The sequence below is a fragment of the Akebia trifoliata genome, chromosome 13 (assembly GCF_017979445.1).
Source record: "Akebia trifoliata isolate Shusen 1 chromosome 13, ASM1797944v1, whole genome shotgun sequence".
Lineage (NCBI taxonomy): Eukaryota > Viridiplantae > Streptophyta > Magnoliopsida > Ranunculales > Lardizabalaceae > Akebia > Akebia trifoliata.
In genome coordinates, this window is record NC_141387.1 from 6,207,865 (window position 1) to 6,312,123 (window position 104,259).

General features: G+C 33.6%; 5 protein-coding genes, 2 long non-coding RNA genes and 1 other non-coding gene across 26 annotated transcripts; 5 read left to right on the top strand and 3 right to left on the bottom strand.

Annotated features, from left to right (window-relative positions):
- Positions 1-5,411: 5,411 nt before the first annotated feature.
- LOC147387565 (protein ACCELERATED CELL DEATH 6-like) lies at positions 5,412-26,680 on the bottom strand. Its single transcript, XM_086421955.1, has 3 exons — positions 26,389-26,680; positions 7,539-8,068; positions 5,412-6,243 (listed from the first exon to the last, which is right to left on the bottom strand). The coding sequence occupies exons 1-3, from the start codon at positions 26,666-26,668 to the stop codon at positions 5,563-5,565; spliced, it is 1,491 nt and encodes a 496-aa protein (XP_086278081.1). The 5' UTR covers positions 26,669-26,680; the 3' UTR covers positions 5,412-5,562.
- On the top strand, positions 14,727-24,445 carry LOC147387566 (diacylglycerol kinase 2-like). Of its 14 annotated transcripts, none has more exons than XR_015171401.1 (8): positions 14,727-14,937; positions 15,066-15,124; positions 19,763-19,838; positions 19,950-20,034; positions 23,069-23,188; positions 23,298-23,462; positions 23,708-23,845; positions 24,228-24,443. XR_015171401.1 is itself a non-coding variant. In XM_086421404.1 (7 exons), exons 3-7 carry the CDS (start codon positions 19,780-19,782, stop codon positions 23,720-23,722), a joined length of 444 nt encoding a protein of 147 aa, XP_086277530.1. In that variant the 5' UTR covers positions 14,727-14,937; positions 15,066-15,124; positions 19,763-19,779; the 3' UTR covers positions 23,723-24,175. The 14 variants fall into 14 exon arrangements, 2 of the variants coding, with proteins under 2 accessions (XP_086277530.1, XP_086277529.1); XR_015171405.1 differs by lacking the exons at positions 14,727-14,937; positions 19,763-19,838 and adding exons at positions 21,499-21,736; positions 22,752-22,987 and having other exon boundaries at positions 15,062-15,124; positions 23,294-23,462; positions 24,228-24,422; XR_015171407.1 differs by lacking the exon at positions 14,727-14,937 and adding an exon at positions 21,499-21,736 and having other exon boundaries at positions 19,950-20,006; positions 23,294-23,462; positions 24,228-24,418.
- On the top strand, positions 26,387-27,626 carry LOC147387567 (uncharacterized). The gene is made up of 2 exons (XR_015171607.1): positions 26,387-26,524; positions 26,749-27,626. It is a non-coding gene; the product is annotated as an uncharacterized LOC147387567 (long non-coding RNA).
- A 13,523-nt stretch (positions 27,627-41,149) lies between these two features.
- On the top strand, positions 41,150-50,276 carry ALN (allantoinase). 3 transcript variants are annotated; one of them, XM_086421147.1, is made up of 16 exons: positions 41,150-41,324; positions 42,030-42,123; positions 42,410-42,530; positions 43,608-43,681; positions 44,052-44,128; positions 44,320-44,356; positions 44,436-44,521; positions 44,825-44,884; positions 46,029-46,177; positions 47,436-47,562; positions 47,923-48,078; positions 48,173-48,283; positions 48,458-48,568; positions 48,788-48,886; positions 49,417-49,565; positions 49,896-50,276. In XM_086421147.1, the coding sequence occupies exons 1-15, from the start codon at positions 41,232-41,234 to the stop codon at positions 49,543-49,545; spliced, it is 1,524 nt and encodes a 507-aa protein (XP_086277273.1). In that variant the 5' UTR covers positions 41,150-41,231; the 3' UTR covers positions 49,546-49,565; positions 49,896-50,276. The 3 variants fall into 3 exon arrangements, with proteins under 3 accessions (XP_086277273.1, XP_086277274.1, XP_086277275.1); XM_086421148.1 differs by having other exon boundaries at positions 50,024-50,276; XM_086421149.1 differs by having other exon boundaries at positions 41,165-41,324; positions 49,890-50,276.
- A 3,303-nt stretch (positions 50,277-53,579) lies between these two features.
- On the top strand, positions 53,580-65,137 carry LOC147387569 (MLO-like protein 11). Of its 4 annotated transcripts, none has more exons than XM_086420966.1 (16): positions 53,580-54,243; positions 54,539-54,767; positions 55,726-55,783; positions 55,954-56,159; positions 56,386-56,502; positions 57,353-57,413; positions 59,682-59,773; positions 60,058-60,132; positions 60,525-60,610; positions 61,621-61,670; positions 62,265-62,305; positions 62,550-62,720; positions 62,831-62,866; positions 63,073-63,140; positions 63,244-63,304; positions 64,528-65,137. In XM_086420966.1, the coding sequence occupies exons 2-16, from the start codon at positions 54,624-54,626 to the stop codon at positions 64,972-64,974; spliced, it is 1,713 nt and encodes a 570-aa protein (XP_086277092.1). In that variant the 5' UTR covers positions 53,580-54,243; positions 54,539-54,623; the 3' UTR covers positions 64,975-65,137. The 4 variants fall into 4 exon arrangements, with proteins under 4 accessions (XP_086277092.1, XP_086277093.1, XP_086277094.1 ...); XM_086420967.1 differs by having other exon boundaries at positions 53,580-53,966; positions 54,544-54,767; XM_086420968.1 differs by having other exon boundaries at positions 53,580-53,885; positions 54,544-54,767.
- Positions 65,138-66,468: 1,331 nt separating this feature from the next.
- LOC147387570 (uncharacterized) lies at positions 66,469-67,552 on the bottom strand. Its single transcript, XR_015171519.1, has 2 exons — positions 67,454-67,552; positions 66,469-66,790 (listed from the first exon to the last, which is right to left on the bottom strand). It is a non-coding gene; the product is annotated as an uncharacterized LOC147387570 (long non-coding RNA).
- Positions 67,553-85,262: 17,710 nt separating this feature from the next.
- LOC147387571 (stem-specific protein TSJT1-like) lies at positions 85,263-88,449 on the top strand. The gene is made up of 4 exons (XM_086421950.1): positions 85,263-85,525; positions 86,404-86,644; positions 87,637-87,757; positions 88,021-88,449. Exons 1-4 carry the CDS (start codon positions 85,326-85,328, stop codon positions 88,218-88,220), a joined length of 762 nt encoding a protein of 253 aa, XP_086278076.1. The 5' UTR covers positions 85,263-85,325; the 3' UTR covers positions 88,221-88,449.
- Positions 85,621-85,694, bottom strand: TRNAI-UAU (transfer RNA isoleucine (anticodon UAU)). Its single transcript has one exon. It is a non-coding gene; the product is annotated as a tRNA-Ile (tRNA).
- Positions 88,450-104,259: the final 15,810 nt, after the last annotated feature.

The following is a 104,259-nucleotide window of genomic DNA, read 5'->3' on the forward strand; positions in this document are numbered from 1 at the left end:
TTAATTTTAAGTTTGGAAAGTCAAAACCTTGGATCAAAATGTAAAGAAATTGATTTTTTGATAAGAATTAAGAGTGGCAGCTCATAGGATAACAATTGCGACAACATCTATGACATTAATTTTTGTCTTATGAGTTATAAGTTTCGGAATGAACTATTTTTGGTGAAGATAGAGATCATCCTCACCAAAAATCAGTTCATTCTAAAACTTCTAACCCCATCAAAAGTGGTTTAAAAAAAAATGGATGATCCACGATTCTTCAACTTGTAAATTGGGATTAAAAGTGATTTACAAAAAACTATTGTCATAGATATTGTCACAATTGTTGTCCCATGAACCGTCCCCAATAATATATATATATATTATATATATATATATATATATATATTATATATATATATATATATATATATATATATAATATATATATATATATATATATATATATATATATAGGATGGCGTTTGGAGGCCCTAAAGAGAGTCAAACATTTTTTCAATGTATGGGTTAGAAGTTTAAGAATGACCTGATTTTAGGTTGATGTCTATGATGAGGAGATCATCCTCACCAAAAATCAATCAATTCTGAAACTTCTAACCCCATCAAAAGATGTTTACAAAAATCGGACGATCCACGATTCTTCAACTTGTAAACTAGAGCTAGAAAAATGTTTGACTCTCTTTAGGGCTTCCAAACGCTATATGAGTAGCATCCTGTAGACAACATTCTAGACAACGTGTTTTATCTTAAAAGTTTCATAATAAGCTGATTTTTTGTGAGGATGATATTTATGGTGAGGGGATCATCCTCACAAAAAATCAAGCATATTCTAAAATTTCTAAACTTATGAAAAGTGATTATAAACTAACGGTAAAAATGAATGATCCACGATTCTTCAACCGGTAAAATAGGGCAAAGAATTTCAGAATGGGCTGATTTTTTGTGAGGATGATCATCTCATCATAGAGATCATCCTCACAAAAAATCAATTCATTCCAAAACTTTTAACCCATATAGGACAAATCACGTTGTCTAAAACATTATTTATAGAGCTCAACAATCCTCAATATGATTTGAAACTTATTAAGTTTGTAAGGAAGTGTTTTTTTTAATTTTTTTGAAAAATCTAGATATTTTATGAATATCCCTTCATGCAATAGTACAATGATTTCTACCCATTTGATTTAAGCAATTTTATTTTTTGCCCATACCAATCTCAAAATTAGTTTAAGCCAATGATGGGATAAAACGACCCACTTAACTTCTTTAAGGGGGCTACTATTGCCACACCAACTTTTACTAATGACAGACCAATTGCAAAAGAATTGCAAAGTGGTGTGGCGTTACTAAAAATTGGTATGGTAAAAACAACTCTCTTCTTTAACCTTTAAAGTGGGGCAATGGGGGCAAATGGAAAATTACTTAATGTCCCTGACAGAATGTTTTCTTTCTAATTAGACTTTGACTCATACTGGTCAGCTAAATAATCTCTTTTGCTTTATCACTCTTTTCTTTTCTTTTACTTTATTTTATTTATTTATTTATTTTAACTTTGTGCATGTGACATGGGAGTTGCCCTTTTTTGCATTTTCTTCTCTTTGGGTAGTGGGTTCTTTAGTTTGGTTGCAAGGTTTACTAGATTCCAATTTCTCTAGTGTTTTGATTACTGGATTCAAACCGTACTAATTAAGTGAAATCAAATAAAATCAATAATGAAGGACCACTTAATTAACTAAGTGGTAAGACCTTTTGGAGGTTGTCAAGGTCTTAGGTTCAAATATCTTGAACCCCTTCTTTTTCTAACCATTAACCATCTAGTAAAAATAAAATATAAAACCAATAACTTGGATATAATGGAACTACTTGTAGATCCAATGATTCGACTGTCTAATATATTAAACCACATTGGCATTTGACAACTATTCTTTCAAAATTGATTATAGTATCTTGAATTGATTCTGCTAGATAATATTATAAGCCAAAGTGGATCCTTCTATTAGGAGTTTAAGCAAAGAATTCTCTTTTAAGATGTTACTTTACATTTTTTTTATTTTATCTTTATCTTTTATTTTCTTTTACTCTCAAAATTTTTTTTCCTTAGGTAGAGGGAGTTTTTAGGGATAATTACTTTATTGACTCTAATTTAGGATTTTCCTTCTAAATGCCCTGTAATTTTTTAACAGTAAAAAAAAAAAATTAACTAATTAAATACTCCCTCACGTTAACAAAAAGAGTTGTGATTTTTTTACGCCCCCTCTAACACATTCCCCCTAAAATGGCATGAGTTAGAACCATAGACTTTTCCCTTAGGATACACAACTGTACATCCCCATAAATATATGTGCAATTGTGTATCCTACGAAAAAGAATCTATGGTTCTAACACATGCCATGTTCGTCGGGGTGTGAGAAAATCATTATTCTAACAAAAATATTGTCTACCTAAAATACCCTTTCTTATATGGAAGCAGATCTTTTGTAGCACACGGTTCTTGTGGCAACCTTGTAGCACACCTTCAAAGGATGAGTGAAAGGTATTTAAAAAAAAAATAACATGTCAGTCTCTTGTGATTATGACTTCGATCTGATTAAAAAAAAATATTGATATAGATCCATGTCTTTAAAAAGGAAAGGCTACTAAACTCCCCAGATTTTAAGTGTGACATCTAATCTTATTGCTGATGTGGCATTCTTCCAATCGTTTAAAGTGTGCTACAGTCAAGGTTGCTACAAGAGCCGTGTGCTATAGAGGATCCGCTTCCTTCTTATATATATAGGGTGATTTATGTTGGAAAATTTTATTTATGATTTTTTTTTTTTCTAAAAGATTCTTCTAAATAAAATTTATTTATGGTCCAACTAAAATTTTGACTTTTTAAGAGGGATTGGATTAGTTACTTGAAAGGGTACAAGGGTCAAAATTGAAAAATTAGTAAGCAATTGGTTAAGCTTCCAATTACAATGGGCAAGTAATTTCCCAAATCCTCTACTAGGATTCTTCCTAAATCTATGATGGGCGGATTTGGAAGGTCATAAGCTCATAAAAGTGCCCACTAAATATTGGGGGATATATAAACACGTGTCAATGGCGTGAGTAGGGCACCAATAAATATTGGGGGATATAATTTTGAGTTGGAAGATCAAGGAACAAGTTCATAGTTGCTGGAATTTTATCGAGGCTCAAGGATTCAAGACAAATGCATCTTTGGGACTCATTGTTGCTGTAGTTTTCTTTATGTCTTAGTGCTTAAAGGTTTCAAGCTCTTCATAAGTAGTTACAAACCCATTAAGATTGAAAGTGTGAATCAATCATTGAATGTGTTTGTTTAAGATCATTGCTTGTTAAAGGGTTTAAAACCCAACAATTGAGACATGCCCCATAGAAGTAGAAAAGTCGCAAATAATTTCAAGTGTGGATGCTTAGACGATAATATTTTACCCTTTTATTTCATTTTTTTATAAAAAAAAATTAAAAATTAAAATTATAAAAATATTCTCGTCTAAGTATCCACACTTGCGCGATTAATACACTTTTTCACAAGGATATTTAAGTTTATAAAAAAGAATAACATTTTGAAAAAGGTAATTAAAATGATTTTTATAAAAGTAAAAGATCATTTTTTTTAACTAGTTGGTTGACGACGAGTAGACAAAAGGGGGAAGGTGAGTCTGTTAGATAATTATAGGGTAGGTAAGTGCAATTGTCAAAACGTTAAGGGCTCAACATGAAATTATGCCAAATCACAAGGGGGTGAAAGTATAATTTACCCTAAAATAAATAATGAATATATTGCTTCTTAACAGCAAATTTACAGCTTACAAAGAACCAAAGCATTGATTTTTCACCACTTCAATTGGCATTGTTCTTACCTCTTTGATTCTTCATTCTCAGATAGGAAAATTTATGAGAATTCTTTGCTCCTATCTAATAAAGTGAAATGGACGAGACCATGGAACTTTTCATCAATCAGACCTCATGTGCAAATTCTCCTCCACAATAATGAGTTGTAGATAGAATAGAAAAATTCACCAAAAAATAATCAATTCTGTAAAGAAAATTCTTATTCTCCATGTTTTCTGTACATTGAGAAGCGTAACATTGACATTGTTGCTTTAGTTACTTTTAAAGTGGCGAAGTCTTGGTTTTGTGTTTTTTTTTTTAAAGCGAAGAAATGGTGGCTTAAAAATTCCATTACCATATGATGGATATATTCTATATATCTTTTTTAAAACATAAATGACATGGTAATTTTGGATTTTACACGTCCTATTACGTACTTTTCTAAATAAAAAAGAAGAAAAAATCTATTACAAATTTAATTGGTAAACTAGATAGTAGATACTTCACTACCTCAGTGAGATGGAACCTTCTAATTTTATATATTTATATTATTATATATATTACATATAAAAATCTATTTTAATTTTTTTCATATAACTAAAAAATCATTAGAAACTCTCAAGAAGAAAAGTCTTATGAAATAAAGAAAGAGGTGAGAAGAAATTCTAATTTATAGGTCTCAAAAATCTCCCTAAAAATTTTAGAAAGTAATTGGGATTTACAAAATATTTATAAAAAAAAAGAAGATTTTACAATCCCTTTTCACAAACTCCAATCCATGTGAAAATATGTCAATCAATAGAATTGCTCCAAATCACAACGTTTTTTTTTTACTCTAACAAAAGCACAACAAACTTAAAGTAACTTTCAAATTTCCACTTTTTAAAGATAAATAAAATTAATTGTATTTGAATCAATACAAAATAAATATAAATTATATATATCTTTAACAATGATGTCTATGTGGCATGTTATGATTGGAATTTAAGTACATAGGGCTGCGTGTCATATGGAAAATAGCTTGTTTATGAGGTGGATATGTTTTAAACACCAACCAAAACTTGCCATGTAGACACCGTTCCTATTCTATAGGAATGGGACACCACACCTATCTTGGTACAGGTTTTCTATGAAGAGATTTTTGTGATAGGAAGTGAGATCTCATTATTGTAAGAGTTGTGATGAATGCACGCAGTTGTGGTACGTAGTTGACGTGGCAAGGGCACAAAACCATGGATCTTTTTCATCTGGATACAAAGGAAAAAAGATATGCCGTTCTATGCCCTTGCACATCAGCCGCATACCCAACCACATACCACAACCGTGTGCATTCATCATCATTCGTATTGTAATTAGCCTTGGGTTTTACTCAATTAGTGAAAGTATCTCATCATCACCCTTGGACGTGGGTCGAACCAAGCAAGTTTTTCGGTCCATTCTTCTTTATTTTTTATCTCCAGTTTTAGATTGCTACTGCCAATTTGGTTATTTATTCTTCTATCCACCGAAGATTCAGACTTCTCACAAGAGAATAAGGGAGCTTGAGCAAAAGATAAAATAATTTTGTAAACATGTACATGAGTAATGCAACTTGCCTCAAGAAATGTGTTAATTTACTAATAATAATCTTTTGTAAAAAAAACAACAGACAATATCAACAATTGTGTTCGTTGGATTAAAGTCTGAGGGAGCAAATCTTTACTCATTCAATGACTCACCATACTAATTTCTAGTAGCAAACAAAAGAAGTCGAAGGGAAAGGGTGGAGATCATCCTAGTCCAACAGCTCTTGGGAAAAATGGGTGCTTGAAGTGGAATGAAGAGACCTAAAATACAGAGAAGAAACATGAAGCTCATGGGCATAACAAGAATGGCAAGCCAACTAAGTTTGCTTACCACCAGGTGTACTCCTGCTGCGAATGTTACAACTACCATTGAAAGTGCTATAGCCAACAAACGCATACTCCATCTAAGGGCAAATTCCAATATATTTAAGTCACCTAAGTAGGCCCATAGGAGGATAATTGCAGACGCGATTGAGCTATACATTGCTAGGGTATTGCTGATCACGTAAAAACACCTTGCAACTTCTATTAGCATGTTTTCCTTGCCTTTGTTGTTGTTGATGCTGCTGTTGTTGCTTCTGCTATTGTTGTTGTTGCTATTGTGATTTCCTCCTCCTTCTGGTATTGTAAAGCCAGCTGTGAAAGTTATGGTGACAATAAGTGTTGCAACAACCAAAAGGGCGCTGATTCTGTCCTTGAAAATTTCAATCGCGGGCTTTTCCTCTTTCCCATTATCTATTATTTTTGATTGGCAATCTTTCCTAGTATCTGCTGTAATGAACAGTTGACGCTTGCACAGTGGTGCATTGGTAGTTACCAGGGCTCTCCCTGCTAGAACCTGTAGACGTTAGGAAAGTATATATATTTATCAAAAGGAGAATATATCTATTTTGGTATTTATTTATTTTACCAAAAGGGGCATCTTCTCTATGGTCATTTTTTGCCTATATAACCTTATTTTGAATTTTATTCAGATGTAAGATGTTCTTTTATTTGAGGTTTAAAGGAAAAATATGTATGAAAGCAAACTCACGAAATTGACCCCATATTTTAGTATATTTTTGGTCAAAATAAAACGTATTCAAATAATTGTTGGGAGCAGTGGCGAGGGCCTATATAAAAAGGGTAGAGGTCTTGAGTTCAAGCCCCCACGTTGGCCTCCAACAGAGATTTATGCTGCCTTACATGATATGTGTGATTTGAAGAGTATTCCATGTACCCAGGTGATTTGGGCGAGATATGGTGATTTAAGAGGCCAGTTGCCTCACCTCTACTAGTCAGGCTTATGGGTTCGGACATGCTTGTCGTTAAAAGTAACATGTAATTATCTGTGGATAATTTTCTGATTCATAAAAAGAGAGGGGTCCCTTCAACCTTACTTACTCATAAATAAATATATACAAATATTCAAACAAATATATGTGTTTTGATAAATATTTTAAAAACATGTCTGGACTGGTAATTTGGCAAGATACTCACCCATTTTGGGAAAAGTAGGCCCAACTAATATCATTGAAAGAGAAATACAAAGTTCCTAGGAGTCAGAGTCAGTAGATGTCTTTGAATTTATGAGGAAAATTAACTCTAGTAAAAATTGAATTCCACAATTTGATTGCATTTAACGAAAATTCCAAAAAGAGATCTATTTTACCAAGATATTAGTTTTATTGAAAAAACCGAGTGTTCAATCAAAGGCTAGAATGGGTACTTCAAGTTTTCCATTTGTTACATCTATTTAGTTGGGACCAATGAGGTCATAGAACCATAAGAGTCAACGAAATTCTAGTTACCAAGATATTAGTACACATTTTCTAGAGATCTATTTTCTATTAGGAAATATCTTTATATTCAACCCTCATCGATCCATTGGTATGGTTTCAAAAATCGTCCAAAAGCAAGATGACTCTGGCATTCATGAAGGAGATGAGTCAAGAAGATTGAGATTCCCCTTTTTAGCAGTCTTCTTGTTCCTTCCTCTTCTACTTCATTTTGGTTCACAGACTTGTAAAAATATTTTGTCTCGTCCAAGTTGACATCCATGAATGAGATGATGAGGCAAATTTTCAAGCTTGAAAGTCATATATATTGGACACAATTATTTAATTATTTCAATGGAGTGGACAAAGACCATACCTTTTGAATTGAAGGTTTTCCCTCCTTCCCAGCTTCATAAGGTGTTAGACCTTTTTCATTAGTGATACCAATGTCCACGCTTTTGTTATTAGTGATAACATTTGCAATACTAGCATATCCGTGTATGGTGGCTAAATGCAAAGGTGTGTTTCCTTCTTCATCCCTCTCATTTATAAGCATCTCAAGCTCTGGGGTCTTAAGAATGAATTTGACCACATTTTCTTTATTATTCATAACAGCCACATGAAGACAATTCCGGGCTTGAGAGTCATGCAATTCCCTTGAATCTGGGATGCGTAAAAGGAGCTCTTGAATTACCTTGATATGGCCATTCATGGCTGCCATGTGAATGGGATAGACGCCATTATTGTCCCTGTGGTGGTAGTAGTTGTTGGCATTGGAAAAATTAAGCAAGGAACATACCACATCAACACGACCTAAAAATGCAGCATAGTGAAGGCTACTTCTGCCATCTTTATCTCTCAGCTCAAGGAAGTCCTGTCTTCTCTCCAAGAGTATTTTTATGGTACCTATAATATGCGAGAAAAAGAAGATATAATATCATAATCTCATCAACAATTAAAAACTTCGGAAAACTATGACATGCATGAGTATACATTTGCTGTTAAGAAATTTATGTGGTAAGCTGATGAAGCAATGGCATTGCGCCATGTGTATTGAAAAAGCAAGTGTGATGGGTTGTTGGAGAGAAACTTAGGGAGAAAAATTCTTGAGTGGTTAAGAGTTCTGATTTTTAGTATTTTTAATACACTTGACATCATGCCATTGGTTCATGCTTAGCAAAAAAATTTCATAACAACAAATTTGCACTTGACATGCATGATGTCAAAGTTATATATAGTAAGAGAACTCTTGACCAGAGAGAACTTAGGTGTGTATCCATCTACCTGAATTTGAATTTAGAAGTATCTATTTCATTTTTATCACAAAACCCCCTATCCTCCAAAAGAACCTTATTTTGTCAGGTTTGTTACTTAACAAACCTTGGAGTAGGACCGATATCATTTTAAAATATTAAATACCTATAATACCCTCACTTCTTTAAATCAAATACCTATTATATTCTCTTTCTTCTCAATATTCATTCTTTTCCCATCCTAAAATCATGGATCAAACTCTATTTTAATTTTAATATGAAAATGTAGAGGGTTGTGGTGTTGGACAGGCCATGTGGGTCGACTGATATATTGTAAGGATGATTTCTTGGCTTAAAAGTTTCGGATTTGATTGATTTTTTGTGAGAATGATTTCTTTGGTGATGAGATCATCCTCACAAAAATCAAATCAATATGAAACTTCTAACCCCATTAAAAATGATTTACAAATTAACAATAAAAGTCGACGGTCCACAATTCTTCAACTTTCTAAACCACTTTTGATGAGCTTAGAAGTTTCAAATTGGGTTAATTTTTTGTGAGGATGAGGTTAGAAGTCCCTTGAACGCGTCCCATATATATATGGGGAGCGTTCGGGGACATCTACAAGTCACAACTTTTTTACATCTCTTGGATACTATCCATTTTACAAGATTCAATGGCATCTGGAGGTGTTGTAAGAAACATTGAAAAAATGAATAGCATCCGAGTGGTTGTGTAAAAATAGTTGTAAGTTTTAGATGTCCCTCGAACACGTCCCCATATATATAATAAACCATAATTGTAAGGCCCACTTTCTACTATTGTATGAGGGATAAATGTCTCATTTGCTATAGTTTTATTGGGGACTAACATCTCATCTAGCTACAATTGTTATGGGATCTACTTTGTTTCCTTCCTCTCCTCCCTTTCTAATTTTGTTATATATTACTTAAAACTTTTACTGACTCCCTTTCACGTTAAAGTTTTAATAATACCGCTCCAATTTTATTTTTTTTCACTTTTATCCCCTTTAATCCTACGACATAGGTGAACTCTAGTATATATATAGGGAAGTGTTCGGAGGCCCCCAAAGAGAGCCAAGCATTGTGCCAAACATTTTTTAAAATACGAGTTAGAAGTTTTGAAATTGGCTGATTTTTTGTGAGGATGATTTCTACGATAAGGAGATCATCTTAAACAAATATGCAATTTTGAAACTTTGAACCCTAGTTTACAAGTTGAAAAAATGTGGGTTGTCAATTATTTGTACACCACTTTTGATGGGGATAGAAGTTTTAGAATGAGCTAATGTTTTGTGAGGATGATCTCCTCACCAAAAAATATCATACTAAAAAAAAAATCAGCTCATTTTGAAACTTCTAACCTATATTTTGAAAAATGTTTGACTATTTTTAAGGCCTCTGAACGCTCCTATATATATATATATATATATCAAAAGTGGTTTACAAAAATCAAACGATCCATGATTCTTCAACTTGTAAACTAAGGTTAGAAGTTTCTGAATGAGCTGATTTTTGGTGTGGATGATCTCTTCACCATAGAGATCATCCTCACAAAAATCATCACATTTCAAAACTTTTGGCCCCTATTTTGAAAAGTGTTTGGCTCTTTAGGGTGTTCGAACGTTTCCCATATATATAGGATCAGGTTCAACAGCCAAAGTTTTATCTTATATGGGCTAAAAGTTTTAGAATAGGCTGAATTTTTTTCGAGATTGATTTCCTTGGTGAGGAGACATCATAAAAAAAATCAATCCATTCTAAAACTTCTAACTCTATGAAAAATGGTTACAAACTAACAATTAAAAATTGGTGTTTCAAGATTTTTCAACTTATAAACTAGGGTAAGAAATTTCAGAATGGGCTGATTTTTTGTCAAGATGGTCTCCTCATCATAGAGATCATCCTTACAAAAAAAATCAGCTCATTATGAAAATTTTAGCTTATATAGGACAAAACACTTTGGCTAGAAATTTGGCAACTGGAGATAACATTAAGAGTCAGAAATTTTTCTATATGAATTAAAAGTTTCAGATTGTGCCAAAATTTTGTGAGGATACGGAGACACAAAAAATCAGTCCAATCTAAAACTTCTAACCCTATCAAAAGTGGTTTACAAACTTGAAAAATTATGGATCGTTGATTTTTACGACTAATTTGTAAACAACTTTTGATACAGGTAGAAGTTTTAGAATGTGCTAAATTTTTGTGAGGATGATCTCACCATCATAGAGACCATCTTCACAAAAGTTAGCACAATCTGAAACTTTTAACCCATATAAGAAAAATTCCATAATGTGGATTGTATATATATAGGTTTTGTTCGACGACCAACATTAGGGAGCCAACACCTTTGTGCTATATGGGTTAGAAGTTTCATAATGTACTAATATTTTGTGAGGATGATCATTCTTACAAAAATTCAGTCCATTCTGAAACTTCTAACCCCAGTTTACAAGTTGAAGAATATTAGACCATCAATTTCTAAACCACTTTTGATAGGTCTAGAAGTTTAAGAATGAGATGATTTTTTTTTTTAGCTGAACTCCTCACCATAGAAATCACCTCACAAAAAAATCAGTCAATTTCGAAACTTTTAGCTATATATAACAAAACTTAGGCTTAGTTGTTGAACGCTACCCATATATATATATATATATATATGGGTAGCGATCGGAATCCAGCATTGGGAGCCAAAATTTGCCCTATATGTATAGTTTAAAAGCTTTGGATTTGATTGATTTTTGTGAGGATGATCTCTATTATGAGAAGATCATTCTCACAAAAAATCCCAATTTAAAACTTCTAAATCCATCAAAAGTGGTTTACAAATTATTGATAAAAAATTGGCAATTAAACCACTTTTAATGGATTTAGAAGGCTCAGATTGGGCTGATTTTTTGTGAGGATGATCTTCTCATCGTAGAGATCATCGTCACAAAAAATCAGCTTAACCTAAAACTTCTAACCCAAAATTTGAAAATGTTTGGTTTTACGTGTTTTTACTTATGTCCCTTGAACATTCCTCTTGTTTCGTGATAAAATGACTTGCCAGTTGGTATACTCAATCGACTCCCTGATGTGGAACACGATTTCTCTGTTGCGCATGAAAATGAACTGTCATGTGAGTATATCCACGTCAGCAACTAAAATCAAGAAAAAAAAATGAAATCCTCCTTGCTCATATCATATCTGAGACCTAAATTTTGTCTCCTTCCCCATTTCGTCTTCATCTCCATTTTGTTCTTAAAAAAAAAACAAAACAAAACAAAACCAGGGAAAGGGTCCCGTCCCATTCGTCTCTCTCTCTCATTTCGGACCAAGACAAGGCGAACCTCTCCTTCAAACACCATTCCAGAATCAGAAAATGATGATCAATCTCCATCATTCTGGGTAACCAAGAGCTTATTTCAGAGGGCTGAAATCGAGTGGTCATTTCGGAGTAACCAATACCACTCTATTTCGATGTCTCTGTGTTGTTAAATCTTCTTACGTTAACTATAATTAACATCATCAAAGCCTCCATGAGAGTATGCAAGTTCAAGCTTAATCACATAGATAGATACACTTTGTTTTCGTGCTAGGGTCATGCAAGAATCCTTAAAGGTGACTATTGCTAGAATTTACAACTTAATTTTTTATGTGTTAGGATAATTTCAAATAGATTTCGGATTAGTCTTTGTTTGATTAAATTGTTGGAATAATAATAATAAATGATAAAATAGAGTTTGGGTATGTCTTAAAATCTGGGTTCATACCAACTGTTACATGGGCAGTTACAAAATCTATTCATAACAGTCATGTGGATAGAAAATTGTTAAAAGTTGCAATATTTTTTTCAAGAGTCATGTATAATTTCAAATAGGTATATTAAATGTACATTTTCCAAGAGTTATATACTTCTTCAAAAAAGTATATTAAATGGTAATAGTTACAAAATCTTTTCAAAGAGTTATTTACCTTTCCAACAATCACGTCCCTCCATGAATATGTGTTTAACTGTCATGTTTCTTCTATTTATAATCTATCATTTATTGTATTTTTTTTTATCGATATTTTTATTACCATTCTTCATACCATAGAGAGAGAGTGCAAATCATAATTGTTTCATTGTTCTTGTGGTTTTAAGTACTACTATCACAAGAAGGAGATCGTTATATCCTGGAGACAATCACCAAAGATCATGAGCACCAATGTGAAGTGAATATTGTCTTATAGACATAAAGTCAAACTCTAATCTTGGTTTCATTCAATTTTTTTTTGTTTTTTGTTTTTTTTATTATATATACATCACTATAAGTGTTTGTAATTTAATTTTAATTCAATTTTCATTGGGTATTGTTTTTAATATACTGTCATCTTAAAGAAAATAACATAAATATACCATATCCACAAGTCCAGCCAAACCAACCAACCCAAAAAAGTTTCAAATTGTATGTTAAGTCATCAACATGCCTAACCCCTCTCATTCAAATCAAACTAAAATACTTTTGGAATCTGCATTGCAGCATTAAAGAAGCTTAAACTTCAAATTCTGTCTATGGAAGTCTACCTGAATAAATCAAGAACATTTTCTCTTTTATTCATTGTTTCCTTGATATGCACCTTTATTGGCTGAGAATTGTTTTAGATCTGAAACCCCAAAATTGAACATACCTTGGAGTGGATTCTAACCCCAAAATTTGTTGCATCAAAGATATGATCTGATGCAACAAGGTTATAAATGACAAAATTCTAAGACCATTCAAAAATACAACTTTGAAAAGAAAAAAAAAAAAAGCTAATTTTAACCGTTTGATTTTAGTTTTAAATTTAAGAGTTCAGTATCCATCCATTGTCAACACTAATGATCAAGCTCAAAAATATTTTCTTTTTAAATTTTTTTTCTTTTGAATCTGAGTTTTTCTATGAAACCTTGTTGGTTGTATTTTTTTGATTGCTAATTTGATACTCCACTTGGGTTCAACAACTTTTAGTAAGATTTGAAATCTTAATAAGATAGTCATGGTAGCATCATTCATAAAGTAAGGTTTGTTCAAGCCTTCAAGTAACAAACTCGATAAAGTAAGGGACTTTTTGTAATAAATTTAAAACAGATAGGTTTGGCCAATAAATCTCTCATATATATGTATGGGAAAAGGTTTCATGGTCAAGGTACCATGGATCATGGACCATGGACCGAGGTCCACATTTGGGCCATGTGAATTGTCGCATTGATCCAAATGATAACTTAGCATCTTGTATGTCGTCTAAATTGGACTTGAAAATAATTCTTTTGAAAAAAAACATTTTTTGGCATTGGATCTTGATTTTAAAAACGAATGGTTATTGAAATCTTAGATTTAAAATGTAAATTCAAGGGTGAAAATATATATATTTTCAATTTTATTTATTTTGAATGTTCATCAAATTTTGTGCTTTGCATGCATGTGGCACCTGATAGTGTACTTGGGGTGCCACATTGACATGTGGTCCATAGGAATGGATGGTCCTCTAGACCATATAACAACATCTCTCTCTCTCTCTCTCTCCATAACTCTGAAACTCCTTGCATGTACACATTCCATAAAAAAACATAGATACATCTGTATCCTTAATATTCAGAGTAAAAAAAATAACGTTTATTTTGGCCCTCTATAACACTATGGTATTGGATCATGTTTTCTTAATGCCACAAGTTTCTGACCAAGAAATTTCATTTTTTTTTTTACCTAAGGCAGAAGATAGAAATTTTCTCTCTTATTATGTCATCTGCCCAATATGTCAAACAGGTGTTGGGCTGTGATCAAAAAATCAATCTAATATCCCTTAACCCAAGTTCTTCTTTACACCAAAAACTTTGTTTTTCCTTTTACATTAGCATCATGTCATTGATTCATTATCACACTTTTTTTTTATTTTGTTAGCCCATAGAATACCCCCATCTTAGGACTAGTCTACCTGGGGCCGCACACACCATCCACTACGTGAAAATCCCAAATTTTTCTACAAAAATTTGTTGGGCCTGGCCCGTCGAATTTTAAACCCGAAACTCTGCGGCCCGTGGATCACGTTTTCGGTCGATCAGAATCATTCTCTGCCTCTCTCTCTCTCACTATTTCTCTTTCTTTCTGCTCTCTCTTTCTGTTTCTCTCTCACAGTCGATCGATCGAACTCTCACTCTCTGCCTCTCTCTCTCACTGTTTATCTCTCTCTCTCACTCACTCATTCGATCGACCTCTCTATTGCTTTCTCATAGTAGATCGATTTCTCTCCTTGTCTCTCTCTCACAGTCGATCGATCGACCTCTCACTCTCTCACTCAATCGATCGACCTCTCCATTGCTTTCTCACAGTAGATCGATTTCTCTCCCTGTCTCCCTCGATCTCATCTCTAGATCGATCTCATCTCTGGATCGATGTCATCGCTCTCTATTTGATCTCTGATCTCTCGATCTCTCAACATTAGAAACGATGGGGTGATCTCTCAATCTCGAAGTGATCTGTTGACTGTTGTTTTTTAAGTGACTCTCTCTCTCTCTCTAGGTTGATGGATCCATAAAGTTGTTCAGATTGATGAAGATGAGATCTAGGATTTTGGATTCCTAAAAATATATTAATCTCTGAATTTTCTTTACTTTTTGATGTTGCAGGAAGCATGTGAGACAGAGAACAGCTTGGGGAAGATCTTTGTTGAACGATCTGAAACGGTACAGATTTTGAATTTTAACTTTTTTCGGATTTTAATGTTTTTTGTTAATTTAGATTTTAGAATTTAGAATTTAGAATTGATAAATTTTATGAAAGTAAACAAACTTTATTTAATAAAATTTCTAGGGTTTAACTTAAGTTTTGAAATGCTATAATGTAAGCTGGTATGTAATTTACAGGAGAAGAGGCTTGATGGATGTCAAGAATTGGTCTCTTGAGGTTTATATTAAATCCTTAACATTTGTTAATTAAGGGAGGGGGAATTAGGAAGAAAACACATATGTGTTTGTTGAAAATTTCTAGGGTTTAACTTAAGTTTTGAAATGCTATAATGTAAGCTGGTAAGTAAATTCATGGGAGAAGAGGCTTGATGGATGTCAATTTGAATGGGTGTTTGAGAGGTGGAATTGATAGTGGTGTGTAAATTCAAGGGTTAATTAGGGGAAAAAAGAGAGTAGAAATTGGGGAGAAGATACAGAGGTGTATGTTGAAATTTATAGGATTTAATTTAAATTATGAAATCCAGTAAATTAGGATAGAATGTAAATTCAAATGGAGAAGAGCCATGATGGATGTCAATTTGAATGTGTATTTGAGAGAGAGTAGTAGGGGTAAAGTCCAAATGCCATAATTTAAATTTTTCGATATTTTAGCTTTTGTGTTTTGGGCTTTGGATGGTTGGAGGATTATGCCTCACAAGTTCATTGAAGTGTTTTGCCATGTGTCTCCACGTTTAGAAACAGTGATATGGAAACTTTGACCAATTGGGAGATGGAGTATCTTTGTTCTTTTGCTCTATGTGATGGATACCTCACATTCATTAAGAGCTTATTTTCTTTTATTTCTTAAATTTCCTTCGTGGAGAACACATGTTCTGTTCATTGAGAGGTAGAAAATGCCTATAATATGAATCAACACTGTTGACATAGGTCCTTCATGTAAGAAGATAAAAAGCTATCATGAACTAACAAAGTGGAAAACAGTCCAGGTACCAGATTGAATTTGGCATGATTAAATATGAACAAAAAAATAAACTTAAAATATGTATGTGATAAAAATCAATCTGAATTAAGATCACTACCTGCTGCTTAATGGGACTTAAAAGTAGGGAGCAAGAGTTGGGACTTACTTTCATTTAAGCATATTTATAAGATTCTCAAACTCCCACCATCTAAATGAGTCTCCAACTATAGGCCTTTCATTTGAGATGAAAAATTGGGATACACTTGGATTCTAGCAAATCCTAGCCTTGTGAAGAGCACGCGGGACAAATTGAGCCAAGGAGGAAGTTCTAGGAAACCTTGGTTAGATGGGGAACCAATATCTTTCCATATGGAAGGTAGGAGGAAAATGCTGGGATGGTAACCCCACCAGCTTTTATGGTCACCAGATAACTACTAATTTGGCACCTTATACAACAACCGCGTCGTGATTCGTGACAATGGCTTTCTTACAGACCTTGAGATAAGATTTGTAGTCATTTATAAACTGCTGCCAATTCTTGTTGTCTCAAATGATCAAACTCTTAATCTGGATAGCTTTCCATATCTCGAACGAGAAATTGCAGCCAAGAAAGAGATGATCAACTGTAGAGGCTCAACAGAAAATGTACATGGAGGAAGCAAGGCACCCCCTCATGACATTTGCTTATCCCAAAGATTGGAGTCAGTTATACGAATCTCGCTCCACTATTCCACTCTGTTTAGAGTCATGTTTTCTTTTATTGAAAGTGAGTTCATATTCTTAGTTTAGAACAGAATTACATAATATAAAGGGCAAGATTGTTCAAAAGGATTGAGACAAAAAAAAAACAGAAAACAGATAAATTTTCCCTGATTGAAAATCAATTAAAAATATCCTAACATTCCTTTTGTTTTCGTACCCTCTTAATGATACATGTCGATACTGGGAATTGTGTCCCAATTGCCAACGCATATTCTTGGATTTTTAAACTGCAATTTGCCTTATTATCACAAATGCATGGGACATGGAGCCATATTGTTTACTACCCCATCTGAAAGCGCCCTCGATTCGCGAGGTGCGCGGATCCGCTTTTGACCCTTGAGGTTTGGGAGTCGCCACCTAGTTATTATGGTCTAGGAACCAAACTGACTCTAACATGGATAAAAAGAACTAATCTACCATAAAAAATCTGAATTCGGGGATCAAGTTACGGGGTTGGAAGGTGTTAGGCACCAACCCCGCCCGGCCAAAGCCGGTCTCTACTAACTTCCCAAGTAAATTACATTTCTAAAACCTAGATAAAAATAAATATAAAAAAATATATACCTTTCCGATAGCAAGGATTTTGCTCCCTCAGATCTGACAAAAAAAATTCCTTGTACTGTACTCCCTTGCTTCGTTCTGTCTCCGGATTTGACTTCGGATCTCCTAGATCAATGTATCTCTTTGTTTCTGAATCTGAACTCTTCAAGTTTGTTGCGGATTTAGGAGTGTTTTTGGAGGGATTTTAGGGGTTTTCTAGACTAAAATTGAAGGGGGGATGTTAGGTAAGGAGTTGGGGCTCCAAAACTAGGGTTTATGGGAGGCTAGGGGAGCTTCTAGACCTACTTCTCTTAGGGTTTATGATTTGATACGAAAATAGGGTGTGAGCACCTCTATTTATAGATGTTTTTAGGGGTTGATTTGGATAGAGTTAGTGTTTAATTAGAGATCTTTTAATTAGAGTTGTGTTTTAGTTAGACTTATTTTAGGTAGAATTGTTTTTTAATTAAAATTGTTTTAGGTAGAATTTTTTTTAAGTTAGAACTCTATTAGATAGAGTTATTATTTAATTAGAGTTCTATTATGACTTTTGGTCTTATTTGATTGACTTTTAATATTTTGACTTTAGTCTTAATTGATTGACTTTTAATATCTTGACTTCAGTCTTGCTTGATTGACTTTAATTTTGACTTCAGTTTTGCTTAATTGACTTTAATACCTTGACTTCACTCTTGCTTGATTTACTTTTAATTTTTGGAGAATCCCCTTCCATTATTTCTTTAATTCTTTGGACCCCCAAATGGAGGGGTCTTTAAAGAAATATCTCACGAACCCTCAACAATTTTGCCTGAAAGTCCGATTGATCGATTTTTTAGGTTCAAAATTTTAAATTAATTTCATCAATGTTTCACTTTAATTATTTAATATTTTATTTATTAATTTCGAATTTTTTAATTATGAAAATTGTGAAATTACCGTTTTGCCCCCGGAGAGGACTTTTCACGTTTCAAGTCGGTTTTTAATGTTCTAGGATGTTTTAGAATCGGTTTTTCGTAAGGAATTCAATAAGAATGTTGGTTTGTGTCATTTATGAAAATTTTTATGTGAAATGATTGTGAACTTTATGAGGGGCATTTTAGTAATTTTGTCAAATTCTGTTAAAATTGGTGAAATGATTTATTTGGTTATGATTCGTCATTTTATATGTTCGAATGGATTTTCCTAAGCGTAGCGTAGGCTCTAACGTTTTTTTTGAGATTAGGGGTATTTTGGTAATTTGATCAATTTTTAGTGATTTTTATCGTGAAGCTTCTTTTTGTCTGCAAGATGATGATTTCTATGTTTCTGAGGTCGTATTTTCCTAGCGTAGCGTGATTTCTAAGGTTTTATCAATTCGAGATACCTCATCCGGATTTCTGAAACATATCGGGTAACAAAATAAAGCAATGGAATACACACCCATCATTGGGAATCATTGCGATCAGGTTGACGAGTTGATTAATCAGGTGGATGCAAAAATGGGGTGTCTACACCATCGTATCTGATTTCCCTTCTTTTATTGAAGTACATTGTCACATGGTGGTGGTGGCAGTGTCCGTGTGTGCTCACAGGTAATCAGTGGCATCAACATGGGTAGCAATTGTGGGTATCACGTGTTAGTACCATATCCAGTGAAAGCCCTAATTCCCATTTAATCTTCATGGCTTCTTGTGATCGCTTAATCTTAGCTTTGTTCATTACTTTGTCATTGTCGTGCATCGACTTTTTAACCGTGGCAGCCAGTCATCTGTTGGACACACCAGCCGCTCCACCCCCTACGCCGACCTTCCCTGCTATGCTCATTCTTCCTAAGCCCACATTACCTCCATTGCCTTCCATCCCTACGATGCCTAAGCCCACCTTGCCACCATTGCCAACCATCCCAACTCTCCCAAAATCTACATTGCCACCTTTGCAAAGCACCCAATTGCCTTCTTTGCCAAAGCCTGCATTGCCTCCACTCCCTACTTTGCCTACCATGCCCACTTGCCCAAAGCTCACAATGCCTCCACTGCCAGCAACTAAATTACCCACTTTACCATCAAACTTCCCCTCAATTCCCACCATACCTACCACAATTCCATCAATCCCTTTTCTCTCTCCTCCCCCTTCAACCACTAGCCCATGAAATGCTCAAGTTATATTGCGTAGAACAAATACATTGATGATGCCAGAAATAACTGCATGCAGTTCATTATTATTAGTCCATTTTGGAAGGCCTTTAACCTATTTAGTTAGATTTATCTATGTGAGCTTGATGTGCTGATTATTTATATTTTTATTTGTTCGTGGTTTTATTTGTATGGTTATATAATTCCATATTATTTGTTTCTTTATTGAAATTATAATTGAGTGTATTATTCTATGCCTAGTTTTTAATGCCAAAATCATGGAGTGCTATTTGGTTGCAAATTTCACGTCCCTTCTGTTCATTCCCTTTCTTTTAATGTGAGCGATCACAAATACCTAGTATGTTTTTTTATTTTGGTCATATATGTCATTCTGTCTATCTTTCTTCTCATCTTTGAATGGTGTACATTCCCTCTTTTCCCAATTTAGGGCGGATGAGGAACTTGTTGATCCAAAAAAGTATCTCGAGGAATCTTGCAAGCCAAGGTGTGTGAAACCTTTACTTGAATATCAGGTAATTTACTGCCTATTGAATTTATAAATGTTTTCTATGTATGTATCACCACTTCAAAATGTTCCCTGTGCTTGCTTGTCTTTCTTTAATTTATTTTGGGAATCACCACTTCGAATGTTCCTAATGCTTGAATGTCTTCCTATAATTTATTTTGGGAAACAATTAGTTGCTCTCAATCAGGTTTCAACACTGTTTATACCAAGATTCATGGCTAGAATTCGTCGGGACTATTCCAATGTGTTCTCCTAGACATTGAGATTCTTCTTCTCTTTTTCAGATACAGCATCGAATTGTTAAAAAGCTAGTATCTAGGCTCCGTAAAATTCTTCCTATAGCATTAGAAACAGAGGAGAACGATATTGAATTTTCGGAAGATTGTCCATGGTAAATACACACTTTCTGAGATATCAGTCCTATGAAAATTTGGTGAACTTGCTATCAAATATGAACACTTTTAAGATATCGGAAATCCGTTCAAGGGTTTCTCATAAAGGACTGCAACTACAAGTAAAGTATGAGTTGGATGTTTAATTGCAACTTTTGAATTATGGCCTCCTAAATCTGGGATTTTGGACTGACGTTGGATTGCTTGGGTTGATGATCTGCCTATTTCCTTGCCTCCTTTGATATATATATTAGTCTTATTTTGAATCAGCCTGATTTTTTTTAGAATAATGCTGAAGTGACCTCAAGATTGGTCCTCACATTGCACACCCTGACGGGAAAGTGTATGGTAACCATAGATGCTTTTCCTTTAGATACGAGTGAAAAAAGCATCTATGGTTTCTATGCACTTTCACGTCAAGATGTGTGATGTGAGGTCCAATCTTGAGGTCACTCCAGCACGACTCTTTTTTTTTTTTAGCAAGCTCTGCCTTGTCTATCTTATGCAAGTATTATTCTTATTTTGGATTGCTTGTGATTGCAACATTTGTTTCTTCTTACTTTTTTGGGGGGTCTTGCATATTCAATCTGATCCATTTAAAAGGTGCATATAGAGCACATGTTGCCTAAAACAGGAACTGTATTCCAGTGTGAATTTGTTCTGAATGCCATTATGTGTTCTTACTTTGAAATGTGAAAATTTATTAAACATAAAATACCTACATTGTGTGTATTAGTAATTTTTGTCTTTCATGGATGTTGAGTGTGGATTGAGGAACATTAATCCTATATTTAGTGATTAATGTTGAACTATCATTTTTGTTTGAACATCATCACTTCTTTTTAAAGCCATGACATTTTTTTCTTCTATTCTCTCACTTCCTCGTAAAGCTTTATGGATGTTCTATTGATGGAAACCAACTATTTCTAGTATATGAATACATGGAAAATAATAGCCTTGCACTTGCACTATTTGGTAAAAAGAACCCTTTTTCGTCAACTTTAGACTATATTTCGGATTGTTTCTTTTCATTTGTTCCAACCATATAATAAAAAATTGTAAGACTTGGTGTTACTTAGGTCGTGAGGAGAACCGATTGAACTTGGACTGGTCAAGAAGGCATAAAATATGCTTGGGGATAGCAAAGGGTTTAGCATATCTTCATGAAGAGTCAACATTGAAAATGGTTCACTGAGACATAAAGGCAACCAATGTGCTTCTTGACGAGGATTTTAATGCTAAGATATCTGAATTTGGTTTGGCTAAACTTGACAATGATGAGAACACCCATATCAGCACAAGAATAGTTGGAACTATGTGAGTCATTTTTTACTTTCTTCTCCATTCCTCTTTGCTTTTCCTCCACATTTCATTTTTATTGAACTTTCAGTTACTATTGGTATGGAGTCAACTCACCTTAGAATAATGTTGTATGCGAAGAATGATGCTTTGATCATGCCTAGCCACTATGTCATCGATTATATATAGAGCATTTTGTGGTATCTCTTGGAGTAAATGAGATGATCAGATGGTTTCTTATATGCCTTTAAATGGGCTAAAAAGTGGGCTTAGTTTAGGTTTTATTGTGTGCCTAGATTTGGCTATTCATTTGGTTAGGTTCCCATAGTCCATAGATGAAGTTCTCTCTGTATCTCTCATGCTCAATTTGATGCTCTAGCATTTTTAGTCACCTCAAAACACCTCTAGATAATGCTGTGAATGGTTGGTAATCAAAAATCAAAATTGTGTAGAACAAGTGTAGCAGAGTTGTGGGTGTTGCCATAGTGAATGGAAAGACTAGGAAAGAGGAAACATGAATGAGCACATACGAGGGAATCTAGAAGTATCCGTGATATGTGGTAAAATAAAGTAGATTCAACTAAGATGGGTCAGGTATGTGCAACAAAATGATGAAAGCATCATCCAAAAGAAGCAATTTGGTGCGGGTTGTAAGCTTTATAACGGTGAGAGAAAGACTGAAAAATTCATGGACTGGAGCAGTAAAAAAAGATTGTAAGTACATGTGCAAACTATGTACTATTCTGTTGCTATATTGTTTGATTCTATTATTCTCTGTTTATGTTTAGAGATGTTGGTGAATGTTTCAAAATTTCTTTAGTTTTTCTTGGAAAATTTTATATCTCAGATATACTTGATTTTATTGGAGACACTATTGAGAAGGATAGCGAGTGTGATTTACACATTTATGTTTTTAGTAGTTCTCTCTTTTGTAATGTAGCACGGCTTAATTTCAATTGTTGGACTTAGTATTTTGCAAACTATGTACTATTCTAATGCTATATTGTTTAACCATGAAAATTGGATTTTATAGTGGATATATGGCTCCTGCATATGCAATGAGGGGTTATTTGACGAACAAAGCGGATGTTTATAGCTTTGGAGTCGTAGTATTAGAGATTGTCAGTGGGCAGAGCAACACAAATTAGGCCTATATTATTCGAAGTATAAAAACATTAGGATATCTCAATATGTCAAAATCATCAAATTCAGTGTCATCCTCAGTCTATGACGCTTCATTGGTAAAATAGTCACCTCATCTTCATCAAGGTCATCTCCTCTTACTATTGGTCCTTGTGATTAGCTAATGTATAACATTTTGCAATGTAACCAATATCTCTCACTTGACAGTTTGTGAATAAATTGCGATATGCTAAAGAAGGTGCCAAGGATTTAATGGATAGAACATGTGCAGACCTACCATGGAAAATTCGCCTCGAAGTTGATGGAAAAGACATTGAGATCCCAAAGGTGAAGTCACGCTTTCTTTGTTGTTATTATTGACATAATTAATACAATAGGCCATTGTCAATTTTTTTCTCGTCACTCTTAATGTTCCTTCGTAATCTTTTTCAGACAGGATGCTGAGGGTGTCATTGTGCTCAACATCGGAAGTTACATGGGAGGAGTAGATTTTTGGCAAAATGATTATGATCATGATGATGATTTCAATCTTCAGTCCATGCATGATAAACTGCTTGAGGTTGTATGTATCAGTGGAGCATGGCACCTTGGTAAACTTCATGTATGGGTTTTGTTGTTTTTTTGCATTATTTCTGAAGTTTTAAATATAGAGATTCTATTGCCATACCAACTTTTGATAATGCCACCCCAATTTATTTTCTAAATCACCGAAGAATTAGCACACACTTGCAGTGACATTAGCAAAAGTTGGTGTGGCAATAGAAGCTCTCTTTAAATAGCATGCCAATCATTGCTGAAATGAGTTGTTGTTTTCATCGTTATAATTATTGGGGTCTTATTCTACAGGTTGGACTTTCATAGGCGAGGAGATTAGCCCAAGGAGGAGTGATAAGAATACAAATTTCAAGTCCTTTCCCCATTTAGATAGATGGAGAGCCATTTATACAACCACCTGGCTGTTTAGAAATAACACATCATGGACAGGTATAATTTGTTCGGAGTTTCATTCACACTGATATGTCCTGGCACAACATCCTCGGTTGCGTACTTCATACACATACACACACACACACACACACAAGGTTATCCAATTCATTCGAAAGGTACCAACTGTGAACCGGTTCAAACCAACCTGTTCGTTGTGGGTTTGTGAAATGTAACAAATCTGATGAATTCCATTCTACTTTATTGTTTTTAAATCCCCCTCCACATGATAATAGTTGTGAAAGCCTATTATGCTTCCCGTTCTCGTTCTTTTTTTTTTTTTGTTCTTTTAGTATGTAGTTATAGTTCTTCCTCTTTGAATGGTTTTTACTTATCGATGGATGCAATATAGGGAAAATGATTAATGAAATGCTGCATGCAGGAGGATGTGCTAGAAAGGGCGAAAAAGGCCAAGGAAAAAGCGGCACGTGAAGCACGAGAGTTCATTCCCCAATCTACAACGATAACAACACTGACCTCCACCAAAGATGTTGCCGATCCAGTAATTTCAATATCATTTGATCTTATTTAGTTTAATTATTATCAGTTATTTATAGCTTCGACAAAATTTTCGATCTTAACAAAGAGGTTTACATGTATATTAATTTTGGGTTATTTAATTTAATTTGGAGCTTGTTTTATGATTTTTCTTTTATTTTTTCTTTTTCTGATTTTTTTATTATATTATTTCGTTCATTGTGATTGGTGAATTAGAGAACCGTGCTATTGTTTGTTAAACCTCCAAAATTTGACGGTCATACTCTATGGATTTTTTTTTTAATTTTTTTTGAAGTCCATTCTCCAATAATTTGATAGTCTAGGGCCGTCAAAAAAAAAAATTCTACAAGAGAATATTTGACGGGAGGGTCCGTCAAATTTCTCAAAATTTGACGGGCTAAGACCGTCAAATATGGGCCTTTTTCACATAGTGATCCCTCCCTGTCACGTGTTATAACAAGTAAGTAGCCACTTTAGAAGTAGGGGCATATAGAGATTCGAAGATATGGCAAACTCAATCATACCTTACCATCTCAGCTAACCCTAGTGGGTAATTTATTATCTACTTATCACCATTTTTTGTTAATAAAATATCTACTCCATGTACCCTAGTGATGATTTCTCTCTGGTCATCTCTTTATATTTTGTTTCATTTTTTTGTTCGTTCTAATTGAATCTTATTATAAGATGGATTTATAGAAGTAATTGAATCACAAAATCTTATTTTTAAATTTATAACAATATTTAAATTATTTATAAGTTAATTATTTCCAATCAAAAAATTACAAAGCCAAATTTACAATCTTGCCCGTTTTCATAAAGAATGTTGTTTTCTAACTTAAAAGGCTTCGCTTGGTCAATACTCGGCTGATGTGGCATGGACACGGAGCCATAGATCTTTTTTCCTTGGGATACACAGCTATACATCTTTTATTTGGATGTGTGGTTGTGTATTCCGAGGCAAAAGTTCTATGGTTCCATGTCCATGCCACATCAACTGAGTATTGACCGAGTGTAGACTTTCTAGTTAGAAAAATCAAAACTCTTACGTAAACTTGAATGATATTTTTAAAAGTATAAGACATTTACAAAAAAGTCATCAACTTTTGACAATTCTAGCTCATTGTTTATTTTAATTACCAAAACGTGAGCGATATCGAATTCGGAGGTTTTTAAAGTGACTATTTCACAGGTTTAAAGTGACAATTGCAAAATAGTTACTTCGTTATGAATTTTTTTTTGTTTTTAAACAAAAATGTGACTGTTCACGTTTTGTTACTTAAAATGAACAGTGAGCCGGAATCGTAAGTAATTCATTTCTAACTCACAAAATAGTAGGTCACCTTAAAAATATCGGACGAATTAACTTGAGCTACATTCACATTCGCTCAATGTACACATCCAAGATCAAGATGACTTGCCAAAGTCATTTTGATCTTAGAAAAAAAAAAAAAATCATGATATGCAAAAAAGTGGATTTCAGAAAATGTTGATAATCTAACTTAGCCACGTGGCAACTCAATTGACTTATCTGATGTGACAGGCTCGAGTCGAAATTGAAGATGTGCTCTCCTTGAGATACAAAATTATTGTTCTTCATAAAAAAAAGTGCAGTTTTGTATCCCAAGGAGAGTACATCAAAGACTTCCGAGCTTGTCACATCAGGTAAATCGATTGTGCATGCCACATGCCTAAGTCAGATTATCACAACTCTTTCACAAAACAAATCATATAAGAGTGCTGATAATCTGACTTAGGCACATGGCTACGTAATCGACTTACCTGACATGGAAAGCACGGTGTCACTAGATGTGGTCTCCTTAGGATACAAATGCAATTTCCCATTAAAAAAAAGTGCAGTTTTGTATCCAGACTAGAGTAGATCTATGGTTTTCAGTTAAGGCTATTGAGTATGCCATGTGCCCAAGTCACCTATCACCTCAGTTAAGTCTTTGAGTATGCCATGTGCCCAAGTCAGATTATGATCACGACTCATCATATAAACCAAAATGAAGAATAAAAATGTATAGAATTTAATGACTTACGGGTATGATTCTGTATGACGGCTGCATGAAGAGGTGTCTTTCGTTTACTTAATTCGTGGAGGATACGACCATCATCATCGATTGGCAAGCCTAACAACTGGTTGACAATTTCATCAAGCCCTCCTTCAGCTGCCAGGTAAAGCGCAGATTCTCCAAATTTATTAACCAAATTCGGCAATTCTTCATCTTCATCAATCAACCGTTTAGCCACTGTTTGGTGACCCTTTCTTGTAGCTTCAAGCAAAGCTGTATTTCCATCCTTATTTTTCTTTCTCAACATATTCCCTGTTTCCAAATCTACTATTCTTTTGGCGAAATCGATGAGAACATTAACGACTAGTAAATGTCCGTGTCTAGCAGCGTTATGCAGTGCAGTGTCGCCCTTAATGTTTGTGTTTGTTAAAATAGACGGAAAGCGTTCACATATTATTTGAACCATCTCATGGTGCCCAAAGCTTGCTGCTAGATGAAGTAGTGTGTTCTCTTGAGGGCTCTTTAGTAGTGTTGCTTCGATATTTTCTGTTGTTAGTCTCTTCAAGTAATTTATGTCACCTCTTGTGACTGCTTGGTACAATTTCGGGTCAACAGGTTGTTCTTGCTTCATTTCCATCTCAATTTCTTTTTTTGATTCAACCGGTGTCGGTTGTTGCTGGTTTGGAAGTTGTTCTTCTTCTTTTTTCATCGCGTGGTCGTAGCTTTTTCTGTGTTGCTCCCCCTGGGGCTCAATCTTCAATTCGGCCTCTTTAGGCTCCGACTCCGCCATCTTACGCTCCCGCTCTAGCACTACCTCGTGCTTACGCTTCATTTCCACCTCTGCCCAATGGTATTTGCCACCTTTAATCCTTCCTTTACTTTCTAGCCTTTCTGTTCCTGGAACTCCACCTCTCACTTGATCACTCCAAAAGAAATACATATTTTTCTTGGCTACAATTTTCAACCTGTCTTCTTAAAAGGCTGGCTTCTGTTAATCTGTTCTATTATAATTTGTACATATCCTTAAACACCCATGCATCAGTGTTCTGAAATATCATTAACGCTTCGTCTAGGTTGAGAGTCTTTTCTAAGGAAATAGAGAATAGGGGGAACATTTGAATTGATATTGATTCTGATCCAAAAGTGTCAAATTTCTAGAATAAATTACAGACTAAGCAAGGTACCGTTGAAGATCTTTTGTATAAAACAAGTTTGGACTTTGACTTTGTATTATTATTCAATGATTTAAACATTTGTTATTTATACAGGGTGAAATGGTAAGGGGGACGATCCGTACAATATCTACCGAATTAATATCTTACCCATTTTATCTTTTAATAAAAAGGTGAAATATATTAATTTTTTATATAATAAATATTTGTTTGCATTTATTGTTAAAATACTAAATGCAAATAAGATAAAGATAATACTTGAATAACACAAACAAAAACACAAAAGTGATAAAAATGATGTGGTGGTGCACATTTAACCGTAGATGCCTTTTACTCGTAACTCGTGGAAAAGCATCTACGGTAATATGGGCGACACCACATCATTTTGTCACCTTTGTATCATCCCAGCACGACTCATAAGATAATTAGATCTAAAGAATAAATGTCCTTACTATTTATTATGTAAATAAGTATTTATCAAAAAAAAAATTATTATACCCTTATCTGTTTCACTAAAATAAAAAAAAGATAAAAACATTCTTGGGGAAAAAATGTTGGAGAATGCTAGCATTCTAATAAAGTCTTAGACGTTTGGCATTCTATTTTTGTTAAGCAAGCAAAAATTTTATTAAAAAAAAAAGAAGAAAATGAGAGAAAATTACAATTTTTTGGATGTTAGCATTCCCTTTATATAAAGAGTAGGTATCTAGTAAAGTGTCTCGTTCCCAACCAAGGTCTGGTGGCACTTCATTTTATGCCACGTTTTTAAGGACCCATTATTCATATGGATAGGTGCTCCATCCCATGGTGAACCTACGTATCAAAAATCATAGTGTTTGCTAACTTGTATCCACGAGATCTAATCTCTTGAAAAAGAATTCAAATCCAACGATTAGAAATCATTCTTAAGACAACGCTATAATCAATAGATGCACATCACCAACCAAACTGATCTTTTATACGTAGATTTACCAAGGGATGGACGACAGATCTATATGGTCAATGGGTCACCAAAATGCCAGATGGCATAAAATGGGGTGCCACCTTCCTTGGTTAGGAACAGGACACTTGCCTGGATCCCTACTCTTATATATAAAATGAGATTTGATTTTGTTATAAATGAGACTACTTTAGTACCTTTGTAAGATTCAAATCTTATGAGATGTTATTATTATTATTTTAAGGAGTTTAAGGGAAGCAATAGAGGATCTGCTCCCTAGAATTCTTGGTGCTAGAAAATGAAATCAAAATAAAATATTTTTAGACTATGAAAATGGAGGGCCAGCAAACTCCCTAATTTAAAACTTAAATACTTAACAGTGCAAAATATTTTTATTTTTTATTTTTTATTTCATTTTAAAAATTCTTAAAATTTTGAGATTCATGGATGATCTCAAAATCCTTCCAACTTGGTCTAGATCTTTCTTTTGTTACAAAATACCACCCAATCCACCTTGATTGACTTTTGCTCACAGTGCCCAACAGCCGTTTGACATTTGGGGTAGATTACGTGAGCAACAAGAGAGAATTTCTTTGTCCTGCCTACATCGAAAGAAATGAAAACTCCTCGTTAAATCATTTTGTAAAACATGATCCAATTCCATAAGGTTATAAAGGATGAAATTCTATAAATTTCAAAATAGTCATTTTTTAACCGTTGAAATGTTTTCAACACCTTGGATCAATGTCGAAAAAACTTTTTTCCTAGAAATTTATTTTAATGTGGGATTTTTTATGAAATCTAGAAGGTTGTGGTGTTAGATTGCCAATATGATAATTCATAAGGGCCATAAATCCATCTTAAGATCTGAAATCTTAAAATTAAAATATGTGAATAGAGGACATGTATGAGCAAAGAAATTATCACTCTATTGCTTACGTCATTTGTGTCACATGTCAAACACATGTTAGGTTGTAAACAAATACTCGCTCATCCACCTTATAATTAGAAAAAGAAAATTGGCTTTTTAAACATAAGTATATATTAATAAATAATTTTAAAATGATTGCTCAGGAAAAAATAAAATTAGACAACTAACTTAAATGGGTTAACTTTTCCGAGAAAGGATGATTTAAGCGAATCTACTAGGTATTGATGGGTGGTGAGATGAGATGAGATGAGACAAGTTTTAAAACCATGGATTTCCAAAAGTCCAACATGTTCAGTTATATACAAGCTTCTGGAGATCAATTTTTCTTGGGAATATTAATATGTAATCCCATCTAAATAATTCTTCAATTTTCTTTTGTATTCCAATGATGAAGTAAGATCAAGCTCAGTTTATTATTGGTGTGTTTGATAAGCGAAGGTTGAATATGAAAACTAGCAAGTTGTGTGTTTGAATTTTGAAAAGCTCAACTTATGAGAGTTGGCACTCACCAACTCTCTGACTTCTGAAAATTGAAGTATTTCAACTTTCACCCTATAAGGTGAAAGTTGGCAACTCTCACTCTCTCATCTCCCTTTTTATTTTTTATTTTTTTTATTATTAATCGATAATGTGGAAATAAAATAAATAGTAATAATTTAAAAAATAAATAATTTTAATTTTAATTTTAAAAAATAATAAATAAATGAATAAAAATTTATCTAGCTTCAAGCTCAATTAGGAAGATGGATTTAAAAAAGAAAAATGCTACCCCTTATCCCCCAGTTGAGTTGGAATTCTATGTAACTCAAAAGTGAATTCTTATAAGCAATTAAATCAAAGGCAAAAGTTATAATTAACACTCACTCTCAACTTTCAAAAGTTGAATTATAGAGAGTTGATCACTTGAAAGTCCTGAGTCTTACAGTGAACTCTCACTTATCAACAAGACCCTATCTTAGCTTAGAGTAAGTTGATGGGATTCCTTCTATTACGTTCCCATGTCCATCTCATGTACAGGTGATGTGATGACATAAAGACACAAAAGGATCAAAACAACATTGGACACTAAAAATACATTTTACCACGTAGGCCTATATTATACATAATCTTTTATCTACTACATAGATCTCGGTAATATTAACCATAGTTTTAAAGCTTTGAAAACTTTGTTTTCGATTAGATTGGAACAAATAAATAATTCTTAGTATTTTAAAATACAATATAAAATCTATATTTTCCTCCCCACAAAAATATTAAAAATATTTTCAAAAATCAATCAAAATCCTTTCCAAATTCGGTGCATTTTTTAGTTGATTAGGCCAAATATTTTCCATTTAGTTTCAAGAGTCACAAGAAATCCAATTGCGCGACTCGACTCGACTTGAGTTTTGAGTTGATTTTACAAGTTTTAACAAAGTCTCCCTTGGTTTTCTCTTGAAGTCTGAGTTCTAAGAAATTTATATTTCTCTTTCAATCTCAGCTGTTCCTTATTCAATGTCAGTCAGGTGGAATCTCAAGTCTAAACTGATTGTTTAAAACTAGATAATCGAGTCAATCAGAGTGAGTACAATACTAGAGTTTTCAAACCTGATGACAATACCCCTTGACCTCATTCTACTCTTATAGACTAATGAAAAATGACTTCCACAAACCTTTTTTTTTCTTTTCAAAACCAGACATCTATAATCTCATGGGTAAAATTTGTTATCTTCATTTTCAAACCTTATATTATATCTACTTTATTTTTCAAATCACAAGAACAAAATAGGTTATCTGGAGAAGTAAAATGCAATCGAATTTTGGTTAGAAAAATCCATACTTTTGGCTACAGATTAATGATGAGGGCATTTAGGTTATTTTCATTTGTCTATTAGAAAAGACTGAGGAAAAGGGGCATACCAGGTTTGAAAATATAGGGGTACCGTAAACATTAACCAAAACGGGTGTCCAAGTTGGACTGAAATGGAGTGTTCAATGGGATGGCTGAGATGGGAAACTACACACAAGAGAATCCTTGGGATTTAAGAAAGCCACTCTTAGGATGCTTGTACAGGTATCCAAGAAACCTGGGCCTCTTCTCTCATTGGCCACTAAAATGTTCTTATTTTTAATTCCATCAAGCAAAGCATGGTTTTAATTATTCCACTTTCCTTTTTTCCTTTCTCTTTATTTTTCCAGTATTCTGTTTTTACCATTTTTAATTTCTCCTTTATGGATATGGGGATGGGGGATGATGATAGGTTCTATCAGGATTGGATACTAATGTTTTATTTTTAATGTTAACAGTGGTCCCTGCACTATGTGGAAACTGAAAATTTTGACAAGAAAATTCAATGGGCCAGGACTCGCAAATTTTAGAAATCGAATTTCAACGGCCCATGGCCGTTGAAATTTTTTATGTTCCACAATTTGAGGTCTTAGAGCCATCGAATTTCTCCTATTCTCTATTAATTTGACAATTTCAATCCATTGTAAAAAAAATCGACAATGAAAAATTTGACGATTTTGAACCATTGAATATAGACTTTTGTTCACGTTGTGAAGCACATGTAGAATCTATGGTCTTACATTGCATTTGCGTGCATGGTTAAATACATAATTAAGTATTTGCTACTTATGAGCTTAATAGACAATAAAATGTACTTGCAACAAGCCAAAAAAAAAAGTATAAATGTATATAATTCTGTTGTTCAAACTCATTAGCATGGAAGAGAATATATTTAGAGTCGTAGACACCGTTTGATCAGCCTTTCTTACTTTTGTCTTTCTTTCCTTTGTAATTCCTCGTATAAAAAATGTAATATTAAAAAAAAAAAAAAAAAAAAGCATTTTTTTTGGCCTTGTTCGCATGCCCCCGAGTACTTAAAACGATCTCGATCTTACTTACATCCCCCCTCCCTGAGTGCGTAAAGCGACCTCGATCTTGTTTTCTTGATCTTTGAGTGCGTAAAGCATCTTCGGCAGACTTACTTGCCCCTCGAGTGCGTAAAGTAACCTCGATCTTGTTTTCTTTGTATTTTAAAATACCACCCAAGTTCTAAAAGTTGAACCTGGTCCACTACTACTTCTTCTTTATTCATTTTCTTTACATAGTGTAAGGGGTGTTTTTACCTAAAGAGACTTGCCTCCCAAAACCAAAATCTTCCTTCACCTCCCCATGTATCTGATTTGGTGTATTGTCTTTTGGGCTTTGATGTGATCAGAATTTGGTAATGATAAAAGTCTTTTTCTTCAAGTCTCGTGAGGGAGTGATTTGCCTTGTCTACTTTTCCTAAGGGAGTGATTTGCCTTACTCGGTATGCCTGAATGATTTGCCTCATTTGTGCCCACATCCGATTGACTTTGACAATGCCATTTTTTATAAAATTGTTTCTTCTATCAAGCAAAATACACATCTTTTATGAGGATTTGCATTTGTGTATCCCGAAGAAAAAGATATATGGTTCTGTGTCCATAACACGTTAGCACAGTATCGACCGAGTGAAGACTTTCTAGTTAGAAAATATTATTCTTTGTTTTTCTAAGTGTATTTCTGTCTTTTTTTTTTCTTGTTACGAGTGGGACACACATTAGACCTCAATTCTATCTTTGATCAACTTGAAGAACCATGATTCCATCTCGTTGTGTTCAACATAGAAGTGGATTTGTGAGTCCCTCAATTTTTGAAAATTACAAAAGACCCTTTTTGAAAAGACAAAATTGTACCCCCCGAGACCCTCGAAATACCTCAAAAACATTTCGAAACACCGACAAAGATTAAATTAACTTCGGGAACTTAAAACTTATGAATTTTCAAGTAGGTACTTAAACTTTTTAAATTGCCATTGAACTCCCCAAAAATTTTGGAAATTGCAAAACACCTAATTTCATCAAACTTTTAAAATCAGTGTTGGTGTGCACTTCTATTGCATCGTAACTCAATGAATTGTTGTTCTAAGCTCATCAATCGTTTGAGTGACCGAAGGAAGTGTTGGTGCTTGGGTTAGAACTTCTTATGTTGGTGGCAAGTTAAAGATCGTCCAACTGAGCTTGATAAGGTACAATGTGCGCTAGCAAACAAGCAGAGTAAATGAATTGAACGGTGGCACATAAATCAAACCAGCTCAAGTTGCCTAGGATAACGAAGAAAGAGAATCAAAGATCTTTGATCGTTCAAGTACATGAGGATTAAAGGCATTGCTGGTGCATGAATCGAAAACCCTTGTGTACTAAATGATCCCAATATCAAGGAGAGACCATTCTTTTTGACACAACAAAATTATCAAAGTTCTCGATTAATTCAAATGCAAGATAAATTCGCTTAGTCAGTGAAAAATTCAGGTAGCCACAAAATGGGGTGAATTAAGGTGCTTAACACCTTCCCTAACCCTCAACCAAGCCTCTTATCCGCAAGCTAAATCAAATTCAATTTTTGTGCAAATCACACATTTTGAATTAAACTCTATATCGGTGACCATTCATACCTAAACCGACTGAGTGATGGTGACTCCTGACATAATTCAAATCTCAATAGCAATAGACCAGCAATAACTGAAGAGATGGGATCGCAAAATGTGGCCCTTGATAGAGGATCCAACCACTACACACCTTATTGTGAATCATACTATCATAACCTTGTAGCGATCTGATTCTCAAGATGGAATCGATTGCCATGTAATTGTGTCTCGGGAAAGGTATTTGGCATCCCGACTCACCCGTTAAACGGTTACCTACTTAATGTCACTCAATATTTTGACTTACAACTTTTTTTTTTTGTAGTTGTTGTTGATATTTACCGTTATTTGTACAGTGCATCTTGTCAAATTCAAAAGAGTTATAAGTACTCGATTCATGAATGATTTACGAATTTCGGGTTCATGCTCCTTCATTACCTTATATTCTCACCCACTTAAATGAATTGGGGCCCATGACTTGGTTGAATTTAGCTCAATCGAGTGAGTGCAAGTGTTGTGTTTTTTTTTATTTTTGAGAGATTTATTAAAATTTTGAAGTAAAAAAAAGGCATTGAATCAGTCCCAAACATCACACTAAAGATCTTATTTCCATACTATCCAAATTATTCCACCTCAAATAAAAATGAGAAAATCAAATAAAATCTGCTACGTGCTTATGGATATTGATGTAGAAACCTATCATGGTTGGTTAATGGGTTACCTTGTCAAAGATTATAAAAAAATATAATTTAGAAATCCACTGCCACTATCTCTTACTGTACTCCTGAGTCAACTCAGTCTAGTAAAAGAGACTATTAATATAGGAATCTCAATCAAATCAAGAGGTAAAAGTTACTCATTTGTTAAGCTCTTGTGCAGTCATTAGAACCCAAATAGTAGCTTAAAAACCACATTAATTGAAAATCATATTAAAATAGTCCCAACCCTTCAACATGAAAACCATCCAAGAAAGGACTTTTTCTAACATGTAAACAATTTCCAAAATTGAGGTTTCATAATATGAAAACAGTAGGAAAGAATAAAATTGGCTTTGTAGCATTGAACTAGCACCCCCAAAAATCAGTTTTATATAGAAATACAAACTCAACTACAAGAAACAGATTTTTCTACCAACAAACCAGTCCCACAAATTCAATTCCAGTCCTACAAATTTAGCTTTTGAAACACCAAACTAATCCCCAAAATACATTTATTTTAGACTCCCAAAATAGTTTTAAAACAAGGCTAAATCATTCTATGATCTGGACTAGTTCTATGGCAACTTGATTTTGGACACTTAAAACACCACAAAATTCTGATTTTGTTGTAACAACAAAATACCATTCCCTTGAGATATGAAGTTAAACTTCTCTATAAAAAGAAAATAAAGCAAGATAGTCTTATACCTCTAATCTAGAACAACAACAGTCAAACTTTCTATTCTCAAGTCCTCCACTTAATCATCAAACAATCACATGAACCCATTGAACTTGAATTCAACTTGGTAATCGTACATAACACCCAATGACAAATTGCATAGGACGACAAACCCGAGTTCGATTTAGATTTATGACTGATCAATTAATAGAAAATTTCATAAAATCATTGAATCTGAAATCAGTACTATTAGGCTCACAGAAATTTGATTTACGATGAAGATTGAAGCACAATCTTTGACTAAGATTTGAGAGAGAATACATAACAACATGGGAAATAACCCGAGATGATTGATTCAATTCCACATTCAAGATTAATAGATCAACTTAAAAGCTTCAAATAAAGTATTGAAAACAACAAATTGCCATTATATTTCAGATTTCCATCAATCTAAACTCATTATTTATTTTATTATTGAGATCACCTAATCATCAACAAAATCTAAATGAAAATCTGAAAAGAGCTCACCTGTAATATGACAATGAAAGAAATACCAGAGAGAGAGATAGACAGAGCTCGAATATAGATTACAATGAGCCAATGAATTACACTAATTTTTCGCTTCCAACTTAATTGATATTTCAGCACCCCCTTGTACAACTCGAATCAAAAGGTCATTTTCTATTGGGTTCTTGGATCTATTATTATGCAATTTTAGGGTGTTGTAACTATTTTTTTCAAAAAGTGGCAGATTTTTGTGGGAACAGATCCTCTGTAGCCCATTTTGTCTGTAGCTCTTGTTCTACAGTCCATGGAACATCACATCTAACAAAAGCAACAACATGATCATCTTGTACTCATGGTTTAGACCAACTTTCAAAAAAAAAATACAAAAATAGACAACTTTTGTTCCTCTAATCAAGAGTTTGAAAATGGATAATGAACTAGTTTCTAAATTTAAATAGTTAGATGTAATCGCCTTTATGATGTGGCACACCCCTCAACCGTTTACAAAAGCTACAGAGAGTTACAAAGAAAATGGACAATGAACCATGCTTGAATGAACGACCCATTTTGCAAGAAGATCTACTCCTTGTTTGCTTCCCTCCAATAAAACTCAAAATCACAAAATATATACTGTTGATTTTGATGTCTAATTCAATTCTTAGCCACCCAAAATTGGAGTCATTATGTTTTTTCTTCTTTTTTTTTTTTTTTTAATTATGATTCTAATATAAATGAAATAAAATTTTGATTTGAAACCATCAAGAATCAATATGTCGATTTGATTCTTAAAAATCATAATTAGATAATACCTTGAGTGAGTTCCATCTTTACATGTAAATCTTCTTTCTTCACCAAATATAAAAAAGAGAGATTTGTCGGGTAGACCTATTGTTCAATTATTATTATAAAAACTCCTCAAATTTATTAAGTTTGTTACTTCGTTATTCAACAAATCTTGAGTGAGATCCACATCATTATAAATTATTAATTAAAAGAATTGAAGATATTATAGGTATTCAATCTGTTTAAAAGATGTGGATCTCACCCCAACATTTTTTTTACTGAAAAACACATCTTCCTTCCTAAGCTAATAAGGAATTTTTTTACTGCATCAATTTGTAGCGTCCAAAAACATGATCTAATACTATTATAGATGACAAATTCTAAGAGTTTTAAAAAAAAAAATCGAAAAATAAAAATAAAAATTGAATGGTTGAATTTTAATTTTAAATTTAGGAGTTTTGTAACCATCCATTTTTCAACACCTTAGATGAAATTCAAAATTGATTTTTAAATTTTCTTTTTCTTTTTGAATTTGCATTTTTCCATGTAATCTATAAGGTTGTAGTGTTGGATTACCAATGTGATAATCCATGTGGGTCCAACTACACTTAGTAAGATTAAGTCATGCTAGCCTAGTTCAAAAAGAAATGTTTGTTCAATAACAAGCTGGATAAATCAAAGGAGTATTTGTAATAAAAATGGAATAGATAGGCCTTCCGAGAAAATCTATTTATAAAAGGAATTCAAACATGGGTTTTTCGATTAATCTAGTTCAACTCTCGTTAAATGGGTGCTCATTGACACCGCTAAGTTGGCTACATAGACGTCTAAGTTGTTTATTCCAAAGAGTTAGTGACCTTAAGATTGGACCTCATATCAAACATCTTGATGTCAAAGTGAATAGGAACCATACAGGCTTTTTCACTCGTATCTTGAGGAAATTCATTAATGGTTCCCATGCACTTTCACATCATGGTGTGCAATATGAGGTCCAATCTTGAGGTCCCTTCAGCATTATTCTATTCTAAAATATGACAATTATACGAGAAATTAGAACAATTTTTGCACAATTATACATACAAAGCTCTTGAGCCCGTTTAGAATTATTGCCATTGGGCTTGGTTCAACTAACTAAATTTGGAATTTTGAAGGTATGTTCCAATGAATCTTTTAGTTCTTAATAATAAACTTTAATAGATTTTTATGTCCATTAATCAACGAGGACTTCTATTAACACACTAACTTCTATTTATAACGCACCAATCTATATGTAGACAATCATTTTAAAGACTTTTCTCAAAACGTGTACAACTTATGTCCAAATTTCGATTTTGATACATTGTATATTTTAATTCCCAAAATATACTTTTCCAGTGAATTCGTCAATTTTATAATTAACAAATTCGTTGATAAATTAACACGGAGATCACTAATAAGCTAAAATTGTTGGTATTTTATCAATGAATTCATAGATTATAAAATGATGAATTCACTGAAAAAACATATTTGGAACTTAAAATGAACAGTGTACTAGAACCCAAATTTCGTTGTATTTGCCATACGAAATGGAGATTCATTTGTCATTTTATTTCAAAAAAAATTTGGCATGTTGTTAGTAATAGTTGGTGTGCCAATATAATATCTCTTAATCAAGTTAAATTAAAATGACCTAAAAAATATGAAATCAAGCTTTGGTGTATCAACATTATAGTGATGGATAGCAGTGTTTAAAAAATTGGACTGGGTCCGACCGGAAATTTTAAAAATGACGAGTGGATTATTGTTTTTATATGATAGGGCAATCTCTCATCTGTCAAAATTCACTATAGATAATTTTAGGAAAAAACCACTATTAGGAACCACTCCTTTTTATATGCGGGTTTGCTTTCTATCGTGTAAAAGAAGTGTGGCTTATTCGTCACTTTTTTAATTGATCGACTAATTAACTATTGGGATAAAAGCATCTCAAAAATTAATAAGGGCAACCCACATTATAGTCAATTTTTTTTTTCTTATATGGGTTAAAAGTAACGGAATAAACTGATTTTTTGTGAGAATGATCCTTATAGTCTGAATTTCCTACATAAATCTTCATAAATTAAAGAATCATAAGTTGTCAAAATATGAAATTATTAAATATTCTCTTTTCTTGATTGATGTTTATTATTTTTTAATCAATTATTATTTATAAAATAATATTGAATTTTAAATCTTATGTAATTTAGATAAATTTAATTACTTAATTCTTTGTTTTAGTTAATAAATATATTATAATTAAAAAAAAAGGGTTCAACCGAAATGAACCCCAGTCAGACCTTAGTTCGACCAATTAGAGTAACTCTAAAGAGTGTCTCTATTTTGGCATATTCTCACATCTTAGAGATGATTCTCTCCTTTGAACCTAAACGAACTCCAACGAGTCTCAACCTTTAAATCATTATTCACATTTCTAATTCACTATTCACATAATAAAAAACAAATAAATATACTATTGACAACCCAACTTTACTTATTACAATGCAAGATAAATATTTAAAAAAAAAAAGAGAAAAAATACTATTGGCCACACAACTTTACTTCTTACACCTCAATTTAAACGTAGAAAAATAGAAATCCACCAATTGTATGAGAAATCAAATTTGATCTGATCGTCTTATGTTTAGTAGAAAAATATAAATATATACATTTAAATTAATTTCATTTATTTCAAAAAAATATAAAAAATAAAATAAATATTCATGATTAAACTGATTTTTTATTATAATTTTTTGTCGAATTTAATCCAACAATTAATTATATCTGAATTTAAAATATTTAATAAAAAATTAAAAACATTGAATAATAATAATTGAAAATCAATAAGAGACAAAAATTATATTTAAAACGTATTTTTATTGAAAAAGAAAATTAAGAATAATATTTATATAAAATAATGGGGATACACAATTGATATTTATATAAAATGAATAGTGAAATAAAGATCATCTCTATTTATTTTTTTTGTTAGGCTTCGTCTCCAATTCTAGAGATATGAATAGTGATTTAGAGGGTGTGTCAGAAGCTAAGAGATTGATTGAAACTTGATTTGGAGGTTTTAACCTCTAAATTTAGAGATATAAAGAGTGGTTGGAGTTGCACTTAAGCAAAATTTCCATTCAATTATCGGTTGGATTTTTTAATCATTGATGAAAAGATACACGTGCATTTTATACATGAACTGACAAAACTACCCCTTTTATTATCTTCGATTTCCAATTCTTCGAAGGGTGTTATCTGACCTTTTATAGCCTCCTTCAAACTGATAGTGATAGAAGCAAAGTTGCAGCAAAGAATCTGAATGAATAATCTCACCCGTGACTTTAGTATAGAAAATAGTTGAAGTGGAAAATTGTGAGCTGGAGTCGGCGAATTGAAGATTCAAAAAGTGGACTCTATTCCTTGAATATTTTAATGGTGGACCATAAAGCAATAAACTCAAATATTATTTAGAGATGCTCCCTCAAAATTGAAATAACTCTTCCCAAACCCTACTATTCAAATTTATTACCAAAACTCTCCTCACAAAATCATTTCTTTTTAAACACTAAAAACAGGAATTTTCAATTTATAATAATAATAATAAATAAATAAATAAAACATCCAACATCATTAAAATATAATTTTAAAATATTCAATATTGTCAAAATATAATTTTTTATACTATAAGATTAGTAAATATTTAAAAAGATTGGATACAAAAGGATGAATTTCATTTTTTAAGTTGGTATTATTGGCAAACCAACTTTTACTTATTACATATCAATTTTTTAAATTATTTATCACAGCCCAACTAATGATTAAAACACACTCTTCATACATTACAAATTCCTAACACACAAACCATTATGGCTTTAGTTTAAATAATTTTAATAATTGTTTACAATTATAATTAGGCTCGTATATAAATAAAAAAATAGAAATCTAACAAAAGAGAGAAAGTTACTATTGGTACCCTATCTTTTACTTATTCTCAATAACTCACTTATTTTTTGAGGATTTTTTTTTAAAACGTGTGCAACGTATATCCAAATTCGTAAATATTAAAAGTGACTAACTCACAAATTTATAGGTTGTAAAAATAACGAATACATATTTTGATAATTAAAATAAATAATGTACCGAACTCAAAATTCTGTCATATTCAACTCACGAAATGAAAATCACTCTATTTTTTTTTTTAATTGGGGTCTAACAAATAAAAAGTTATGATTGTCAATAATAACTCTCTTTTGTTTTAGAGTGACACGTGGTTAGGAATTAGGATAATTATAAAAACACCCCCACAAATTAATAAGGACAACTACATAGTCAAATTATTTGTCTTATATGAGTTATAAATTGATGAATAACAAATCAATCGATTCCAAAATTTCTAACTCCATCAAATTGGTTATAAAAAAAAAAAAATAGATGATTTATGATATTTGATCTTATTTTGATGGGGTAAGAAGTGTTGGACTGATCTGATTTTTGATGTAGATGATCTCTATGATTTTGAAACTTTTTAACTCATATTAATTTGGCTATGATGTGGATTGCCGTTATTAATTTGTGGGGTGCTTTTATAATTATCCGTGTGGTCAGACTTTAGAGTATGCTGGAGTGGTAGAATAACACCAACACCAACTACTCCATTGGGCCGTTTTTCTCTGAATCTGCCACTCTACAGCAAACGAGAGAGAGAGAATATGGATTTTCATTTTCTGGGATGGAGAGTCTTTCCTCTGCTTTCGCTTCTCGCATCCTTCTTATTACTCTTCTATCTTAGAACACCTTCAAAGGTCTGATTTTTCTCTCTCATTATTGTTTTATTATCTGTTTTGACTTTTGAGTTCATCTTTAATGTCCACTACGTTCATTATTGTTGGTTCGTTAATCTCACAGATGTTTTTTTTTTAATCTTTTTTCATAAACGATATCTTTAATCTTTGTCTCTGTTTCGCTATCTATTTTGATCAAAATTCTCTAATTTTTCATTTTCACAAATTCACAATATCTTTAATATTTGATTAGTTCTTTAATCTTTAATTTCACCGTTTTATTTTAATTTTTTTAGATACGATCTTCTCCTCTATGAACCAAGTTTTTCCTCAAATGGTTGATCTTCATCCTCTGTTTTCATTCCTCCACTTCTGTATCTGTTTTGCTATTATATTTTAATAATTTTTCTCTATCAAAATATCTGTAATCCTTTAATATCTTGCAAATTTCCGAATATTTTTCTCTGATTCGTTTTTTTAAAATTTTCCCCCATCTTGTTAATTGAATTTATCTGAATTGTTTATTAATTGGAATTCTACTATTTATTGTTCCTTGGACTCATCTCCAACACACTTGGAATTTTACAATTTCTTGTTCCACGCAGACTACTAACACACTTGGCTACCAGAAGCAAATTGATTCTAGTTCTCAAGCAGCACTTCTACTTGAGATTTTTATTGTAAAAAAAAAATGACTGTATTGGAATTTCTACTTTTATGTTGCAGCCATCGAACAATGAGTGCAGTCTTCTCCCTTACGATCATTTTTGGATATCAAGCAGACGCATTGTTACACCAGAAGGAGTAATTTCTGGTGCAGGTTTGTCAAAAAAGATATAAAATTTTCATGTCCAAAGAACAAAAAGAAATATTTTTGGAATCTTAAAGAAGTTTTCAATCACTTTTTATATCCAAGATGGAATCTTCAAGTTAATTAGGACATGTGAAATATTATTTCTTACCCTTATTCTATATATATGTTGTAAATAGCTTCAGCCATCCTTCTTTAATGGGAGATAGAGAGAATTTTATCTGTATGTTATGAGACAATAGATATTGGATCTTTAATTAATTTGTTTGATTTCCTTGAATGTGCAATTGGACAGTCGAGGTAAAAGGAGGGAACATTGTTTCCGTTGTTAAAGGGGAGTATCAACATGGAATGTTCACTAAGGGACATGTGTTGGACTACGGAGATGCTGTCGTCATACCTGGATTGATTGATGTGTAAGATATGGAACACTTCCCTTTTTCATTTCATTTCCTAACTTGTCAAGATTTAAACTTAAATTTGATTTTTCATACTGTTTTATTGCACACTTTAAAAAATATATATATATGGAAGTATTAATGGTACGATCTGGAATGTTTCCATATTATAGCAAGTGTTTCTGAGTACTGTTAGGTTAGGGAGGGCAGAACTCATACATAAGCACATGTGTATGAGTGTGCAAATTAATACATGGTTTAGAAACTTCACCTTCAACATACTTGAGTATGTTGATTTTGCATTATCTTTCAACACTCTGGAAGAAAATTTTCCATTCTGACAATATTTTATAGTGAAACAGACCCATTCAGTTTAATACTTGAAGGTACTCTTTTTTAAAACAGGCACAATTTTACTGTAAAACAAACAGAGCCTTGGAGTTAGGCCACATTTGTTTCTAATTAAATATTATTCGGAGGTAATTGGAAAGTTATTTTCTTGACTGGAAAGAATTAGGGTCTGTTTGTTACAGATTCCAGCTTCTACTTCAGGATTCTATGTCTAGGAAAAGCAGAAACTCCGAGTCTGGGAAGCTGTGTCCAAGAGAATCTTGTTTGTTATAGAAGCTGACAAAAACGTAGTAGAAGTAGTAGAGAGATGTCGAATTTATTCTGTTGTTTGATCAATAAGTTAAGAAGAATGAGGGGTCATTTCACCCTCGTACGTTTTTTGGTATTGGCTTCTCATAGTGGCTCTCACGTGAAAGCAGACCCAACTAGGCTTCTCAAAAATGCAGTTTTGGACTTCCTGCAAAAGGCTGTTGAAGCAGAAGCTGCTACCAAGAAACGTTCTTTTCCAACTTTTTCGGCTCAAAGCCCAAAAAGTTGCCAAAAAAAGCCGTAACAAACATATCCTAAGAGTTTGGGATTGTTTATTTGCATTTTTAACACTGAGATAATGTGGAAATTGGGAATCATTTCATGTTGGTCCTTCAACAGGCTTGGAGAGTGAAAAAGTTGAGGACCCATTTTTGTTCTACTTGTAATGGATTTTTTTTTCTCAATTTTCTTCTGAAAATCAACCTTTGCTGGCAGGCATGCACATCTTGATGAGCCTGGAAGAGCTGAATGGGAAGGATTTTCTTCAGGGACTAAAGCAGCAGCCGCTGGTATGCTCATCTAGCCTTTTTTTTTTTTAAAAAAAAAAAAAAATCTGTTTTCTCTTTTAAAATTCATATTATCTCTTTCAGAAGAAAATAAGCTTATAGAGAGATAAAAATCTACCATGTTTGGTGTTTTTTTAAAGCTTTCAAAGAAAGTGTAGAGATGAGAAAACATCTAACCACCATTAGTAGACACTAGACATTCGGGTGCAGCCTTCAATTATTGTGGTAAATTACATGACTTTAAGTAGTAGTCTGACGAACTTACTATTTAATGACTAATAAGACCTTAATGACTCTGTTTTAGTGCCCAAACTGTCCTACAGTAAATAAAACTCGACTAAATAAGCATCTGATGTAAACTATTCTCTCACAGGTGGTATAACAACATTGATCGACATGCCTCTTAATAGTTTCCCCTCAACAGTGTCTGAAGAAGCTTTAAGGCTCAAGGTTTGGATTCTTGATTCAGCTTTCCATTCATATTTCTAGTTATTTCCTGCATGATCAAAGCCTGTTTCCATGTGTTTGGTAGTCCATTTTATCATTTTCATGTTTAGATGCTTTTTTGAGTGGTTCTTTTTAGTTATTCTATATGGTTTTGACTAACTACCATGCTCATTTTTTTCTACCTTACATGATAGGTCGAGGCTGCAGAAGAGAAAATCTACATTGATGTTGGTATGCTCTTGTCTGTTGGACCTACAATATAACATACTGAACGTAGCAGTAATAACAATGATTTGTTTGGTGTGAACAGGTTTCTGGGGCGGGTTAGTTCCAGAAAATGCATTTAATATGAGTGCTCTGGAGGGTCTTCTGAAGGCTGGCGTTCTTGGTTTGAAGGTAACTACACGGTTGGAGTTACTAATAAACTTTTACTTCTTTATTCTTAACATTTTGTACACTCCAGGTGCTTCCTTATTTAAAATATGTGATAAGTTGAAAAGTTATGTTTTTTTACCCCTTTAGTGCTTACAAGTTTATACGCACACAACATGCATTATCATGATCACAACTCATAGTTGGTTTGCATATTCACCCTGTTAGGCTATATTTTAAGCTTGATGCTTCTTACTGTCTTTCATGTGTTAGGTTATAATTTTATCTAATTATTTTCTTTCTTTTTTCTTGTCTGTATTTATGTAGTCTTTCATGTGTCCTTCGGGGATCAACGACTTTCCCATGACAAATGCAAGCCATATCAAGGTTTGTCAAGGTTTTTTCCTTCCAGAGGAACTTTTCTTTTAGTTGACAATTTGTATTTTTATTTTATATCATGAATGAGTTTTCGGAAAAAAAATTGTATTCAGATAAGATGAAAAATAGCCGAACTCATTTTTTTTTCTGGGATAAATGTCTGGCTTCATAGATCTATAGATAGAATTTTGTTCATCACGATTCGATGATCATTAACGATATTAGATTTTGACAAGTTCTTCAATAACCTTTTTCATGCATGCATGTGTGTGGGAGATCTGGTTAGCTCAAAATGGTCAGATTTTTAAAGGTAGAAGATGCTTGTTGTGGTTAGTAAAATTACTTGGATAAGGGAGATTGTTTCAATGATAGAACCGAAAGAGTCTTTGGGAAGGGAGGACAGGATCATGCTAAATGAGCTAAATGTTCCAATTAAGTGAGGGTTTCAAAGGCTAGCAATATCTATTTCTCTAAACCAATGTACAGCTGAGTAAATTTAAATGTGGATGGATTGTGCATTAGGAATCTGGGATTTGGACAGGTGGTGCTTTCTTTAGGGATTCGGAAGGGAAAATGATGATCGGTTTCAGCTTGTTCTTTGGGATTAGAAAAAAATAGTGCACCTGATCAGAAGGTCTAAATCTTATTACCCTAGAATGAAAATTCATCTCTAGAGAAACAGACTCGAGACATTCTTTTTAAGGCACTCAAGGATGCAGGATATCCGTGGGTGGTGGACCATTTGATGAAGGCCTCTGGGAAAAATTCAAGAAGTGAAGCAGGTCAACGAACCACGTGTTTAGAGAAAGTAACAAAGCTGCAGATGCATTAGTGTCCATTGCCTCCAAAAGTAAAGAAGACAAGAATTTCAAATATGGAAATGGTCTCCCTCAAACCTGTGAGAAGGGTGTGTTTGGTTGATGCTATGGGTCTCCCTAAGATTTCAAATAATGTAAAATAACGGGGTGTGGTGTGTTCCCAATATCCTTGTACATTATTGTCTCACTTGTATAACAACCACTGTTGCACAACATAACAGGTTTCACTTTTTTAATACCTTTTATTTGTTTATTTTTCATGGAAAAGATTATTTTGCAACTTGAAGTGATCTATTTTTGTCCCTCCTTTTGTTTTCCATCTTATACTTTTGCAGGCAGGATTGCATGTACTAGCGAAGTTCAAGAGACCTTTACTTGTACATGCAGAGATTGAACTGGATTCTGAAACTTATCCTAAAGCAAAGGATGGTATTGATAACGCTCGGTCATATTCAACATATCTTAAGACAAGGCCTCCTTCGTGGTAAGATTCTGTTGCACTTGTTAAAATTCCTTCTATGAAAAGATGTAAACTTACCATTTGGCTTTATAGCCTATGAACATCATTGAAGGACATTAATTTCACCCTCAATATGTCATGAAGAATATAACTCTTTTTATCCGTGTGCTTGAATACTGTTGGTTACTACAGATGTGCCTATTCAACTAATTCCCAGCACAAGTTTGTAAAATACCCGATACCGGATTCTTTGTAATAATTTAAATACCTGTGTTAATTAGCTTTTCGTTATGTTTAGTGAATTGTATTCATGTTCCAGGAATCTTATTAAAGTTGAACCCTGAAATAAACTAAGGCTATTTAATTTCACTTCTAAAGTATGTATTGGCAGCACTATAGTGATAACTTTTTAATATCACCGGTTTGGACTTTTAGTTCTTTGAAGACTACAACTATCTTAGTTTCTGTTTGTAGATTTAGAATAAGTAATCTCTTTTCCCACACAAGAAATACAGATTGGATTTTTAGGTAAGAATCACTTAGCAAATGGTTATCTATTGGCAAGGAACCAGATGGATCATGCTTTGAACTCACTCTAATTAGCTGTAGTTATTTGCATTTAGATGAAAATTATTGAGATGGCTTGGGCACGTTCAACAAAGGCTTGATTATAGCCCTAGTTAAATGGCATATACAAGTTGACAGTTCTAAAAGAGCAGAAGGCCGGCCTAGAAAGACGTGGATTGAGATAGTGAAAGTGGATATGAATTCACTTACAGTTACAGAAGGTAATGCTCTGGACATAATTGAATGGAGGAACAGGATTTGTGTAGCAGATCCCAGATCTATTAGGCTTCGATGATGATGAAATCACATAGGTATATCTTTGAATCAGAAAAAAATAAAAATCCTGCCCGTCGTGTCCGTTCCTATTGACAGAGCATATAACCTCTCAAAATTTTATAATAGTTATGGAAGTCTCATCATCATCATCATCAAGGCCATGTCCCAAAATTGGATAGTACTATGAACTCCAACTTGGGCTTAATGAAGATTGAAGAGGATGTAGTCTGTTTTCTAAGGAGAGCAATGTGGGGAAAGGAAAAAAATAATAATTCAACATATACTTTTCAAAACAGATATCTTCTAGAAACCAATATAAATTGGTCTACCAGATATATGAGGCATTAATGTATATGTAAATGTTTGATTTCATTGATCCCTATTCATGTCCTATCACATGTTTCTTACCTTCTTGTTCCATTCATTTTGTTATGAACAGGGAAGAGGCAGCTATTAGAGAACTTCTAGAAGTAACAAAAGGCACAAGGGTTGGTGGCTCTGCAGAGGGATCTCATCTTCACATTGTTCATTTGTCGGATGCAAGAACTTCCCTGAATCTACTTAAGGTACTTATACTTTCTCTTCTTTCAACAATGGATACAAATTCTTCCTTGCCTTTATATGAGTGTTCTGACACACATGCAATGTATAATTTATGCTGCAATATGTGTCATCTACATCAATAATTACTTTCAATGGCTGACCCATGTAAATTTTAATAACTATTACTGCTCATACACCCCGTACTGTTAATGAAACCACTATGTAACATGGCCTGTCCTCCTCAACCTACCAAAAAAGTTGCGATTTATATTTCCACATAAAGAACATGGGGGAATTTTTTGATGGAGAAGCTCAAGAAGCTAAGGGGCTATTTTGAAGGTGAAATTATACATATTAAATCTGTCATTATATGATCCATGCAGGAAGCCAAAAGCAGTGGCGATAGCATAACTGTTGAGACTTGCCCACACTATTTAGCATTTTCAGCAGAAGAGATTCAGGATGGGGATACACGTTTTAAGTGTGCTCCACCTATTCGAGATGCAGCCAATAAAGAAAAATTATGGGACGCTTTGATGGTATTTTATTTTATTTTGAATTTTAATTTGGTAATGCTACATGAAATTTTAATGCTGCATATTACTTGGTATTGTTTATTGCATTTCCTATCAGGAAGGCCACATCGACATGTTAAGTTCTGATCATTCACCAACAGTACCAGAGCTTAAAATTCTTGATGAAGGTGACTTTTTAAGGGCTTGGGGTGGTATATCATCCTTGCAGGTCAATAATCTCTTCTTTTACGGCCAAAAGTTAATTTAGGAGTACTAGTAATTCACATGCTTTTACATCGTGAGCTTTTTCCATATTGGTGTTACATGGAATGGATGCTTTGCCCCCTTATGTAATTTTTCTAGAATTCATGTGGACCAACTAGTGCAATACAAATGTTTGCAGTATGTTCTTCCGGCGACATGGTCTCATGGGCGAAAATATGGGATCACTTTGAATCAAATAGCTTCATGGTGGAGCGAAAGGCCTGCTAAACTTGCAGGGCAAGATTTGAAGGTAATATTCGTGATTGTAAAAAGTTCCTTTAATATCTTGTAAAATATGATGGAATTTCATGAGAGATTCTATTGACACACCAACTTTTGCTAGCGTCACGCCAATTCACATGTAAATCACCAAAGAATTAGCACACATCTTGGGTTGGTGTGGTAATAGAAGCTCTCAATTTCATTTTGAAGTTTTATTCATCATTGGCTTCAATTGGATGTGATGCAGGGAGCTATTACAAGTGGTAATCATGCGGACATTGTTGTATGGAATCCTGATGCTGAATTTGAACTCGATGAGAACCATACTGCATACCACAAGCATCCTGTATGCTTTCCCTTCTTTTCTCAACTTCTTTTTAGTTATTGGACTGTCTTTGGTGCTTGGAGTTTGGTTCGCTTTCACTTGAATCTCCCCAAGTTAAGAAGAACATCACGTGGCCTTATTAGTCAAATTTATATCAAAATGACTCACAAAATCCGAGTACGAAGATTGGAACATTGATCTTGGTCCATATTCTTGTTGACTTGTGGTTGGATCGATTAATCCCACGTAAGAGACTTCCTTGACCGAAAATCAGCTTGATCAGATAATTCCAATCATCCGATAAACAGACCATTCTTTATGATCACTGTAAAAAAATAATAATAAAATTGGTAAGATGGTTAGCATCATCTGATGAAATTGAATTTTGGTTCAGAATTAGATAATTTAGACTGTTAAGAGCTTTATCCCTTTAATGGGACTACCCGATGTGTCCCATCAAACTAATAATCAGGTTTTTTAAAAGACTGATAATGTAAATTATGTAATTCTAAAGTCGTCCTTTTTCATGTTGGTATCTTTTCTCTATATAGAGTATCTCAGCTTACATGGGATCAAGATTATCAGGAAAAGTGTTGGCAACTTTTGTGAGAGGGAACCTTGTATACAAAGAGGGAAAACATGCTTCTGCTGCCTGCGGCGTTCCAATCCTTGCAAAATAAGTAGAGCAACCCAACAAGAGGTAATTTCCAGAGTCCAATGTTCATAAGCACTGACTTGAAATTCAATCTTTCAAACCCTAGTTTTGATTCATCTGGATCAATGAAAACACACCCATTTTTAAAATAATGAATCTAGGCTAACTACCGAGCTAGCGCTGGTGTCAATGGGCCTTCCCTAGGTTTCGATTTTGATAATTTTTTAATAGGTCTGACCCCAACCCGGCACATTCATCCTATTCAAATTCCTTTCTGCGGTGTCCGCATTGACACCCCTTCTTAGAGCCCGACTCGTCTCAGCTGTCTTACGTTGATCAATGAGTTTCTGAATATGTTCTTTGCTACAGGAACAGGTGAGCAACAGATCATTGATCACAATGCAGCGTGCTGATTATGTCCTTCATGCTACCACCATTGGATGTGCATCTTAACAAGCTTTCTCAGTCGTTTCCTGTACTTTGTATTGCCCATTGTTGTGCAGGAATTGCACTTTGAGCTCATTCTCAGCATGAGAAGCAGTTTACTGGGCTAAGGAGAGAGTGTAAAATTGAGTTCTTCATGCTCAAGTTTACTCTCAAAGCTAATTACTAATTACAAGAATTCTCTATCTGTTAATGCAATCAAAACCACTATTGTAAGCAGGCTTACAGATTTAGATTACTAAACTGTAATAGCTTATTGATGTGTTTATGGAGGTTTAAGAATAAAGGACAAGGTTTGACACGTACGAAAAAGACTCCTGATCGAACCATCACTATGTGAAAACTGAAAATTTTGACAAGAAAAATTGACGGGCCAAAACCCAAAAATTTTAGAAACCGATGGCCCATGGCCATTGTAATTTTTTAGGCTCCCCAATTCAGCAGCTTAGAGCCATCAAATTTCTCCCATAGACCATTAATTTGATGGTTTCGATCAGTAGAAAAAAAATTAATGAAAATTTTGACACCTTGGTCCATTGGTTCTTTTGCAAATGAGTGCTTTTAGTGCAAGTTGAAGACTTTGAAAAGGCAAGACTAAAGTCGAAAATGGGGTAGTTTTGGAATAATTGAAATAATGAGAGAAAAGATTAAGGTGTTATTGGAATGGTGGTACTAGGTGTGGACATAGTTACAAAATTCTCTGAAATTTTTCAAAAAATTGTAAAATTCTCTAAATAAGGGAGTAACCGATTAGTTTGGTAAATCAACGAATTAATCGATCACTTATGAATTGACTGCAAAATCTAGTAATAGTTTTGCCCTTTATCCTCCAAATTTTATTTTCTTCAACATTCAAATCTTAAGAACAAATGGATTTTTTAAGGAGCTGAAGATGATGGGTTTTGATAATTACACCTTAAAACATGTATGTGAGAGCACAATAGTTCAAAACAGCTATTTTAATTATGAAAATGAGAATAATAATGTTACACTAATTATGTTAATAAATGGATTTTTTAAGGGGCTGAAGATGATGGGTTTTGATAATTACACCTTAAAACATGTATGTGAGAGCACTTCCCTAAATATGTTGGAATTCCCTTAAAGGGGAAAATTACTTAATGTTAATAAAATTTTCTTTTCAAATGCCATTGGGTGCTAGTTTGGTAATCCAAATTAATAAAATTTTCCTTTATATGCATCCAAATTACATTTTTCTCGTTTCTTTTAACTTACTTGAGTTTTTCAATGATGATTATAGCCCATTCTGGCGGTTGACAAATAAAGAACAATATATTCAAACATTATGCTTTGATCCAACTCCAATCTTAATTAAAACGTAAATATTGATCCTAATATCCATTTTGCTATATATTATTATGGGGAATGCTAACGTCCAAGATCTCATGGGAACGTTAGTATTATCCAACACTTTTTTTTTTCTCATTAATACCCTTCCTCGTTTTGTTTTTTAATAAAAAAGACTAAGGCATGTTAGCCTTTTACATAATAAATATATTTATTATGTCATTAATAAATGCATTTATTATGTTGGCATTGATTGTCAAAGCATTTATCAAAAAAAAATTTATTTAAATCAAAATACTTAAATGCTTGCAGCATTTATTATGTAAATAAGCATTTATTGTGTAAAAAACTAATCTATCATTGTCTTTTTCAATAAAAGACAAAATGAAGATGGGTATTATTGAAAAAAAAAAGTATTAGATAATACTATATCCCCATGAAATATTGAAAGTCAACATTCCCCTATTATTATATATATGTATTTTGTAAATATCATTCGTGCGTTGGCAAAACAGAGTTAATATGAACTCGACGCTTGTTGATTTTCAAAGTATTGAATTGTTTTTTTAAAAGATAAATTTTCACGAAATACTCGAAATACATATATTATAATAATACTAAAATGAACTCTATCCGATTCAAAAGATGCTAGAGACCAAAAAAATGCCACAAAAGGATGAGTACCTCCTCAATGGATCGCCACTTTCCTGGTAATCTATCTAATTATGGAAACCCGTGTATGATAAATATAAAAGAGTTTTGGTTCTTTTTTACATTATTTACTAAACGACAAGAACTTTATAAAAAAGATACTTTAACAAAGAAAATATATGAAATCCTTTCCTTTAATGAAAATGAAATTGCATTTCATGGATGTCGTTGTAGAGTGTGAAAAATGATGAATTATTTAAAGTGATCAACACTAGACAGTAGCTTTATATAAACTTGAACTACTTTTTTTATTTGAAATTAAAATTTATAGATTGAAAATTTATACAATTTTACTAGAGAACATAGTTTTCCCATCAATGTGGTAAAATATTCACTAACACGATCCACCTAGCAAATGGTTTTCAAGTTAGGGTGGAAAATCGTTAGTTTTTTTTTTTTTTTTTAATTTATTTATTTTAAGTGATCAACATGAGATATTTGCTTTATATAAACTTGGGTGGTTTCTAGTTCTTGTTTTGATATAAAAATTGATAGATAAAAATGTGAGAGATACATTTTCCACACTAAGTTTTGCTAACACCACATCAATTCATAAGTAAATTACCAAAGAATTACACTCATCTTGAGGTGGCTATACCAAAAGTTGGTGTGGCAATAGAAGCTCTCTAAAAGGCTTATACCATTTTACTAGATAACATAATTTTTCCAAGCAAATGATTTTTCAGTTGGTGGAAAATAGTAATGTTTGTTTGTTATTTATCTATTTATTCATTTATTTTTATGAGTTAACCTATTTTTAATGAGTTTAGTAACCGGTGTTGATAAGATTTGAACCCAGGTCTCTAGTATCATCACTCAAAGACTTTACCAACTAAGCTAGTTGGCACTTGTAAATCGTAAGGGTTGTTGTTTTCTTGTTTTTCACAATTTCTTCAGCCCAACTTAAAAATCAATCTTTTTTTATTTACATTTTACTATGTGCAATCAAATACCGACAACTAGAATCTTGAAAATACCTTTTGGAACCTTTTCCTTATCTCACCACCCCTCTCACACTTGTGGGGGTCACTAAAGGTTGAAACTGTGTTCTTGGATGAGCTCCATATAGATCGAATCGTGATTGGTACAAAGAGAATCAGTTCACAATTTGATTTGTATCGCTTTCATGGCAACAATGAACCATATCATGAGTTATTTGTCCCCACATTTTGATTGATATTAGAAATATCTTGTGTTATGGGTTTGTTTAGTTCTTATTATTACAAATAACCCTATGTTTTCAAACCGAGGTCATGCCCCTTTGATTAAGTATTTTTCTCTAAACCAATATAAATGATGAATTAAATGTCTTCTTCAAAATTACATTTTTGGGAGAATAATGAAGGGTATTTTGACATGAGGTTACTTAGGTTATTTTCTATTAGTCTCTTAGAAAGACTAAGGCTAAGGGGTATAATGTCATTAGTTTGAAAACACAATGGTTTCTCGAATATTTAACAAAATCCAGAGGACCATGTCTATAATAATTTAACGTGATTCACGTTTGAGGGTATTTTCGTCTAAATAGTATCTTTATGACTTTATGGGCTTTAGCGTTCTTTTCTTCGTCCTTCCTATTTTTTATTTTCGCCAACGGAGAGATTCCAAGACCTTCGCTTTCTTACTCAGAAAACTACGAAGAAACCTTTAAAATTAAATTAAATAAAGTTAGATTCTTTAAAAATCAATCTTAAAAAAAATTCCCTTTTTTTAATCCTTTTGTTTGTACTTGGAAATCGTTATGAGTGTCTAAGTGTCTCCTATAAGAGGAAATCTCAGCGAGAGAGAGAGATTTGTGTGTTTTTAGCTCTGTTTCGAAGCTCTAAAACCCTACATTGAAGATTTAATCGTCATTTTTGTTCTTCAAACTGTTACTCTGGAGTGAAGATTATTGATTTTGTAGTGAGTTTTCATGTACTGAAACTCGAAGGATAGCTGAGAATGTTGTTCTTGAAGCTTTCATTAATGGATATTTGTTTCGGAGTTAAGTTTCTTATGGATTTGCAAATATGTTGAAAAACAGAGCATTTTTTCAATTATGGTGGACTTCTAGGTGTTTTAATGGATGAAGCTAAGTGAAAATAATCAAAATTGAGTTCTTTGAGCTGAAAATCTACTCTTCATTAATGGGGGTTGAAGGGAAATGCGATATTTTGTAATTTGGGGGGGTTTCTTTGTTGCTTCTGTTCGAGAATTTAAGCTAACATTGTAGAAGATTTCAGAAGAAATAGAGGTTTTGCTGTTCTGATTTCTTGATTCTGTGAGTAGAATTGCAAAAGAAGAATATTAGTAGTTTAGTCTGGTTTTTCATCTTAAAAGTGGATTTTTTTTTTTTTTTTTGGTTTATAGTCTATTTTGGAACCAATATTGCCAAAAAAAAAAAAAGTTCAGGATTTTAAATTACTGAAACAACACCTTAATGAATTGGAATTTGGAAATTTCAGTTTGTCAGGCGATGAAACAGCTTTAAGTTGAAATCTTTTAACTGAATTTTGGTTTTGGAGTGTCATCTTCGAGTACTGATTCAATAATGTGGTTTCTTATTGATAATTGAGAGCAGAAGCCGGGAGATTAACGTTGGGACGGTGAGTATTGTGGGGCGATTTTGGGAAATAAAGGATTTGTGATCGACGGGGGCTCATGACTAGAGAGTTTAGGATGACAGAAGAGAATAAGGAACTGCGGTCTTTGGCCTTAGCCCCAACGTGGTCTGTTGCTTTTGTATTGGCGATCTTTGTTACTGTTTCCGTGCTTGTGGAGCGCTCCATTCATCGATTAAGTTATGTAAGTTGCTTTGGAATTTTTTGCTTATCTATGAAGAATATGTAATGGATTTATTTGGTTAAATAATGTTCATCATTAAGTAGGTTCAATGAGTAGCCTTATTTTTGAAATAAAGAACAATATCTTGCATATATGATTGTGTTCTGAGAATGTTTGTTTTCTTAGAAAAGGCCATTGTTGTCGGTCTACATCACAACTGTACGTGGGTTCTTGGTGGGGACTTGTTTTTATAGTAGTTCTGTTCTATTCAGAAGAGTTATGACTTGATCATCTAAGCTTTGTCTATCATGATTCGCTATAGTTTACACCGGTTTTGCCTGGAATGATCTTAGTGTAATTTCCACTTTTTTTTTTTTTAAATCTCTAATTCATACACATTTGACTGTACAAACATTCAATATCTTTTTTTTACATTCAATACTATAGAGATTTATATCTCAGTGTTCTTGCATTTTGCATAAAACTAATGCTGGCCAGAATGTAGAAACCAAAGGTGTTGTTGGGCAGCAAGGCTATTAACTTTATAAAATTATGGTCTCAGATTTAAGGATATAGCTTTATTTTCTATGTTGCAGATGAACCAACTGAAAAATATTGTTGGTCAATTGGCTATTAACAGTAGCTAAGGTGGGTTGAAATGACTGTGATTAAGGGTTGAACAGTTACTAGTGTAGGTAGGTTAGTGGCTGTCATGTGGTTCAACAAGCTGTAAAACTGTCTCAAATTTCTCATTTGTTTTTTCAAGTGAAAAAGATGAGTTGGCTCACATATTGTGTTTTTCAGTTAATTTGTAACTCTTGATGGTTTTGACTAACATGACAAGTAACTTTGTTTTATTTTATTTTTTTGGTGGTGTCATTGCTATTAGGAGGTTTGCTGCTCCAGCTATGAATAAATCATATGGTACTGAATATGGGTCTCTTTTTCCTTCTAATGTGATTTTATTTTGTCCTCTCAGTGGTTGCGGAAAACTAATCGCAAACCTTTATTAGAAGCTGTAGAGAAAATGAAAGAAGGTATGTGGCATCAAACTTGGAAATGCGTCATCTTATGATACTTTGAGCTCGAAGCATCCTGTGATGCATTGGAAAATAGGAAATTGTTTTTAATTTCAATCCCTTAGCGGCAATTGCTTTTGCCATTGTTTTGTTTTGCTATCCTCATTTCTTTAGCTTCTGGGCTGCAGAGTTGATGCTGGTTGGATTTATATCTATCCTTCTTACGGCTACCTCAAACACAATTTCAAGTATTTGCATTAAATCGAAGTTCTATGGTGGTACCTTCCACACTTGCACTGATTCTACCCAGCACCACAAACTAATGAAGGCTCCCATTCCTCATCACTCCCTTAGGAGGATATTGAATGTCTTGAGTCAAAATCCTTGTAACGAGGCATGTGATTGAACTCATCAGTAAAATTGTCATATTTTCACCAGCTCCATCTTTCATGATAAAATATTACTATTCAATCGTATGGATTTTCTTTTTTATTTTCTCTTTACTTTAATGGGACACTTGTGGGATTTGATTTTCCTGGAAGGTGCTTTTCTTAGGATGCTTTCTTCTCAGTTCTAGCTTTAATATTTTCTGCTAATTATAAATTGTATCTATCATGCAGGGTCAAGAGCCGTTTGTTTCTTATGAAGGTTTGGAACAGCTGCACCGCTTCATCTTTGTCATGGCAATAACTCATATATCTTACAGCTGCTTAACTATGCTGCTGGCAATCATAAAGGTTAGGAATTCTTAACAGCAGTTATAATGACCTGTACTGATGACTGTGTTCTTAAAGTATTATCCACTAATTAAATCTGCCTTAGATATTTGTGGGTTCTTTGTTTGAATGTGCTTCTGATCTTCTTGTGTTGGCTTTTGTACGTACCACAGAGTCTAAGTAAACATTGCTGCTTTGGTTGTAGAATAATTTTCACTCCATGTTGTCCTGATCCTATTGTAATTTGACAAAGCATTGCTTCTTTGAACTCCTGTTGTGGGGCGGGAGACATTTTGTACGATCCAACTGTCTATTTTCGATATGATCTTCAATATCACTCAAAAAATCAGCTCATCTAATATTACTAACTATATAGAAAAATTGATCAAAATTATGGTTTAAATGAGCAGTCCCGAATTTTCATCTTCAACTCAACCCTTCATGAGGTTAAGAATGTGTTGAATTTTTGTGAGGATTGCCTCCAAGGAATATACAGTTAGATCATCCAAAATGTTATTCATATGTGCTCCACAAGAGGGAGAACAAATTGAGTGTTGGAAAAGACCGACTCATATACATTAATATTCATACAAATGTATGTACGTGCATCCCATTCATCAAAAGCTTATATTGCCATTTTATTCACTAATAGATTCTTGAATAATAAATATTAGGTAAGCTTATTTTATTGAAAAGGATGACGTGCTGGTGACCATTGTTAAATTTCATGCAAACTTGGAAAATGTTTGCTGGGGAAAAGATGACTTCTGTAAATGTAGCTTAACCCAAAAATGAGCATAAGACATTTCTACATCATTTTTAAATTTTATTGCTTACTTTATTTCATTACATTTGAATATACTGCGGGCAGATCCACGGATGGAGGAAATGGGAGGATGAGGCTCATATGGACAGGCATGGTGCATTCACTGGTAAGAACCTAGTTGTATTAGAAATATAATGAACAGCTTCACTATACCTATCCCTTACATAGAAACAAATCCCTAGATGGATGACTATCACAAATTTATTTATTAGCCGCAATCCTAAATGATTTGCTGTTATTCATGCTTTAGTTGACAAATAAGACTAGTTATTATTGGAAATGATAGACTGCATCAACGGCAAGGTGTTAAATTTTGGTTTTCTGTATTTATTTTGGTTACTTTAGATATATAAATATTTTACAAATATCCCAATTAGTATGGAAGTTAATACTATTTTCATGGAAATGTTGTGAAGATTGAAATATCGAGGAAATTTTCATTGAGACTATAGAAAATGATAAAACAAATATGAAATAAGTCAGCAAACTATGAAAAATGACCGTATGGAGTGTAAAAATGAAAATCATTTAACTGCTGGCCCATTTATTGAGAGCCCAACTACCACATCAACTTTATTTTGGATGATAATGAGATTAACAATGTCATATTATCTATATACATCTTAATATGTAAAACACTTGCTTAAATGAACAAACTATTAAATTAGGGTAGCTTTGTACAGATCACCATGTGATCTAATTCAAAAAATTAGATTGGTCCTGTTACAAGATGTTATGTTAACATCTCAAGACGATTGGTCACTTATCTTTTCAACTAACGCAGCTATGTGCCTTTCTAAATTTAAAAAAAAAAAAAAAAAAAACATGAAAACCAGAACAAAGCCCCAAATACTAAAGTGCGATTCTATCCCTTTTCACTAATTGAAAACAATCAAACCGGATATAAAGCTCCATCAATAGAGAAATAAGCAAACCAATCCGAGTGCGCAAACCTAGATATGATTTCAGCTTAAAATTCGTAGAGATGCATCTGGGAGCGAGTTCACAAACCCTAGATCTTGGATTTTGCGGAGAGAGAGAGAGAGTGCATGCGAGAGACAACTATAAAGACAAAAGAGATCGAGAAATTTTGAGATAGAGTGCGAGAGAGCGAGCGAGACTGTGTGAGAGAGCAAGAGAGCGAGAGACAGAGTGTGACCGAGAGAGAGAGACAGAGATGAGTGCGAGAGAGAGAGCGAGAGAGGGAGAGAGAGAGTGTGTGATCGACAGATTTGAGAGATAGAGATGAGTGCGAGAGAGCGAGAGAGAGAGTGTGATCGACAGATTTGAGAGAGCGAGAGACATAGACGCAGATCGAGCTGTGAAAGAGAGAGAGAGATTAGATACAGTACAGTTAATATAAGTAATGATTTGTATGTGGGTAGAAACGACGGTTAAACGACTGTTAAAAGCTGTCGCAATTAACGACAGCTTTTAACAGTCGTTTTTAGCGCACTTGTGCAGTCGCGAAAAACGTAATATGACGTAGTGTCATCTTATTCAATGCAAGTTCTTTTTCTTCCATTAACACCGATTTTATGGTGATACAAGTAATCTTAGGGCATTTTAGTATCACCTCTGAAAAATCCTTCAAACTAGTTTAAACTGACAATGATAACCTTTTGACTGTCACTCTGTGTTAGTTACTGGAGCCAAACATAGGACGCCTCTCTTGTCCATTAATTAAGTTCTTTATAATCTTTTTCTGTGGTGTAATAGGTGGATTAAGTCTTCATTTTTTTTTTCCTTTAGAAGAAAATGTGCCTTGCCTCTTTCCACAGGGGCTCCTCCCTTTTATTGTAGCTAGGTAGACATGTGGCGCCCTAGATAGCCCATGGTGTGCCAGCTGAGACTTGGTGCAACATTCCAGCTGGATGCAATGCAACGTCATGGTATGAATCAGCATGGCACCACCTATGAATCTCCTATCTATGCTTTCTAATCAGGGTTGTTTCTATATGTTGGTAGATTCAATTTATATATAAAAACCATATTATAGCTCATGTGCTGATTATCCGAATCTTTGGAATCGATTTTCTTTAACAGTATTGAGGTAATGAAAGAGCATATGAACACACTTTCAATAGCAAAAGAGGTGGCTTTGGTTAGAATTGAAGGAGGGATAAGATTCCTTTAGCCCACATGATTGGTACACAATTTTGTATGTTATAAGTATTTCAGAATTTATCAAAAAATTCCAAATGTTTCGTTCTGTCTTAATGAATAATTATGTTTTCTATTCACCAATACATTCCTGGGAGACAAAATTTCGAAACTCAGTTGTAACTATTTGTTTTGACGAGTATAATCTCCTTAATCAATTATTCATCTTTTTTTCTCTCCTAATGTTTAGGTTGACCCATCATTGTTACAGAAATCATAAGAGAGGCAGTGACAAGGCAATCGATGTTTGTGAAATTTCATACAGCAAATCCTTTGGGAAGAAACAGATTTCTTGTTTGGGTGGTAGGTTACAAGTTCATATGGTTGATGCATTTTCGATTGTTACTTTATCATCCTTTAAGCTCTAACATCGTCAGTTGTCATTCCATTTGTTGTTTGATTGAGAGGAGCATAAGAATACTTGGTCTAAGTCTAGATTTTTTTTTCTGTAATTTTGATACTTTCTCTCTCATTCATAAAGGGATTATTCATTTTCAGCAGATGGCATTCATTTTCTTCTAGATTGAATTGCCTGGAATCTCAAGTTCAATTGGTACTGATAATTATCTTTAAACTCTTACTTACAGACTTGTTTTTTCCGACAATTTGCTTGTTCTGTAGATCGTGTTGACTACCTTGCACTTCGTGTGGGTTTCATTAAGGTATGTAGTCTCTGAAATTTTATTGTAGTAGACATATGCTTACTTTTAATTCCATAGAAAGCTTTTATGTATGGGTTCCTTCCTTGCAGATAAAAAAAACTCCAATTTTACATCCTTAATCTCTTATTGAGCTCTATATTAGTATTATATTGCAGAGTCTCAGTTCAACACATCTCTAGTGTTGCACGAGAAATAAAGATTGATACATATGTCATGGGGAAAAAACATGGTTATGTGCACAAGGCGGCTTTCTGCCGAAATTCTTATCTTCACTTATCCATTGTCTTATTTGTATGAACTTGACATTTTACATCATATAGTTGTTTCCTTCCAATACGGGACAATCAAGTATAATTATCTTTTTTATTTATGTTTTTGTTTATTGATTGCAGAACCACAATCTTGCATTAAAATATGATTTTCACAACTATATGGTTCGCTCTATGGAAGAAGAATTCCAAAAGATTGTAGGAGTGAGGTAATTAACATAATTCTAACACTCTCATTTACTCCCCGCTATGATGAGATGATTCTTCTATGTTAAGGTTACTCCCACTTTGTTGTTTGCCTTATTATGTTGTTATATTTCTCTTGTTTGATTAATGACTTTGGAGAGTATATTAGCACCAAAGAAATTGAATAACATTAAGTTTTTCATGCATATATCCTGTCCAATAGATTTCCCCAATGTAGGTTATCCAACTAGAGTGGGTTTATGCGTTTCAACCAATGATAGATAAGCCCAATAAATTATTTGCAACCAACCGAAGAGTTCAAAATTTATTAATAGCCCTAATCCATGTAATCTTCTTCTTCTTCTTCTTTCTTTCTTTTTATGATTATGAATTTAGTGTCTCCACCACACAATACCCCTCAAAATTCCTAAGGAATAAATTAGATTATGGTCTAACCCCCCTATCTTTCGGAAAAATCTTTTCTAATAATTTCGTCAACCCCACATGGAGAGATTACATTGCCCCACTAATTTACAACACATTTCTTTCCTTTGAACTTGAAGCGTCAATTTTGACCAATTTACATAAATACCTAATAACTCGTGGACCAAAAGTGAGTATTATCATCAAGACAAGCCACTAATTCTTCGTTCCAAATCCTTTTCAATGCCTGTCCCAACTATAATAGACCAGGTGTACAAATTCTCCTCATTCATTCAATTCTATGAAGCAAATCAATACCCCATTTTCATTATTATTTTCATCTGTCTTTTAAACATTTTTCAGTTGCTTGGATCTTCAAAATCTTCCAAAAATTTGCATGTGATGCCTCTCTTTAGCTCCCTCTATAAATGTAGTGTCCATTGCACAGTTTTTTACGAGAGTATTCTCTATCCCTTGCTATTGCACATGGTTCATATCAACGTGTGTTTTGAAGATCACTGGCATGAGTTTTGGGTCTGAGTATTGGTTTGCCCATCTGTTCACATTGTGATAGCCAGCTAAGATGCCTGTATTTTTCCATGTAATGCAGTGTGCCGCTTTGGGGATTTGTTATTTCTGTCATGCTCTTTAATGTAAAAGGTATGGCATATTTTTCTTATTGTTTTTTTTTTCCCAAAATGTTTCCAATTTTGCGTCCTTGATCTTGCACAAGTACAATTAAGGTGCTACTCAAACTCAAAACAACTAAATGACCTTGGCCATAAAATAGCTCAATTTCTACCTTTTTTGTTGTCTCTTGCTGGTTCCTGCTTCTGTGGTCCTCTGGTAATTTGGACAGAGTTATCAGCTTAGTAATCACTCCACTCACTTCCAGTTATCTGTTTCAGGATTCACTGTGAAACAACGAAGCAGCAAAGAGAACAGAAATCGCACACAACACAAGAATTTATGTGGTTGGGCAGTATGCCTACATCCACGGATCAGATAAAAAAACATTCATTATTTTCTTTCCTTGGTTTTACTGCCCTAGAGATCTCTATTTATAAAATCCGGAGTTGTAAAACGTGTCTTTATCCCCAAAATAGAAAAAAAAAAAAAAAAAAAAAAAAGAACCTTAAGAAAATATTACGGGGTCTATCTCGCCCACGACACTCACTTGTTGCACACTCTACTTATTTCTTGAATATTCTCAGTAGGCTTATCACCCTTTGTTTTCTTTATACTATTTTGCAGGGTCCAATCTTTATTTCTGGATAGCCATGATTCCCATTACTGTAAGTTTTTTTTTTTTCTTAGTGCAGTAGTAGTTTGGACAGACATTTGTGCCAGTGTTGCACATAGATACACAACAATAAAACTCACAGTTTGATATACCCGCACATCTTTACGAATACATTATAAGAAAAAAGCATAATATTTTCAGTACAAAAACTTCCATACATCATAGATGAGCAGTATGTAGTCTTGTATGCTAATCCCTCTTATTATAATATGCTGAATCTGTGCGGTCTTATGCAGCTTGTTCTTCTGGTGGGTGCAAAGCTACAACATATTATTGAAACGTTGGCATGGGAAAATGCTGGCATAACTGGATTCTTCACAGGAACAAAGTTAAGGCCACGAGACGATCTTTTCTGGTTTAAGAAACCAGAATTAATCTTATCCTTGATCCATTTTGTTCTTTTTCAGGTTAGTTATATTGGTTGTTGAGGTGATGCCTGACATGATTTATGTTCATTCACCTTTCAACACAAACATGCAAAGCTAATGCAGGCATTTCTTTTCATTGTGAATCACAGAATGCATTTGAGCTGGCTTCATTCTTTTGGTTCTGGGTATTTTCTTTAACACAACTAGTTTATTTCTCAATGTTGGGATAATCGAGACAACCCACTTATTCCCAATCTTTAATGGTCCAAAATCAAAATATGAAAGAAATGAGATTACTAGAAAAATATCTTTGCTTTTTCATTTTTTGTTTTTTTTACTTAACCAATTTACACTGTCTCTCGATCTTCTTTTTTCTTTTATTTATCTACAGTGGCAGTTCGGGTACAATTCCTGCTTCATTGAGAACCATTTTCTTGTGTACACTCGGGTTATTTTGGGGTATGCATTTACTACCAAGATTACCTAAATCTTCTACTTGTTAAGAACAGTTGGCATTCTATCATCAATCATGGACCTCTTATTCTCCATGTTGTCATGTCAGGTTTGCCTGTCAGTTCCTATGCAGCTACAGTACCCTGCCACAGTATGCACTAGTTACTCAGGTATTCCTTTTATGAATGATAACCTATCTCTAAATGAATGCAGAAAGAAATTACTAATCAATACAGATGTTGATTACTTACCTATCGAATTCTGTGCATTTTTGGACAGAATTTTTTTAAACTATTTACTAGTAAACTGTATTTATATGTTTTTTGTTTTTTGTTATATACTTCATCATTTATAGGTTTATCTATTTATCCATATGTGTCATTTCACATGTGGTAGTTGGGGCTAGCATCCTTGAGGCAGCTGATTAGAGCCTAGCTTGGCAACTCTGTGAATGTGTGAACACATGTTTCTGTGAGCAAACACTGTTACAAGTGTAAATGACCCAAAGAAGGAAGCATATCCCACTAAGTGAGCCCTGAAGAGGAATTTTTTTTTCAGGGTAATTTAGACATAACCCTCCAGGTTTTGGTGAATATTTGAGATACTTCTGTGTTTCCAATCAGATAACATACCCAAACTCTTCACTAAGAGACCAATACAAAATGACATAAATTCCCTCTTTATCAACTTCTTACCAAAAACTCTTGATTCTTCTCCCGAAAACCCATTGCATTCAATCTTTAGGCTAAAACACCATCCTATCACCTTCAACCTTCAAACCTCAAGACAAAGATTGAATTTTTGGGGAAATTGAAGAATATTTTATTTTGGGAAGAGAATACAAAGGAAAGAGGTAGAAGTTCGAATAGGTTAAATATATATATATATATATATATATATATATTCTAGAGGAGTTCAATGACAACAGGTTTTGGGGAGAAAAATCAAGGTCTTTTTCGCTAGTGGTTGAAAACAAGGGCATTGAGGTCTTTTCTATTGGTCTCTCAGAGAAGACCGATATTAAAGGGGTATGTCATCATTTGAAAACATTTGTGTGTGTGTGGGGGGGGGGGGGGGGTAAATTACCCTATTTATAGTTTCATTATGAAACCAGAGGAACAGTTTGAAATTTGATGATATTGTAGGAAAAACAATTGTACTAGACATGGAAATGCTGTCAGACAAAAATAGAGCTGATATGAATGCTATACATTAACAAAGACTTCCATTTGAAGAAGAAAATCTTAGGAATGTAGGGATTCATTACTAGTATTTTTTTACAGAAAATTTCATCAATTAAGTGCATATCAACGGTACTCAGGAATTCAACTTGTCTCTGGAATAATGCATCATCGTCAAAACCTTATTGATATAATTTGTTGTTTCTCTTCAGATGGGGACGAACTACAAGGCAGCCTTGATCTCACAAAGCCTTAGAGAAACTATACATGGATGGAAGAAGGCAGCAAAGAGGAAGAGAGGGCTTGGCATTGTTAACGAGGATTCAACCATACACACCAACACTAGCACAATCCACTCACACGAGGAATGTGAGTGCCAGCAGTATGAGACCCCTGACACTGTCACCGGCACAATCCACTCACATGAGGAATGTGAGTGCCCGCAATACGAGACCCCTGACGCTGTCACCGGCACATACGGTGACATCGAGTTACAACCTGCATCTACTATTACAACTAGTCATGTATCACTTGTTCCAAATGAAAATTCGAGCAAGGTCAGCACTCCTTTACTTCGGAGCATATCTTCTTGCACTACTTCCATGGGACTTCAAGAAAGAATTTTAAGGTCCTCAACAATGCCTATTAGAAGAGGATGAATGAAATGGAATCTTATTCCAGTTATGTTGTGTTCATAGAGAACTGTATATTAGAATTCCAAAGCTTTGAAGCAAGGCTTGGATGGTTATGATGATGATGATATGATATACATGTATGTCTATATAATATGTAATATAAATATATATTTGTATATTTTCTACATATATTATCAGATCGGATCTCAACCATATTTTCTACATATAAATTTATTATATTTTCAATAATTTATAATATAGCTTTTACTATTTTAAAATAAATAATTTTTTTGTTTTTCTCCACAAAATTAATATATGGCCCAACAACTCGGTTAATTTTTGTTCCCAATCATTGCATTTTTGAGTTGACTTGGTGACTTGGTTCCATCAGTTATACTTTTCGAGTCAATACATATTTTCTCGACTCAAAATTTTCATGAGAAAACATGAAAAATAACTCTTGTGAAATCCCAATGATTAAAATATGGATGATTTAGACATACCCCCTGTTTTTTACTGAATATTAGAGATACCCCTATGTTTTGAAACTGATGACATACACGTCAATCTTCTAAATAGATTAAGGGGAAAAGACTCAAATGCCCTCATCTTAAATCTCTAGTTAAAAAACTAAATTTTTTTATCCAAAAAGGTCGAAGACAGCAGATTTGGAGAAGAAAAATCTAGGTTCTTAGCTTGAGATTAAAAGATGAGGGCATTTGAGTATTTTCCCCATAGTATATTTAGAAGACTGAAGTCAAGGGATGCATGTCATCAGTTTCAAAACATAGGGGTATCTCTAATATTTAGTAAAATATAGGGGGTATGTCTAATCACCCTTAAAATATTTAGCATTTTTAAATCCTCAATTTTATAAACAGATTTTATGAGTGGATTCAAATAAGAAAACATACTTCAATATCATGCATAGAAATCTCATCAATCAAGTGATGCTTACTACTTATTGGTAATTTTCCAATTAATTTATGAGAAATCCATATTTTGGAGATGATGAGCTTGCTTTCTTTAGGTTTCAACATTTGTAATTATAGGAGTCCGTATGCCCCGGATTTATTCTCCCTTAAATGTTGTTTGAGACTATATGAAATGAACAACTCAAAAGGGATTCTCAAGAAAATGGAATTCAAGAAAAATCGCGTTTCATGTTGTGCAACAATAGAATTGACTTTGGAGGGAGACTAGTAGTTCCTAGAGGCTAAGACAATTATACCAATCCCCATATTGGTCCATGCAAATCATGATTTTAAAACATGTTTTCATGTCTCGTCTCGTCCATGAGCAAGACCAAGTCGTCTTGGACAAGATATCCGATTATATGAGATGTATGAGGTGAGATTTAATAAAAAAGCCATAGAATTAAAACAAATCTGCATCTTTGAGAGGTGAGACAACTTGTCAACTAGTCTCCGTAGTGGACAATACCAAGTTGTCTCGGATGAAATTTAAAACAATGATGCACATTAACAAAAGGAGATGTTTGAAATAAAGACTAATATAGGGGAGGGGAAGAAAGTCTTATTTTATTTATTAATAAAAGTGAATCATGGTGGGTTCTTTTACTAATTGAACCACAAGTACATGAAACTTATTCAAACTAAGAATTGAGAGAGAGAATATCTAATGTATCTTAGTATTTAGCAATAACAATGGCAGATTCCACGAGGATAGTTCCACTTCTTGCATAGTCCACCTTTTGAACACCCAGTGCTACACACATCATTGCAACGCTGGTTGTCTGCAGGATTATCAGGGAGACATGAATCCAACTTTACCGACTCACAGCACTTGTGGATATCCTGAGTTAACCCATATTCCACTTCTACAACAAAACACATGAACTTTCATTTTTAGCAACACATCTTACACAACACATATAACTTACAAATACTACAAGTAAAACAATAGTAGTGCTTAATAATAATGAGTCAACTCAAAACTCAGCAGACTCTATTCGCCTTCTTTAGTTTTTTAAGTAACTCAACCTCCAAAGTCGTTGGACTAACCTAGCATATATAGTCAACTCGACTAATTCAAATTACCTGGTTTTATGATCATTCTCGGTACCCTCTTTGCATTGTGAGACCCAAATTGATGTAAAAGTAATAATAAGCTAAGCAATTGAATCACTATTATGATGCCACATGGCACAATGTCATTGATTCATCAACTTAACACAATTTTTCCAATACTAAAAGCAAAGTTATAATCCTTTTTTTTTATAAATAAGTTTTGACGTGTTAATATGATTTTTTTTATATAAAAAATGTCTATGTACCATGACAACAAAATTCTTACTTTTTTTCATTAAAAAAATAAAAATAAAAATCTTTATTTAAAGATATTTCGAGAAAAAAAAATATCGTTGAGAAAGTGTATAATGTCCCCCGTAAAATATGTACGTAAAATGTAAAAATATTCCAAAGAAATATATGTACATGTAGTACGTGAATAAGCTTTTGATGACGATCAATATTTGGCTAACCTGCGCAAACCACGAGCAACACAATAAGGAACGAAACAAAAGCAACTCTTGCCATCTCTTCGTTGTATCAAACCAATGCCCTTCCTCTGTGTATGATTCTTTGTGGATGGAGAGAAATTGCCCATCTCTTCCTCTTTATATAGTATTAAGTGGTAAATCTTTGTTAAATTATTTTCCTTATATTTTAGAGGCTGGTAAAAAAGGTAAGAAATCTAAATACATTATGATTACAAAAAGTTTGGCTTATAAAACGATGTGGGAAATCTTTGTTAAGTTCATTTGTTTCCTTTTAAACGTTATTGAATAAATCTAAATTGGAAAGAGTACACGAAGAGGATTTTATTTTCACGCCCCATTAAACTGATCAGATATAGAAAGTTCTCTACATTGGCTAGGATGTCAATCGAGCATTCAGGTCACTAATCGGGCCTGGTCCATTGAAAAAAAAACCCAGATCTTTAGCCCAACAGGTAGGATCTTCATACTACTTTAAAAAAATTTATTTTTTTAGTTTTAACTTTTACAAAATGTCATTTGGTTTCCTCTGAGAACACTAATTGATAATAGTAACATCAAAAGATAGGAAAACAAACGCGCCTTCAGTACTGCAACTCCATTTATCTCACACTACCCCCATTAAGCTTTTTAAGCTTTAGGGCCTCCTCTTGAATAATTTATGGAATCGTGCTGGGGTGACACAAAGGTGATAAAAACATGTGGTGTCGTGCATAGTACCCTAGATGCTTTTCTGCGAGATACGAATTAAAAGCATCTACAGTTATGTGCACACCACCACATCATTTTTGTCACCTTTGTGTCTCCGTATGTGTCATTCCAGTATTTTCCTAATTTATCAGTCATACCCAATGTGGCAGGTGCCTTGGGTGATGATACAAGAGACCTAGATTCAAATCTCGTCAGCATTGAGTTATTAAACTAATTAAAATATATATATTTGAAACAAAAAAAAAAAAAACACTGAGAAATGTTAGATAATTAAATATTATATAAATAAAAATTAAGCTTATGTTGTTTGGGTTTGGCCAAAGCCTGTCCCTCCCCCAACTCTTTTTTTCCCAACTTCTCTTAAATTTCTCCTAATTGAACCCAACCAAATAATTTCCAAATCCAAACGTGGTAACTATTAGGGATGCAACTTGGTTTGATTTGTGATCAAATTAGAATCAAACCAACATAGGTCGGTTCCACAAGATAAGAACCAGAATCAAACCGTATTGCCTATAGAACCGATCTAATCTAAGGTCAGTTTGATTTGATTCATTTCTATGGGTTGCCAATATCCTATAAACTTGTTTGGAAGCAATATATTTTTAATGAAAATAAATAATAATGAACGTGAAATTTCATATAATAAGGCATTAATCAATCCATAAAAGAGAGATATTTATGAAAAAGTTACCAACTTTTGATGAAATTACGATTCATCTCACAGTTTATTTTAATTACCAAAACATGAACATAAATGATATCGACGGTTTTAAAGTGACAATTTCACAGTTTTAAAGTGACAATCTCACAGGTATCAAGTGACTATCTTGCAGGTTTCACTACTTTTAGGGAGATCGTCACCACACAAACCAACAAGATTTTCACTTTGGGGGAAAAAACTAGCAAGTTTGTTACTTTAAACTTGTGATCTCATCACTTGAAAAACCTGCGATTTCGCACGTTCACGCTTTGGGAATTAAAATGAACAGTTAGTCGGAATTGTAGTTTTGTCAAATACAACTCACAAAATGTTAATTTACCCTAAAAAAAAGTAATTAATTTTTTCATAAAAAAGTCACTAATCTATGTCCTAAATCCTTAAAAGGTAATAAGTCATTTAGAATTCAGTTCTCGGTTTGGTTCAATTCTATATAAATCTTGAACCGAGAATCGAACCAAATTGATCAGTTTTCCATTTTATTAATCAAATTGATCAAGTTGCACCCCTAGTTACTATGATACTAAGAGAATGCGAGCATTGCGCTTCCATCCGTAAATTGTATTTTTGGAAGTCTTATATATTTAAATTTTCAAAAGCATAAGCAATTACATAGAAAATGTTATTAAAATAAAATTCTTTTATTTTATAAATAATTGAAATTTTAGAGAAATACTTAGAATTTTGTTGAAATGATCTAAAAATCTACACCCTATAATGTGGGTGTATGACCTCATCATTGGTTGGCTCATAATCCAAAGAATCGAAAAAAGAAATTCTAGTATCCCACGAATGGCTGAGATGGGAAGATAATCTCTAGGAGATGTGTATTTCCATTATCATCTCAGTCGCTCCCTGGTTGAGTGGATGTGATGGCAAGATATTTCATAGGGATTCCCAAGAAATCTATACTTTTCCATGGACCTAAAAAATAAAATAAAAACACGAGCTCACCAAACCAACTAAGTTATGGGTGACTATGGTTATGGTTACTAGATTTGATCATTTTTCATGGCTGATCCTTAGTTATTTATTTATTAATTTATTGGTGGTTCAAATAATTGTTTTTGCAAGAAATCTGAATTCAATTAAATTATTTGTTGTTTCTCTAAAGAAGGAGAAGAACTCCTACCACCCAAGGATTGGATCGGATCCAGGACTGATCCAATAAGTATCGGATCGGACCTTTATCATATCGAATCTTTTTATCAGAAGTCAATATTAAGAATAGGATTGGGCCCGGATCGGACCAAATCTGATTTATATACAAAATCTAAATAAACTTCCTACATCTCAATAAAAATATAATATAATATATTTATTTTCTAACACATTATCAGATCAGGACATGGTTGATCCAAATCCGATCGAATAAGATATCGGATCGGATTTTCATCAGAATCCAAAACTTCAATTCAGACCCAAAGTTATTGGGTCAAACTTCGGGTCTGATCCGATCCATTGACAATCCTAAACAGACACATAGACCGAGATTTCAAGTTCAAAACTATTATTTTATATCTTTCTTCGTAGCCTTTTTGTAATTCCAAAAGTGATGTTAAAAAAGAACATATTCTTAGCTAATGAATCAATATTATGAGTTAGTTTGCATTGATTCGCCTTTAAAAAAATGACATCGATTCATTAGCTTAACACTACTTTTCAACTATAGAAACATAACTACATTCCCTTTTCTAAATAAATTTTTGAGACATTATTATGATATTTAAAAAGAAAAATGTAATTCTACAATGTCTTTTAAAACCTATAATTTTTGTTCGCTAAAAGATTGAATACGAATCTTTTTTATAGATATTTCGGGGAAAAAATATAGCTGAGGAAGAGCTTAAAATAAAATTGCATAAACATATCCCAAAGAAATATATGTACATGTAGTACATGACTAGGCCTTTGACAATGATTGATATTTAGCGAAACTGCGCTAACCATGATCAACATGATAAGGAAAGAAACAACACCAATTCTTGCCTTCTCTTTGCTGTATCTTACAAATAGTACTCTTTTTTAAAGTCTTGAGAGTATTATCTTATCGTAGTACTAACGAATGTGATCATCACCTCAACTAATTCAATGCGAAGAGGCCTTCACTCTTATTTAAATTTCAAATTCTTTCAAAGTGTACAACCACCGATTCTTTATTCATGGGATTTTATTCTAATAAATATTTGTAACTAGTGTTCTATTTATAGAAAGGATTCTCACGGCTTCAACCATTGAGGAAGATCACGAAATTTATTATGGTATCAGAGCAATTTACGATCTGATACATATAATTGTTTTCTTCTTCTTATTATTTTCTCAATGGCTGATTCAAATATCAATGATCATTTCTATATCCATCACTCAGATAATTCAATGGCGATGCTTGTTTCTCTTGTTCTATCCGACGACAACTATTGTACATAGATCTGTGCCATGACGATGGCACTTAATGCCAAAAACAAATTAGGATTTGTTGATGGCTCAATATCGAAATCGAAGTCTTAATCCGAGATCTTGGAATGGGAACTTTGCAATGTTCTTCACTCTACTTTGAGTGAAATTGCAAATAATATTCTTTATGTGGATACAGCTCATCACATGTCGGTAAATCTTCAAGAATATTTTTCTCAAACTAATGCTCTCAAAATCTATCAACTCAAACAAGCAATCTCTTCTCTTAAACAAGAGAATTCTTTGGTATCAAATTATTTCATGAAGCTTAAATCAGTTTGGGATGAACTCAACTTTCTATCTCACATTCCTCTTTGTTCATGTGCACACAATAAAGCTATTGCTGATTTATTACAACAAGATAGAACAATGAAATTTCTTCAAGATCTTCATGACCACTATGCTACTCTATATAGTCAAATCTTACTCATGGACCCGCTTTCCACTGTTACAAAAATCTAGTTGTTGGTACGTCAAGAAGAAAAGCAACAAGAACTTCATCACTCTCTCTCTCTCTCTCTTCAATGCCTGAAGCTAGTGCACTCGTTGTTAATAGGACCAATGAACCATATCATCAATTTAGTGCCAATATTGACAATCGAAGAAAGGGTAAGTCTCGCCCTCATTGTGATTATTGCAATCGAGATCGTCATACCAAGGCCACTTGCTACAAACTTCATGGATATCCAACAAAATCAACTAAATCTAGTGATAAATTCATAAAGCATCATGCAAATCAATCTGTTGTTTCTCATAACACTAACTCTTATGCACCCGATGATCAAAATATGTTGTCTCCTCCTCTTATCAATCAAGATCAATACAACAAGCTATTGTTGAAATGTGGCTTTTAGTGAAACAATTTTTAGTCTAAACTTTTCATGATGTCAATCTCATCCCTAGACTTCAATCGTTGTTGCCTCTTCCTCTTGCCGATTCATCTCAATTTGATGGTCATGATACATTTGTGTCGGTGGCTAAACGTGTTACTGTTCCCACTCTTCTATCCATTGCCTTTGTTTAAATTTGGTTCATCAACCAACTCGACGTGCACAGTACTTTCCCGCATGGGGATCTCCATTAAGAGGTATATATGACTATCAACCCAAGTTTTTTCACATCAGGGGAAGGATCAAGTATGTAAGCTCAACAAATCATTATATGAGCTGAAACAAACGCCACAAAATTGGTTTGCAAAGTTCTATACAACTCTTCATGAAACCGGTTTTTCTCAATAAAAATCAAGCTACTCGCTCTTTACAAAAATTAGTGGGCTTTCATCTACTTTTATCTGGTTTATGTCGATGATATCATTATCACTGGCAATGACAACAATATAATTCAATCCCTAAAGAAGTTCTTGGAAAGCAATTTTTTTGTCTAAGGCCTTAGATGAGTAAAATATTTTCTTGGTAGTGAAGTCGCTCATTCTCAAAAGGTACTCTTTGTGCCAATGAAAATATACCATAGATATTCTCCAAGACACAACATCTTCATTTCATTCTCTCAAATGGAAAATTGCTACCAAATCCATCAAAATATCGACGGTTAGTGGGCTGTTTGAATTATTGGACCATCATTTAACCTTATATCATTTTTGTTGTTCACACTTTGAGCCAGTTAATGCACTTACCTCGTACTAACAACATGGACGTTGCAATAAAACTACTCCGCTACATTAAAGATTCTCCGGGCAAAGGCCTTCTTACATCCTCAAGTAGTCTACACCTTCAAGGTTTTTGTGACTCTGATTGGGTAAGTTGCCTACTACTAAACACTCCATGATAGGTTTTTGTACTATACTTGGTTCTAGTCCAATATCGTGGAAAAGTTAAAAAAAAAAAAAATCTATTGTTGCTCAATCATCTGTTAAAGTTAAATCGAGTGCTAGCCATACTCATGTGTGAACTTCAATGGCTAATTTATCTTCTTAATGATCTCGGTATTGCTCATCCATAACCTATCACATCATTATGCGATAATCAAGTTACTCTTCATATTGTTAATAATCTAGTATTTCATGAACGAACAAAGCATATCGAACTTGATTGTCATTTTATTCAAGAAAAGATTCAATTAAATTACTTGCTCCAAAGTACATTCATACATGTCAACAACTCGCTGATGTCTTCACCAAACCATTGGGCAAAGAACCATTTCATAGTTTAATAAGCAAGTTGGAGTGTGACGTTAGGTGTTGTAGATCTCCACACTCAAACTTGAGGGGAAGTCTTAAAGATTTGACAGTACTATATACAATATTGTAGTACTAAAGCATGTGATCATCATCTCAACTAATTCCATGCGAATAGGTTTTTACTCTTAAATTTCAAACTCATTCAAAGTGTACAACCACCGTCCTCTAATTCATAGGATTTTATTCTTGCAAATACTTGTTAAAACGATTCCAACGAACTTCAACGATTGAGGAAAACCATCAAAATTCTCTTGAGTTAAAATTTATTACACACTCTTTGTGTTTGAGTGTTTGCTGGTGAAGAGAAGTTACCCATCCCTTCCCCTTTAAATAGTGTTACATGGGAGAAATCTCTGCTAAATTGATTTAAAGAATTCAGGACATTTTAGTTATTAAATATTTTAAAATGATCTTGATACAAGAAGGTTTCCTTGTAGTTGTTGCGTGGTTTGTAATAAAAGAGCAATAGCATTGTTTCTTTTTATAGAATTTTGATAAACCGAAATTGGAAAGAGTGCATGAAGAGGTTTTTTTTTTTTTTTTTTTTTTTTTTTGAGAAACATTTTGCTTACTAACTTTGTAAAGATTTTAAGCCTTATTTACAAAGAGTCGTTTTGCTCAAATGGATTACCACATCAGAAATCTAACACCACAGCACTCTAGATTTCATGGAAAATCTCATATACATATATATATATATATATATATATATATATATATATTTCCTTTATTCTTGAACCTGGATTTAAAATGGTGGGTTACAAAATTTCCACCTAACTCCCAAAATTTAAAATTAAAATCCAAAAGGTGAAAAATAACTTTTTTTGAAAAAAAAATAAAATTCAAAGTTGATAGAATTTTGTCTCTACAAACCTGAAGCATCAGATAATGGTTTTGAATCCCACAAGTTGAGCCCAAAGACCCTTAGCGAGGGTGAAATCTTTACTAACTAAGGCTAGTAGGACTTTTTTTTTTTTTTAACTCATCAGATATAGAAAGTTTTCCACTAGGGCTGTCAATTGGGCCTTCAGCTCACTAATCAGGCCTGGCCCACTCAGACTAATTAGTGTTGAGAATTTGACCTCCCACAAAGGTAGGATCTTGGGCTTAAAATTCTCTAAGCCATTAAATCTAGGTTAGTATAGGGTTTTATAATGCCAAAACCGAAATATCATCGATTGGGTGAAGGTGAAGCTTCAAGGGGTGACAACACAATCTTCCACACCTTGGGGTTGTATATATAGCTTCAAGGGGTGGTTATCTGTTTGCAATTTTCCAATTTAATTTATGAGAAATCCATGCTTTGGAGGTGATGAGCTTGCTTTATTTAGGTTTCAAAATTTGTAATTATAGGGGTCCGTATGCCCCGGATTCATTCTCCCTTAAATGTTGTTTGAGACTCTACATCAAATGAACAACTCACAGGGGATTCTCAAGAAAATGGAATCCAAGAAAAAATTGCGTTTCATGTTGTACAACAAAAGAATTGACTTTGGGGAGAATAGAAGTCCCTAGAGATAAGACAATTGTACCGATCCCTATGTTGGTCCATGCACATCATGATTTTAAAACTTGTTTTGATGTCTCATCTCATCCATGAACAAGATCAAGTCGTCTTGGACAAGATATCCTATTATTTGAGTGGTCTCAGCGAGATTTAAAAAAATGCCTTAGAATTAGAACAAACCATGTCTTTGAGAGTTGAGACAACTTGTCAACTAGTCTCATTGGTGGACAATACGGAGCTGTCTCGGTCGTCTCGTATGAAATTTAAAACAATGATGCACATTAAGAATAGGAGATGTTTGAAATAAAGACCAATATATGGGGGGGGGGAGAAAGTCTTATTTTATTAATAAAGGTGAATCATGGTGGGTTCTTTACTAATAAACCACACGTACATGAAACTTATTCAAACTAAGAATTAAAAGAGACGGATCAGAGAGAAATATCTAATCTATCTCAGGATCTAGCAATAGCAATGGCAGATTCCACGAGGATAGTTCCACTTCTTGCAAAGTCCACCTTTTGAACACCCATTGCTACACACAGCATTGCAACGCTTGTTATCTGCAGGATGATCAGGGAGACATGAATCCAACTTTACCGACTCGCAGCACTTGTGGGCATCCTCAGCTAACCCATATTCCACTTCTACAACAAAGCGCATCAACTTTAATTTTTAAGAACCTATACAAGACATCTTACACAACACATATAACTTACAAATACTTACAAGTAAAACAATAGTAGTGTTTAATAATAATAGTAATAATAATAATAAGTCAACTCAAAACTCAGCACACTCAATTCGCATTCTTTAGATTTTTAAGTAACTCAACCTCCAAAATCGTCGGACTAACCCAGCATAGTCAACTCGACTAACTCAACTCCATATGCACAAGCCTTTATTACCTGATTTTAAGGTCATTCTTGGTACCCTCTTTGCATTGTGAGACCCAAATTGATGTAAAAATAATAATAAGGTAAGCAAATGAATCGCTATGATAATGCCACATGGCACAATGTCATTGATTCATCATCTTAAAACAATTTTTCAATAATAAAAACAAAGTTATATTCCTTTTTTTTATAAATAATTTTTTGGTGCATTATTATGATATTTTTTTATAAATGTCTATGAACTATGACAATAAAACTCTTCCTTTTTTTTTCACTAAAAGAATAAATTAAGAATTTTTTTAAGGATATTTCGGGGAAAAAAAAAAAAAAAAACATCGTTGAGCAAGTGTATAACGTCCCCCCTAAAATATGTACGTAAAAATATTCCGAAGAAATATATATACATGTAGTACATGAATTGCTTTTGACGACGATGAATATTTAGCTAACCTGCACAAACCACGAGCAACACAATAAGGAACGAAACAAAAGCAACTCTTGCCATCTCTTCGTTGTATCAAACCAATGCTCCTCCTCTGTGTACGATTGTTTGTGTGGATGGAGAGAAATTGCCCATCTCTTCCTCTTTATATAGTGTTAAGTGGGAAATCTTTGTTAAGTTAATTTCCATTATAGTTTGGATGCCAGAAAAAGCAAGAAATCTAAAAACATTATGATTGCACACATCTGATTTAAAGAATGGATGGGATTATAAGAAGTTTGGCTCATAATACAATGTGGGAAATCTTTGTTGAGTTAATTTGTTTCCTTTTAAACGCTATTGAATAAATCTACATTGGAAAGAGGATTTAAACTCAGCAGATATAGAAAGTTTTCTACATTGGCCCAAACAGGTTGGATCATCGGGCTCAAACAGGGCCTGGACCAGTAAAAAAAAATAAGGGTAAGAAACCTTGATCGTGAGCCCAAACAGGTAGGATCATTGGGCTCAAAATTCTCCAACACATCAAATCTAGTTCAGTCTGGGTCCTTACAGTGCTGAGCCCAGCACGACCCATACATAACAATTGACACTTAAACCGTTGACTAGGAGGATTCTTGAGGAATAATTCTAGAAAAATAAGAAGTCTCCTTCTTTCGTCACCTTTGTGGGTGGCTTGATTTATAATTTTCACCATTATCAAAAGTACATGAAAGAAATTTTAAATAAGTTAAGGTATTATTTTAAAAAAAAATTAACCCCACTTATTTAAAAAAAAAAAATTTTAATAAGTTAACGTCAATTTTGTTGTCTTTACTCTTCTCCTTCATCTCCTTCTCTTTTTCAATAATACCCCTATAACTTTACTTTCTTTTCTCTTTTACCCCTTCAACCCCAAATTTTTTCTAATAATACCCTTTCAATTTTAATATTTTTTCTCTTTTATCCTCTTAATTCTCAAAGATGATGCTTGTGCCTTAGGAACGGCAAACTTTAGTTACATATAAAGCAAGTTAAATGAAAAGAAAATGACAAAAATGGGCATTCAATCATCTCTTGAAGTTGAATGTCGAGCTCTAGCCACACTCATGTGTGACCATCAATGCCGCTAATGTATCTTCTTAATGATCTCAGTATAGCTCATCCAGAACCTATCACATTGTTATGCGATAATCAAGTTTTTCTTCATATTGTTAATCATCCAGTATTTCATGAGTTAACAAAGCATATTAAACTTGATTACCATTTTATTCGAGAAAAGATTCAATCTAAATTACTTGTTTCAAAGTACATTAATAAATCTCAACAACTTGCTAATGTCTTCACCAAACCATTGGGTAAAAAATCATTTCATCGTTTAATAAGCAAGTTGGGTGTTGTAGATCTCCATACTCCAACTTGAGGGGGAGTATTAAAGTCTTGGGAATACTATACTATGTAGTACTAAAGCGTGTGATCATCACCTCAACTAATTCCATGCGAATAGGTGTTTACTCTTATTTAAATTTCAAACTCATTCAAAGTATACAACCACCGTCCCTTCCTTTGTTCATGGGATTTTATTCTTGTAAATATTTGTGACTAGCGTTCTATCTATAAAATGGTTTCTCACAACTTCAACGATTGAGGAAAACCACCAAAATTCTCTTGAGTTAAATTTATTACCCTTCTTCTGTGTTCGACTGTTCGTTGGTGAAAAGAAGTTGCCCATCCCTTCCTCTTTAAATAGTGGTACATGGGAAATCTTTGCTAAATAGATTTTCCTTATATTTTGGTGGCTAGTAAAAGGATGAAATCTAAATATATCATAATTACACAAGATCGATTTAAAGAATTCAGGGTATTTTAGTTATTAAAGATTTTAAAATGATCTTGATACAAGAAAGTTTCCTTGTAGTTGGTGGGTGGTTTGTAATGAAAGAGCAACAGCATTGTTTCTTTTTATAGAATTTTGGATAAATCGAAATTGGAAAGAGCGCACGAAGAGATTTTTTTTTTTTTTGGAAACGTTTTCCTAACTAACTTCGCAAAAATTTTAAGCCTTACAATGACCTCAAATGGATTACCACGTCAGAAATCAGGTCTGGCCCACTCAGAAAAATTGGGGTTGAGATGATTTTGATCCCACAAAGGTAGGATCATTGGGCTTAAAATCTCTAACCCATTAAATCTATATTAGTATAGGGCTTTACAATGCCCAGCCCAAACCGGACCGAAATCTAATCGATTGGGTGAAGGTGAAGCTTCAATGGCGACAACACAATCTTCCACACCTTGGGGTTGTATATATAGCTTCTAGGGGTGGTTATTTGTTTGCAATTTTCCAATTTAACTTATGAGAAATCCATATTATGGAGGTGATGAGCTTGCTTTCATTTAGGTTGGTGCATGCGCATTAAAAAGAGATGTTTGAAATAAAGACAAAGATAAAGATAAGGGGGGGGGGGAGAAGAAAGTATTATTTCATTTATATATTATTTTGTAAAAGTGAATCATGGTGGGTTCTTTACTAATTGAACCACACGTACATGAAACTTATTCAAACTAAGAATTAAAAGAGACAGATCAGAGAGAGAGGATATCTAAATGTATCTTAGTCTTTAGCAATAGCAATGGCAGATTCCACGAGGATAGTTCCACTTCTTGCAAAGTCCACCTTTCGAACACCCAGTGCTACACACATCATTGCAACGCTTGTTATCTGCAGGATTATCAGGGAGACATGAATCCAACTTTACCGACTCGCAGCACTTGTGGATATCCTGAGCTAGCCCATATTCCACTTCTACAGCAAAACATGTCAACTTTAATTGTTAAAAACCATATATACAAGACATCTTACACAACATATATGACTTACAAAGATATGGTAGAAGTAAAACAATAGTAGTGTTTAAAAATAATAATGAGTCAACTCAAAACTCAGCAGATTCGACTCGCCTTCTTTAGGTTTTTAAGTGACTCAACCTCCAAAGTCGATGGACTAACCCAGCATAGTCAACTCGACTAACTCAACTCCAAAAGCACAAGCCTTTCTTACCAGGTTTTATGATCATTCTTGGTACTCTCTTTGCATTGTGAGACCCAAATTGATGTAAAAATAATAATAAGCTAAGTAAATGAATCACTAGTATGATGCCACATGGCACAATGTCAGTGATTCATCAGCTTAACACAATTTTTTCAATAATAAAAACAAAGTTATGTTCTTTTTTTTATAAATAATTTTTTGACGCATTATTTTGATTTTTTTTTATAAAAAATGTTTATATACTATAACAATAAAACCCTTACTTTTTCACAAAAAGAATAAAATAAGAATCTTCTTTTAAGGATATTTTCGAAAAAGAATCAAAAAGAAAAACATCATTGAGGAAGTGTATAACGTCCCCGTAATATATGTACGTAAAACGTAAAAATATTCGAAGAAATGTATATACATGTAGTAGTACATGAATATGCTTTTGACGACGATTGATATTTAGCTAACCTGCGCAAACCACAAGCAACACAATAAGGAATGAAACAAAAGCCACTCTTGCCATCTCTTAGATGTATCAAATTAATGCCCTTCTTTGTGTACGATTGTTTGTGGATGGAGAGAAATTGCCCATCTCTTCCTCTTTATATAGTATTAAGTGGTAAATCTTTGTTAAATTAATTTTCCTTATATTTTGGAGGCTAGTAAAAGCAAGAAATCTAAATACATTATGATTTCAAAAAGTTTGGCTTATAAAACGATGTGGGAAATCTTTGTTAAGTTCATTTGTTTCCTTTTAAACGTTATTGAATAAATCTACATTGGAAAAAGTGCACTAAGAGGATTTTTTTTTTTCACGCCCCATTAAACTCATCAATATAGAAAGTTTTCTACATTGGCTAGGGTTGTCAATGGGCATTCGGCTCACTAATCGGGACTGGTCCATTTTAAAAAAAAAAAGGTAAAAAGTAGGGCTGGCAACGGATCAATAACATTCCAATATTGATCCGACTATGGATTAATGAATATATATGGAAATCGAATCCGATCCGTTTCATTTCATCCTTAGTCTAAAACCGATCTGAACACATGCCTTATTTTCAAATGATCAATATTCAAAAGATTTAAAAATTTAAAATCATATAAATTTTTTAAAATTCTACTTTCCAAGTATAAATATTGAAGGAAACCAAAAAGATTAAAATTTTGTATCGATGTGTATTTATATGAAATTAAGAATAAAAATACAATTATTAAAATATGTTCGAATTGAATTTTTTTTTGGAACGGATTGGTGTATATCTGAATACTATCCTATCTGAAAATCCGATTTTTCATATTTTTTGGATTAGATCAGTTCAGACATCGGATATATTTCAGATCATTGTCAGCCCTAGTAAAAACCTTGATCTTGAAGCCAAATAAGTAGGATTATTGGGTTCAAAATATTCCAATACATCAACTCTAGGTGGGTCGGGTCATTACAATGCTCAGCCTAGCCCGACTCACACGTAACAATCAAGGACGAAACTATATGGGGCTAGGGGGGGTTAAAAATTAAGATAGACGCTTTGCCCCCACATTTTGATTAATATTTAGAAATACCCTGTTTTTGGTCAGTTAGCCCCCACTGGATTCTTTTTCAAACTGACGGCATACAGACTCGTTGAAGTTTAAAAAAGAAAAACACATTACTTTGTAACTTAGAAAGATTTTAAACTTTACTAAGGGTTGTTAAGTTCAAATGGATCACCAAATTGGCAATCCAACACCACTGCCTTCTATATTTCATGGAAAAATTTAGATTAAAAAAAATAACTTGAAGGGCCTCACTTTCAACCAGTATTTAGTCTCAAGAACTATATTAAAAAAATTGAACCATAGCAATAAATTTGGATTCTGTAATTATTCGGAAGAGCTTAAATTGAAGAAAACCAAGATTACTGATCAACCATCGTTAGCACTTAGCCCCCACAAACCAAAAATCCTGGCTTCGCCCATGGGTGTTTTGTAATAAAAATGCAACTTGAGGTCTGCCAGAATTCTTTCTTTTCTAAATTGCATTGTTTTTTTTTTTTTTTTATATTAAGAGAACTGCATGAGAGGATTTTTTTTTTTTTTTTTTAAGAAACATTTTCCTTGCTAACGTAGTCAAAAAACAATCTCCTTTGATCTTGATCCTGGATTTTTAAAATGGATGGCTACCGAACTTTCACATAACTCCCAAATTTAAAATTAAAATACAAAGGTGAAAAGTAATTTTTTGTCAAAGTTCATAGAATTTTGTCCTCTACAACCGTGGGGATTGGATCATCGTTTTGAACTCACAAATTTTGCCCAAAGACCATTAGTGAGGATGAAATTCTTACTAATTAGTAAGGCTAGTTGGACTCTTTTTTTTAACGCCAATTAAATTCATGAGATATAGAAAGTTTAACACGGTTGATAGGGCTGTCAATTGGGCCTTCAGGTCACCAATAGGGCCTGGCCCACCCAGAAAAATTCGGGTTGAGAATTTTATGATCTTGATCGGTTGATCCCACAATATAGGATCATCGGGCTTAAAACTCTCTAACCCATTAAATTTGGGTTGGTATAGGGCTTTACAATGCCCAGCCCAGACCGATCCATCCAGTTAGATTATGACTTTACAATACAAGGAAACAAATCTTTATCAACTTAGAAAACATGCAATTGGATTACGGACCTTTATTAGCCAACAAGGGGATTTAAAATTTGGAATTCAGTCTCTTCTGTAAATCGAGTTGACTCGCCTACCTTTTAACTCAGTATTAAATTATTTATTAATATATCTTTATTCAAATAATTATAACCTCTTTTATGAAAATTAGATAGATTATTTCACTCCATTTGGACCCAGGGCGGAGCCAGGATTTTGTTCATGTGGGGGCAGTCAAGAGTGAAAAAATAGTTGTAGGAGCAACTAAAAGTGAAAAAAAATAATTGTGGGGGCAATAGTGATAAATTTCTTTATCCTCTACTAAAACCTGTCTCAATAGCACATTAATCCATAGAATTTGAAAACTCATGCGGGAGCAAGTGCCCCCACTCTAAACCCACTCATGTCTGGACCATTCATATGGTGGCACATACGATGCAAATCTCAATGTAGGTATGATTAAGTATAAGTGATGATGAGCATATTATAAGTGGTAATTATATAAGCACCTCATGAATTAATAAGGGATATATTGTAAAAGGGATCAGGGAAGTAGGAGGCTTGAGGGTCTTCATGTAATATGAACGTCCATGTAATAATTTTAGTTCTAGATTATAGTGAAATGGCTCTTAGGAAGTCTGAGGATGTAGTCATTAGATTCGACAAACATTGTGAAAAATCTTTGTATTATCTTTTTTATGTATTTTATTGAAAACGGTCAAAATCAAACTAATTGAGAAGCAAATTAATTGGAACCAAAACCAAGTAAATTTGAAAAGAAAATTATAAACAATTCCAACTTTGGTTTCCTTATTTTGAAAATCGGAATCGTTGGAAATTGAAATCAAGAAAATTTAATTGAACCAAATCAGAATTAATCTATCACATCCTATGTTGGGAGTGAGGCCCATGTACTTTGCTACAGTTTGTGAAGAGGGTAAACCTCCCTTCCAACTACACCGGATGGGGTGTTTTGCCTTTCTCTTTCACCCCCTTAAATTTTGTTTTTCCTCCCCCCTTTTTTTTCAATAATATCCCTCCAATTTGGTTACATTTCTTCTTTTAACCCTTTAACTTTACTATCTTTCCTCTTTAACCCCTTTAAACACAAAAAGGATGACCGTGTTGTAGGCACAAACGAACTTTAAAAATAAAAAAGTTGGAGAGGAATTATTAAGAAGGGGAGGAATAAGAAAGAGAATGAAGTTGGAGAGGTAATATTGGAAAATAATAAAAGAATAAAGAGAATAGAGGTAGGAGTATGGATTAAAAAAGATAAAAGGTAAAAAGATAAAACCTGTCCTCAAGATAACATCATTTCTGGGATATAAATCTTGAGACAAAGATAGTGGGACCCATCATTATGTTTTATTTTATATATATATATACATACATAGTAGATGTTATATTTGCCTACGACACAAGCATCATCTTTGAGCTTAAAAGGGTAACAATGAAAATGTAGTAAAGTTAGAGATGTATTATTGAAAACACATAGGAGATGAAATATCATAAAGTTGAAAAAGGAGGGAGAAGACAAAAACAATTATAGTTGAGCAAATGTTTGCATTCGAAAATTGTAATTGAAATGAGACCCACCGTTATATTTTATAATAGAATTTGCTCGTGCCTACGACACGGGCATCATCTTTGAGGTTTAGAGGATAAACGAGGGAAAATAAAAATTTTAAAAGGTATCATTGAAAAAAGTAGATAAAAGAGTGGTACCCACTTTGGGTTAAATGGGTGAAGAGTAAATGTATCACTTTAGATGAGGGGATGTTTATCCCCGAAAAGTGAGCCCCATCATTATGTTTTATTATATAATAAAGTTCGGCCCTCTTTGAGATTAAGAGAGTTAAAAATGAAAAAATAATAAATTGGAAGAATATTATTTAAAAAATCTTTTGAGGTTAAGGGAGTAAACGTGTAAAAATAATAAAGTTAGATAAGTATTATTGAGGATGTGGCACAAACATCCTCTTTAAAGTTAAAAGGGTAAAAAAGAAAACATAATAAAATTAGAGAGAATACTATTAAAAAGTGGGTAAAAGTGAAAAGATAAAAAATATATATATATATATATGACGGAGATTATTAAAAATGAGGGGAGAGAAAAGACAATAAAACTGAAGGGATTTAAAAAGAATGGGATAGGTAGTAAAGAACCCAACTTCAAAATTGTAGTTGAAGGGACGTTTATTTCTATAATTATAGTTAGAATGAGACCTACAATTATGTTTTATTGACCAAGCCTTAACCTAGATACCAAATTTTAACTAGAATTTTGAAACCCTTTCTTTATTCTCAAACTTAGTTGGAGGGAATGTTAGCGGTCTTAAAATAGTTCGCCAATCCAATGTAAATTCAGGGCGTACACTGACATAAACCCAGCCCACAAGCCCGGCCCATTGGAGAACCTAATCCATTCTCCACTTCTTCCTTTCTTTTGGTAAGATAAGAAAAACCAAACAATGAAACAAACAAAAGCCAAATGTTTTGGCGTTCTTTCACACAATTGTAGAGGCCAAAACTCTTCCTTTACCATCATGGGAGTTGGGAGTAAGGCCAAATAATGAAACGGACAAAGGCCAAATGCTTGGCACAATTTCAGAGAACTACACGTATCTTTGAAACAACCTTAGAGCTGCCACCTTGTGCAACCCAATCATTCTGGCTGCCACGTAGTCCTAACAGCTTCAGTGAGCATCTTTTTAATTTGGATGGATAAGTTAGATACACACCCCTCTACATTTTGGCTAATATTTTAAATACCCTATTATTTTCAAACCGATGATATGTCCTTTAACCATGGTCTTCACTCAGAGATTGTTGAAAAATTACTTAAATACCTTCAATTTCAAACGTTCAAGTTGTTTCTCATCTAACTTGTAACTTGAATGAAATAGGGCTTCTGAGAAAGTAAAAGACGATGGACTTTGGGTAGAAAAAACAAAGGTTTTCTACAAGATATTGAAGAAGAAGGAAAGGTTAAGAGCTCACAGACGATGGATATTTTTGGAGTAGAGGTTGAAAGCGAGGACATTTACATCCTTTTTTATTATTGTTTCATAGAAGACCTAAGTCAAGAAGTGTCTTTTTGAAAACACAAGGGTATTTCAAATACTAACCAACCTTGGAGGGGTAACATCTAAATCACCCATAATTTGTAACGGTCTACTCCATTATTTGATTAAATGGTGACCAACATTCACTATTTGTTGTATCAAGGTTGTGAAGGTGGTTTTAGTCTGAGAACCTACCGGAAAATGTTGGCGGTTTTCGAGAAATCAATCGGAAAACCACCTAAGGAGCTATGTATTTCTTCAAAAAGTTCACAAACATCGAAAACCCGGACAGAAATCGCGGAGGTTTTCCGTTCATCATGGCCGAAATCAACCTTTTATAACCTTGCAAATGGGAATTTCATGGCTTTGTCGCATGAAGATGAAAATCCCTTACTTCCAAGGTACGTTTTGTTTTCTAGAGAGCATAAATTTTTAAAATAAAACTTTATGTAAAAAGGAATAAAATCCAAGAATTTTAAAGTAATAATCACGAAATTGGTCCCGGCGGGGCTCGAACCCGCGACCTTCGGCTCATAAGACCAACGCTCTAACCAACTGAGCTACGGGACCAAGATGCCTACTCAAGACTTCTTTATTAAATTTTAATATTTTATTTAGATACTATGCTACTAACACACCATCATACAGCCTGTATAAGAACATGGTTTCGAACTCTAATATTAATCAATCTAAAGTTGACTCAATCGTCTAGGGTCAGGTTGACTTGGATTTTTCTTATATTGACTAGGGTCAGGATCGGATCGGATCGGTTCAAGTGACTTTGTTCTAGACATAAAATGATCCTAAAGAGTATAATATGTTAGGAAGCATATACTATATATGATCATTTTAGTAAGTTGGATTAGATTATTATTTTAGATTAAATGAGATAGAGTTTAGTTCTTGTTAAGATTTCCTACTGTTTTCTATACTAATCCTATTAGGGTTACAAATCGCATTTTGAAACTATGTGCATGAATATAATTTTGGGTGAATTTCCTTTCTGTGAGTGGAATTTGAAGAATTTACGATTTTAGCTCACTGTTCATTTTAATTACCAAAATGCGAATGATAATGATTTTGGTGGTTTTAAAGTGACAATTTCACAGGTTTAAAGTGAGACTATTTCGTCACTTTGATAATTAAAATGAACAGTGAGTCAGAATCGTAAATTCGTCGAAAGTTAATTACTTTTTTTTGGTAGATATTTTTTGAAGCTTAAAGGTTTATTTTAAGTAAAATAATTGCACTGAAATAATTTTATAATGTCATTTTATAGGTCAATCGTAGTCATGGACGACGTGTTCTGCATTTTCGTTGGGATTATAGAGAACATTTGTGATTTGCGACGACATTATGGCCTTTCTAGGCACTCGACGGAACCAATGCTTCTGATGGAAGTATATAAAGTTCTACGTGATCGTGCGCCATACCCAGCTGACCAGGTCATTAAAGATCTTGTGGGGAAGTTTGCATTCGTTCTCTATGACACTAAATATGATACCCTTTTCGCTGCTAAGGTAAGTTACTCCAATAATTATTTCAATTACATTCTAAAGGTCAAGGGAATTAGATATCCATTCTATATGTGTAAGCATGTCAACATGTTAGGTCTGATCTTTTGGACCAAATTAATAATCGGGTCATGTTCCGATGTTCTCGTGTACAATTCTGCCATGCACATAACACCCTACAATCTGATAGCTTTATTCATTTTAGAATGTTTGTGTCCAATTTAGTAGCTGATTTACAAGTAAGTCAGGTCTTACATTTTGGTAACCAACAACCTAATTACTTACCTATTGGGTTGGTTGAGATGGTAAGAAACGACGGTGTGTACTCCTCAGGTCATGACTTTGAATCTTTGCCCTTCCACCAAAAGATGACTATTTAGTGACTTCACGTGACAGGGTAGGATGGTGCGTGCGGTCCAGGGATTAGTCCTGTTGGATAAGGTTGGTCTTTGGGTCAGCTTTGCCCGATGGATTAAAGGCTGGCCTGCTACCACAGGGATCACCTTGTTCAAAAAAAAACAACCTAATTACTTTCAGTTGGGTTTGGGTCCAATTCTAGACTTGATTTTCAATTGGGACTGCCACAATCGCTTTAAGATGCTCGAGTTATCGAGCATTCAAAGGGACTATACATATTTGAACTAAGAATTATAAGTTATGGAGAAAAAAATCTCTCATCAATATCTTGAGAAGTAGATGTTTGGCATGTTTGGTGAAGAGCATTCAGTTGTCAACTTGTCGTCTCCAATTCAGATGCTCGTTCAATGGATTGCCCATAGATTCCATTCTGACGTTTAAATCAATTTTTATTTTATAAAAAATTTCACTTTGATTAGGGTTGAATGTCTGAGCATCTAAATTAGATAAGAAAATCAACGTATTTTCATCAAACGTACCAAGCATGTTGAGGTGATTGGGAATAGATTTTTCTGCCACACAAGTTAAGCCTTGTATATTCTCACATTGTGGATGTCTACTTTGTTATGAACAATGCGTAGGATCGCGACGGGGGAGTGCCATTTCAATGGGGTGTAGCTGGGGATGGATCCCTAGTCTTTTCTAGTGATCCCGAAATTGTATCGGAGGCTTGCGGGAAGTGTTATACCCCTTTTCCTCCTGGTAAGATCTATTTAACTTGCTCTCCTTTTAATATAAGAGTCGTGATAATCTGACTCCCCCATGGGGCATACTCAAAATACTCTCCTGACGTGATGTGCGCTAGAATCATAAATATGTGCAAGTTGTTTATCCCAAGGAGAAAAGATCTATGATTCTAGCACATACCACATCAGGAGAGTATGCCATGTGGGGGAGTCGAAGATCATTACTCTTAATATAATACTCCAATTACGATTATATATGGTTTTTTGGTATCAACATAGGGTGCATTTTCATGAATGGAAGTGGTTTGGTTAGCTTCGATCATCCTCTCTACAAGATGAGGGCAATGGCACATGAGGACGATGAAGGCTGTGTTTGTGCTGTTATTTTCCAAGTAGATATGTACACTCGACTTTCCAGCATTCCACGCACTGGTAGTTCCGCGAATTGGGCTGGTGCCACAGTTGTGGAGGGAGAGTAAAGGTTGATAGCCAAGGCGATCATACGGGTGAGACTTTCTTTGGGTCATGTTTCTTTGGTAGTGTTAAAAAAAAAACTAGACTCTTATGAAATGAGAATGTTCATGTTGAAGTAGGAAAATGTTCATCATGGATTCTCTTATTTGAACTTGAATAAGGCTTGTAACTTCTCACAATGAGAGATCGATGTGACTTCTTCCTAAATAAAGAGATTTTATATTGGCACTTCAACTTTTTTTTTTTTTTTTTTTTTTTTTGTATAATGATTTTCTTATACCCCTCTCTGATGTACTCATCACAGAACCATATATTTTTTGCCTCAAGATACAATCATAAATCCTTTTGTGTGTATCCCGAGGCAAATTCCAACGATTTTGTGATGGGGTGTATGGCAGAAAGGGGCATCATATTATCACTGACTCTTTTTTTTTTTTTTCTTATTGTAACATAACTCACCAAACAATTAATTATGGGATTTTTTTTTTTGAAACGTGTACAACTCATGTTCTAATTCTAGCGTCGGTACACTTTTCATTTAAATTTTCAAAACATGCATTTCAAGCGAACTTGTCACTTTTATTATCAATGAATTCGTTGGTATATTCATCACGAGTTCGTATGTTATAAAAATGACTAATACATGTTTTGGGAATTAAAATGAATAATGTTTCGAACCCAGAATTTTATCATATTGAACGCACAAAATAGAGATTCACCCATTAATTATTGTTGGTACGAATAACCATTCTATTATTGAGTGATCACACACATTTCCATTTCTTCTTCCTTTCCAATGAAATCTTCACTTTTGAGTTTAACTACTACGTGAAAAATAATTTAATTGAGCTTAAAAGGTATTCGTTAGGAAAATGAGAGGAAGAAATGAAAGGTCGGGCTCATGTCGGATTGTTGTCACATTTCCTTCTTATCATCAGAGTCGACTCAGTCTACAAATATATTCCAATTATCAATTGTTGCAACTCAGTCTATAAGTATTTTCTAATTATGAATGAATCTTAGGATTTTAAGAGGTTATGGCAATGACTCACCAGGTGGCATACTCAATCGACTCCTTGACGTGACAAGTTTGAATCGTAAATTTGTCACCTCAAGATTCATGATTACACTTTCACATAAAATAATGAGTCCCAAGGCATACAAATTTACAATTCCATACTTATCCACCTCACAGAGTTGGTTATGCCACCTGACAAGTCATATTATCAGGACTCATGTTTTAAAAATGGTATTTTCTTTTTAATTAAAGCTCGAGCTAGAGTTAATTGGATGAATTACACCAAACGAGTTATAAGTACCGAGTTACCTCAAAACTAATTCGAGTTTTAAAACAAAGATCTTAAACCCTCACGTGTGCATCTCCGTATGAAAATAATCAAATTATTTGTATCTGAAATTCTTTATTCATTATCATAAAATGCAGTAGCACGTACATAAGCGGTACTTAGTTGCTAACACCAAACATAGATTTTAGATATAATGCCAGTAGAAGTGGTGGATCGGATCTCAGGGACTTTGTGTGCCTTCTTCCTTGGGCTTAACGATACGAGCAAGCTCATGAGAGTCAGGCTCTGAATGTGGGTTTGCTTGTGGACCGTTTACAACAATTTGGTGACCCGGATCCGGATGAGAGTTGGTAGGTGAACCGTGCACCGAGACTACAGGTGGATCACCTTGTGGAACAATTGGGTTACCCGTATCCGAATGAAGGTTGGCATGTAAACCGTGTGCTGGGACTACAGATGGACCACCTTGTGCAACAATTGGGCGACCTATATCCGAATGAGAGTTGGTAGGTGAACGGTGTACCGAGACTACAGGTGGATCACCTTGTGTAACAATTGGGTGACTCACATCCAAATGAGAGTTGGTAGGTGAACCGCGTACCAGGACTACAGGTGGACCACTTTGTGTAATAATTTGGTGACCCATATCCGAATGAGAGTTGGCAGGTGAATCGTGCACCGAGACTACAGGTGGACCATTTTGTGTAACAATTGGGTGACCCGTATCCGAATGAGAGTTGGTAGGTGAATCGCGTACCAGGACTACTGGTGGATCACCTTGTGTAACAATTAGGTGACCCGTATCCGAATGAGAGTTGGCAAGTGAACCGTGTACCGAGACTACAGGTGGACGACCTTGTGTAACAATTGGGTGACCCATATCCAAATGAGAGTTGGTAGGTGAACCGTGTACCGAGACTACAGGTGGATCACCTTGTGGAACAATTGGGTGACCCGTATCCGTATGAGAGATTTCAACTGAGTCACCTGGAAACCTAACTGAAAATCCCGCTTTATGGCATAAATCACAATATCCAGGCCATAGTCCATAAGGAGGTGTACCTCCCCCACCACCACTGCCTCCTCCGCTGCCACCTCCGAAACCCGACCCACCTCCACCATTGCCGCCTCCCGAACCATACCCATTGCCACCACCCGAACCATAACCAGACCCACCGCCGCTGCCACCTCCCGAACCATACCCACCATTGCCACCATTTCCGTAGCCAGACCCGCCTCCCGAACCAGACCCGCCATTGCCACCATTTCCATAGCCGGACCCGCCACCACTGCCGCCTCCCGAACCATATCCATTTCCACCACCATTACCACTTCCATACCCGTTGCCATAACCGCCGCCATTCCCATAATTGGGCCCGCCAAGGTCACCTCCGGATCCAGATCCAAAGCCCGACCCTCCACCATTTCCTGAACCCGAACCATAACCATTACCACCACCGCCACCACCACCATAAGAGCCTTTCTTTGCCCATAATGGTAGTCCATGTCCTATAAGAAAGCCAAGGTTATCGGATTGAAGATCACCATCTTTGTCCACAAGGACTCTATTAGCAGAGCAAAGCCACAGACTTAGTAAAAGAAGGAAACTCAAGTAAAGGCAATTGAGAGTTGTCATCTTTGCCAACTTGTATGAGTGTGATTTAGATGGTTATAGATGAAGAAGTGCTTGGCTTTTTATATAGTTTTGAGTGGTGAGAAAGAGTGGTACACTTTGTGTTATTTTTTGTTGGGAGGAGCAACAAAAGCATCTCCCTTTCTTTCTCCTTGTTTTGGTCTGAAATCCTGGACTCATGACCCTTGTGTGGTTTAGTTTGAAGGGGAGTCCATTTTGCTTCATATGAGAGCACGATTGAGGTGTGAAAACATGCCCTAGCTAGGGATTCCTTTCAAATAGATCCCTAGAAAAACATTACTAAAGAAAAAGAAAATCTCTAATTTATGTAGAAAATAAAGTCTGATTATTACATGAACCTTTGTAAGGTATTTATACAGATTAAATCAACTCAGATATTTAAAGATTATAATTAACATAAATCACTCCTACTCTCTAAAATGAAATATCCTAATCATAACTATTAATGATTTTAATGCACGTAAACGTATTAATTCTTGAATTTGTTTGCAACTTCAAATGTTTGAGTAATTTCAATTCAAATTTGTGCATAGCTAATAGATTGAAATACCTACAAGAGTTGTGTTGGAGAATCTCGATGAAAGCATCTATGGTTCTAACACACATCCACATCAGAGATGTCCTCCACGATATACATTTTAATGTTACTTCAGCATTATCCTACCTAAAAATAGAGAGATCTATGAATGTAGGAAGTTGGCTACCAAAGGAGTCACGATCCCACTCTTATTTGCGTGTCCGATTTATTCTAATCTCCAATTAGAACATGCCACACTGTGTGACATGATCAATTAGAATATGTCACATATACACCTGATTCTAACCAAAATCATGTACTTTTAGTCTCCTGATGTAATAAGGTGTCTTGTTCCTATTAAACAGGAACAATGTCTACGTGGTACGTTTTAATTGGAGTTTAAAACACCCCGGGCTCTTAACCAAGTCATTGGGACACCGTATTGGATCGCAACTCATTTTCAAACTCATCCTCATCACCATCAACATCATCATCAATAAAGAAAGAAAAAGTCATTACGAAGGATCTGCTCTTGAAAATGGATGACCTCTGAGTTCCCAAATTTAAAATTAAAATCCAACAGTGATAAACAACTTTGAAAGAAAAAAAAAAAGGTATTTAAAAAGTTTTTAAACACCTTGGGCTCTTAACCAAGTCATAGGGACACCGTATTGAATTGCAACTCATTTTCAAACTCATCTTCATCACCATCAACATCATCATCAATAAAGAAAGAAAAAGTCGTTATGGAGGATTTGCTCTTGAAAATGGATGACTTCTGAGTTCCCAAATTTAAAATTAAAATCCAACAGTGATGAACAACTTTGAAAGAAAAAAAAAAAAAGGTATTTTTAAAATTTTGAGATCTTCTTCTTGATCATGCGTTTGGATGGCACAAGGGGAAATTTTCTTTCTATTTGATCTAGGGTATAGATATCAATGTGCTCATGATCAACGTATTAAATATATAAACTAAATTTCATTCGCATAACTTACGAAAGATGTCGGGTAGGACTCTCGGTGTTAGTCGAATATCAGATTTGGGATTAAGTCGTAGAGAAACAAAAAAGAAAACTAGAATGTACGTTTAGGAGGAGCATTTCGGTGCCATTTTTCGAAAATAGTTGATAGCGCCCCCCAATGAAACTTTCCTAAGTCTTGTATTCTCAATAACTTTCATTATTGTTTAGCATTATTTAGATTTGAGACTTATATCGTATTTCTAAATGCCTTAAATTAATAATAAAATGTAAGATAAACTTATGATTTTCAGAAGCAAGAGATCAAAATAAATTTCTATAAAATATGGTAACGGAAAAGCCTTTTATAAAAACTGGTGGTTTCTTTAAATAGTTTTTGGACCGTTTTCGAAAACCTCAAATTTTGGTAGAAACGTATATATGGTGTCGAATACAATTATATTTTTGTTTTGCAGTTGCATAATTGTACTCAATCATACTTATGATTTGATTAATTACGATCTTTATCAATTACTAGAACCATGTATGCATATATACTAAGTCAAATATATAACATTATGGTAAGAAAGGGCGCACCCTTACTTATCTGGTGTGTGTGATGTGCAGGTATTGCACGAGCCTGGAGACTAGTCGTTGGACAAGACCATTATTTATGGACTGAATGAAGCCCAGATACAGGCCTGGTCTAGTCTACAGGGATACCCGGTTATCAGAAAAGAAAAAAAAAACAGGTCTAGAGCGTCTGATATCTAACATCACATATTCCTGGGCGTTGAGGGGATATTTACCCCATAATTGTATAAAACTTTATATTGATAAGCTTTGAATCCACTACCTTCTCTATTAATATTATACAACTGACCATACTTAATTAGAAAAATGCTTATTATTACTTAAATAAAGACAAGATTTTGTTGGAAACATATTAACATGTTATCCAGCATCTTGTACTTTATCTATTTAAATTTATTAAAATACGATATTAAAGTGAACTGAAAATATTTATGAGTCATGATGAACGCACATGATTTTTGTACGTGGTTGAAGTGGCAAGGACACAGAACCAAAGATCTTTTTCATCGGGACACAGAGGAAAAAAGATGTGCGGTCTTGTGCCCTTGTCACATCAGCCACGTATCAAAACCGCTTGCATTCATCATTATTCAATATTTATTAATAGATAAATTTGGTACGTGCATACGTGTGTTGTGCTCGTGTCAACTGTCCTAAGACTCAAATTATCCCCAGTTAATATTATTATTATTATTACTATAACTACTAGGGCATATATTTCTCATTTAAAAATGAGAGACTAGACTTGTTAGGTTGTTCACCTCGACTGACTTGGCCTTGTTTTATTAAATGAAATGCTACTTATCAAAAAAAAAAAAATTGAGAGACAAATATAATAAATAATTAATTAAAAGATTATGTCACTTGTGTGGAGACGTTGAACAAGGAGGGAAAAGGACATATATAATTATACAATAAATAAAAAGGCAAATCATTAATCAAACTTTTAGAACCATTCACACACAATGTTTTTTTCACATAACATACACATGCTCATCTTGTGTGATAGATCACATTATTACAATGATTCTCTCACATTAAATGAATTTATCATTCCATTGTAGACTTGCTTATCATATGTGGTAGGTCACACTGTTTTGATTATTAATATAAATCATATGTGATAGGTCACACTATTTTGATTATTAATAAGATTTATATAATGATTAAAATTATTTTTTTCTATCTTTATATATACATAGATAAAAGCAAATTCAGGAAGGGAAACAATTTCAAATATGAATTTACTCTCATTTAAACGATTTCACTTGCACAATTGAAATATTGGCGGAAATTGATTAAAATAAGTTAATTTGTTAAGAAAACAGTGCAAGAATTCTATAATCTTTTACTCGATTTACTTCATTCTAAATATACTTACGAATTCCTTATTTAAATTCTTTACAGATCTAAATCTCTTGAGGAACACATTAGATTAGGGTTTTTTATTTTAGTTTTCTCTCCTTCCATTGTCTTCTTCTCTAGGTTGTTAGGGTTTTTTATTTGGTTTTGGAGTTCAGGTTTACGTTTAGATATTTATTTGGTTCTTTATTTTAGTTTTTTAGGATTTTTTATTTTTCATTTGTGGAGAACAAATCTCGATTTGGAATTTGAAATTGGTGATCAATTTTACAACCAAGAGATCAACATTGGGGATCGATTTTACTCAAGCTTTAACAAGTGATAAGGAAATTTTGTATCGCATTTACTTGATTCTGTCAAGAACTTGGTTCATCGGCTTATGATCTCAACAATGTCAACCAAAGTCAACAAACTATTTGCTGCTTTATAACTTAAAATATTTTAGTTTCATTTTCATTTTCCGACGTTCATGCCATTAAACTTGCTTAGATTAAATTGAAAATTTTGATTTAGTGATGATTTGATGTAAAGTAATAGTAGGATTTGGTTGTTAAATATATTGTGGTTCGAATTTAGAAATAAATTCTTAATGTTTTCAATCTAATTATGTTTTATTCGATTTTTATTTGATGTGATGAGGATTCTGTGTTCAGTCTTACCTTTGAGAAATATGTTATAATAAATTTCCTGTTTAAAATGGATTTGTGCTACATGTCACACTAATAAGGAGTGTAGGAGTATTGTTTCATGAAGACTATATGGCCTTTGAATGGAGCAGAACAGAGAAGTGGATTCCAGTAGCACAAAGTTGGGAAGATTGAAGATGTTGGTATTCATAAGTGAAATATATTACTTTTTTTTACATTAGCAACACTTTGTATTATTAAAGTTGGCTAGATATTCTAGTAAAGAGTTTGTAAAATATTGAAAATAGTAATCTATGCAGGACGGTTACTGGGTTCAAGCCTGACTAGTAGTAGGCACAGTTGATTTTGGACAGAAGTATCCATGTTTAAGGCTGACCCAGAAAAACCATTGGCCAAGGGATAGCATGGCTTGTTTTCATTGCTAAAATTTAGTCTTCTCTGATGTAGCACATCCAAAGGTGGTCTTTAAGAATCAAAGTTCAGAAAATCTCTCATCAGCCAATATAATAATTCATCAAAAAGAAATAAAACATAATTCATTTAGGAAAAATAAAAATTTCAAAAGACTTATGGAAGCCAAAGAATTTTTTACCCAAAAACAGAAAGGATATGGAACCAATACAAGGTGTAAAAGACAAGCACGCTTAAAAATTGAAGTAGTCAATATGGATAAGTGTCCTACCTATTATGCATTTTGTTTTTGTTTGGTATGTGAAGGTAAATGAATTAAGTGTGTAAACTGCCTACCATACTGGTAATTAGTTTAGATTTTATGTTCATATGTAAACATTGAAATGTCTTTTATGCAGTTTGTGATAAGTCAAAGGAAGGACAAAGACTTGAACCTCAGAAGAAGAGATTACCTCTTCAAGCTCTAAATAATTGTTAGTCTGAGAAAGAGTGTGTGAATCAGTGTTTGCTTTTGTGGTGTGGTCATAATATCATGCAAATTTCTGTTAGTTTATCAAAGCGATTTGTTCTTCATTCCTCTCATAATAAAATGGAAAGTAGTGCAAGCTTTCTAAAAGACAATATGATCTAGATTTAATAAAACCTTAGTGAGAAAGCATAAACACATTAAAGGAATCACAATTAACAAATCTAAACTAATCAATAATTTTTTTAATTGAAAAAATTGAAAAATAAAAATTTATCCCAGAATTTTCGACAGCTATGGTCCATCGTTTTTCCACAGCCAAAACCTGTTGTTTTTTCCGACAGCCAAAAACCGCCGTTTTTTTCCAACGCCTATGCTTAGTCATTTTATAAAGATGACTACGTTTTTAACGACTGCATTTGTGACGCGGGCATCAGTCGTTTTCATGGAAAATGATGGCCCAGAGCCATCGTTGTTCCTGCATTTTGTTGTAGTGCCACCTACCCAAAATCATAGTGATTGTTAACTTGTTTCCACTAGATATAATCTCTTGAAAAAGAATTTAAATCCAACGAGTAGAAATCATTCTTAAGGCAATGTTATTATTAATGGATTCACATCATCAATCAAACTTATCTTTTGTGTGTCAATCCACCAAGGGATGGACCACATATCTGTAGGGTTTGGTGGATCACCAAAATTGCCACTTGACATAAAATGGGATGGGGTGCCACCTGGCCTTGGTTAAAATCGGGACACTTGATTGGATCCATACTCCCAAAAAAAAAAAAATAGTGATTCTCATCAATGTTAGATTTTCAACTAAGATCAATTATAACCCACTTAAAAAAGAATACATAAGTTGAAGATTTCAAAAGAGAAAGTACAAAGCCCAAACGAACATAGGTTGAGATTCTGAAAAAAAAAAACATCTAACTCAATCAAATCAATATGCAAACTCTTTTAATAAATGAATATTGTGGTTCCTATCGGATTGATTTCATATTAGACCCAACTTTAATTGGTTCCAATAAAAAGGGAATCAAAACTGATCAAGGTTTTTGATTTTGATTCCAGATAAATGTGCACCCGTTGACACCTCTAGTGTCGAACTACTTTCAGTCCACCTTGTAAAGATTTAAATATTAAAATGAGGGCATTTATGACCATTAAACAAATCCTGCAGTTCTCTATTTAATTGCATCCAAATTCTTCAACGTTCTTGTTAAGGTATGCCCTTAGGGCACACGTTTAAATTGGATTTTAGGTCGAAAATGCCCTTAAAAAGATTATTTTTTACCAATATAACCTCATATTCCAATTTCCAAAGTGTATTTATTGCACTTCAACGTGTGCCCTTTTCAACGTGTGCCCTTATTAACAAAACTCATTCTTTAATTGCATTATTAGATTGTGTTTATCATGTTTAGTATCCTTCTCACTAAAACAGGCCTTAATTTCTTTTTGGACAAGAATGCACCGTCGTGAAACATCCTAGTTTCCAAGTTGTGATGTTGGATAGCCTTTTTGAGAGATTTTTTACTCACAGAAAGGCCAATCCAAAATTTCACATACCAATAGCATTTATCAAGGGTAATTTGACTCCCCCTCAAACATACGCCTCATCATTGAATTGGATATCATTTTCCTTGGGATACACAAAACCATAAAATCATTTCTTGTGTATCCTGAGGCGAATGATCTACGGTTTTGTGATGAGGGCGTATGTTGGGGGGGGGGGGGGGGGACAAGGGGGCGGCCGGCGTCAATTATCACAATTCATTTTTTATTTATTTGAGAATGCCTTCAATAGATGTGGGTCCATGTGATTGATTGATCCAAGATTAACTTTTCTATAAGTAAAATAAATTTTATCTTTATCTTGGGAAAATGCTATCCTCAAACGAGGTTTAAGGGTTCCCTCAAAACGATGAGAGGATGATTCAATAGAAATTTATAATAATCTTGAGATTAAAATATATGTTCCTCCAGATCATTTTCTAAAGGAATTTGTAGTAATCTTTTTTTATAACATGGTATCCCCGTTGGTAGAGGGATAAAACCCGGTCCATCAGGCAATCCATAGGACAGGCCCAAGCCAGGTTTCCCGACCATACCCAACAAGACTAATCCATGACCACATGCATCGACCCACACAACACATGTGACATTTTAATCAAGAAATGATCCTCAGTTTCGAATTCAAAACCTAGAGGAGCAAACTCTAGTTGTTAGTCTTACCACTGAGACCCACCCCTGGTGAGTAAATCTCTAGTAATCCCTTTCATCTCGTTCATTGACCGCTAAAACTTTTTGCTACTGATGATATAGGGTGGGACCCACCAACTATTATTAATTGCTCCAAGACCTAAGGGTGGTCATTGGTCAAGTTAATGGACTTTGAATTACAATTGGTTTTGTTAGCATGCATCACCAATACAATTGAATGTTCTTCTAGAGTAGTATCGGAATCTTGAAACAACCAGTGGTCTGGATTGATGATGACTTTACTATCTTAATTTCGAGTCCATTGGATGCACACAAAAAGTATTTTTTTCTTTTGAAAGTTAAAAAGTTATAAAATCTGTTTAGATTTATTTTAGAAAACTAATTTTAAAAAATAAAATGAAATTACTTTCTACTTTCTAAAAGTTACTTTCTATTTTCTATCTAAACGGCTTGTTATGCATTATGTTTTACAAATGAACTGAAAATTCATTATCCTTTCCCACTTCTTAGTTATATATATTATACAAGTTGCCCACTAATCATTAGCAAATTTATTTCTAAGAGAAAGCCAAATTTGTTGGAAAAATGGTCATGGGAAATTGAATATCGTAGGAAAATAAATTCAAAACTTTCATTTCCAAGAAAATATCAAACTCAGTCAAGTTGACTCATTTAGATTTCAAGAAAAGCCCTTGAATCATGATGGATTGTCAATTGTCAATCGTCAAAATCTATTAGAATCAAGAAAAAAAAATCCTAAAGTGACTTCATAAAGCATTTTGTTCTACACTGCACTAATTTGGTAATGTGTCGAGAACCATACATATTTTTCCTTGAAAAATGAATGAAAGCATTTATGGTTTTCTGCACACCACCATGCCAAGGCAGTGTTGAAGAATGTCATAGAAAGTCATTGTAGAACAGCTCTAGAATCAAATAGCAACCGACCTAGTAGATTGTGTGTTCTAAACATGGTTGAGAGGGGACAACTATCAGGCATGATCCTTTGGTGTGACCCCAAAAAGAAGATAACCGACATAACAATGATTGTCCAACATAGGAGGATATGTGTGATGACTAACAATCATGTCTCAAAGTTTCATGTATAGAATTCTTAGTCTTAGGTGTTGTTTGTTAAACTGAAAAAAATAAGTGCTAAATAGCATTAAACGCTGAAACTTATAAGCGCTGAATTTAAGTGCTGAAAAAGTTGTTTGTTTAGATGCTGAATCGTATTTGTTACACATTGTTGAAATTGGTAAATTGTCTTTGTTACCTTTACAATCATATTATACATTATTTGCATATTTCAAATGCTTATTTATTATCAAACACAATAAAATATATTATTTCTTATAAAATTAAAATACAATTTATTTTTAAATAATAAATAATACTCAAATCTTCAATTTATAAATAATAATTTCTATTTATAAAAGCCCACAAATTTCAAATTAAAAATAATAATGTCATACAAGTCACCAAAATTTGAAATCAACTTTTAAATGAACTTAATTTTGGATGAATAATTTTCGATGGAAATGAAGGACGAGTAATTATAAAAGCACCCTATGAATTAATAAGGGCAACCCACACTATAGCCATTTTTTGTTTTGTTTTATATGGGTTAAACTTTTTAGAATGAGCAAATTTTTAGTGAGGATGGTCTATATGGTCTAGAGATCATCCTCACCAAAAATCAGTCTATTTTGAAACTTCTAACTCGTCAAAAATAATTTTCAAAAAAAAAAGGGGGATAATTTACGGTTCTTGAACTTGTTTTGATAGGGTTAGAAGTTTCAAGATGTGCTGATTTTTTGTGAGGATGATCTCCTCATTGTAGAGATCATCCTCACCAAAAATCAACTCATTCCAAAACTTTTAACCCATATAAGACAAAATAATTTAGCTATGGTGTGGGTTTATTAATATGTGGGGTGTTTATATACTTATCCATGAGATATAAGAGGTAATATCATTTTAAAAATAAGGGCATACTTGTCCATGCTAAAAAAAACAAAGGGCATACTTGTCCGTGTTGAAAAAAGTGAAGTGCTTACCGCTTCAGTACTTTTTTTCAACATCAAAATAGTGCTGAATTTTTTTCACTTATTTTCAGCAATAAGCGCTGAAAATATAGAGTAAACAAACACGCTATTTTGACAAAAGTGCTGAATTTAATTTTTTTTCAACAATAAGCACTGAAAAATAACGCCAACAAACATCGCCTTACTATCCTAAACCCTAAGCCAAAATATAAAAAAAATTGTTAATTGAAATTCAATTAAGCTTAAGCTTTGGATGGGATTACTCCCACGGTCAGGTTGAGTTAAGGGTTAACATGACCCTAGAGGGTGACCCCAAGAAATTCACAGCTTCATGGGGTTTCAAACACATGACCTACCTCAAGTGCTTGTCAAGTGAACGGCTTGCCACTAGGCCAATCTCTTGGGGTTAATTGAAATTTTGATAGTGTATCTTACACAAACACCATTAGTGAGGGAGGTGAAAGAAAAATAAAAAAGGTCTAAAAAGCTTGGTATCTATGGTGTTGGGGTGATAATCATCACTCAAATTATATAAAGGGACCGAATAGTTGCAAACCAATAATTGTTCGTTACAAACCAGCCTTAAAAAAAATCTTATATTTCTAATTTTGTTAGCCTCTATTTTAACCTATTGCTTGCACTCCAATGCGTAACTTTTAAGGTTTAACCTTTATTTTAACACGTAATTTTGTATTCTTTGCTCATGCTCTAGTTTGCTCTTGTTTTGTGATTGATTTTGCTTGTGTTTTCTTTGGCTCAAAATTAATTAAGGTACCACTTTTCTAATCTTTGTTTAAAAATTAATATGAACTTGTGCATTTCAAGGGAACGTAACTTGTAAACATGGTTATGAAACAACAAAATATTCCTTGCAAAAATAACTGAACCAACAACAATTCTTGTGGGCTTATATAATTTTTTTTTTTTTTGCTAATCGAGTGTCTAGGCCAACTTGCGCGCACCACGACTAATTTCGGGGAGAACTACCACAGCAACCCACCGCCATGGATTGTGGGCATATATAATTGAGGAAGAACAATTTTTTTTTTTTTTTTTCAAAAAAAAAGAATGTAATATTTTTTTTAATATTATTTTTGCAGTGTAATTGTCCAAATGGAATGGAAAGGATATTTTTAAGTGATGGAGTTGCAATTGGTAACAGGTGGTGTACAACTAGTCAGTCCCTTATATAAAACATGGATGTGTGTTTAGAACCATAGATTATTTTCATCAAGATACGAGTGAAAAGCATTTATGATTTCATGCATGCCTCCATGTCAGTAAAGTTTAAATCAATGTAAATTTTAAAGTCACTCCAACACGACTAAAAACTTTCTATTGACAAGCTTTGAATCCACTGCCTTCTCTATTAGCATTCAACCCATCACATCTAAATAGAAAAATGCATATTATTACGTAAATAAAGATAAAATTTTGTTGGAAATAAAATATCCAACATCATGTATTTTATTTATTTACTAGTATGGGGCATGTGAATAAGCACATGTATCATAAAGATTTTTTTGTAATTTAAATGTTAGTTAAGGGGTAATAAATATAATACACAAAAATTCATATTTAACTTTTTACAAATTGAAATGACAGGAATACCCTCATCTTTAACCCATCAAGAGAATCCTAATTTTTTTTTCCCGATCAAGTCTTTTTTTTATGGGTAAGTTTAACTTGAACCCACGACCTCAAAATTATTTTGCAATGTGTCAAACCAACTGAATTATGGGTTTAAGTCCCCTTCAGATCAAGTCTTACTCAACATTCAATCTTTCTCTCCAAAACCATCATCTTCAATATGAAGATTATTTGTACTTCAACTCTATTTTTGGGGAAGTAGATAATCATGAAATCTTGAATAAAAATATTTATAATTTTCTACAAAGGTTATTTAGGGTTAAGATGAAAATCAAGGATTATAAATAAGATTGAAAATAATTTATTATAAATTTTAAAGAATTTGAAAGATGATTGGTTTTTGAAGAAAAACTAACAAGGACTTTTTAGTACAAATTAAAGGATTTTCTCAAAATGATTATAAAAATACGTCGAAAATGATGGGTTTCACCTAAGGTTCATTAGATTAAGAAAATTATACATTGAGGTTGAAGTGCTTATTATAGGTGGCTGGTTTGAGAGATAAGAACCCCTGATTTCTTGAGGAAAATAATGTTTTTAGGCTATAAGATAAAGACGAGGTTATCTTAGTAATTTAAATTATAATTTTGACAAAGTGGATAATCCTAGAATCTTTTGTAAAAACATTGAGTTGGAGCGACCTCAATGGGCGAAACATGGAGGGACACCTTGATGTGGTGGCATGCGCATGTTTGTAAATGCGTTTTACTCGTATCTCAGATAAACGCATTTACAGGCATGCATGCACCACCATGTGTAGATGTCCCCATTGAGGTCACTCCAACATTAATAAAAAGCATCTAGGATTTGCTACAGAGATCCTTTAGGGTTAAGATGAAAATGAATTATAGATAAGATTGAAAATAATTTACTGCTGGAGAAGTAGATAATCATGGATCTTGGACAGATACATTTAAAATTTTCTACAAAGGTCATTCAGGGTTTGGATGAAAATGAAGGGTTGTATATAAGATTAAAAATAAGTTATGATAGTTTTTAAAGAATTTGAAAGATGGTTAGCTTTTGGAAGAAAAGCTAAATAGGATTTTTTTTAGTATTAAAATCAAGGATTGAAACAAAAAATTATAACTTCTCAACAAAACAAAAAATTACTATAGATTTTAAAGAAGGAAAATTTTATTGACACTTCAAGAACTTCTAAGGGCACCTCTCAAAAAAAAAAAAATTGTTTTGGGCACTCCATGTTAAAAGCAAAATTTTATAATTTTGTTTTCCACTTTGGCCCATTCTTAGAGTTCACGACGTGTCAATAAAATTTCTCCTTAAAGAATTTGAAAATAATTTACTATATAGATTTTGAAAATTTTGAAAAATGTTAATTTTGGTAAAAGAAAACTAAATATTAATATACATTGAAGTTGAAGGGCTTATAAGTGACTTATTTGGGAGGGAAAAAAATAGATTTTGTGAAGAATAATGTATTTTAGTTGTAAGTTGAATATGAGAATATTTTAATAAGAGAACTACTATTGGCACTCCAACTTTTAACCGGAAAAAAAAAAAACTCACTGTGAGAGCTTCTCTTGACACCCCAACTTGCTTATTCTCAACTCAACCATTCACTTATTTTCTTTATTTTTAATTGAGGTGCAATAAGTAAAAGTTGAGGTGCCAATAGCATTTTTTTTTAAATAATTCTAATTATCTATTTTTTAGATAGTAGTGGATTTCATTTATTTCTTTTTTAGATAGTAATGGGTGATATGTCGCGCAAGACCCGTGTAGGTTAAGTAACCTAAAAAACAAAACAAAAAACATTTGAGCTGCGAATAATTTTTATTATAGAGTATAGATATTTATTTAAATTTTTTTATATACTAAAATGACCTGAAAAAACAAATTATTTATAGATAGATTTGGTACATGTGCATGTATATGTACATGTGTGTCACTCGTCGCAGGTCAAATTAATCAAATTGTCCATAATTACTACAATTATCTTTACTATTATAATGAGAGAAGGCGGAGTAGAAGTGATTCGACAACAAAATTCCAGTGCTCATAAATGCCCTCATTTTAATATTTAATATTTAATATAATTAGGATTGTTTTAATCAAGAACCTATAAAATTGCAACTCAGGACCGTACAATCATGTTGGTTAGTTTTTTAAATTACAAAACTATTCCTTTTTTACTATCTAATCTAAAAAAAAACCTTTTAATTGAGATTTTAAATTA

What these genes read in the sequence shown, in the direction of transcription:
- LOC147387566 (XM_086421403.1), top strand. Translation starts at nt 19,780, where the DNA reads ATGGAGTGCTATTTGGTTGCAAATTTCACGTCCCTTCTGTTCATTCCC. An exon ending in AACCTTTACTTGAATATCAG is followed by an intron (nt 20,035 to 23,068) that starts GTAATTTACTGC and finishes CTCACTTGACAG; the next exon opens with TTTGTGAATAAATTGCGATA. An exon ending in AAGACATTGAGATCCCAAAG is followed by an intron (nt 23,189 to 23,297) that starts GTGAAGTCACGC and finishes TTTTTCAGACAG; the next exon opens with GATGCTGAGGGTGTCATTGT.
- LOC147387565 (XM_086421955.1), bottom strand. Translation starts at nt 26,668, where the DNA reads ATGTTGAGAAAGAAAAATAAGGATGGAAATACAGCTTTGCTTGAAGCT. An exon ending in CGTCATACAGAATCATACCC is followed by an intron (nt 8,069 to 26,388) that starts GTAAGTCATTAA and finishes CGCATATTATAG; the next exon opens with GTACCATAAAAATACTCTTG. An exon ending in GAAAACCTTCAATTCAAAAG is followed by an intron (nt 6,244 to 7,538) that starts GTATGGTCTTTG and finishes TAACGTCTACAG; the next exon opens with GTTCTAGCAGGGAGAGCCCT.
- ALN (XM_086421147.1), top strand. Translation starts at nt 41,232, where the DNA reads ATGGATTTTCATTTTCTGGGATGGAGAGTCTTTCCTCTGCTTTCGCTT. An exon ending in GAAAATCTACATTGATGTTG is followed by an intron (nt 44,357 to 44,435) that starts GTATGCTCTTGT and finishes TGGTGTGAACAG; the next exon opens with GTTTCTGGGGCGGGTTAGTT. An exon ending in AAGACAAGGCCTCCTTCGTG is followed by an intron (nt 46,178 to 47,435) that starts GTAAGATTCTGT and finishes TGTTATGAACAG; the next exon opens with GGAAGAGGCAGCTATTAGAG.
- LOC147387569 (XM_086420966.1), top strand. Translation starts at nt 54,624, where the DNA reads ATGACTAGAGAGTTTAGGATGACAGAAGAGAATAAGGAACTGCGGTCT. An exon ending in CCATTCATCGATTAAGTTAT is followed by an intron (nt 54,768 to 55,725) that starts GTAAGTTGCTTT and finishes TTGTCCTCTCAG; the next exon opens with TGGTTGCGGAAAACTAATCG. An exon ending in AGTATGCACTAGTTACTCAG is followed by an intron (nt 63,305 to 64,527) that starts GTATTCCTTTTA and finishes GTTTCTCTTCAG; the next exon opens with ATGGGGACGAACTACAAGGC.
- LOC147387571 (XM_086421950.1), top strand. Translation starts at nt 85,326, where the DNA reads ATGTTGGCGGTTTTCGAGAAATCAATCGGAAAACCACCTAAGGAGCTA. An exon ending in GAAAATCCCTTACTTCCAAG is followed by an intron (nt 85,526 to 86,403) that starts GTACGTTTTGTT and finishes GTCATTTTATAG; the next exon opens with GTCAATCGTAGTCATGGACG. An exon ending in TTATACCCCTTTTCCTCCTG is followed by an intron (nt 87,758 to 88,020) that starts GTAAGATCTATT and finishes GTATCAACATAG; the next exon opens with GGTGCATTTTCATGAATGGA.